The following is a 144,179-nucleotide window of genomic DNA, read 5'->3' as shown; positions in this document are numbered from 1 at the left end:
TTGTGCATTGACTATCGTCAGTTGAACAAAGTGACAGTAAAGAACAAGTATCCTCTCCCGCGGATTGACGATCTGTTTGATCAATTGCAGGGTACTACTGTCTATTCCAAGATCGACTTGCATTCTGGGTATCATCAGTTGCGAGTTAGAGATGAGGATGTTTCGAAGACAGCATTTCGTACTCGATATGGGCACTATGAGTTCTTAGTGATGCCATTTGGTCTGACGAATGCTCCAGCTGTTTTCATGGATTTGATGAACAGGGTTTTCCGAGAGCTCTTGGATAAGTTCTTTGTAGTGTTCATCGATGACATCCTTGTGTATTCTCGTAGCATGGATGAGCATGCCTTTCATCTTCGTACTGTTTTACAGACCTTGCGAGAGCATCAGTTGTATGCTAAGCTCAGCAAGTGTGACTTCTGGATTGACCTAGTTGTGTTCCTTGGTCATGTCATTTCTAGAGATGGAGTATCAGTGGATCCTAGCAAGACAGAGGCTATTCTTAATTAGTCGCGCCCGACGACAGCATCTGAGATTCGTAGTTTCTTGGGTTTGGCCGGATACTACCGTCGATTCGTGGAGAATTTCTCTCAGATAGCCAGGCCTTTGACACAGTTGACGCGAAAGGATGTTTCTTTTGAGTGGTCTTCCGCGTGCGAAGACAGTTTTCATGAGTTGAGACGTCGATTGACGACTGCTCCAGTACTATCCTTGCCAACAGGATATGGTGGTTTCGTAGTCCACACCGATGCTTCTCTTCAGGGTTTGGGGTGTGTGTTGACTCAAAATGGGAATGTGATTGCCTATGCCTCCAGGAAACTAAAGACTCACGAGGGGAATTATCCCGTACATGATCTAGAGCTTGCAGCCATTGTCTTTGCTCTGAAGATATGGCGTCATTATTTGTACGGTGAACGATTCCAGATTTTTACTGATCATAAGAGTTTGAAGTACCTGTTCACCCAGGCAGAGTTGAACATGCGACAGCGCCGTTGGATGGACTTGCTGAAGGACTATGATTGCGAAATCAATTACCATCCAGGATCTTCTAATCCGGTTGCTGATGCGCTTAGTCGCAAGATTTATTTGAGTTCCCTTCGTACCAGTGCAGCGTCACGAATGGTCGAAGAGTGTTGTTCCTTGGGTTTCACTTTCCGTCATAAGAAGGAACAACAGGGAGTTCGTGTTGCGTCTGTGCTTGCCGAGCCAGCCTTGTATAGACGTATTCGTGAGGCACAGGGTGTTGATCCCAAGATTCAGAGATTTTCCCGATTCACTGAGGGTGAGAATTCAGCTGGTTTCCATTTTCAGGAGGATGGTTTGTTGTGTCTTTCTGGCCGTGTGGTTGTGCCTGATGATTCCACACTTAGAAACGAGATCTTATCGCAAGCTCATCATAGTAGGTTCTCAGTACATCCTGGCAGCATGAAGATGTACAAGGATCTACGTACTCGATTTTGGTGGAAAGGAATGAAGCGCAGCATTTATCAGTTCGTGTCCCGATGCCTTGTGTGTCAGCAAGTCAAGGCAGAGTATCGTCGACCCGGAGGTCTACTTCACAATCTCGATATTCCTGAGTGGAAGTGGGAGCATGTGACGATGGACTTTGTCACCCACTTGCCTATGTCTTCCAGGAATTGCGACGCGATTTGGGTTGTTGTCGACCGATTGTCGAAATCCACGCATTTCTTACCATATAACCGGGTCACCTTCGACAGGATGGCACGGCTGTATGTGCAAGAGATTGTTCGTTTGCATAGTATTCCACTGAGTATTGTGAGCGACAGAGATCCTCGTTTCACCTCAATATTTTGGGGGAGTTTTCAGCGTGCTCTTGGTACCACTTTGAGTTTGAGCACAGCGTATCATCCAGAGACTGATGGACAATCGGAGAGGACTATCCGTACTCTCGAGGACATGCTTCGAGCTACCGTAATGGATTTTGGCCCAGCATGGCACGATCATTTGCCATTAGTGGAGTTCGCTTATAACAATAGCTACCATAGCAGCATTGGCATGGCACCATTTGAGGCTCTTTATGGACGTCTTTGTCGTACACCTTTGTTTTGGGAAGAGGTTGGTGAGCGGCAGGTGGAGGGTCCTCAGATGATTCAGCAGATGACTGATGCAGTAGAATTGATCCGACGCAGGATTAAGGCATCCCAGGATCGACAGGCTAGCTACGCGAACACTCACCGCAGGCCACTTCATTTTGAAGAAGGAGAGTACGTATTCTTGCGTGTATCACCTTTCCGGAAGGTGATGAGGTTCGGTCTCAAGGGTAAGTTGTCACCAAGATTTATTGGTCCTTTCGAGATTCTCGAGAAAGTTGGAGACGTGGCTTATCGTCTAGCCTTGCCACCGAATCTTTCGAAGATTCATGATGTGTTTCACGTATCTTTGTTGAGACAGTACGTGGCGGATCAATCCCACATCTTGTGTCCGACTGAGGTGCAACCAGACCACGATTTGTCATATGTGGAGAAACCTCTCAGGATTCTCGACAGGAAGGACAAGGTGCTTCGTAACAAGCGCATACCGTTGGTGATGGTACAGTGGCAACGCAGAGGGACAGAGGAATCTACTTGGAAGTTGGAGAGCCGGATGTTAGCCGAGCACCCCGAGTTGTTTTAAGATTTTGTACTCTGTTGTATCGAATGTATATTGTTCATTTGTAATAAGAGCATTGATTTTGCGTACTATGTTTTCCTTAAGATGTAATTTCGAGGACAAAATTTCTTAAGTGGGGGAGAATGTAGTGACCCGCAATTAAGCAAGGTAATTAAGGAAATTAATTACTAAATTTTGCCTAAAATTATCCAAAGTGGATCGGAAGCTCCGAAGCACAGATCGGAAGCTCCGAAGCACAGATCGGAAGCTCCGATCGGGATCGGACGTTCCGTTGGAGGATCGAACGTTCCGTTCTGGCTAGGGCTAGCGTCATCACCGACATCAGCAAGATGACGTCACTGCTTACGCACGTGAGGTGACATCGGACGTTCCGATGTCACGATCAGACGCTCCGTTCACGATCGGACGTTTCGATGAGGGATCGGACGTTCCGATCGCCGTCTATAAATAAGGGGTCCGAGCCCTCATTCTGTGCACCGATTTCCCCTCCTTTCCTCTGGTTTTCGAACCTTCATACTTAGATCTACGGAGTTTTAGGAATCCTATTGGGAATCCGGAAGTTGCCTAGCGATCCCGGCGTCGTAGCGGAGGTGTGCCTAAGTTTTGAGAAGATTCAACACCAGCAGGCTGACGACGGACGAAGGTATAATTTGGCTTCCTAAAAATATTTAGGATTATGCAATAGCTTAGTTAAGGCTTTTAGAGCGTTTATAGTAATGCATGGACTTTTGCATGTGTAGACGCAGTAGAGCAGACTTGTAGGCTTTGGACCTAGACGGGTGTGGTAGGAGTTGACCTGCAGTGTTAGAGGTACGTAAGTACTGACCAAGATAGCCGGCATGATATTTATACATATGTGTGTGATGCATGATGTATGTGTTGTATTGGCTATGTTTTACTGTTTTTAGCACATGCATATGTTTTTACGGAGACTGCATCGGGTATGATGTGAGTCATGACAGTTTCCATCAGTCGAGGCGATTCTTCCTGAGGATTCGTGTCTTGGGAATATACGAGTACCACGCGGAGTCGCTCTCTTGCCCGGTACTGTGTATTCCAGGCGCCATGAGTAAAGTGATTTAACCCTAATTTTTAAAGTCATGTGCATGCTCATATTTGTATTTATATCATTGCTTCCGTATTGAGCGTAGTCGCTCACGCCCTTTATGTTTCGTGTTTTGGGACACCTTGTGGCGGGTCAGGTCTGAGGCTGGACGGTCCCGGTGGTTCCCAGCAGGGTTGAGGTTGCTACCGTGCCGAGGTAGTTTGTTAGGGATTCTGATACCCTAATTTCGATTTGGTTGTATAAAGAATTATACACTGTTTCTATCTTCGGTTGTATTCTGCCGATTGGATTTGTTGTACTTTGGAATTATTCGCTATTTAACGCTTTAATTGTTGTTGCTTGCGCTAATCACTCTGATTAGGTAGTGGATCCGGGTAGGGTCGCTACACTTCTTATAGTTGCTCTGAAGTCTAGGGGTTGAGTTGAGCGACATCCACCCCGAATGGGTGTGTCGGTGAGTTGTTCGTGAAGACTTGGCCCCGGGATCCCAACCGAGTACCGATTGATATTTCGATTATCTTACTTGATAATCCCGAGTTTTGAAGTCATGCATACATTCATTCTCATTTTGATTTGTTATTGATTATTACATTTCAATGTGAGATGTTTATCTGATATTGCATGCCTGTCTCTTTTATTTAGAAATTATATTTCTAACCGGGTTATCCGGCTGTTGTCTTTGTTTGTATGTGTACTTGGCAACAGGAGGATCAGAAGCCGGACCGAGTCGTCTGGGTTAGCTTGGGGTGAGACTGATAGAAGTGAGACGCCGTGTCGTAGGGTTGTATCTTTTGAACTTGGATATTTTGATTAGTCGATTGATTGATATCATCGAACTTAGATTGTATTTCGACTTGTATGGTATTGTAATATGAATGTGGAATTCGTAGTGCATGTTTATATTTTTGAAGCATTGAATGGCTTGAATGGATTTGGTTAGCCTTATTTTTGTTCTGTTGTAATTCTGGGCAGAAACCTTGCATTTTTGGGTGCGCTCGATCCCACGAGTTCGTAGGATCGAGCGCAGCCCTTGTATTTCTCGGGCAGAATCTTGGCACTTTTGAGTGTGCTCGATCGCACGAGTTCGTGCGATCGAGCACGGCACTATTCACCCGGAAAAAAAAATTTATTCGTTTTCCGCGGCTCCTCGTGTTCGATTGTAGTTAATTATTTGAGATTAGAAGATTAGAAACGGGGTCTCACATTAAGTGGTATCAAAGCGATAAGATTCTTGGATTTGAACTAGAGTGAGTGGGGTAGATCGAGTCCGCCTGAATTGAATTCTCGCATGTGATTGATTTATTTAAATGATTATTTTAAATACGTGCGAGCATGCTTTATTGATTCTTGAATTAATTGAATTACATGAGTTGTAATTTAATTTATAAAGTATGAATTATGTGATATTTATCTGCCTTGTGCTATTATCTGTTCTTGTATATCATTGAGATTTATGAGTACTCAGAGCAGAGTTTGGACACCGAGGTTATGATATTGAGATTGAGTTTGAGATATTGTGTCATAACCCTTTGATATCAGATGGCACCTCGACGGTCTTTGAGAAGGAATCCACCACCTTTGACTCCTCCTTCTACTGAGAATCCGTCGCCAGTAATAACTCCTCCGAATGATCAAGGTAGTACTGGAGTGGATCAGTTTGATGCAACCGCGACCCCGATGGAGACTCTATTGAAGAGATTTCGATCTTTCCGACCGCCTACCTTGACTGGTACCGAGAACTCCGTTGACTGTGAAAGTTGGCTAGAGGACATTGATCAGCTTTTTGATTCTCTCGACTATACCAATGACCGTAGAATCAGGTTAGTCATTCACCAGCTACAGGGTGCTGTTAAGAATTGGTGGACTACAAACAAGAGAGCAAATGAGATACGAGGCACCGTTGTCACTTGGAGTTTATTCAAGACTGAATTCTACAAGCGGTTCTTTCCTGTCTCGTATCGCAAGGAAAATGGTGCCGAATTTGCGAATCTGAAGCAAGGGAATTTGAGTATCGAGGAATATGTGAGCAAGTTCGACAGTCTCTTGAGGTTTTCACCTCACATCGCAGATCACGAAGAAGCCAAAGCCGATCATTTCATCAACGGCTTGAACCCGGAGATCTTCACTTTGGTCAATACCGGGAGACCCAACAACTTCGCAGATGTCATGGATCAGGCAAAGGGAGCCGAAGCTGGACTTTTGATGCAATGAGGAAATCAGACAGCTCCTCAGTAGCAGCAGAGATCTTTTCAGAATCAGCCTGTTCAGTTTCAGCCTCAGCAGTCCCAGTATCAGTACCAACCTTCTCCGCAGTCGAACCGGTCTCAGAGGGTTGAGGGAGGCAACAGTGGCAAAAACAGGCGAGATCAGTATCGACCGAAAGGGAAGCAATTTAAGAAGTCTGGGAACAGTTCATCGAGTTTCAGTGGCTCTAGACAGTTCAGTTCTGGACAGAATTCTGGGTTTTTAGGAGCATCGTGCAGTAAGTGTGGAGGACGTCACCCAAGTGATCAGTGTCGAGGCGTGTTTGGTAGTTGCAATATCTGCCAGCAGCCGGGTCACTTTGCTAGAGTATGTCCTTAGCGAGGATCCGATAGATCTCAGAGCGGCAGTTCTTATCGACCGCCAGCTCAGCCCGAGAAATCAGCTTCTGCAGTCCATTCCTTCCAGCCCCAGCAACAATCTCGTCAGGGAGGTAATCAGAATCAGAACCAACCTCCTCGACAGCAGGCGAGGGTGTTTGCCCTGACAGAGGATCAGGCCAATGCAGCTCCGAATGATGTGATAGCAGGTAACTGTGCGATCTTTGGTTATCCTGCGTTTGTTTTGATTGATACGGGTGCTTCTCACTGTTTTATTTCTGAAAGATTTGTCGTGATGCATGATTTATTTGCTGAGCCATTATCTGATGTCGGTTTTATCACTTCACCTTTGGGTGGGGAGACTGTGTCAGTGAGATTGGTCCGTAACTATGTATTAGAATTTGAGGGAAATTCGATTGAGATTGACTGCATTGTACTTGGATTATCTGATTTTGACTGTATTGTCGGGATTGATGTTCTGACCAAGTATAGGGCGACAGTAGATTGTTTTCAGAAAGTGGTTCATTTCAGACTTGAGATGGCAGATGATTGGAAGTTTTTCAGTAAGGGTTCTCGACCCAGAATTCCTTTGATTTCTGTGTTATCCATGTCTCATTTGCTACAGAGAGGAGCAGAAGGATTCTTGATTTTTGCAGTAGATGTTCAGAGGTCTAGTCCTGAATTGACTGAGATACCGGTGGTTAGCGAGTTTCCTTATGTATTTCCAGACGAGATTCCTGGTTTGCCGCCTATTCGAAAGATCGAATTCAACATCGAACTTGCACCAGGTACTCAGCCTATTTCGAAAGCGCCTTATCGAATGGCTCCGTTAGAATTGAAGGAGTTGAAGGAGCAGTTAGAAGATTTGATTTCCAAGGGATACATCTGACCTAGCGTATCGCCTTGGGGTGCTCCAGTGCTCTTCGTGAGGAAGAAAGATGGTTCTATGCAACTCTGCATCGACTATCGCCAGTTGAATCAAGCGACGGTCAAGAACAAGTATCCTCTACCTAGGATTGATGATCTTTTTGATCAATTTCAAGGTTCTTCAGTGTATTCGAAGATATATCTTAGATCAGGGTATCATCAGCTGAGAGTTCGCGACGAGGATGTGTCGAATACAACCTTCAGAACCAGATATGGGCATTTCGAGTTCATAGTCATGCCGTTTGGTTTGACCAATGCTCCATCAGTTTTTATGGATCTGATGAACCGTATCTTTCAGCGGTATTTAGATGAGTTTGTCATTATCTTCATTGACGATATTCTGATATATTCGAAGAACCGTTCAGATCATGCAGAGCATCTGAGGATTGTATTGCAGATTTTGCGAGCCGAACAGTTGTATGCTAAGCTATCGAAGTGCGAGTTCTGGTTGGACCGAGTTGTTTTTCTAGGCCACATTATCTTGGGAGATGGAATTTCTGTGGACCTCAGTAAGATCGAGGCAGTTATGAATTGGCCAAGACTGACATCAGTGCCAGAAATCCGAAGCTTTATGGGTTTAGCAGGGTATTATCGCCGATTTATCAAGGATTTCTCTTCTATTGCAAAGCCGGTTACTCATTTGACCCAAAAGAATGCACCGTTTGTTTGTTCCGAGGAGTGTGAGGCCAGTTTCATTGAACTGAAGAAGAGGTTGACCAGCGCTCCGATCTTTTCTATTCCATCAGGTACGGGAGGTTTTTCCGTGTACTGTGATGCTTCTCATCGTGGTCTTGGATGCATTCTTATGCAAAGGAAGCACGTCATAGCTTATGCTTTGAGGCAGCTGAAGCCGCACGAGACTCGTTATCCGATCCATGATCTTGAACTTGCTGCGATCGTCTTCGCTTTGAAAACCTGGCAACATTACCTTTATGGTGAGTCGTTTGAGATATTTTCTGACCACAAGAGCCTGAAGTAATTGTTTTCCCAGTCCAAGCTGAATATGAAACAGAGGAGATGGATGGATTTGCTTAAGGACTTCGACTGTGAGATCAAGTATTATCCTGGAAAGTCGAATGCAGCTGCAGACGCTCTTAGTCGGAAGCTTTGTTCTTTATCCCTTGCTACGATTGGTGTCTCTCAGTTGATTGAAGACTGTTGTACTTCTGGTTTGGAGTTTGAGACCGATAGGAGATCCATCAGAGTTTTTGCGATTCAGGCCGAGCCAGAGCTGCTTCAGTTGATCAGAGAGGCACAGAGATCCGATCCGAGCAGTCAGAGTTCGATAGAGAGGGTCAGATCAGGTCACCAGTCAGAGTTTCAGGTCAGGGATGATGTGTTATTCGTGAATAACCTTATTGTTGTGCCCGATGTTTCTGAATTGAGACAGCGTATTCTTCGAGAGGCGCATTGCAGTCGGTTCAGTGTTCATCCCGGAGGCCGAAATATGTATAACGACTTGAAGAATCAGTTTTGGTGGAAGCAGTTGAAAGGAGATGTCACGAGGTTTGTGTCCCGTTGTCTGAATTGTCAACACGTGAAAGCCGAGAGGAAGAAACCACGTGGCTTATTGCACAGTTTGCCTGTTCCGGAATGGAAGTGGGATCACATCTCTATGGATTTTGTCACGAAACTACCGCGTTCAGTCAGAGGTTGTGATGCGATTTGGGTATTGATTGACCGGTTGACGAAATCTTCTTGTTTCATTCCATATCGAATGACATACCGTCACGATCAGATGGCCGAGCTATATGTCAGAGAGGTTATGAGATTGCACGGCGTGCCGAAGTCTATAGTATCAGACAGAGATCCGAGATTCACTTCTCACTTTTGGCACAGTTTGCAGGAGGCATTGGGTACTCGTTTGCACTTGAGCACAACGTATCACCCTCAGACCGACGGTCAGTCCGAGCGTACGATCCAGACTTTGGAAGATATGCTTCGAGTAGTAGTGCTTGACTTTGGCTCAGGTTGGCAGGATTCTTTGCCTCTGGTGGAGTTTTCGTACAATAACAGCTTCCAAGCGAGTATTGGCATGGCACCTTTCGAAGCTTTGTACGGTAAGAAGTGAAGATCTCCGTTATTTTGGGATGAGATTTCAGAATCACCTGAGTTGGGTCCAGATATGATTTGCGACATGGCAGAACAGGTGAAGTTGATTCGAATCAGAATGAAGACAGCCCAAGATCGACAGGCCAAGTATGCGAACATCAGACGCAGACCACTGTGTTTTAATCAGGGAGACCGAGTGTTTCTGAAGATTTCTCCACTCAGAGGCACTGTCATATTCGGGAAGAGAGGAAAATTGTCTCCAAGGTTCATTGGACCGTATGAGATTCTGGAGAAGATAGGCGATCTTGCTTATAGGATTTCTCTTCCTCTATCTCTTTCACGCATCCACGATGTGTTTCACGTTTCGATGTTACGGAAATATCATCCGGATCTGTCCCATGTCCTTCAGCCAGATGAGGCCTAGCTCGATGAGACTCTGAGCTATTTCGAGAGACCGATTCAGATTCTTGACAGGAAAGAGAAACAGCTCATAAACAAGTCGATTCCGTTAGTAAAGATTCAGTGGAGTCGTCACGGAGTTGAAGAGGCAACTTGGGAGACCGAATCTGATATGAGGCAGCGATTTCCAGAATTGTTTGTTTGAGGTGAGTTTCCTTCAGTATGATTCTTTCTTATTTCAGTTTGTGATCTGTCAGATTTCGAGGACGAAATCGAATCTTAGAGGGGGAGAATTGTAAGGCCCTGAAATTAATTATTTTGGATTAGCAGATTTGATTATTATTTGGTTTGAATTAGTAGATTGATATCGAATCCGTATATTCTTCATTTTTAGATTTGGATTGGAGTTTCGGGTTTGGATCGAACTTGGGAGTTGAATCGATTTGAGAATTGAAGACGGTATATTATTGAGTTTCTTCGTTTCGATTCGTTTTGATTCGATTGATTATTTATTTGAATTTGTTGTTATTTTCAGATTGGAATCCTCGACGAATTTGAAAGGTAAAAGATGACTTTGAATATGAATGGGGTAGAATACTCGAGTTCGATTGATTCTCGAGCCCCGAAAATCACATACTGCATGTTATTTGCTTGTGTGAACTTGTTTGATTATTTTGTTTACACTTGCATTCATATTGAGCCAATTATTCTATTCGTTTTTGAAATTAGACGATTTAGGGAGCTATATTGAAGTGACTTTGGATTTCGAGTTTTTCCAAGTGCCAGAATACTTCTTATAGTTGCTCTGAATTCTAGGGGTTGAGTTGAACGACATCCACCCCGAATGGGTGTGTCGGTGAGTTGTTCGTGAAAACTTGGCCCCGGTATCCCAACCGAGTACCGATTGATATTTCGATTATCTGACTTGATAATCCCGAGTTTTGAAGTCATGCATACATTCATTCTCATTTTGATTTGTTATTGATTATTACATTTCAATGTGAGGTGTTTATCTGATATTGCATGCCTGTCTCTTTTACTTAGAAATTATATTTCTAACCGGGTTATCCGGCTGTTGTCTTTGTTTGTATGTGTACTTGGCAACAGGAGGATCAGGAGCCGGACCGAGTCGTCTGGGTTAGCTTGGGGTGAGAATGATAGAATTGAGATGCCGTGTCGTAGGGTTGTGTCTTTTGAACTTGGATATTTTGATTAGTCGATTGATTGATATCATCGAACTTAGATTGTATTTCGACTTGTATGGTATTGTAATATGCATGTGGAATTCGTAGTGCATGTTTATATTTTTGAAGCATTGAATGACTTGAATGGATTTGGTTAGCCTTATTTCTGTTCTGTTGTAATTCTGGGCAAAAACCTTGCATTTTTGGGTGCGCTCGATCCCACGAGTTCGTAGGATCGAGCGCAGCCCTTGTATTTATCGGGCAGAATCTTGGCACTTTTGAGTGCGCTCGATCGCACGAGTTCGTGCGAGAGTGCGGCACTATTCACTCGAAAAAAAAAATTTATTCGTTTTTCGCGGCTATTCGTGTTCGATTGTAGTTAATTATTTGAGATTAGAAGATTAGAAACGGGGTCTCACAGGAGTCCTTTCCTTTGCCACTTCTCGAAGTGGTTTATCTCCAAGGCACAAGATGATTGCATTATGTGCCTTATCCATCATAGTGTCTCTTTCTTTATCTTTTTCATCACCCGATCTCTCCTCCTTTAAACTCAGTGTTTCGAACACCCTTTGTTGAATTAAAATGGCACGCATCTTGATTCTCCACAGTGAGAAGTCATTTTTCCCAGTGAATTTTTCAAGATAAAACTTCATTGTTCCCATGGCGTTATGAGTTATTCCCACAGACGGCGCTACTTGTTAATATAATGGAATCCAGATATCTCCACAATGGTATGATATTGTACATTTTGGACATAACCCTCATTGCTTTGTTTTTGAATTCACCCAAAGGCTTCATACCAATGGAGATATCATTTCATTTATTAACCTCGTGATTTTTCCTTAATCTTCCAATGTGGAACTTTGGTTGACAACCCAACACAAACTATCTCTATATGCATTGTTTAAATATAGAAGATCACAGTAGCTATAGAGAACAAAATTAGAGGATGACATAAATTAAGAAAAGAAAAAATTGTAATTTTGATCCGGTGTGTTTGTCACTTTGAGATTTTGGTCCTCTATATTTTCAGATTTCAGTTTTAGTCATGCATGTTTCGATTTTTTGTAATTTTAGTTCTTTTTCTTCAAAAATACTTATGTGGCAACATACACGTCGGCTTCACATCAGCACTGCATTGGTGACACATCAACGCCACATCGAAAGAAGGACTAAAATTACAAAAAAAATATATATAGCGGGCTAAAACTGAAATCTGAAAACATAGAGGACCGAAATCGCAAAATAACAAACATACCGGACTAAAAAACAATTTTCCCTTTAGAAAATGCCATCATCGAAAATTACATCATGGTGCTTTTGTGGTTTTATGTATTTTTTATTTTTAGGTCCATTTCATATTTTTTATTTTAAAACTTTTTAATTAATTTTAGTGCTAAATAGTTTTTATCTCTTTTTAATTGTGTTATGTTTAATAACACGTTATTATTTAATATACTATACAATTTATAGCATTTATTGAATTAAGTTCAGTTGAACAAATCATTATAAATTATTTAATTATATATATGTTTGGAAATGGGAAAAAAAAAAAAGAAAAAAAAGGAGCATTTGATAACATTTAGATGATATGAGATGGAGAGGAGAATGGATCATGAGAAATTAGAAGATATGAGTTAGAGATAATTTAAAAAGTGTATCATGCATGTTTGGACGAAATGACGAGAATATTTTTTAAAAAAAATTCTTTAAAGAATTTGAAAATGTAGATTCTAGCTTCTGTTGTAAATTATTCCTTAAAACCATTCAAAAAAATAAAAAAAATTATTAAAAACAATAGTATAAATTTTTTTTTTTTTAACACTATGGATTCTATATTTTAAACAGCGGCATCTCGCTTCTAATTGAAATTTTGAAGGAACATGAAATTAGGGGGCAAAAATTCTCTTTAGAATTAATAGGGCTCTTATGAGACAATATCACGGATATATATCTGTAAGACGGGTTGATTTGAGTCCAGGGCCGGATCTCTTGTGAGGCCAACCAAGCAACCGCTTCAGGGCCCACCCCAGCAGGGGGCCCAATATTTTTAAGTTTTTTTTACTATACATACATGTATTAATATGTTTAGTTCACATATGACATAATCAACACAATTCTAAATAATAATAAAAAAAGATGGCTCAATTCAAAAAGACCCAATAAAATTATAAATCAATTTTATTGGCCATGGACCATCTATTACGTTTCGGCATTTCACATTTGCAAAGTTTTTTTAGGAACACATCTGCAAAGTTTTATTATTTTGTATCTATTGAATATTGAATTATTGATTTAGAATGGTTGATTTTGTTTTAGTTTTTTTTAAAATTTTTAATACATAATTTTTTGTTGGATGATTGAAAATTTTGATAAAACTGAATTTTAAAGTCATTCACCTCAACAAGAGGGCCCTTTTTTAAAAAAACAAAAACGAAAACGAAAAAAAAATGAGGGTTCATTTTTAATTTGTCGCCTCAGGCCCTGTTGAACACAGGTCCGGCCCTGTTTGAGTCGTATTTATAGTAAAAATAATATCTTTGACGTAAAAAATAATATTTTTTCCACGAGTTCGATCAAATATTCATCTCATAAAATTAACTTATGGGATGATCTCATATGATTTTTTGTGTGCGATCTAACTAAGAATGCATAAAGTTGCAACACCTAAGTTATTGTTAGAAAAGTCTAATTTATAACATTATCACCCCCTTGAAAATAATATTTATCTTTAAATTTTTTTTTTTTTTTTTTTAGCCAGATATCTTTAAAAATTTTGATCGAACATCACATGTTCATAGAAATCTAATATTTAAATTTTCTACATTATATATAAAAAAATTTGTTTATTAGACAAAATAAGACATCATCTTTTTTTCCCCCCAAATTGTCCTTATATGGTATAGATAATAATTAGATAATATATTAATATTATACTTTTTTCTTTTCTTTTGTTTTGTTTTTTTTAGTTTCAATATTTTAAATTACATTATAGTCTCTCGAAAGTTTTTAAAATTATATTATTACTCCTATTATAAAGCAATTAATTAAAAAATTATTATACAAGTACGTAAAGTGTACACCGATACACTAGTAACTAATAAAAATTCTGATATTTATATGAAAATTAAATATTAATTATTATACAAAAACTTCTATGAGACAGTCTTACGAAACAATTTTTTAAGAGGGATCGATCTCCAAACTTACCCATGAAAAATATTATTTTTTATGTCTAAAATATTATTTTTTACCTCAAAGCTATCATTTTTCATTAATTATATTTTGAAAAATATTGTGTAATAAATGCTGATTTGAGCTAAAAGTATTACTTTTTTATATAAAAAGTATATATGTTGTGTATTAAATATTGCTTATTTAAGTGAAAAATATTACTTTTCACATCAACAATATTATTTTTGGGCATGGACCGGATAAACCGTTTCTCGGATACATATCCGTGAAACTATTGCATAGGAGACTAACTCTAATTATTATTACTCTAGTTATAGAGCATAAATACATATTATATATACTAGCATCTCGGAGCACGCGTTGCATGCTCGTACAATCATAAATTTGTTTTTATTTTATTTTTGTTTTATAAATATTTGTAATTAAATTATAAAATAAAAATATTTATAAAAAAAATTAAATAAAAATTTGGAAAACAAAAAAAAAACAATTTTTTAAGAGAGATCTCCAAACCTACTCATGAAAAATATTATTTTTTATGTCTAAAATATTATTTTTTACCCAAAGGTGTCATTTTTCATTAATTATATTTTGAAAAATATTGTGTAATAAATGCCGATTTGAGCTAAAAGTATTACTTTTTATATCAAAAATATATATATTATGTATTAAATATTGCTTATTTAAGTGAAAAATATTACTTTTCACGTCAACAATATTATTTCTTGGGCATGAACCGGATCAACCGTTTGTCGGATACATATTCGTGAAACAGTTGCATAGGAGACTCACTCTAATTATTATTACTTTAGTTATAGAGCCTAAATACATATTATATATACTAGCATCTTGGAGCGCAACTTTTTAATTTATTTTTGTTTTATAAATATTTGTAATTAAATTATAAAATAAAAATATTTGTAAAAAAAAGGTAAATAAAAATTTGAAAAACAAAAAAAAAACTAATTAAGGGTATTATTGACATATTAAAAAAATTCTCACTAAAAGTTAGTTACTATTCACCTCTCTCTTTTCGGTATACCGTATCAAAAATATTGGTATGAAAAAAATTCATACCGATACCTATACTTAAATTTTGAAATTTTGGTATGTAAAAAATCCATATTAATATCATATAGAAACTGAAAAAAAAAATCGGTATACCGAAAAAATGTCTGTAAAAAAATTTCGATACAATATACCGAAAACTCGGTATTTTGATCCGGTATGTCAGTCCTAAGTACAGTGACTATTTGTCTTAACCAGAGAAAACTATACGAAGATTGTTGTGATAATTATGTACCCCACACGAAGTGCAATTAAATGATTAATATGCTAATGATTAATTTATTATTAAAAAATTAAACTATAAATTTCACATAAATCTGTTTTGGGTTCTAAATGTAAATAACGATGTACTAAGGTTCTAAATCTAAATACTGATCTAATGGTAGGTATAAAATGGACACATGCACACATCTGTTAAAGTTTGGTTTCATTCGGAAGCAATGTGAAAATAAGTATTTTTTTATTAAAAAAAAAAAAGGCATTATCTAAACCATAATTACAAAAAGTAAGGAAAAAAATTAAAAAACTAAAAATAACACATATAAGGGTTTTGACAGTCTCAATCAGAAAATAACAACTGATCAATTTTAGGGTAAGTGTTATCTCTTAGTGTTATTAACACTTCAAGACAAACTACGCAGCGGAATAATAAAATAAAAGTAAATAACACGAAGATTTATGCACAAGTACTAAGTAATTGTGCGATGCCTCATGGCAAAATAATCACTAGAAAACAAATCAGTTTACACAAAAACAAACTAGTGAGTGTATCTGAAAAACTACTTTTCTTAACAAATTGAGAAAATAAATAATTTTCTAAAAAACTAGTAAGAACTAGAGTAATAAATCCAATAGGAAGTTATAAACACATGTGCCGAAAAACAAAAACTAAGGAACCACTTTCAGAACAATATTTCACTCGTGTGTTCTTCAGTGTTTTCAACACTACTCGAAAATACGGTTATTCAGCAACGATCGGCGATAAAGCTTCTTCATAAAAATCTCGATCAACTCTCAATTATGTTCTGAATTAATATCTTTGTTGATCTCGCTTCGTTGCTCTTTCCGTCTCTTTTCTATGCGTGCACTAATCCTTAAAATAGATAGGTCTTCAAGCTTTAATAGGATTACTTAATTAGATTCCTACACAATAAGGAAACCAAGTTCATTAAGAAATAAACTCTTTTAAATACAAAGGAATCATATCTTATTAATCAAGGATAATTATAAATCTAGAAAATAACAATTCTAGAAAATCAAAACTCATAAATAAAATCTCATTAAAATTAAGAAAATATCATTAAGAAATTTATGTCTTGCAAGACAAGTCATATTCCTTTCAATCTCCTTTTTTTGTATTTCTGGACAAAACACGCACAAATGAATTCCAGTAAACTCTCCCTTAGTTGAAAATCATTTCTCTCCTTTAATTAAGTCTCCCTCTGAATTTAAAATATACAAAAAGTGTTGTCACTCGTGTTAGCAACACAAGGGATAACATGTGTAACAGAGCAGCATGGAGATCCTATTAGATTCATATCAGAGCAATATGGGAGTATATCGGAACATTCAAACATAAGAGATTAGATAGCTCAGAATAAAAGATATACAGACTAAGGACCAAACTAACTCAAGCAAGATAAGAAGCTAACAATAAACTCAAGCTAAAACTGATCACTATCTGTAGGATACAGCTTCTTCAACTCCATTTTCATCTGCAATTTCATTTGTACCACAAAGTTCATCATGGTCCAATATTCAAAGTTTGTGCACTATCTCTCCCTTTTTTGATCAGAAACTTTCAGTCCAAGCAACAATCAATACTCAGCCAATAAGGCTTCATAGTATACAATGAGTTATCTGGAGAGATCAGTGGCGGGAGCAGTGTAGCGCGGAGCTTCAACAGTGTTGGCATATTGTGTTGGCAACACTTGACTCAATACCAGATGCAGACCAAGTTAGGTCTATCTTCCTCAATGGCAGCAGTAGTAGACACAGGTTTAAAACCTTGTCCTTATTCAAATGGTCAAAATTTTCTTTAGTAAAATCGTCTCTCATAAAAACACACGAGATGGTATCTCATGAGAGTAAAAACATTTGTCTTCCAAGTAAATGAAATAAAAATATTAAGCAGTGAGTTAGAGAGCAAATTGAACATTGCAAAACAATGAATGTGATGTTAATCAAATTTGTGCAAAATATAGGGTGAACAAATCATTCAAAAAAATCTACTATAAACCATTCATCTTTCAAAAGATCCATGCAAAAATACTTTCAAAAAAACCAACAGGTAAACCTTTGAATTTAAAGAATTAAATTCCAACCCAATTATGGCAATAATCCGAGATTCAAAGTAGCTAAATATTTCCATAAATAACTCCACATCGGCTCAACTCCACTAAATCATTATCAATCACAGAATATCAATTTTTAGCAAATAGGGACGTCAACCCCTGAACATGAAATTTTCACAATTTAATGATATATGCATGACCTAAGTTATGCCTAAAACAGAATGTAATGATATTAGATCAACAATAAAATGCATATAGAGTGTGTGCACAGTACGTGTTAAGCACTAGTATTGGCAATACTTTCCAACAATATTGTAGTCTTCAAAATATTTTGATGAATTTTTTTTTCACACTTCCAGAGCCATGTATCATTATTTTTTTGATTCAGAATTGGTAGCATGCACACTAAAAGAACGGTCTTCGTTGGACTCTTTTAGGTAGCTTTTTCCAATTTTTTTCCGATTTTAGTTTGATTTTCAAGATATTGGTCACTGAAATTTTATCAAACTATACTCTAAATTTGTGAAACCACTTTTCACATAGGACAAGATCATGGAATATACGAACATATCTCAACTAATTCGTGGTTTAGTTAGAGCACATTATTATGGCAAGTGTGATCTAAAAAGAACTTTTTGGAGAAAAACTACAGCATGTTAGTTAATGTCATCAAATAGTGCAAAACATAGGACAGAATGAAAATACAGTATGCCTAAGAGTCCTAAAAATTCACACGTATGTTTGGTGTTGTCCTTCAGTGTTGGCAACACTTAGGTACAGAACCGTGAGTGATTTTAATGAACACATTCTAAGAGATTTTCTTAGGTTGGAGAATCTCTCAAAATCTAATGTTTTTGTGAATATATCTGTCAATTGATTATTTGTTCCAACAAACTCCATATGGATCAAACCTTTCTCTATTAAAACTCTAATAAAGTGATGTACAATGTCAATGTATTTTGTGCGAGAGTGTTGAGATGGGTTCTTTGAAATGTAAATTTCTCTCGAATTATCACAATAAACACTGGCACACAAACACATACTGAGCATAATATCAGGACGAATAAAATTAAAATTCAAAATACTACCAATAATCTTGCAGTATCCAGTGCTTTCAACACAGTTTGCAACACTGTCCTTTCACAACTTTTCATTTGAATCCATAGATGTATTCTTTGGCTCAATATTAGAGATAAAACAGGAGTGGCTTACCTGTGAGTACACGGAATTCATGTATACCCACTCATCTTTCGATAGTCAACCTTCTCTTTGGTGTGCTTGCAAGCAATATCCTCTCCAAGTTGATAACAATTGTCCGATGATTTGGTACCTGTCAAAATACAAGAATTATTCTTATCAAATACTTGAAAAAGATTCTTATCAAATTTAACATAAATATCATCATCACAAAGTTGACTAATGCTAATAAGATTTACATTTAATCCTTCAACATGTAGAACATTGTGAAGCTTGGGCAGTCCTTCTACATTCAAAGTGCCTCTACCAACAATCTTTCCATTGGCTCCACCACCATATGTCACTTTTTCTTTATCATATTCAACATAATCCGAGAGGTACTTCTTCGATCCTGTCATATGACGTGAACTTCCACTTTTGAAGTATCAATTACTTACAACATTAGTTTTTAAGAAAGTATAAAAAACATTACAATTGGATTTTGATTTGGTACACAAACCTTTTTCTCAGTATTTTTCTTCTTGGAAGTGTTTTGGTGCAGTGTTGGCAACACTATTGGCAACACATGCCTAGTATTCCAGTATATATAGTCATACCTGAGCTTAAAACAGTAAGGCTTGATGTGACCTTGCTTGTGACAGCAATGACAAACAAATCTAGCTTTATCTTCTGAGCAGGAACTTGTGCTTTCAATGGAATTGGTTTTGTCTTAGGAGTTGCACTTGGAACACTGGCAGAGTTAATGTTCTCTGATAAGTGCATTTTGTGTGCATTATTTCGTGTTAATTTTTATGTCTATTTTGTGTGCGTTCATATTTTTTTTATGTGTTTTAGTGCATGTGTGTGTATTTCACTCTCCGGGTTGATTTTGTAGGAAAATGAATTTTTGAAGAGTGAGTTACGGAGCAGCCTTGTTAACAAATTCAAATTTAATTTTAGAGAAAACCAAATCCGATCTTCTCCGTTCAGAATAATGTTAAAGATGTTTTGAAGCTGTTGTTAAAATTTCAGCTTGATCCGACGGCTAGAATTTGAGATATGAATTTTTCAAAATCATCGCGCGAAGCAGAAAATTTCAGGCGCTCGAGCAAGAATTGAACTCGCTCGAGCGTGAATTGCAATTCCAGAAAAAAAAAATTTTGCGTAGCGCGCTCAAGCGAGAATTGTCTTGGCTCGAGCGCGAATCAGAGTTTCAGAATTCTACTTTACATAGCGCGCTTGAGCGAGATTTCTACTCGCTCGAGCGCGAATTCGGGAGCTTTTCTAGTCCAAAAAAATCCTTGTGGCGGAAGAAATTAATGTGTATGGGATCCGGACGCTATAAATAGGAGATTTTTATTACTTTGGAGGGTTTCGGATCCTAGCAGAGAGAACACAACGCAGAGGCGACTACTACTCAAGCTTGGGAGAGAAGATTTCTTCTTCTTTTATTATTTTCTTTTGATTATTCATGATTAAAAACCTTGTTTGTGAAAGAGTGGGTGCCCGGTTAGCCAACTTGTGGCTAAGAGCTTTTATGACTCTATGTATAAACAATCTTTGTTTAATATAATTTACATTTATTAATGGCATTTTCTTTGTCTTTCTTCATATTGTTATATTGTGATATACTATTGTTGTTTTGATAAAGACCTTGAATATACTATAGTGTAAGTAAGATGAGATAGTGAATAAAGAGAGATCACTATTATGAAACACATCTTATGTCACTGTATATTCTAAACAGTTCCTAGTCAATTGAGCCGTCCGCTAATAAGGATAAGGATCGCTCGAGATTGAGACTAGTATTTGTGATGTCAAATACCACGTTTCATTGGTAATGGACATGGAGATGTTCAAAGCATGCAAATGGATATTCATATGATGAATGATCGAACTACCCTATTTGGACTTTTCAAGTGGTTATCACTTATCGAGTGGATTAAGTCCGCGGTTTTGGTTGTACACCATTAGTCCTTACTACTTGAAACATCATTGAGACTCTATATGCTAGTACTGTACTTTGACTCGTTTACCGACTCTATTGGGGTCATCAGGTGTCGGGATTGGGTATAGTTACGACACATATAGGAGTCGATGCTTTGTTGTCAAGGATTCACCACATACTTGCGAGTGTGGATATCCTATGAGATCTGAGGAGATATTAGTGTGACAAATCTCTGGCCAGAGTACATGATGTACTTTAAGAAATGGTTTCCTAGTAGCACATGCGATGTCACTATTTGATCTTCAAGATGCATTGCATAGTTGTCGAATCTCGATGTACCACTGGTTGTTGATTCGATCGAAATATATGGATGAAGGGACCGTACTGTACGCTAACCAAAATCTACTGGTTCTTGCAGGCACTATCAGTGATACCTAGGGAATCATGGGGCGATGTTGCTAGGCGCTCTTACCATGATTCGATGGGTAAGTCGGAAATTGTTGTTCCGAGTCACAAGGAGTTGTGAGCCCATGGCTAGCTGTATCCCTAAACCATTGAGGGTCACACAAGTAATGGATTACTAAACCCCGTTGAGATAGTTAAATTTAAATAGTTAAATTTAATGAAAGAGAAGTTGGACTTCTTAACTAAAGGGAGTGGAATTTCCTAAAATGACATAGGAATGGACATTTTTGGAAATCACTGAATTCGGATTCAGAAAAATTATCTTGACTTTAAAAGGTGCAGAAATGGTTTCTGTGCACATTGGTGAAATCGGTTTATCAATCGGAGTCATGATGAATTTTATATTAATTTCTATAATAAAAGGCTTGGCTTGTTGGGCTTAAGTTATAGATTGTGGGCCCTAAGGAGTTAGAGTCCTAATACAATTATAACTTAATTTAGTCTAGAAATTATCTATAAATACATGTGTAGTGTTCGAAAATCATAAGCTTTAATTCTTGAAATTTTCGAATTACACATATATTTTCAAGAGGAATTTTCGAAAATCCTCTGCTCCCTTTTGAGATAATTCAGTCTGTAATTTTTGTGAAAAATTACATTCTGAATTGACAGATCAAATCTGTTTATTCTCTTCGACAAACATCTGATTGATTTCTAGTGCAATCAATCAGAGGGTTTTAGTTTTCTATTCATGGACTTAATTCCGGAGGTTGATCGTGATAGTCATCGGTTCCCGGGATTTACAAGAAGAGCAGATTAAATTCTGTTGGAGTCCATAATCAAGCCTTTGCTTGAATAGGTAAAATATTTAACTGTATTTATTATTTTACTTGCAAGATTTTAATCGTTAGGATTTGATACCCACAATATGGAATCGTTCCATATCGAAAAATAAAATTTTTTAAACTTCCGCTGCTTCGGGTATCACATCCGTGTGATCAGAGAACGCCTGTTCCAACAGTGGCGTCAGAGACAGGTTGTAATCTTTGATCAAATGATTAAAATTAATCGATTGCACAAAATTTTTAGCCTCGGTTTTTTGAAACAAAACGAAAATTTTTAAAAATTAAATTTGAAACAAGGGCAATCAGGCAGCGATCGTCGCTGCCCGTGCCCACCTCCACGTGGGCAGCCCTGTCCCACGTGGAGGCGGGGCTGCCCGGGAATGTCCTGGGCAGTCCAGAAATTTAAAAAATTTGATTTTTTGAATTTTTGAAATTTTAGTTTTTTGGTCCGATCGAAAATTGTTTTTGATTGGTCCACGAGGCATCGGATCAAATTGTTTGAGTCCGAAATTTTTAAAATTGATTTTTGGATAAATTTGAATTTTTGGAAAATTTATAAATTTTATCCATTAAATTAGATTTTATAAAATTAATTATTTTGGTACAATTGATGATAAGATATGATCTTATGAAAGGATAAGATAAAATTTGATTTTATCTTTTTTAATTATGATTTCATTGCATATTATCCAATTATTTAATTATTGAATTAATTATTGGATAAAAGGATGATCGATTACCATGACCAATTTGGTAGGTGTATGTTAGGTTATTTACATTTGGTTTTATTGTTGTTGGGTTTTATTAATGGGCTTGGTTTATAGCCCAATTTGAATTGTCATTTGTAATAAAAAGTGGGCCTGGTTTATGGCCCGTTCCCACCCTTAAATATGTATCTCCTACTTGTCATCGAAATTTATTGTAAATTTATTAGACTTAGTGGGAGATAAAGATTTGAAGACAAAGGTGGGCCCAGCAGACAATAAAGACCGAAGAAATGTAAATTGGAAGCTCAATGTAATAGGATTGCATTGCATACTTGCATATCACCTAGGATTGGACTTAGACTCGTGATTGGCAACCACTGGTCGATTAGTTATTGGGTTCGATCATCCTTTAAATAATTTATGATATTATTGTTGTATGCATATTTAGACTAAATTGTATGAATCCCGCAAGCATACAAACTTTAAAAGATGAGACAAATTTTCAAAATTAAAAAATCCCTCATTTTAAATATGATTTAAAATTGATATCAAGATTTATAAAAGGGAATTTAAATATTGTTTAAATGTTCCTACCTTCCATCAACGATCAATGTATGAGATGCTACCCGCGGGCACGGTCCGGCTCATATTATTGGGGGGGCCCGTTCGTCGGAAAGCTGTATATTGGATCGACACATGTTGTAAGTTGGGTGGAACTCCCATGGGATTGGATCATATTATTAGGGATCCACATGGCGACCGTCCATCACAACTTAATATTGATGGGTTATCTTGACATGTCACAATAAACGACGTCATATTATTGGGCCCTTATCGGACATGAGGTAAAAACATGGGGATTGCTTTGGAAGCAATTGGGCTCTACCTTTTGAAAATTATGGTTGGCTGATATTATTCGGGACTATAGTTTGTCAATTGGACTCCATGTTCCCACTAAGGAAACAAGTTTCCCGTTTTTACTAGAGGGTAGTGAAATCGTTAAAATAGTGGGAGTGAAATTCATAAAATTAAATCTCGCCATAATTTATGTCTTAGTAAATTAATTAAGCAATCATCGATTATTGTCTGTTTCATCTCAGTATATCATTATGATGAATCTTCGTAATGTTTCAATTCTCGAACAAAACAAACTTTCTGGCGCAAACTATAAGGAATGGTTCCATAAGTTAAGATTGTCCTGAGCTCGGAAAAAATTTTCTAAGTGTTAGAAAAAGCTCCTCCGAAAACAGCCCCGGCTGATGTAACTTCGAAAAGGTTGGCCGAACTAGAGAAATGGTAGGACCATGATCTCAAGGCCAAATGTTACATGCAAAGATGGACAAGTCTAAATAAGTTTGCCATCACTGCAAGAAACCCGGTTACTGGAAGCGCAACTGCAAAGAATGTATATCGAGTAGTTATGAACTACAAAGGATATATTTTATAAATGTCTCACTTAATACTATTTCTTGGGTATTGGATACCAGATGTAGATCTCACATTTGCAATGAGTTGCAGATGATGACAAGAATTCGTAAGCTTAGGATGGGTGAAACCCAGTTAAGGCTCGGGAATGGTTCCAGAGTTGAATCCAAAAGCTATGGGAAACGTTTGTTTAATTTTGCAAAAACAATTTTAAGCTATATTTTGAGAGAGATGTTTTTATTTGTACCAAGATTTCATTAAAACATTATTTCTTTTTCTATTCTTGATAGAGAAGATATTTCTTGAAAATTTGCGAATGGAATTTGCAATATTTACAAGAATGAATGTTTGATTTGAAATGGACAATTTAAAACGATCTATATAACTTAAAATGAAAAGATGTTCCAGTTGATTATGTTGATAAACCGGTAACAACAAACAAAAGTAAAATCGATAGTCAAAACCCGGCAAACCTTTGGCATGCTAGGCTAGGTCATATTTCCTCAAGGAGGATGAACAAGCTAGTGGGAGAGGGCATGTTTGATATGTCTGATATTAACTCTCTACCTACTTGTGAGTCCTGCCTAAAAGGAAAAATGACTAAATCTCTTTTCAAAGGGAAACCTGAGCGTAGTCAAAATCTGTTGGATTTGATCCATACGGATGTTTGCGGCCCATTTAGTATTGGTACTAAATTTGGTCACACCTACTTCATTACCTTTACTGATGATTATTCTAGGTATGGGTATTTATATTTAATATAAGTCTGAATCATTTGAAAAGTTCAAAGAATTCAAGGCTGAAGTAGAAAACAAACAAGGTAGAAGTATTAAAGCACTTCGATCGGATCGAGGTGAAGAATACTTAAGTACCGAGTTTTTGAGCTATCTAAAAGAGAATGGGATTCTCTCTCAGTGGACTCCTCCTATGACACCTCAGCTGAATGGTGTCTTGGAGCGTCGCAATCGAACTTTGTTGGACATGGTTCGATCTATGATGAGCTTCACTGAGTTCCCTCCTTCGTTTTGGGGCTATGCACTTGAAACGGCGGTATTGTTGTTGAACAATGTTCACACCAAAGCAGTGAATAAAACTCCATACGAGTTATGGAATGGCAAAGCTCCTAAGTATTCGTACTTGAGGATTTGGGGATATCCTGCTTACGTGAAGCAGACAGTGGGAGATAAGTTGGATAGTCGATCCACCTTATGTTATTTTGTAGGATATCCAAAGAATTCAATCGGATATTATTTCTATCATCCTACTGAAACAAAAGTGTTTGTTTCGAGAAATGCCACCTTCATGGAGAAGGAGTTTTTATTAGATAAGAAAGGCAAGATTATGGAACTCGAAGAAATTCGAGAAGAACCTGAGATACAAAATAACGATCCCACACCTCAAGAACCTTCAGTGGACACGCCTACATCTAGGAGATCCGAGAGGACTTCTAGACCTCCTATTCGATATGGTCTTCTTCTTGAAGGGGATCAAAGTGAACCCGACATTGGATGTGATCCAAGAAACTTCAAGAAAGCAAATTCTGATGCGGATTCGAATTTATGGCTTGATGCTATGCAGTCGGAAATAGACTCGATGCATGCAAACCAAGTTTGTTCTTTAGTAGATCCTCCTGATGGAATTGTTCAAATAGGGTGTAAATGGATCTACAAGAGAAAACTTGGGCCTGATGGCAAGGTACTAACCTACAAGGCACGATTGGTAGCAAAAGGTTATACTCAAAGACAAGGAGTTTACTATGATGAAACCTTTTCACCAGTCGCAATGTTCAAGTCCATAAGAATCTTTATTGCCATAGCAGCATGGTATGACTATGAGATATGGCAAATGGATGTAAAGACTGCATTTCTTAATGGAAACATTAAGGAAGAAATTTATATGATGCAGCACGAGGGATTCACATCCATGGGAAGCGAGCATAAGGTATGCAAGCTTCAGAGATCAATTTATGGTCTCAAACAAGCATCAAGAAGTTGGAACCAGAAATTTGATGAAACAATAAAGGACTTTGGTTTCATCAAAAACCCGGAGGAACCGTGCGTGTACAAGAAAGTAGTTAAGGATGCGGTGACGTTCTTAGTGCTTTATGTTGATGACATCCTACTCATTGGGAATGACGTAGGGATGTTGCAGTCAACAAAGATATGGTTATCAGGTAGATTCTCGATGAAGGATTTGGGTGAGGCCTCCTATATTCTAGGGATACAGATCTATAGAAATAGATCTAAGAGAATGATAGGACTCACTCAAGCAACCTACATCGACACCATATTGAAAAGGTTTTCTATGGATGAGTCCAAGAGAGAACATCTACCTATGTGTCATGGAGTTTCTCTATCCAAGTTTATGTGTCCCAAAACTGATGAAGAGATAGAGAAAATGACACACATACCATATGCGTCAGCCATAGGTAGTATTATGTATGGGGTGATATCTACCAGACCGGATGTAGCCTTTGCTCTGAGTGTCACGAGCAGATATCAGGCCAACCCCGGTCAAATGCATTGGAAAGCCGTGAAGGATATTCTTAAGTACTTGAGAAGGACTAAGAATATATTCATGGTTTATGGAGGAAGAGAATTGAAATTGGAAGGCTATACCAACTCTAGCTTCCAAAGCAACGTGGATGACTCGAAGTCAACCTCTGGATTTGTATTCATGCTCAATGGCGGTGCTGTCTCTTGGAAGAGTTCCAAGCAGGACACCACAGCGGATTCCACCACTGAGGCAGAATACATTGCAGCATCAGCTGCTGCTAAAGAGGCCGTTTGGATGAGGAATTTCGTCCAAGAGTTGGGCGTAATTCCTGAAGCTGTTGGTCCAGTTCCGGTGTACTGCGACAACACTGGTGCCGTTGCTCAGGAAAAGGAACCAAGGTCTCATCAAAGATCCAAACACGTACTGAGGAAATACCACATCATCCGGGAGATTGTGAAAAGAGGAGACATCACTGTCGAGAGAGTGGCCTCTACAGACAATATCGCTGATCTACTTACCAAGCCCTTTCCAGGACCATTGTTTGACAAACATTGCGAAGCAATGGGATTACGTAGTATGACTAGTTGGCTTTAGGGCAAGTGGGAGATTGAAAGAGTGGGTGCCCGGTTAGCCAACTTGTGGCTAAGGGCTTTTATGACTCTATGTATAAACAATCTTTGTTTAATATAATTTACATTCATTAATGGCATTTTTTTTGTAGTGACCCTTACCCGGATCACCTACTAACAGAACTTAGGCATGCATTTAACTTAAATAAATAGATATCAGAATAAACTGGCGGAAACCATAAATAAATACAATCCCAAGGAAAGGAATCTGTAATTTATCCAAATATTATACAACCAAATCGAATAGTTGTATCAACCCAAAACAACCAAAATAAAACCTAGACGAAGCTCCAGCTGGCCAACCACTGCCTAGCCCCTCTTGGATCCACCCGCCTCGTCCAATCGCAAACCTGCCCCATGGAATAGGGTGTCCAGAAACACAGAGTACGAGACATGAGCATAAAATGCTCGGTACGAGAGTATGAGTATACATGCATGCAAAGTGAACTCACTACAAGAAAAACGGCCAAAGACAACGCTTTTTCCGCGTTGTCTTTGTCACAAAAAAGCGTTTTCGTAGACAATATTGTAAAAGGCCGCGGTCAAAGACAACGCTTAAAAAGCGTTGTCGTTTTGAGCAAAGACAACGCATAAAAAACGTTGTGATATTTGAAAAAGCATTGTCTTTTTTAGTAACGACAACGCTTTTTCCACCTACGACAACGTTTAAAAAGCGTTGTCTTTTCTCAAAAAAAAACAAAAAAAAATTAATTCACAAATTTTCAATATTATCACTCAATATTCAAAATTTTTAAAAATTAAATCTAATATGAAATATTTCAATATTATAAATCATTCAAATATAACAAAAATCATTCTAATATAACAAATAATCGAACTCTTCATGTTCATCTCGGCCATGTCAAAGTTCCTGTCTTATCACTGCAATTGGTAGTTGCTGATCCCCTAGTTTCACAAGCTGAAATCCTACGCACCTGTAGAACAATTCGTATCAGCAATTTCTTGAAAAATACAATATCAACACTGAACAAAGCCTGACAGAGAACCATAATTAATGACATACCAAGGCCTTGTCAGCCATCATTTTCTTCATTGAGTACACTAGACTGTAGAAAATTAAAGAGAAATCAAGCTCATGAATAACAAGATTGGAGATGGGAAAATGGTAGGTGGCTGATAACAGACAACTTAATGGCACACTTACGTCAAGGTTACTGCCAATGGAAGCCCTCCAAGAACCGCAACAACGACAATCGTGATCTATACCAAACATCAGTCAGTTAGATCATGGACTCCCAAATTCAAATCAAAGTTAAACAGAGAAAGAGCTAAACCCATATCAAGCAAACAAGAATCATATAAAGCAGCTGACACTGTAGGAAGAGCAATAGAAGATGTTGATATGAATAGAATCATATAAAAGCATATCAAATAACAATTGAGGTTGACATATATTAATACAAGTAAGAATATTTACTGTAGAGGACTGAAGTATTTTTAAAATTATCTCCATAACATGGTGGAATAATAAATATTCCTTTTCCAGGTAATTTATATAGTTATTTTCCAATTAATCACACTTTAATTTAGTTTTACATACAATTTTTATCCAATATTTTCTAACCTAATTCAATACAATAACCAGTAGTGTTTATATCTGAAGTGCCTTGAACTCAAATATTTGGTCATTAGCATATTAATTGTTTTTTCACATTTTAACATGGGATCATTCATGTATTTCCAATTGGTTTCAGTTGAGAAATTTAACCTAAGTACTATCCATATATATGTTTGTTATTGTGTTTAAAAAAAATATTACATAATACATGGTTTAAAGAAGAAATTTTGATTTTGATTTAAATAATTTATAAGCTTCACACTATTTAATATTTGTTTTCTACAATTTTTAAGGAGGTCGATTTCTACACTGGTAACTCAAACAAGTTCACAAAGTTTAAGTGCCACCTGACCTGGCTAAGTTTCACCGTGGCTTCAGCACACTGCCTCCCCAAATTACAACCAACCAGACATGACAAAGTTGAATTCACCACAGTTTCTGCCTGCAAATATAAAACCATTTGATAATACTCCTAGGATTTTAAAGTATAGGTCCATTTATAAGCACAAGGCAAGATGTTGTGATGTGATTATAGTGCAAAATATTATAGAAATGCACCTCAGTGACTCGAATGGCCAGTAGTTTTGCATAGTCATCTATAGTGCCTAGACATCAGTACTGGTGCTAGATGTTCTTCCCCTCAGAAATTCAAGTTGCCTAGCTGCCTAGACATGTAGAACATAAGTTAGTAATGCACTAAGCCAAAAATATATCCAAAAAAATGCAAAAAATTGCTGCCAGCATGCAAAATGTAGCTGGATATCATGGCATGTCAGTCTCTTGTCAAGGTTTTCGTATTATGTTCTTATACTTCACGAATATATACATAAAAACTATAGCATATTGTTAAATAAAGCAATTAAAATAACAAGTTTCATGACTAAATCATTGTAACACATAATTAGGAGTTGTCCCTGAGCAAAAAAAAATTAGTCAACGAGGACTTTTGTTGATTAATGTACAAAAATGACAGAGAATACAAGATAATAACCACTCAGCAAACAAACATATCTTTTCAATGCAGGTCGACTTGTATAAAATCCAGTCTAGCAAGCATAATCATTGTTTGCATATCTGTTCCAAATCAACAGTAACAGTATCTTGGATCAAGATAAATATAAACATCAGAATAAAAAAATAGGAATACAAGTTAGTTAGTGCTCACGGGAAATAATCATCAATTTTCAGGGGCCAAGATTCACTAGCAGCATGTTTTTCATCCGTGTATATAGATGGTGTTGAATATATCTATAAATCGGCTGTAGATCAGATGAGGGCAAGCAAATACGTGGTAGAAATTGTTTATTAGCAGAAGAGTTCACAGTTTGAATGATAATTGTATTGCATCGGATATAAAGAAGTCAGAAAAAATTTAGGATGCATATTCTCAAAGGTATTGAATTGCTAAAAAGTACTACCTATATGCACCTCAGCTTTTAATAGGTCAGAAAGAAATCAGTAAATCACATTAATTGAAAAAATTTGCATACATGGATTTATTTACGACCGTTGTGTATACAAACAAGTGACCCGTTAACAAAATCCGGTAAGGTTATAAGGCTTTGGCTATAAACAGGAATGACTCTTCTTCATTTTCAACACGTTGGGAATAACAGGGCTTGAGACTGTTTGGACCAGAATAATACCAACCAGGAAGAAAACCAAGACTTTGCAACATATTAAAGACTTCTGAACCCTCTTGACAAAAACAATTCAGCCGTTCAACAGGCCCGTGTTTGGAGTAGTCGGATCAGATCAACGAAACTAGAGTTGAGATGTTACTTCTTTACTATCGAAAATTTCTTTCGTAGGAGCAAAATAGCGACTCAGCGGAGTCTTAGGCTCAACGGAAAAAGCAATATTCAAAAGAATCAAGGAAAATGAGGGAAACATAAAACTGAGACTGGAATATCTAATCGACGAGATTAAGCAGAAAAGCACATGCATGCCGAAACGCCACAAGAAAGCTGAGGGATGGAAGCAACAACCACTCGCAGTAGCATATATATAGTTGCTAAATAAACAAAAAAGATACTTCTAGGCTTAATTGAATCCCCTGCTGCAGCTAGAGCCATGATCAGCTTTTTTTTTTTGTTTAAATTCTGCTTTGAAGTATCAAAAAAAATTATTTTGATCCAAGACCACATATTACATAGGAAGAACATGTCATGCACAAGCTTTGATTTCTCCAGAAAAAATAAAATGCTTAAGATACAACATTACATCACTGAACATACACTCTCTTACATAACACACTAACATATACTCCCGACTATTCATGGATCCATGAACAAAAGGATATTCTTATCGCCCAATCAACACAAGTACACAACAGACACACCAATTCATTCAACGAACATGCATACACAACCAAAATCGCAGATCTCTGTAACCTAACACGATCTAGCACAGAGAAAGCTAAAAAATGCTTCACCGATCCAAAATTAGATACATTCACAAGCATAAGAACCAAAGAAAAACAGAAACACACAACAAACAATACCAAAAAAAAAACAATTGAAATTCTGGAACTCAATATCGAGATAATTGCATCACCTCATCAAATGCAAATAATAGCGGGATACCTAAGAGATAGGTGGTAGAATCGAGAAAGTTAGCAACAAATGGAAAGCATTGCGAAGATATTAGAGTGCGTCGATCTTTAGATGTCGAGCTTCCTTCGGAGAGAATCTCATAAGAAAGCTCGTAATGATGCCTAAATTGGCACCGATACTCAGCAGAGAAGCGACAGAGACTCCAGCGATTAGCCGCCGTCGGAACACTGATTGTAGTGGCCTGAATCACTCGGCCGCCTGCTGAAAACTGTAGAAGACGAATTGAAGATTGGGATGTGACGAGGCCGGCGCATGTCGCGAAGACGGTGAGAGATTTGATGGGGATCGAGGGTTCAATCAATTTCTTTGAGAGTGGCGGATAGCTCTCGTATATTCTATTAGAATTATTTCTTTATTTTTCAAGCTTTTATTTTAAAAAAAACGTTGTAAAAGAAATTAAAAATAACGCTTATCCACAACCCTTTTCAAAAAGGGTTGTGGATGACAAAATAAATTTTGTCTTTTATACATTTAAAAAATAAAAAAAACGCTCATCCACAACCCTTTTTAAGAAAGCGTTATGTTTTCTTTTTTAACAACGCTTTTTGTAAAAAGCATTGTCTTTTAACTGTTGTTAATGACCATTTTTGTTGTAGTGACTCCCTATAAACTCGAGGTCAAAGATCAGATAACAGAGACAGACCGGGCCCTGGTATGTAGTACGTTGTGCCGTCGCTTTAGGAGGTGGCTCCCATACCATAATACAAGTGGATATGCCGGACCCAAATCGATGGAAGTCCAACCACTAACAGGATAGGGAAAAACCCTACTAACAGACATCTCGAAGGAGATAGCTCAGTATGCAAATGAATGCAGCATAAATAAATGACATATAAACCATGCAGTCACATAATACATGCATACTCAGTCAGGATATCTCGAACAGTACTTTCGTACCTCAAATCAGTGCAAGCTCTACCAACTCTAGGTCCACGCCTATAGTCTGCTCTACACTGCCAAATGATACTACTATCATTATAGCGCTCTAAAAGCCTTAACTAAGCTAAAGCATACTCCTAAATATTTTTAGGAAGCAAAAGCTATACCTTCGTCCGTCGTTAGCCCTTTGCTGTCGAGTGCCTCAAAACTAGGCCACAGCTCCGCTACGACGCCTGGATCGCTATGCCACTTCCGGATTCCCCACGGCACGCCTAGAATTCCCTAGATCTAAGCTGGAAGGCTAAGGAATTGAGAGAGAAGAGGTGATTGGTGCGTCTAAATCTGAATCTCGGCCCTCCTATTTATAGACGGAGTTTGGATCGTCCGAACTGGAGATCGGAGCGTCCGAACACGATCGAAGCGTCCGATCACGACTTCGGATCGTCCGATCCCAATATTACGTCATTGCTTACGTCAGCATGATGACGTCATCCATGACGACTGTCGGCAGCAAGATCGGAGCGTCCGAACCACTCTTCGGAACGTCCGAACCCTGACTTCGGACCGTCCGATCCTTAACTTCGGAGCCTCCGAACTCGACAACCTTCAAACCATTTTCAAGTGTTCTGAATCCAATTCCGGACTCCGATAATCCATTAAGAGTTCCCTTAATCACGTTTACTCTTACTTAATAGGATTAATGATTTGATTAACGCTAAATCACTGATTTTGGGTACGGGCTACTACATTCTCCCCCACTTAAGATGTTTCGTCCTCGAAAACAGATCTTAAGTACTGAATGTAAAACAGAAATCAGAAACATTTTTTATTCAAATCAAACGTTTACAAAATTTTGCAGCTGAATACATCTTAAGAAAAAAATCAAAACAACTCAGGATGGTCTTCACGCATCCTGTCCTCAAGCTCCCAAGTAGCTTCCTCAGTGCCTCGGCACTGCCACTGAACTAAAACCAAAGGAATGACTTTGTTCCGCAAAACCTTATCCTTATAATCCAGGATACGAATAGGTTTCTCAACATAGGTCAAATCCTTGTTCACCTGAACCTCAGACCGCTGCAGAATATGAGATTCATCCGCCACATACCATCGCAACAGAGATACGTGGAACACGTCGTGAATACTGGATAGATGCGGTGGCAAAGCTAGTCGATAAGCCAAATCGCCAATGCTCTCCAAGATCTCAAACGGACCGATAAACCTGGGAGACAACTTGCCCTTAAGACCAAATCTAAGAATCTTACGGAAAGGTGACACTCTCAGAAATACTTTCTCCCCGACATCGAACTGCAAAGGCCTACGCTTGATATTAGCATAGCTGGCTTGACGATCCTGTGCAGTCTTAATCCGTTTCTTGATCTGATCAACAATGTCTATCGCCTGCTGGATAAACTCCGGTCCCTCAGCCTGTCTCTCTCCCACTTCTTCCCAGAAGAGTGGAGTACGACAACGTCGCCCGTACAACGCCTCAAAAGGTGTCATTCCAATACTAGTATGATAGCTGTTGTTGTACGCGAACTCGATCAATGACAAATGATCCTGCCAGGCTGAACCAAAATCCATGACGCACGCTCTAAGCATATCCTCCAAAGTACGGATAGTGCGCTCCGTCTGACCATCAGTCTTCGGATGATAGGCAGTACTCAAACTGAGAGTAGTACCCATCGCACGCTGAACACTCCCCTAGAATCTAAAAGTAAACCTGGGGTCCCGATCGCTGACAATGCTCACAGGCACTCCATGAAGTCGAACGATCTCCTGAATGTACATCCGTGCCATGCGATCCACAGAGTACTCTTGGATATAGGCAATGAAATGCGCTGACTTGGTGAGTCGGTCCACCACAACCCAGATAGCATCACAGTTCCTCGGGGATACCGGCAAATGGGTCACAAAGTCCATTGTGATAAACTCCCATTTCCATTCAGGAATAGGCAGACTGTGAAGCAATCCTCCAGGTCGTTGGTGCTCTGCCTTGACCTGTTGACACACCAAACATCTCGAAACAAACTGATAAACACTGCGTTTCATTCCCTTCCACCAAAAACGAGTACGTAGATCCTTGTACATCTTGTTGCTCCCAGGATGAATACTCAACTTAGTGCGATGTGTCTGAGACAAAATCTCCTCTCGCAACTCTTCATCCTGCGGAATCACAAGCCTACCAAACAAACACATAAAGCCATCTGACTGATAATGAAATCCAGATGAGCTACTCTCGTTAGCTAGACGAGCTAAACGCTGGGTCTTCGAATCAGACATCTGAGCATCTCGAATCCGCGAATACAAAGCTGGCTCAGATAGTATCGCAAACATCTGGATATTCTGCATACCTTTCTTATGCTTGAAGGTATATTCCGAAGTACAACAGTCACTGATCGCACTAGACATCGAACAAGTCTGAAGTGCGGATAGTCGCACCTTGCAACTCAATGCATCAGCGGTGAGATTAGCAGCTCCCGGATGGTACTTAATCTCGCAATCATAATCCTTAAGCAAGTCCATCCAACGTCTCTGCCTCATGTTCAACTCCGCCTGAGTGAACAAATACTTGAGACTCTTATGGTCGGTGAAGATCTCAAATTTCTCGCCATACAGATAATGACGCCAGATCTTCAAAGAGAACACAATGGCTGCTAACTCCAAATCATGGACTGGGTAGTTGTCCTCGTGAAGCTTCAGCTGTCTAGAAGCGTATGCGATCACATGCCCATTCTGAGTCAGGACACAACCTAACCCCTGAAGAGAAGCATCAGTGTATACCACATACCCTCCAGATCCTGACGGTAATGCCAACACCGGCGCAGAAGTCAACCGCCGTCAAAGCTCACAAAAATTCTCCTCACACTCGGAGGACCACTCGAAATCCACACCCTTGCGGGTAAGCTGCGTCAAAGGTCGAGCTAGCTGAGAGAAGTTCAGAATGAAGCGACGATAATACCCTGCTAGACCCAGAAAACTACGGATCTCAGCAACTGTCGTCGGATGCGACCAATTAAGTACTGCTTTAATCTTGCTTGGATCAACAGAAATCCCCTCCCTGGATATGATATGGCCAAGAAAGATCACTCGATCCATCCAGAATTCGCACTTGCTCAGCTTGGCGTACAACTGCTTATCCCAAAGAGTCTGTAGTACCAACCGCAAGTGAGAAACATGCTCTTCCGTATTACGTGAATACACCAAGATGTCGTCAATGAAGACCACGACAAACTTGTCCAAATACTCTCTGAAGACACGGTTCATCAGATCCATGAACATAGCCGGCGCATTAGTCAAACCAAATGGCATCACTAGGAATTCGTAATGCCCATAGCGAGTACGGAATGCAGTCTTGGCTACGTCCTGATCACGGACTCTCAACTGATGATAACCAGATCTCAAGTCAATCTTGGAGTAAACTGACGTGCCCTACAGCTGATCAAACAAGTCATCAATACGAGGCAACGGATACTTGTTCTTCTGTAACATGATTCAGCTGCCTATAGTTAATGCACAGCCGCATCGACCCATCCTTCTTCTTCACGAAGAGAACAGGAGCTCCCCAAGGAGATACACTAGGACGAATGTATCCCTTGTCCAAAAGATCTTGTAGCTGATTCTTCAACTCACGCATCTTTGACGGAGCCAGACGATATGGTGCTCGAGAAATAGGTGAAGTACCCGGCATCAACTCTATGCCAAACTCGACTTCCCTAGCAGGAGGAAAACCCGGAATCTCATCAGAAAATACATCTGGGAATTCATCCACAACAGGAATGCTCTCTATCCCAATACTCTCAGTGGACAAATCAACTGCATAGATAAGGTAGCCTTCCCCGCCAGACCTAGAGCTCGACAGGCTCTCAAAGCTGATACCAAAGGCATCGGGGGTCGCGCTCCCTCTCCATAGAAAAACCAGCTCTCACTCCCCTTCGGATGAAAGCGTACTAATCTCTGATAGCAGTCCACTGAAGCTCGATAGGTAGTCAACATATCTATTCCCAGAATGCAATCAAAGTCGTCCATTGCCAGGACCATGAGATTCGCTAACAGAATGTTCCCTTCGAACTCTAAAGAACAACCCATCACTAGACGCTTAGCCAAAACAGATTGGCCCGTCGGAGTAGAAACAGACATCACTACGTCTAGTGCAATGCATGGTAACTTGTGCCTCTTAACAAAACATGCAAAAATAAAAGAATGAGATGCACCAGTGTCAATAAGTACAAGAGAAGGTATACCATAAAGCAAAAATGTACCTGCGATGACTTTCTCATTCTCCTCCACTGCCTGATCATGTCTCAGGGCAAACACCTGGCCAGAAGCTCGTGGCCTCAAATGAGAACTCCCAGCAGGCTGTCCCTGCGACCTCTACTGAACGGTGGCCTGAGAACCAGATCCTGAACCACCTCCCCCAGATAGCGGACAATCCCTCCGGATATGACCCACCTCTCCGCAACGAAAACAAGATCCAGAAGCTCTACGGCACTTATCGGATGGATGGTTTTTCCCACAGTGATCACATTTGTCCTTCCTACCGAAATGGACAACACCAACAGAGCCAGAGGAAGAAGAAGTAGATCCAGACTTCTTGAAAGATTGGGCACGGGAACCCAAAGAACTAGCAGGTCTCGACTGAGAGAAAGACCTGTTCCGCCGAATACTGTCCTCCGCTTGGTGACAACGGCTCACCAAACCCTCGTAGGACATGTCGTTGCCAACCGCCACACGGTCATGGATCTCAGGGTTAAGGCCCTGAAGGAACATGTTATACTTCATATGGGAGCTGTCAGCAATCTTCGGACAATAAGATAACAGATCGAGAAACTTCTGCTGATATTCCTCGATGTTCATGGCTCCCTGACGCAGACTCAGAAGTTCACCTGCCTTTGCCTGTCGGAGAGCAGGAGGGAAATACATCTTATAGAAAGCTGTACAAAACTCGGCCCAGGTGGCCACTCCTCTAGCCGAAACCAAAGGTGCAGAAGTAATCATCCACCACCTGCGCGCACGTCCATCCAGAAGATAACCTAGAGTCTCCATCTTCTGTTCCTCGGTGCAGTGGAAAGTCTGAAAAGTCGTCTCCATGCGGTCTAACCAGTTTTCCGCATCCTCCGGAGACTCACCTCCAACTAAGGGCTTATGACCCATAGCTAAGAATCGACGCACAGTGAAACGCTCGTCATCATGATGACGATGATGTCGTTCTCGACGATGCTCTCGGTCGGCATCGTCCCAACAACCGCCTCCACTTCCGTGGCTACTCTCATCATCGTAGTTTGTCATCTACAAAAATACCTCATGATGAGACTAAATCCCAAGAATACTTTTGCATGCTCTGATACCATAAATGTAGTGAACCTTACCCGGATCACCTACTAACAGAACTTAGGCATGCATTTAACTTAAATAAACAGATATCAGAATAAACTGGCGGAAACCATAAATAAATACAATCCCAAGGAAAGGAATCTGTAATTTATCCAAATATTATACAACCAAATCGAATAGCTGTATCAACCCAAAACAGCCGAAATAAAACCTAGACGAAGCTCCAGCTGGCCAACCACTGCCTAGCCCCTCTTGGATCCACCCGCCTCGTCCAATCGTAAACCTGCCCCATGGAATAGGGTGTCCAAAAATACAGAGTACGAGACGTGAGCATAAAACGCTCAGTACGAGAGTATGAGTATACATGCATGCAATGTGAACTCCCTATAAACTCGAGGTCAAGGATCAGATAACAGAGACAGACCGGGCCCTGGTATGTAGCACGTTGTGCCGTCGCTTCAGGACGTGGCTCCCATACCATAATACAAGTGGATATGCCGGACCCAAATCGATGGAAGTCCAACCACTAACAGGATAGGGAAAAACCCTACTAACAGACATCTCGAAAGAGATAGCTCAGTATGCAAATGAATGCAGCATAAATCAATTACATATAAACCATGCAGTCACATAATACATGCATACTCATTCAGGATATCTCGAACAGTACTTTCGTACCTCAAATCAATGCAAGCTCTACCAACTCTAGGTCCACGCCTATAGTCTGCTCTACACTGCCAAATGATACTACTATCATTATAGCGCTCTAAAAGCCTTAACTAAGCTAAAGCATACTCCTAAATATTTTTAGAAAGCAAAAGCTATACCTTTATCCGTCGTTAGCCCTTTGCTGTCGAGTGCCTCAAAACTAGGCCACAGCTCCGCTACAACGCCTGGATCGCTATGCCACTTCCGGATTCCCCATGGGACGCCTAGAATTCCCTAGATCTAAGCTGGAAGGCTAAGGAATTGAGAGAGAAGAGGTGATTGGTGCGTCTAAATCTGAATCTCGGCCCTCCTATTTATAGACGGATTTCGGATCGTCCGAACTGGACTTGGGAGCGTCCGAACACGATCGGAGCGTCCGATCACGACTTCGGATCGTCCGATCCCAATATTACGTCATTTCTTGTGTCATAATGATGACGTCATCCATGACGACTGTCGACAGCAAGATCGGAGCGTCCGAACCACTCTTCGAAACGTCCGAACCCTGACTTCGGACCGTCCGATCCTTAACTTCGGAGCCTCCGAACTCGACAACCTTCAAACCATTTTCAAGTGTTCTGAATCCAATTTCGGACTCCGATAATCCATTAAGAGTTCCCTTAATCACATTTACTCTTACTTAATAGGATTAATGATTTGATTAACGCTAAATCACTGATTTCGGGTACGGGCTACTACATTCTTTGTCTTTCTTCATATTGTTATATTGTGATATATTATTGTTGTTTTGATAAAGACCTTGAATATACTATAGTATAAGTAAGATGAGATAGTGAATAAAGAGAGATCACTATTATGAAACACATCTTATGTCACTGTATATTCTAAACAGTTCCTAGTCAATTGAGCCGTCCGCTAATAAGGATAAGGATCGCTCGAGATTGATACTAGCATTTGTGATGCCAAGTACCACGTTTCATTGGTAATGGACATGGAGATGTTCAAAGCATGCAAATGGATATTCATATGATGAATGATCGAACTACCCAATTCGGACTTTCCAAGTGGTTATCACTTATCGAGTGGATAAAGTTCGCGGTTTTGGTTGTACACCATTAGTCCTTACTACTTGAAACATCATTGAGACTCTATATGCTAGTACTGTACTTTGACTCGTTTACCGACTCTATTGGGGTCATCAGGTGTCGGGATTGGGTACAGTTACGACACATATAGGAGTCGATGCTTTGTTGTCAAGGATTCACCACATACTTGCGAGTGTGGATATCCTATGCGATCTGAGGAGATATTAGTGTGACAAATCTCTGGCCAGAGTACATGATGTGCTTTAAGAAATGGTTTCCTAGTAGCGCATGCGATGTCACTATTTGATCTTCAAGATGCATTGCATAGTTGTCGAATCTCGAACAACTCTCGATGTACCAATGGTTGTTGATTCGATCGGGATATATGGATGAAGGGACCGTACTGTACGCTAACCAAAATCTACTGGTTCTTGAAGGCACTATCAGTGATACCTAGGGAATCATGGGGCGATGTTGCTAGGCGCTATTACCATGATTCGATGGGTAAGTCGGAAATTGTTGTTCCGAGTCACAAGGAGTTGTGAGCCCATGGCTAGCTGTATCCCTGAACCATTGAGGGTCACACAAGTAATGGATTACTAAACCCCGTTGAGATAGTTAAATTTAAAGAGTTAAATTTAATGAAAGAGAAGTTGGACTTCTTAACTAAAGAGAGTGGAATTTCCTAAAATGACATAGGGATGGACATTTTTGGAAATCACTGAATTCGGATTCAGAAAAATTATCTTGACTTTAAAAGGTGCAGAAATGGTTTTTGTGCACATTGGTGAAATCGGTTTATCAATCGGAGTCATGATGAATTTTATATTAATTTCTATAATAACAGGCTTGGCTTGTTGGGCTTAAGTTATGGATTGTGGGCCCTAAGGAGTTAGAGTCCTAATACAATTATAACTTAATCTAGTCTAAAAATTATCTATAAATACATGTGTAGTGTTCGAAAATCATAAGCTTTAAGTCTTGCAATTTTCGAATTACACATATATTTTCAAGAGGAATTTTCGAAAATCCTCTGCTCCCTTTTGAGATAATTCAATCTGTAATTTTTGTGAAAAACTACATTCTGAATTGACATATCAAATCTGTTTATTCTCTTCGACAAACATCTGATTGATTTCTAGTGTAATCAATCAGAGGGTTTTAGTTTTCTATTCGTGGACTTAATTCCGGAGGTTGATCGTGATAGTCATCGGTTCCCGGGATTTACAAGAAGAGCAGATTAAATTCTGTTGGAGTCCATATTCAAGCCTTTGCTTGAATAGGTAAAATATTTAACTGTGTTTATTATTTTACTTGCAAGATTTTAATCGTTAGGATTTGATACCCACGATATGGAATCGTTCCATATCAAAAAATAAAATTTTTTAAACTTCCGCTGTTTCGGGTATCACATCCGTGTGATCAGAGAACTCCTATTCCAACAGTTTGAATCATGATTTTATTTATTGAGTAGTTTTTTTTTCGATCAAGGCCACGAGATTGGGTCAAACAATTGATGTATAAAACTCGTTTGTTTATTTGAGATTTCAGACTTGATTTGATTTTATTGTTTATCGAATTTATATTTGTCTTGTGAATTTCCTGGCCAGTTATTTGATTGCATGTTAATTGATTTCAATTCGACAGAGGAGGTTTCGATTTTGATCACTTCAATAATCAACATAGTGTAAAATTGACTAGAAATAGAATTCGGTTTCATTATGCGGTTTAGGTGTTTACAGAATTTCACAGTTATTCATGCATTCAAATTTGATTAGAATTACGAAAGATTAGTTCATCAATATTTGAATAGGTTTGATTGTTCTAGAAATAGTCATTCGAACAAATTAGGAGAATTCCCGTGAATTAAGATTAAATCTGAGTTCTGAATCAACTACATGTTACATGATTTGTTCGGTACCTAGTGTGTCTTGGTTGTCTCATTTTAATTAATTTTATCTTCAGCTATTTTAATTCTTATTTCTTAATCAGTTTTTATTTTATATTCTTATTTTTATTTAATTCAAAATCCTTACTATTATTTTGTCTAGATTAAGTAAAATAATTAAATCTTGAGAATTGACAACAGTCCCTGTGGGATCGATACTTGGACTCTCTGTTCACTTTACTATTACTTGACCTGGTGCGCTTGCCAGTAGATTTTTATCAAACCGATTTAGCCGGTCAAGTTTTTGGCGTCGTTGCCGGGGACTGTTTTGATATCAGAATTTTTATTTCGCTTGAGATTAGACTGTTTTTATTTTATTAAAATTCTGAATTTTATTCTTTTCTTTGTGATTTTCAGGTACTAGCTTGTTGTGCATGCATAACATTCGATCTAAGGAGCTTCTACCACTTGATTTGGAGATCGAACGCACGCTCAGCAAGATCCGAAAAGCAAGGAAGAATTTTAATCTAGTACTTGAAACAGAATCTGAATCAGAAAGAAGGGTTCCGAACGCAGACAACACAAGGGAGGCAGCTTCAAAGCTTGGGAGAAGATTTCTACACTTTTTCTTCTTCTGTTCTTCTTTATTTTTATTTATTGAATTATAATTTCAATTATTGAGTAGTTTATTTTCAACCAAGACGGCGTGATTGGGCCGAACAAATTCATGTAGAAAACTTGGATGTTTGTTTGGGATTTTTTCAGACTTGATTTTATTTTATTGATTGTCAGATTTATATTTGTCTTGTGAATATTTTGATCAATTGTTTGCTTGCATGTTAATCGATTCCAAGTCGACAGAGGAGGTATTGATTTCGACCACTCTGATAATTAACACATGGTAAAATCGACTAGAAATAGAATTCGGTTTCAGTGTGCGGTTTGGGTGTAAACTGAATTTTCATAAATATTTAATGCATTCAAATTTGATTAGAATTACGAAAGATTAATCTGTTAATATTTGAGTAGGTTTGATTGTTCTAAAAATAGACCTTTGAACAAATTAGGAGAATTCCCATTAATTAAGATTAAATCTGAGTTCTGAATCAACTACATGTTACATGATTTGTTCGGTACCTATGTGTGTCTTGGTTGTCTCATTTTAAGTAATTTTATCTTCAGTTATTTTAATTCTTATTTCTTAAGCAGTTTTTATTTTATATTCTTATTTTTATTTAATTCAAAATCCTTTCTATTATTTTGTCTAGATTAAGTAAAATAATTAAATCTTGAGAATTGACAACAGTCCCTGTGGGATCGATACTTGGACTCTCTGTCCACTTTACTATTACTTGACCTGGTGCGCTTGCCAGTAGATTTTTATCAAACCGATTTAGCCGGTCATTATCCTTGACAAAAATAATTTTTGACGACTCCCCTACTTCAAACTTGTTGTTTTGAAAGCCTAGACCAGCTTTATCATCTTTTCCCATCATCAATATTGATTTCGGCTTAGTCTTGCTTGAATTAAACTTTGCGAGAGTTGCATTAGCTCTTTCAAGCTCTTTTTTGATCTTGCATAGTTCCAAATTCTTCCTGCTTAGAATGACTTCAAAACTTACAACTGCGGCCTTCAGTTCACTGTTCTCTTTTTTATAGAGCAGAGTTTGACTTGTTCCTTACCAGCATCTTCAGTTCAATATTCTCTTCACTATATACAATACTTCATACATCTTCTGGAAATTTTCTAGAGAAAGCTCATCCTCACCAGCATCCTGATTATTCGAGTTTTCAGTCACAGATGCATTCAGACAAAATAGTTTTTGGATAGTTTTGTGGCCAAGTGCTGTGACACCTGCGACAACACTGCTTTTCTTCTGCATCATAATAGTAAATGCATTGTGAGTTTCTTCTTCTCCTAGTTCATGATCTTCTTCAGACTCACAATCACTCAAAGAGGCATTCATACCCTTGTTAAATCTGTTGACATGCTCATTTTCATAGTGCCCATATCCTTTGCACTCATGACAGTGTACGGAGTCAACTCTCTTGGCTATGGTAAGGAAAATTCCCTCAGTTTTTGGTTGAGATTGACCTTTAGCTGGTGACTTATTTTGATCTGGTACGCAAATTCTCAAGGGAATGTTAGGAGTAGGAGGGACCGGGACTTTGGATTTTTGTTCTGGTTCCTTGGTATCCCTAATCCTTCTGAGATAATCACCAAACTTTTTGGTAAGCAAGACGATGGATTTATCTCCTAGATTAGAATCATTGACATCCTGCGCCGATTCAACAAGTGATAAATCCATCCTGTCAAAATACAAAAAAAAAAAAAACAGAATCACACTTAATATCGTCAAGTGATGGCTCTGATGCCACTTGTAAGGGTTTTGAAAGTCTCAATCAGAAAATACCAACTGATCAATTTCAGAGTAAGTGTTATCTCTTAGTGTTATCAACACTTCAAGACAAACTACACAGCAGAATAATAAAATAAAAGTAAATAACACGAAGATTTATGCGCAAGTACTAAGTACTTGCGCGATGCCTCATGGCAACATAATCACTAAAAAACAAATCAGTTTACACAAAAATCAACTAGTTATTGTATATGAAAAACTATTTTTCTCAACAAATTGAGAAAATAAATAACTTCCTAAAAAACTAGTAAGAACTAGAGTAATAAAACCAATAGGAAGTTCTAAACACATGTGCCAAAAAACAAAAACCAAGAAACTACTTTCAGAACAACACTTCACTCGTGTGTTCTTCAGTTTTTCCAACACTACTCGGCAACACGGTTATTCAGCAACGATCGGCGATAAAGCTTCTTCAGGAAAATCTCGATCAACTCTCAACTATGTTCTTAATTAATCTCTTTGTTGATCCGCTTTGTTGCTCTTTCCGTATATTTTCTATGCGTGCAGTAATCCTTAAATAGATAGGTCTTCAAGCTTTAATAGGATTCCTTAATTAGATTCTTACACAATAAAGAAATCAAGTTCATTAGGAAATAAACTCTTTTAAATACAAAGAAATCATATCCTATTAATCAAGGATAATTATAAATATAGAAAATAACAAGTTTAGAAAGGCAAAACTAATAAATAAAATCTCATTAAAATTTAAAAAATATCATTAAGGAATTTATGTCTTGCAAGATAAGTCATATTCCTTTTGACACCCATTATATTATACAATACACTTATACACACAAGTCACAAGGTGCCCACTCGACACTATAGATAGATGTGAGTCTAACTTAAAACAAATTCGCAAATAATATTTCCTCATATTCTTTTGGTTTAAATGTTTCGTAATAAATTTTTCGAATTAAATCAATACATTTAAACAATATAAAACTAAACTGCTCGCAACAATCAAAATATTACTCATATAATAAGATCAAACATATCCAAAATTATCGCTAAAAAATAACTCATCTTGCATTTTCAATTTAGATCTGAAAATACAAATGATCAAGTTTGTATATTCAAGTTGTTCAGTAATTTATTTCTCAGTTGATAACATAATCAATTCATTTAATTTTTCTTATGACATGGTTGATCTGCAAATTTGTTTGATGAGTTTTAACTTTAAGAAAAAATTTTCTGCACTTGTTAATGTCACCAAGATAGCCAACAATGTTTTATAAATAACGCGAGAAAACATCCATCCATTTTCTTCAAATAATTCACTAGTTTGATAGTTGATTTTTATTGTCTTGGCGATGAACACTTCAAGAAATCAGGTACACTTTGTCTTTATTGAAAATCTAAAAATACTTCAAACTCTACAAAAATTAGGCATACTTCAGTCATTCTTCATCCGGATAAGTAACAAGTGAATAAATTAAACACTAACAATTTCATCATCTACATTTCTCTAATCAGCATGCACTTTCTCTGAAAAAAATCGACATTCGAAAATTTGAGGAAAAAAGAGTCATGGAATTGAAGAAACTCATCAGTCATTGCGGGTTGAAAAGATCCTCTGAAAAAAGAAGCTAAAACTTCAAAATCAAAATTCACAATCATAAAATGAAAAACTCTATTGTCGACGTTATTGAAGAAATAAGAAACAAAATAACACTTATAATAAGAAATACGAAAGAGGTTTAGATATTCTCTATTATGTGACTCTGTAATGAAGAAGAGGATAAGAATTTATTTTTTGAACTTTGTTTTGCCCTTGTGATATATATGTAAGGAAGAAAAAGCTAATGAACAATAAATTTATAGAGCCAATTTACACTATTATACAATAATTTTTATTTAAAAAAATTTATGAGACCTAAAAAAATGAGTCTGAATAGTATGACTCTGTAGCTCTTAATAGGCGCCCTATTTCCCTATAAACAAGTTAATTTCCAAATTATCATACCACCCTTATCACACCCAAAAAAAAATAATAATTGTTGTGAAAAAGTAAAAATTTACGGTAAAAAGTAAAAACTCCAAAACTTAAAATTTATCAAACTCTACACTTTATAATATTTTTCTCTCAACTCAATTGTATTTTTCATCACAAATGAAGACCTATTTATAGATCCACATTTGAGATTAGTCCAAAAATAAATACATCATCATCTACATCATCACACACTAATTTTCCATATTTTACAACTCAATATTCAACATTCAACATTCAATATTCAACATAATATTAATAATAATAATATTTTTCAACACTCCCCCTTGTGATGATGATCGTAATATGATGACTGTCTTCATTACGTGTTTTATACTGCCTCGTTAAAAACCTTACTAGAAAAAACCCAGTGGGATAAAAACCATAGTAAGGAAAAAAGAGTGCAGCCACGTAAACTCCCCCTCATGTTAACATGAGTGATTCTTCACATATTCCGCAGATTGCGCATCCCAATGTTGTATATATGCTTTCTGAATATCGTCGTGGGAAGTGCCTTTGTGAAGAGATCTGATGAGTTCTCACTTGATTGAATATAACAGATATCAATATCTTTATTCTTCTCAAGCTCTTGATTGTAGGCAAAGAACTTTGGAGGTATATGTTTTGTTCTGTCACTTTTGATGTATCCTTCTTTCATTTGAGCAATACATGCAGCATTGTCTTCATACAACGTTACAGGCTTCTTGTCTACTGATAATCCACAAGAAGTTTGGATATGTTGTGTCATTGATTTTAGCCAAACACATTCACGGCTTGCTTCATGTAGTGCAATAATCTCAGCGTGATTTGATGAAGTTGTTACGAGTGTTTGTTTCTATGAACGCCAAGAAATTGCGGTGCCTCCACGAGTAAATACATATCCGGTTTGAGAACGTGCCTTATGTGGATCAGATAAATATCCAGAATCAGCATAACCAATGATACTTTGATTGGTGTCTTTTGAGTACAAAAGTCCCAAATCTGTTGTTCCTCGTAGATAATGAAATATATGTTTAATTCTGTTCCAGTGCCTCTTTGTTGGATATGAACTGAATCTTGCCAATAAATTTACAGCAAAAGATATATCAGGTCTAGTGCAATTTGCAAGATACATAAGGGCACCAATGGCACTTAGATATGGTACTTCTGGACCAAGAATAACTTCATCATCTTCACATGGACGGAATGGATCCTTTTCTATGTTTAATGATCTTACAACCATTGGAGTACTTAATGGATTTGATTTATCCATATTAAAACGTTTAAGGATCTTTTCTGTATAATTTGTCTGGTGAACAAAAATTCCACATTCTTTTTGTTCGATTTGCAAACCCAGACAATACTTGGTTTTTCCAAGATCCTTCATTTCGAATTCTTCCTTCAAGTACATCATAACTTCTTGAATTTCTTTATTCGTTCCAATGATGTTTAAATCATCAACATATACAGCAATAATTACACATCCGGATGTTGTTTTCTTGATGAAAACACAAGGGCATATTGGATCATTTACATATCCTTTTTTCATCAAGTGCTCACTTAGCCGATTATACCACATTCGGCCGGATTGCTTTAACCCATATAATGATCTTTGCAATTTTACAGAATAAAATTCTCTGGGTTTTGAACTTTGTGCTTCAGGCATCTTAAATCCTTCAGGGATTTTCATGTATATATCACTATCAAGTGATCCGTATAAGTAAGCTGTAACAGCATCCATAAGACACATTTCCAAATTTTCAGACACTGCCAAACTAATCAAATATCGAAACGTAATTGCATCCATAACAGGAGAATACGTTTCTTCATAATCAATTCCAGGTCTTTGAGAAAAACCTTGTGCAACAAGTCTAGCTTTATATCTGATTATTTCATTTTTCTCATTTCGCTTTCGAATAAAAACCCATTTGTATCCAACAGGTTTTACACCTTCAGGTGTGAGGACTATAGGTCCAAAAACATTGCGTTTATTCAGCGAATCCAATTCAACCTGGATGGCATCTTTCCATTTGACCCAATCATGACGAGTTTTACATTCACCAAAAAAATTTGGTTCATGATCCTCATTTTCATTTACGATGTCACAAGCCACATTATAAGAAAATATCTCATCAATATCTTCTATGTCTTTTCGGTTCCATATTTTTCCAGTATTAATATAATTGATAGAGATTTCACGATTCTCGTCAGTTTGTGGTTCTGACAGAATATTTTCATCATCAGGTGATTCTTCTGGAACACCATTTTCTATTTTATGATCGTCGTGTTTCTCTATGCCTTTTCTTTTCCGAGGATTTTTATCCTTGGAACCGACTGGTCTTCCACGCTTCAAGCGTTTTATGACATCATGAGTGTCTTCAATTTGTTTCTTTGGAATTTCAATTCGAGCAGGGGCATTTACAGCATGTATATATGATTTTGTTACCCCTTTTGTGTCTGCAAATGCATCTGGCATTTGATTTGCAATTCTTTGCATGTGCACAATTTGCTGTACATCTTTCTCACATTGTTTGGTCCTTGGATCCAAATGTAACAATGATGGTACATACCATGTGATTTTTTTTTAGATGTGTTTCTTTTCTCCCCTAACACTGGGAAGATTTCTTCATTAAAATGACAATCAGCAAAGCGTGCTGTAAACACATCGTCTGTCTGAGGCTCAAGATATCGAATGATTGATGGACTATCATAACCGATATAAATATCGATTTTTTTTTGTGGACCCATTTTTTATCGTTGAGGTGGTGCAATAGGCACATACATCATACATCCAAAAATTCTCAGATGAGAGATATTTGGTTCTTTACCAAATGCAAGTTGCAATGGGGAGAATTTATGATATGCACTTGGTCTGATGCGAATTAATGCCGCAGCATGTAAAATTGCATGTCCCCATATAGAAATAGGGAGTTTTGTTCTCATAATCATTGGTCTAGCAATCAGTTGTAGACGTTTAATCAATGATTCAGCTAATCCATTCTGTGTATGAACATGAGCAACAGGATGTTCAACAGTGATTCCCATTGACATACAATAATCATTGAAAGTCTGGGATGTAAATTCTCCAGCATTATCAAGTCTTATTTTCTTGATTGTATAATCGGGAAATTGATTTCGCAATTTTATTATTTGAGCCATCAATCTTGCAAATGCCACATTCCGAGTTGACAATAAGCATACATGTGACCATCTGCTAGAGGCATCGATCAATACCATAAAGTATCAAAATGGTCCACATGGTGGATGAATTGGCCCACAAATATCACCCTGAATACGTTCAAGAAATATGGGTGATTCAGTTTGGATTTTAGCTGGCGATGGTCTTATAATAAGTTTTCCAAGAGAACATGCTTTACATTGAAACTTATTATTCTGAAAGATCTTCTGGTTTTTCAATGGATGACCATGCGTATTTTCAATAATTCTTCGCATCATTATTGAACCAGGATGTCCCAATCGATCATGCCAATTTGTTAATATTGAAGAACTATTAACCACCATATTTGATTTGATTGGCCTTATATGTGTATAATGCAATCCAGTAGGGAGCATTGATAATTTTTCAACCACATATTTCTTTCTTGATTTATATGTGGTAAGACACATATATTTCTGATTTCCATCAGTTATCGTCTCAGTATCATACCCATGAGAGTATATGTCATTAAAACTCAACAAATTTCTTTTCGATTGTGGTGAATATAAAGCATCATTTATCAGAAATTTTGTACCATTAGGTAACAAAAAATGTGCTTTTCCACAACCTTCAATCAAGTCTACAGGACCTGATATGGTATTCACCATTGTTTTTGTTGGTTTTATTTCCAAGAAATATCTTTCATCTCGTAGAATAGTGTGTGTTGTACCACTATCTGGTATGCAAATTTCCATGATATTATTTACATGTTTGCTCATAGCATTTTTCATATCAAACTTCACAAAAAATGCAATAAAGAAAAATTAATTACAATACAAATGCAAAATATAACATGCTTTATAATACAAGAATGCATGAAAAATACAAATTTGTTACAATGTAGTCCCACCAATATTTTAATCAATGTCTTCGAAATCATTCAAAAAATCTGCAGCATTGAAACTAGTTGAACCAATTAAACGGTCACTATCTTCAACAAAATTTGTCTCTTTTCCTTTTCCCTTTGTCGATTCTTTATAGAGCTTACATAGGAGCTCAGGGGTTCGATAAATATGTGACCAATGTCCTGGAGTGCCACATCTATAACAAACACTCTCAGATCTTTTTGAGTGATTTTCATTTTCACTCGTATTTTCATGCTGCCTTTTTGGTGGGTGATTCGTGACGTTATTTTGAGATGAGTTATTGAAATAACTACCTCGATTATTTTCATATCCACGGCCACGACCACGACCGCGATAATTTTTACGTCCACGTCCACGTCCACGCCCATTTCCTCGACCTCGTCCACGACCAAAATCTGGTCTATGCCTTTGATTTTGGTTTTCATTTTTCATTACGACATTTTCTTCAGGAAATGCCGTTGATCCAGTGGGTCGGGATTGATGATTTCTTACTAACAATTCGTTGTTCTTTTCCGCCACAAGAAGACATGCGATTAGTTCGGAATATCTCGAAAATCCACGCACTCTATACTGTTGTTGTAGAGTTATATTCGATGCGTGAAAAGTGGAAAATGTTTTCTCAAGCATTTCCATCTCTGTGACTTCAAGTCCACAGAATTTCAATTGTGAGACTATTCGATACATCGCTGAATTATAATCACTGACTTTTTTAAAGTCTTGGAATCTTAACATATTCCATTCATCACGGGCGGTCGGGAGTATAACTTCCCTTATATGCTCAAATCTTTCTTTCAGCCCTTTCCATAAAATCATTGGGTCTTTTTCTGTGAGATACTCACATTTCAATCCTTCATCAAGATGTCTACGTAAGAAAATTTTAGACTTTGCCTTTTCTTGTGAGGATGATATATTATTTTCTTTTATGGTATCACTTAGACTCAATGACTCAAGATGCATTTCTACATCGAGAGTCCATGGCATGTAATTCTTTCCGGTGATATCGAGCGCAACGAATTCAATCTTTGTCAAGTTTGACATGGTGGTACTAGAAAAATAACAATGCATTTTATTAGTTAATTTCTATTAGTATGACAATACAAAATAATGGAAGAACGTAGATTACAAGTGCGTATATAAATAGATAAAAAATCTGTGGTGGAAAATCGCCGGTGAATACAAAACTCGTGAGCATGATGATCATAGTCGTTATGAAAAATATCCTTATAAATGCCATCATCTCCATCTTCGAAAAAACCGAGGATAAAATATTTTGAGAGAAAGAATGAATTTTGGTGTGATTGAAAATGAGTTTGAGTGATCATATATATAGGCAAAAAAAAAAAACTAGCCGTTTATGACATTTGTGACCGTTGGGGGTAAGAAAAATTGAGTATGTGTTGAATAAAAATTTTGTGATAATGATGCAATGCATATAATGATAATCATAATTAGATAATTATGTATATCATATCACATTATTATAAGGTCGGTGTCGTAGACAACCTTTTATATAATATTGTGAAATTATACTAATAAAGTTAGTATAAAGTCAGGTATAGTATATCATATCACATTATTATAAGATCGGTGTCGTAGACAACCTTTTATATAATATTGTGAAATTATACAAATATGATTATAATGTTTAAAAACTTTAGAGGCTTTTATACTCGTCGTATCCCTTACCGGGAGTGTGGGATGTCGTCTTAACATCCTCCCAGGATTTATAACAAGTTTTTTAAAAAAAAAACATAACATGATATTATATATTAATATATACACAATAAAAATATATAAACAGTAAAATAAAAATTCTTACTTGTTGAATATTTTTGACTTCTTCTTGTATTTTGGAGCGTCGGAAAATATAGAGAACCTTCGAGCGATCGTGCTGATAACGTGTTGTGAAAAAGTAAAAATTTACGGTAAAAAGTAAAAACTCCAAAACTCAAAATTTATCAAACTCTACACTTTATAATATTTTTCTCTCAACTCAATTGTATTTTTCATCACAAATGAAGACCTATTTATAGATCCACATTTGAGATTAGTCCAAAAATAAATACATCATCATCTACATCATCACACACTAATTTTCCACATTTTACAACTCTATTCAACATTCAACATTCAATATTCAACATAATATTAATAATAATAATATTTTTCAACAATAATAACACACACACACATATTTAACATAATAGCTAAATTATTAGCACAAAAACTTATAAAAAAATATTACCATTTTATCTATAGTACTCAGCTTTTGAACTAATAATTGCTTTCTAAAAACTATCTCAAACACTAACTAAATAAAATTGTATGATTACTTTTCAAAAAATAATTCACAAAACAAAAAAAAATTTCAATACAATCCTTCATAAAATTATATATAAAAAAATGAACTCGACTCCAAAAAACCAACTATACAAGCACATGACGACGACGACGACCTAAATAAAATTGTATGATTTTTTTTCAAAAAATAAATCACAAAACAACAAATATTTTCAATACAATCCTTCATAAAATTATATATAAAAAAATGAACTCAACTCCAAAAAACCAACTATACAAGCACACGACGACGACGACCGTGTCCTCAGCTGATTTTCCCAAAAATAGAAAAAGGGTAAAAGAGAGATTCCAAAAAAATTCAATTGAACCCTCGTACTTCACTCGATCCTCTTTCCAGACCCTCCCCGGAAACTTCAAATCCCAGTTTCCTCCCCATTTCCCGAATTCCCAAAACGTGCCTTAATAGTTATCCGAAAACCACCACCGCGTGGAACATCCTTAGAAAAATCAAAATCAAAATCTCTGACCCACACCGCGAGAGAGTCAGCGTCAAAAACCCATCGCCCCCATTCATTCAAGAATCTTCCTCCGTACCGCGTCTCACGCGTCTCCCCACTCCTCGACTGTGACGAGGAATGTATAAATATGAATCCCATTCTCCACTTCAATTCAATTCAATTCAATTCAAAGCAACCCGTGTTCACATCTTCTTCTTCGTTTTCAGACCCACTTTCAAACGACTCCGACCATCTGTGGGTTAATAAATCTTGATGGAAATCTCTTCTTTCTCATTTCCTGAAGACGGCCCTTCCTTGTTTTCCTTCCTTCAGGATCCTGAGCCCGCTTCCATATCCTTTGCGAATCCCAGTAAGCGGCCCTGCAGGCGTGAGGATGATTTCTACGATTCGTCGGTGGAGGATTTGCTGAGCAAGTTGCTTGATTTTGATGCTCAGGCGGGAGAGAAGCCGGTTCAGAACCTGGGTTTCCTGCAGAATTCTCCCGTCTCCGTGGGTTCCACGTGTGCCAACCAGGGGATGGCTGAGAGTGGTTTTTACTTCAATGGCTATCCTGATGCGGCCGATTCCGGCAATTCGTCGAACAACAAGAGGCCGCGATCCGACCCCGAGAGTGTGGTGAAATCATGTGATGAATCGACCAGCGCGGGGAACGGGTCCGCCCAGCGTAGGTTGTGGGTGAAGAGCCGGTCGAAAGCATGGTGGGAGCAAGTCAACAGCCCGGATTTCCCAGAAGAAGAGTTCTACAGAGCTTTTAGGATGAGTAGAGCGACCTTCGATATGATCTGCGAAGAACTCGAGTTTGTCGTGAACAAAAAGGACACAATGCTGCGGATGGCGATCCCCGTCCGGCAGCGTGTGGCTGTCTGCATATGGAGATTGGCAACTGGTGAGGCTCTCCGGGAGGTATCGAAGCGTTTCGGGTTAGGAATTTCGACTTGCCACAAGCTGGTTCTTGAAGTTTGCACAGCAATAAAGGCTGTTCTGATGCCAAAGTACTTGCAGTGGCCTGATGAGGGTAAAATAAGGGAGATTAAGAGGAGTTTCGAATTGGTTTCGGGGATACCCAATGTAGGTGGATCGATGTACACTACTCATGTACCCATCATCGCGCCTAAAGTCAGCGTAGCCGCGTATTTCAACAAGAGACACACCGAGAGGAATCAAAAGACTTCGTACTCCATCACGGTTCAAGGGGTTGTCGATCCTAATGGAGTTTTTACCGACATATGCATTGGGTGGCCTGGTTCAATGACTGATGATCAGGTCTTGGAAAAGTCGGCTCTTTATCAGAGGGCGAATCGCGGCGCTTTAAACGATACTTGGATCGCCGGGAATTCGAGTTATCCGTTGATGGATTGGGTTCTGGTTCCTTACACTCACCAAAATGTTACTTGGACTCAGCACGCTTACAACGAAAAGATCGAAGAGATCCAAAGGGTGTCGAAGGAGTCGTTCATGCGGTTAAAAGCAAGGTGGAGTTGCTTACGGAAGAGGACCGAGATGAAACTTCAAGATTTGCCAGTGGTCCTTGGAGCTTGTTGTGTGTTGCATAATATATGCGAGATCAAGAACGAGGGTTTGAGCCCGGATCTGAGATTCGATCTCTTCGACGATGAAATGGTCCCCGATAACAACGTCAGATCGATTAATGCCATAAATGCTAGAGATCAAATCGCTCATAAGCTCTTGCATCATAATCATGCAGGAACAAATTTCATGTAGTGTAGAAATTTTTGCCATCCTTCTTGTGTAGTAGCTGTTGAATTTTTTTCATGGCTTGGTGTGGTCGTGTTGAATGAATAAAGTGGTCTATGTGATTTTTTTTTTCACATCTTGTACAATTTTTTTCGAAAATCGTCCAATTACAAGGACTTTGTATCATTAGTTGCGATATAACTTAAATATTTTCAACATATCCATGTCTTTTCTCGAGTAGATCATGCAAATTCTTGAAAGATCCATGTGACAGTAACAGTAAAAAAAAAAAGAAAAGAAAAGAAAATTACTTGGTTCTTTATCTTGGTCATGATATATATCTGGAGCTGCCGAGTGGATTTTAAGAAATGTGAACACTTTCTTGGACTGATTTCCAAAGTCAAATAGTTAATCAAGATATGTTGTTGCATTCAATTGCAAGAAATGTAATATTGTTGACCAGAATGAAGTAATATGGAGGGCCAGTCAAAGGTGGGCTCTGACTTCAGAGATAAGAGTAAGCACTTGGTATTTGAAGCTGTGGGCTGACTTTCTGAGGGGTTTCATCCCATAGGTCGTATCTGAGAAATTGACCAATACCCGAATCTTGGAATATTTTATGTTACATCAATGAAATATTCCTCTTTTATGTTTTTTTTTTCGAGACGTTCGTTCGAGTATCTCAATAAAAACGTGGATCCACCAATACACGTGAAATAAAAATGACATTTGGATTTGGGAACAAAATTTTGATGTTTTTCAGACCAGCGTAGTAGTTATCATGCGTTTCAAAATTTATAATATAGTATAAAAATCGTTGTATCAGGCTATTTTATTTGTATATTTTAGATCAGTCAAAGTCTATATTAGTAGAATGGATTCAAAATCCAACTTGGGAGAATCGGGCACCAGCAATATGTTCATTTACAGGTATTTGACTATGCAACGGAGGGAACCAATTCATTCTAGAATAGGTTTGTTGAGAGACGGATCGACCTTATCCATATTTATAATGAAAAGTAATATTTTTGGCATAAAAATTAATGGAAAAATTGCTTTTATAGTCATATATGTTTGTTATTTTGCGGTTTTGGTCTTCTATATTTTTAAATTTCAATTCTAGTCTGCTATCTTTATTTTTTTGGCAATTTTAGTTCTTTTTCCGATGTGGGGCTGATGTGACACCAATGCAGTGCTGATGTGGAGCTTACGTGTATAGTGTCATGTAAGCATTTTCGAAGAAAAAAATTGGCTGAAATTACCAAAAATCGAAATATGCAGGGCTAAAACTGAAATATAAAAACATAGAGGATCAAAATCGCAAGTTGACAAACATACATGACTAAAATTACAGTTTTTTCAAAATTAAAAAAGTAATATTTTTTATAAATAATCCAAATAAGAGATCCATCTTAAAAAAATCAACATGTGATACGTGTCACAAGAGTTTTCGCCTTCCATTTTAATGTTAAAATGGTTTTGTAAAGGATCAAAATTGAAGTCGTCAGATCTTGGAGAGGAATTAATATTCCATGTTGAATAAAAGTTGTGTTTTTTGTTTTTTTGTTTTTTTTTTGAAAGAAAAGTTTTGTTTTTTGTTAGTTTTGTCTTTATGCAATTTTTTATTCTTCTTTATGGTCAAAATTAAATCGTTATTACTATTCTCGTCCTACTCCTTTAGATGTTCTTAATGAAGAACAAGAGTACATTATATCAAATAGTTATAATGGGAAAAGTGTTTATGAATGAAATGCTGATGGTTTAACTGATAAGCAGATTTATAATCTTACTCATATATAAAATTCTTATGTATAGTACTGTGTGTAAAAGTACTGGTAATACTGATAAAAATATAGCAAAAATGCTTATTTCCGGTTTTACAGGCCAACTTAAAGGTTGGTGGGATAATTATTTATCTCAACAACAAAAGAATGATATTTATAATTGAAAAGAATTCTGTGGAGGATACACAGATCTCTAAATATTTCCAGAAGAAAGTTTATAATTTTTTTCTATAACAGAAATATAATCAACAATAAAGGTTTTTATAAACCAAGGAACAAAATAAATCATTTTATTCTTTTCTGTACATTCTTTATAAAAAGTAGTAATGATATAATCAAATTATTTTTTGGAAAAACTCTTAAAATACTATTTTCTAAAAGATTCTCATTTATGATCACAGAATTCTTTATTAATCTGAGCTCTTGCTCTAGATCCTTTACTGAAATCTATAATGCTTTCTCAAAATTTTTTGAGGATAATATGTTATCTATTACTATTAATCATATTAATCAACTTTTTGAAAAGCAAAATTATACTAATCTTTATCTTATTCTTTTAGGAGAAGAATTGACTTCTTTAAAAAAGAATATCGATAGTATTTTATTGGCTATACAACAGATCAAGCCTAATATACACATTGAAGATAAGAAAGATAGAAATATAGTTTCTATTGCTTCTTCTTCTATTCAATCTCCTCCAGAGATTCAATATTTTAAATTTAAATCTTCTGTTTCTGAATTTGAAAAAAATTTATCATAAAAACTTAAAAGTATGAGTATTTCTGTTATTAATGACAATGCATCATTTAGTAATAATAATACTAATGATGATGATACATATAAAATTCAAAAGATGAAATGGGGCCAACTTTTTATTCTTCTTTATGGTCAAAATTTAATCTTAGTAATATATCTTCTTAAACCTCTGACAAATTTTGACAAGGAACTTGGAATATTTATTGAGTAGTTAAATGTCAGTAGGCATGAGTTCGACTAGTCAAGACTCTCCAAACACACGATAAAAATAAAAAAAAATAAAAAAATATTGGGAAAGAAACAAAAAATTTTGACAAAATTTGCTCAACTACATTCGCGGAACGCTTAATCTGACTAAGCGACCAAACTAGGAATGGTAACGGAGCGGATTTTTCCAAACTCGACATCCATCCCGTCAAGAAAAAATAAGATCTGGACCCGCCTCGCCTCAAAATCTAGCGGGTTTAACCCGGGTTTGGACTCGCGAACCCGTTAATATTTAATTTTTAAAAAAAAAAACTTAAATAAATTATTGTTTATAATATATGTAAGGGGAAATTACATATATCACCCTTGTGAAATCCCGGATTTGCTGATAACCCCTTATGAAATTTTTTTAAGCTAATAACCCCCTGTGATTCTAGATTTGTAGCATCTACAACCTTTTCAGCTAAAAAATAACGAAAATACCCCTACATAAAATAAATGATAAATTAAAGAGTTCATAAAAGTTAAGGGTATTTTCTTCATTTTTTAATCAAAAGGGGTGTGCATGCTATAAATCTAGAATCACAGGGGGTTATTAGCTTAAACAAATTTCATAGGTGGTTATCAGCAAACCCGAGATTTCACAAGGGTGATATATGCAATTTTCCCTTTATATAAATTTATATACATGCATATATATATTTATATTTATATGAAATATATATACTGTATATAGATTAAATATATATACTATATATATAATATAATATATTTTATATTAGGGGTGACAAAAATTCTCGAAATCCCAACTCTTCCCGAATCCCTTCCCATTTTCGTCCCGAAAAAATCCCTACCCGACATTTTCCCGACCTGAAATTTCGGGATTTTTTTCCTTCCCTATTAATATCGGAAGAGGGATCAGGGAAAAAAACTTATTCCGATAGGATTTTCGACCCGTGCCCGAAATAATATAATAATATATTTTATTAATAATTTTATTAATACATGGAGCTAAATATTATTATGTTTCAACCCATATAACAATTAATTGTTGATTTAATTCACATAATTTTTATTGTTGGAATGATCGAATCGTGAAATCACGAAATGACATTTTATTATTGAGTATTTTTTAGAAAAATAAATTAATAATTTAATTAATTTATATTTATAATTATCTAATTAGAACAAATATGTAGAACAAGAAATCGATTTGACTATCTATTTAACAAAATTTATTTACTAATTGTATCCAAATATTTTAATAATAATTACCCGATGCACTTCTTTTTCTTACCAAAACCTTGAAATATTATCCGAAATATTTTAATATTATGGTTTTAAGTTGAATATTGATTTTTTATTTAGAAATATAAGTTTCTAAGTAGCATTTTTTATAAAATAATCAAATTTTTTTGTTTTTATAACGAAATCTTGAATTTGAAAAAAAAATCGGGATTTTCTCTCCCTACTTCGGGGTCCCGACTTGTGTCGAGAACTGGATCGGGAGAGAAAAAAATTTTCCGATTCTTTTAGGGACGGAAGTTGGGTATGAGGGTTACGGGACGGGTCCCAACCCTATCCCACTCCAATTTTATATGTTATATATATATATATGTATAATATTACACACACACACACACACATATATATATATATACGGAGCGGGTCCGAGACGAGTTCACCCGAACCTGGGACCCATTGACCTGGACCCGTTCCGTTTTACTGGGTTTGAATCCACCCCGTCCGGGGCGGATTTAGCAGGAGATCGAGTTTAGACCCGATCAATTGTCATTCCTAGAGCTAACCTTTGGACTCGCGAGTCGCGATCACTTCTCGCCTCTCGGAGCTCATGAGCAATTGAACCCAACCTATGTAGCTGAAATCTTCTTGTGGTTTGGTGACTGCTTGTACCATGCACCAACATAAAATTAATCGATACGTGAATATATATAAATGTTTTATGTAGAACTAATTGTACACGTGAGCACTATTTGGGCGTAAGGCGAATGTCATGATGGGAAAATGACCAAAATTGTAATAAAAAAATAACAAAGATAACGGATAGAAACTGAAATTTGATAGCATGATCAAAATCGGAAGGAGACTCAAAATTGAAAGTCAAATAGTAGATGATAATAAGGCTTCATTTCGACAAGTATGTATAAAATGTTTTTATAAAAGTTTTTTTTACAAAATTTGTATAACTTCGTAAAAGTTGTTTTAAAGATAAATATGCATTTGAAAAACTATTTCATAAAAACGCTTTTGCAATTTAAAAGTAATATGTTTTGTTTTTCATCGTAACTTTAAATCTAGAAAAATCAAAAAATACAATCAATTGTGTTTTTAAAAATTATACATCTCATTATGTCTTTAAAAATTATACTTATAATACTTTTTTAAAATATATTTCAAAAAAAATTTATTAAAATCTTGTCCAAACATATATTTTAAATTTTTTCCACTCACTAAAAGCTAAAAATATTTTTAAAATATTTGTTCGAATAGACTCTGACTATTTGGATAGGACTTAGGAGTCCAACGTTTCTTTGATGGTTCTTATTTTTGATTGGTTCTCATTCAAACAAATTTTAACTGAAATGATACCTCTAAATTTAATGCAAAAGCAATAATATGCTATGATTCATGAGTTAATCAAATCAATTGACTTTAGTTATTTAACGTTATATTATAAAATATCATAAATATTTAATTTAATTTAACAAAATAAAAATTATAAGAATTAATTTGATTTATTAATCAAACTGTATAAATTGTATAAACGAAACTAATTTTTTTGTATACTCGGAATATTAAAATATATAAAAAAATTATGGTTCCAAAGGAAAATATATGGCATTCAAAATATGAGATCTGCGTAAAAAGTAAAAAAAATATGGGGGAAATTAGCATTTTGGTCCTGTATATTGGCTTGTTTTCTTATTGATCTTATATGTTATCATGTTTTGGAAAATGTACAATAACTTGGATAATTTTTTTTTGTTTTGGTCCTATATGTTGTCATGTTTTGGAAAAGTTACAATAACTTGGATATTTTTTTTTGTTTTGGTCATGTATGTTGTCATGACTCGTGAGAGATATCATGTTTTGCGTAGTTAACATAATATTTTGCCTACATGACACTTTATTGATTATTATGTGGCTTAAATTGGATTCCACATAAGCAGAATTAACTAAAAAAAACAAAAAAAAACCTAAAATATATACATATATATAATAGTAAATCATTTATCTCAAAAAACCTTCACACAAACAAAAACCTAATTGAAGCGGCCGAGTCCAAATCGTATTATACCCCTCTTAAATAATAGAATTCAATAAATTTTGGTTAGATTTTTGTTATAATAAAATTACCTTCGAAGTAAATGGCGGGCAATGTATCCATATGCAAGTCATGTGATAGAAAATGTATCCATTTAAATCCCTTTTGTTGAGATAAAGGGGACCGACCTTTTAATTAGATTTTTGTTTGCGTGAAATTTTGTTTGAGGTAAATGATTTACGTATTTGTCTTTTATATTTTAATTTTTTTAGAGTTAATTTTGCTCATATTGAACCCAAATTATACCACATGAAAATTAATAGGTGCCAAGTTGGTGAAATTTTATGTCAACTAAGCAAAACCCGACAGCTCTCGAGAGTTCTGGTAACATAGGATGAAATCCAAAAAATATCAAAGTTATTGTATTTTTTTCAAAACATGAAAACATACATGATCAAAACTTAAAAAATATTCAATTTATTGTACATTTTCCAAAACATGACAACATACAGGACCAAAGCAAAAAAAACATATCCAAGTTATTGCATTTTTTCCAAAACATGACAATATACAAGACCAAAACCAAAAACAGGCCAACATATTGGACCAAATTGCTAATTTTCCCAAAAAGATTGTTTTGATTGTCGAAGACTGTATAAAAAATTCAAAATCATAGTTAAAAAAATAAATCTCTATAGTTTTATAACATGAGAGCTACGGTCTGTTTCATATAAATCTATCTTGGTGAAAAATCAAATAAACTATATTGCATTTGCCAATACGATCTTAAAAGATATAGGCAGAAATCGAATCCGACAAGTTCGTTCGAAAAGTATTGCGAAAATGGAAGTGATGACCATCACCCAAACACTTACATAATCCACGAACTTCTAGTTAATCACCACCTGAATATAATATATACTAGCAACAATGTACACATAATGTGTGTGCCTCAAATATTTTATTTTTAAAATTAGTTTTTTAAAATGAATTTTTATGCAATTTTATATCGAAATTAGATCCGAATATAATTAAATTTTTAATATTTTCATTATTGAGATAAAATTTTCTTTTTATAATTTGAAAATTCGCTAATTTAGTGATTGATCGATCAAAATTATATGCTATATTTGTAAATTGAGGTTGTGAGAAAAAAAACATGTGAATTAACTTGATTGAATGAGTTTTTTTAATAAATAAAATGTGGATAATTGGTAGTGAGAAGTTGAAGGGTATTATTGAAATATGAAAAGACGTCATCAAATGGAGGTTTTTATTATGACCTCTTCTTTATATATATACTAGCAACAATGCACACACAATGTGCGTGCCTCAAATATTTTATTTTTAAAATTAGTTTTTTTAAATGAAATTTTATGCAATTTTATATCGAAATTAGATCCGAATATAATTAAATTTTTAATATTTTCATTATTGAGATAAAATTTTCTTTAATTTAAAAATTCATTAATTTAGTGATTGACCATCAAATTTATGTGTTATATTTGTAAATTGAGGTTGTGAGAAAGAAACATGCGGATTAACTTGATTGAATGAGTTTTTTTAATAAATAAAATGTGGATAATTGGTAGTGGGAAGTTGAAGGGTATTATTGGAATAGAAAAAGGCCACCAAATAGAGGTTTTTATTATAGATTTTCTTTCAAGTGCCCACCTACCATGCACACCAATAATGTGGCACTATTCTATTGGACCTACAGTTTATCACATCTTTATCACATCCAATAAAATAGTGTTAGCAGATGAGCATTTGAAAAAAACTCTATATATATATATATATATATATATATATATATATATATTATTTCGCCCTCATATTGCTTTTCCCAACTGCATACGTATATAACGCAAACAGGTGGGGGAAAGCAACGAACACAAATACAATCAAATTCGCTTCTTAATTTGATCCCACTCTCGTTTCCACGCCCCCACATTTTTCACGCACAGCACACACGAATATATACAACCACCAACCGCCGCGCGCCCACATTTATGCGCGTATACATGGCGGAGGAGATGGAGGAGGCGGTGGATCATGTGGAGGAGGAGGAGGAAGAAGAAGAAGATTTGGGGTCAAGTCTCACCATGGAAAAAGTCGCCGCCGCTAAGAATTTCATCGAGAATCATTTCAAAAGCCATATGAAAGACATGCAGCGACGCAGACAAAGGTAAATGTGTATCTGTATATTAATGTTGCAATTCTACTCGATAAATGCATGCAAACGAGCTCCTATGTATTCGATTCTGTCAAATTTATGATTTTTCTGGCATCGACCAACGAACAATGGGCTTTCTTTTTCTTCTTCTTCTTTCCTTGCACGTGTGTTTGTGAGAAATTTAAATTCAACATATGAAACTTTAGAATTTTCCCCAACTTTGTGAAATATGTAGATTTTTATGGATCTTATTGTCGTGAAAGGTGGTGCGTCTTTCGGTTTGTCTCTCTTCTGGCCGATTGAGCTTGTGAAAATAGTGTGAAACTGGAATCCTCATTAAGATGATATGCGGAAGTTTCTTCTTCTTCTTCTTTTTTAAAAAAAATATATTTATATATATATATAAAAATTGATTGTTGTCTTCAATCCTTGAAATAAAGACCTCATCAAATTCCAACCGAGCGTGGAAAAAAAACAATTAATCAATATCATCTTGTAAAGTTTCCTTGAATAATGAGCAACTGTTGAGATCTTAACTCTTTTCGCCAGAAATGACAAATGATTACGTTTAGATATGTTCCAAAATATCAAATTTTGTGGTTATGTTGGATAATGTACAATAACAATCATGTATGACACAAGGTATCATGAAGAAACATATAATTATGAATGTTTTGTGGGTGGCATGGTTGGCAATGTTTCTAGATTCAGAGAACCAGAATATACAGAATAAATGTTAATACACAAGACTTATGTTGTAATTCTAGCAATTACCTAGTTGATTGGTGCTTAATAAAACATAAATGCTTTCGCTTTATGCTAACTACTTTCTGGATGAACTCTTTTCTTCCTTAAAAGGCAATATGTTTATTATAGGGCCTTAGTTAAAGTTAGACACCGGCACTTGGTATTAATACATGCAAATTGCAGGCGTTTCATGTTAGAGAAGGTGTTAGCTAATTCAGGTGTATCCGAGGAAGAGCAAATGGATATTTTGAAAGACTTGGAACGCAAAGAGACAGAGTATATGCGACTTAAGCGGCACAAGATTTCAGTTGATGATTTTGAGCTCTTAACCATCATAGGGAGAGGGGCCTTTGGAGAGGTTCGAGAGTTGTACATTTCTTTAATAGCACTTGATATTTCCATTTTCCATTGCATTAATGACGTTCAAAAAAATTTTCAATTGGACAACTGATCCTTTTTTTAGTACTCAATTCTTGTTTGTTGTAGTTTTTGCTTCAAGTTTTTGCTTAAATCATGGTTATTTATATATTATTTCTTAAGAGAATGGAACTTGTCATTTCAACATTATTCTTCGGCTTTTGGTTTTTTCAAGCATAATAGTATCTAGAGTCAGTTTGGATTTGTCTATTTTAAGACCCGAAGGGTTTGACAGCAGAATATGGTGTCTGGTACATAAGATGTTTATATGTTTGCGTATTCCTATATAAATTTGATAGTTAATCTATGGATATTCTATGGTCTTTACTTGTGATGTTGGGATTTGTTTTCTTAATCTGGTTATAAGTTCTCCCTTGGTCTGTACCAACTTCTGTCTAAATTAACTTATCTTGGTGCTAGTTTAAGTGGTATACTTTTTCCAATATTAACTTCACTTGCATACTAAATGTTTTTTATATGAAATTTTAGTCTCTTGGGCTCGGTAATACATAGTTTATCAGTACAGGTGTTTTGTTTTATTGTGAATATAGTCACGTTATTTGTTTCTTATGTTGCAGGTTAGACTGTGCCGGGAAAAAAAATCTGGTGACATTTATGCAATGAAGAAGTTGAAAAAGTCAGAAATGCTCAGTAGGGGACAGGTTAGTGCAAATTAATGCACAAAATATATGATCAAACAAAGATTTCAATCAGCTGGTTTTTTATTCCCATTAATAGATACCATGGTAATTAAAAGTGACATTAACTGCAAATTTAACTCTGAATTCTATCGAGGAGAGCAGTTATCTTCAAATATCAACCATTTCTTTCATTTGTATATTCATAGTATACATGCAGTACTATTAGTTTTGTAACTCATTCATCTGTAAATGAAAAAGAATTTGGCTCAGTCAATTGTCAACGGCTAACATTCTTCATGTTGTTACTGAGACGTTGTTCTACCAGTGTGATTTTCCTTATGAAGGTAATTGCAAAATAACAAGTACTTTCCAAGTAGGCAAGTACGAATATTGAATGGAAGTAACGCTTCAGAGTTTCTGGCGACTAAATACCAGAACTCACAATAGAAAGTCACTGCGAATAAATTACAAATACAAAATGATGCTTTTTTACCCCTTCTGTCATTTATAATAGAAAGTCACTAACTATTTTTCCCCAGCTTTACATGGGAGTATATGTTGCCTCTTGCCAGTTCCCATCATAATATTTAAGTTAGAGATTGAAGATTGATGTTGTGAACCATTGTACTGAAAATATAAGATAACTTTTATGGTTATTCTTTTTATTAAGTCTTAGCTTAAATTAATTGTGAAAGATGGCAACTTTATGATGAAAATTTTAAGGTTGAAACCTGCTTAGAGTCAAGTCACGGGATAGGATCTTTTAACTAGACTTAATAACCCGGAGCTTGTTACTTGGCTGAAATCATGGCAGCCTTGACCATGAACCAAATGTTATCACATTCAATGAAGGACATAAAATGCAGCTATTATCTGTAGTATAATAGCAAACTAAATAAAATATACTTGCTATATAAAATTAATATCTATTCAATGACCTCCACTACTTTTGCTCAAAGTTCAGCCCTCCTCTGCCAATCACTTTTGTCAATGGTGTATGGGCAATTTTTCCTATAAAAGAACTCATTTTGATTATTGTATTTACATGTTATGTAGGTTGAACATGTGAAAGCTGAGAGGAATTTGTTAGCCGAGGTGGCCAGCACATACATTGTGAAACTTTATTGTTCTTTTCAAGATTCTGAATACCTGTATTTGGTAATGGAATACCTACCTGGTGGAGACATTATGACATTACTCATAAGAGAAGAGCACTTAACTGAAACAGTAGCTAAATTTTATATTGCACAAAGTGTTCTGGCGATAGAATCCATCCACAAGCATAACTATATCCACAGGTCAATGATTCAGTTCTACTCTTTCTCTAGCGGATTGCCGAACTTATCTGAGTAAAATTTAAAGATAGTAAGTTACATAATTCTGAGATTCTGTCTCATCTTGTTTGCAGGGATATTAAACCGGATAACCTTCTGTTGGATAAAAATGGTCATATGAAGCTCTCTGATTTCGGCCTTTGCAAGCCTCTGGACTGCTCAAATTTGACTCCCATAAATGAAAGCGAACAGATGAATGAAGAGAACTTTAAGAGACTGGTTGATGCCAATGGATGCTTACCTGATAAGGGAGATGGAAGCCAATGGAAGAGTTCTCTTGAGCAATTGCAACATTGGCAAATGAATAGGAGAACACTGGTAAAAGATAACTTCCTTAACGGTTAACATATAGAACTCAAGATATAGCATGTAAACCTCAATATTCTCTACCAGACAAGTTTTTTTGTATGTAATTGTCATGCCTATGGGAATCACATGAACTCAGGGCAGTATGAAAAATGGATTTTGAGTTGTATTAATATCATAGAAAGAACTAATTTCCTCAAAAATCATAAATTTGGGGAGAGAAACTGGCATTATAATTTTGGTCAATGATGATTGTGAATAGCTACTATTGCAACTGGATTTACTATTTGCCATGCGATGACTATTATTATCCTTCTCAAGCAGGCATTTTCAACTGTCGGCACGCCTGATTACATTGCTCCTGAAGTATTACTGAAAAAAGGATATGGGATCGAGTGTGATTGGTTAGTTTCTTTGCACTAAATATTATAATGTTTCTGATTGATCATCTTTCGAAGGTGTTTCTAGATCTTCGATGTCCTATACAGAGTAAAATTGTCTTAATCTTTTGGATAATCTTCTTGCAGGTGGTCTCTAGGTGCCATTATGTATGAGATGCTTGTTGGTCACCCCCCATTCTATTCTGATGATCCAATAACAACATGCAGAAAGGTGCTAATTTCTCAAATGTTATGTATGATATTGATGCTAAGAGATTATATCTCTAACAAGTCTAATTTACACGCTCCCCCGCTTTATGTATGTGTGATGTCTGGTAGATTGTTCTGCTAACTGCAATAAGTTTCTGAGTTCAATCAAATGGGGGATCAGTAGCCAACTTTTTTTTCATTTCAATGTTCATCAAAATGGATATGTCAAAGAAAAATGCTTCATCAATTATTTTAGGGAATTAATTTACAAATCAACTGTTTGTGATCATCTTAACTGACAGTAATGTGATGGAAACATGATTATTTATATTATTTAATTTATTCATCAACTGCATGCTTTTCTCACTCATTTTTCAAGCCTGTTTTTTTATTGCTATTACGATGTAAGGTTTTATTTGCCTACTTTTCGGATTATCAATGTGTTGTCGTAATATAACGGTATGCCATTAGGATTGAATTTTCTATTCAAATATTAATTGAGGTTAAATCTTCGCCAATAGTAAGACCAACACTTTACAGGTAGCAGTTTTCTGCACAATGTTTGTTCTACTATGAACTCAAATTTAGCACGAACCGTGGAACTTCCACTGTCATGTTTTGAAGTAGGCAACTTTAGTTTTCTGCTCTGTAGATTGTAGTTGCCCATGGATAACTTCTGCTATCAGCCTTTTAAAAAATGTTGTTTGCAAATAATTTAATTCATTGTGATGTGATTATTTATGTAAGCACATGAGATTAACACCCAACTCTCAAATATGCCCTTATAGTTTATTCAATAACGTCCAGTCAGTTATTCAGATGCCTCCATTGAACTACTTTCATCAGATTCTGTTTAAATCTGTATGGATATGTTTTTCATCAATGTTGTATGGATGACGTACTGTTACATCAGATTGTGCACTGGAGAAATCATTTAAAATTTCCAGACGAAGCAAGGTTAACTCCTGAAGCAAAGAACCTGATCCGTAGGTTAATCTGCGATGTTGAATTAAGGCTGGGGTCTCATGGGGCAGAAGAAATAAAGGTGTATTTCTCTTCCACTGTTTCATGCCTACAATTACCGAGAAAGTAACGTTTCAGTATATCATTATCAGGCTCATCCATGGTTCAAAGATATTAAGTGGGACAAACTTTATGAGATGGAAGCAGCATATAAACCACAGGTTAATGGGGAACTTGATACTCAGAATTTTATGAAATACGACGAGGTAAAGTATCGATTATCTCTTGTATCGTAAGAAATCCTTTTTTGGTTGTTTTTGGAGAAAAGAGAAAGGATTAAGCAAACCGGGAGATGATTTATCTAAGACTTTACTTAAATATCATAAAGAAATATTTTTTAATGCCTGTTGATTCTAGTAACATAAATAACCTCATGTGTTTCGAAGCTATGAATATTTACTGAACATGGTTCCACAAAGATTATGAATTAGACATATTGTTAGTTATGTTCAATGAGCTGAATCTTCCTATAAAAAATGGCTTCTGAGTAACATTTGATCATTCATATCATCTTTGGACCTCGTTATAAAATTTACCAGGATAAGACAACATGTTGAATCTTCTATGTTATTTTCATCTCCATGTCTTTTTCTACAATTATTGGGTTGGCCTGTAATCTTATCTCATTTCTCCTACCTTGATCAAGAAAACTTGAGAGCAAAAAAAGATGGGAAGAATCCAAGATAAGTAATAAATTTGGAAACAAAATCCATATGCCTACTTACACATCCTTTTATTAAAAAATACTTTTACAATTACGGAAGTCGATAATTAATAGTTTGATATTAAAAAATTATCATATTCTCACCACGTTGCTGATCTATGGTGGCTTCCTTTTGTTTACTTTCAAATTTTACTGCTTATGCATTATTCAGCAAACATTTTGATATCATTTGCTTCTATATAATAGGTGGATCCACCGCCGATAAAATCTAGTTCAGGGGCTTGGAGGAAGGTCTGTCACTTCATTCTCGTCCTCTAGAAAAAGAGAATTTTGGATTCCCCCAATTTACAATGAGGGTCTCTTATTCTTCCTTGCTTGCCTTTGTGTGAATGAGATACAAAATCGCCATTATGAACATGAAATATTTTAGTCTAGTTGTATATCACAAACGAAAATCTAAAATTTTTTCCTCAACCGATTCATATAAACATTTACATGTTTCTTCTACATAGTTTGTGCGTGCTTAGAAGCGGTAATCCACACTACATTGTTTCAAATTATGGATATTTTACTATCAATTCATATGTTTTCTCAAGCGAATAAATTGAATTTTACTATAGTTATTTTATTTTCCTGATAATTGTGTGAAGACTGGAATGCTGTGAAAGTCACTTAGCTATATATACCTTCTAATGCATCACATAGAAAAACTGAGTTAGAGTCTAATCTTCCTTTTATTATACACATATATAAGGTGATGAAATATGGCAAGTCTGGTGATAAAAACCTAGAACACTATTGAGATCAATAACGCCAGTCTATTAACATCCTTCCAAGTAAATATTTGTTCATGCATTGATATTCTTTTGGCAAACTATTGGCCAACTAGTTGGTAAAGAGTTTGTCCTATTCAAGAAATCACGTTGATGCATCTCCTCGTACTGACTCGAGGCATGACAATTGTTTCAAACCAAACCAAATTAATATTGTCACCAAAAAATTGGCCAAATCTACAAAGGTTAGCTCCTCATTCAATGAAAAATAATAATTATGAAACACCTGCCATAAAAAGATTGCCGTGTCCTACACATGTGAGAAACTGGTATCTACCTGGAGTATTGAGTCCAACACTCTTCGCATATGGGCACATCCCTTAGGTCTGGAGAGTGCCAACTTTATTATCTTTCCCTTAAAAAGTGTTCTTTGTCTCAACTTCATTTCATTAGTACAGTTAATTACTGGATTATTTCTTGTTCTGGTTCTGTGAAAGTTTGACAGAATAGCAGCTTTTCCCCTCTTGATGTCATCGAATTCACATATTTACCTGTGAAACACGTAGTATTATCTTGCATAGAAAAGTTTCCATTTTTATTAACACCTGCTATGTTCTTTGTCCAATACTTACTTTTAGTGACATCGTTCTTTTATTTTTAACAGTTGCGTGATCCAAAAGATTTGAGTTTTGTCGGATACACATATAGAAATTTTGAGGCCATCAAAGGAACCAAGTCCCTTGGTAAGTTGCTTTTATTATGTTCAATCATTGATTGTCTGTCTTTGTTTCCAATTTCCATAACCTCTTCTAAGTTCTCTTTCTTTTTGTTAATTTTGATGTGTATGTCTTGATGAACAATCTTTGAGCCACATTGATTATGTCTTTCTCTTTGGTTATCCTAATTTGGCATTTTCTACTGATTCTTTTAATACTCAAGGCTATTACAAGGAAGTGTGTTAACGAGAATATGGCCCTTGGTTTATTTTTCCAGAATTTTACCTAGTGGCGGGTTTCTCTTTCCGTTTCATTCAAGTTCTTTGTATGCTTCTTGATTGCATCATGTAACACCAGTTTTTTCCTTCTTTAAAATGCATCTTCTCTGTTATGGATTCTGGAATCTCATATGTTGTCCAAGATTGATAAACTCCAGAAATTATGTTTTATGTGCCTGTATTTGAGAGGAGAAATTACCTGTCAATGATTAGGCTCTAAAGAGAGAATTTTTCTGATCTTTCAATTTGAAATCACACAAAATAGACTTTTTGGAATCACATAGATTACCACAATACAATATTTCGGAACATGGTTTATGTTGTATAGAGCACTCCTTGTTATGTTATATGTTTATGTATACCCTGAACTGATATCCAGGAGGTGGCAAACACTTTAGTCACAGGACAAATATGGATTGGCAGAATATAGAGTTCTTGTAACAATTATGTCTGACTTTATTTTTGACTCATTGTGTTGGCTGGCGCTACAAGTCTCACTTTTGGATATATTGAAGCTGAAAAACACTTTCTCGAAATCTCTGTTTTCTGGTAGTATGATGTAACTGAATTGGTTACATATAATTGCGAACTTGATCATCGAAATTCTCTTACATCTCAAATAAGTCCCCTTTGAATACTGTAAAAATATACAGTTCTATAGGATACTCAGTATCCATGCACCCCTTTTATTCGCATAACCATTCTCTAGCAGAAATAGGGGTCCTTTGCTGATTTTTATTTGAGGAAACATTTTTCTCTTTATCACCTCTCACCAAAATATTGAATGAACAATGACTGGTTTTCCCAAAAATATAAATTATGGAACCCGGAATCTTTAATTCTGCTATTTTTTAATTGAATGGGAATGTTCATAATCTCTTGTTCTTTTGGTTTATTCATTCAATTGATTATCTGATGAATTTTCATGTAAAACTTATGTTTACATAGACAGTGGAATGCCAGTGTCACTCGATCGCTTGTCAACCGATTCTACTCAGAGTCAGTTCCCTCTTGCCAATTACACATTTTTCATGGAGTGTGACCGAGACTTAATTTCTCTAACGGCCATCGTACTTTGCAGGTGATCATACAGTGGATTATGATGCATAGTGCTTCATCAAACATATCTCTATCTCAGTCACCCAAATTTCTTGCATAGAGCCATGCCCTTACAGATACAAGGCTGGAGGTAATTATTCGCAAAGTGTCAAAAAGCTTCTACTCTATCTAAATGATCTGAAATCAAGAACCTATCAGCTTAGGAGCACCCAAATGCATTGTAACATAGATGGACTTCAGGGATCGATTGTTATGGATAGTTAGACGCCTCTTTAGTTGGCTATTGTCTGTCTCCATGTGGTCGTGTCATTACAGAAAACGCGTTACCTCTAGTTATACGTACAACTAAGGTTGGATGATCATAGATAGACTATAAGGTGATGGTTGTCTTTACTTTAGCAAGTTGTTAATTGTTCCGAAAACAATAGATTATGATGAAACCTTTTTCTAGTTTACCTACTGTAACCATTTTGTTGGATGTCTTGTGTTCCGAGTGCTCTTATTCTTGCATGCCTTACAATGAATAAGATTTTGTTTCTGCAGAATTTTCTCTTTTTTAGCTAATAGGCGCTCTGTGCCTCAAAACTTATAAAGTTACCCAACCACTTGCATGTCTGTTATTAGGGAAATTTTGCATAAATTTTTATAATCTCTTAATGATACAATTTTCCATTTGATTTGATTCAATTTGAAATTTGATCCTAATGTGGATAGGAAGGAATGTGGTAAATTTGACATCACAAGTACTATACTAATTTTATAGAATATTGATTGAAAAAATATATATTGAAAATATAGCACAACAATTCCCATACATCAATTTTTTAAAATTAATTTTTTTACCAGATATCAAATTTGATGTTCAAAAATTTGAAATTAGCCTATTGGGTTTCATGGATTTTCCTCGAGCTTGAATGGTTTTTACCAGAAACGCACATACCTCGATACACCAATTCAAGATTTTAAATTTGTTTATTTGTTTGTTTGTTTTTTAACAAAAACCAAATTGAAGTTATCATGGTGTGTAACGTCTTGTGAATATATAAATTTCCCTATTGTCCACATTGCTATTCTTCTTTTAAAAATGCTATAACGTAAGCTAAACGATGTATAATTATTATTTGATTTAAAATATATCAAGTTACTCAACTTTATTTATCGAGATTCACTAAAAGCATACACGTTGTTCATTAGCAATAAATTCTTGTCGAAATTCATTTTTATAATTTAGATTTTACCATTTAATCCAACTTCATAAGTGCATTTAAGATTCTAATGATTTAAAATTGCATTTAGATCGAATGAAATAACGGATATTTGGAGATAAATTCCTATTACCAAACCCAACTTAGAGATCAGTCCCCAATCTCCATGCCCTTCAATTTAGTACTGCACTCCTTCAATCTCAAAATTTATTTCTTTTAACTCCCTGGTCAACACAATAACGTGTATTTCACCTTCTCTCTCTTCCCTTCACCTCTTTTCTCATCTCGTTTGTTTTTAACCTATTTTCTCACAAGCAAGTTTATTTTTCACCTATTTTCTTATCTTTTCTTACACGATTTTGACTGTAAAACCCCAGCCATGGACGACGAAGGCCACCAAAGAGGAAGCTGACCTCTTCCCTTCACGTTTTTCACCTCTTTTCTCATCTCCTCTTTCAAGATTTGTACAGTAAAACTCCACCATGGACGAGGAAGGCGACTAGAGAGAAAGCTGACTCCGTGATAAAAATTATACGGTAAATCATGTCCTTGTATTTTTTCTAGTTGATACGATCTTACCTTGCGATTTTCTCCTCTCCTCTATTTCACAATTTCTACATTAAATCCCTAGCCTCTCGGACAACGAAGGTGCTGAAGATGAATCTGAAAACCTTGAATTAATATCTGTAATCCCAGTAAGCATGCCAATGTTTCTGTAGTTTTCCTAGATTTGATTTTTCACATTATGCCTCATGATTTTGATTCAATTTTTTTGATGTGTATATGTAGATTGATGTAATTGATTTTGTTGTTTTGAATGTTGCTTTGATTGTTCGAATCAAAGATGCTTTGATTGTTCGAATCAAAGCAACGACATCAATGATCCTATTGAAATTCTCTTTGGTGGTATTTTTTTTGATTTGAATTGAATTAGATATTCCGTTAATATAATCTATGTTTCTGGATATATTTTTCGGATTGGAAATTAATGTAAACTAATCGATGTTTTTTTAAAAAGAAAAATTGAAGTGTCATTGATTCAATTTTTTCAATTTTTATGATTATAGAGAAGATTAGATGGTTTGAATTTCGAGTTCAAGTTGGTTTTCAATCTCAGTTTACTGCTATTATTTTGTGAACTTATTGTTTATGAGTCAATGATAATTAATATGTGTTATTATATTTATGAAATGATTCCTAAAAATTGGTTTTGAACAAGTATTTCTTACTTATCAAAATTTTTTTGTAATGAAATAATTAGAAAGTTAAGAAAAAAGATAAATCTTTAACACTAGAACATATTTGGATTCTTTTTAGTTTGTGTTGGTTTAAGGTTGAAACTTATATTTGTTTGATTAATCTTCATGTTATTTGTTTGCTGGTAATTGTACTTTGAATTCCTTATTTTTTCCAGCTGTTGGTTGTTGTGTATTTTGCTCAAATTTATTTGTGATTTTTTTGTTGGTGATTGTTGTAATATATTGTCGATTTGACACTTTCTTTTTAGTTGTATATATTATAATTTTGTTGTTATAGTGTTCTTGTAGTTTGTAAAAATGTTTATCAGATTTGGTCATTGTTTAATCAATTTTTCCAATTTGTTAATGAAGATTATGTTTTGTTAACATAGTTTTTGGTAGCTTGGCGTACAAGTAATATTATGATCCTATAATTTTGTTTTGATATATTATGATTTATTTGGAAAAAAAATACTAATTTGTTTTCTAATGTCACAGGGAAAGGCAAATGGTAGATCACAAACTTTGCAAAACCACGTCTACAAGAAGGTTTACTCGATCTCGCGAAAGTATTGGTGATGCATCATTCCCTTGGTCCTTTTGCGAGACTCACTTTGATTTTATTGTATTTTGTTGAGTGGTAAGCCATGTATTTGTGTGGTGGTAAGTCATATACTCAACTGTTTATTAGATGTTTCATTTAATTTTCATGCCTGATCGGCACTTGTTGTGTAATATTTTAAATTGTTAAGGTCATAGTTTGAATTATTTTTATATACACTGATGTCTGAGTTTTTCGGGATGTCCTATTTACGAGGAGATTATGCCAAAATTTTTATAAGCTCAATTTTTTTTTAAAATCAATCGTAATTAGTCCGTGATATATGCCGAAATGAATTAAGATTATGTCGCTATTTCCATCACTATCATTCTTCTAGAAGAAAATACTTTGAAAGATTAGCACATCTTTTTCCCAAATATATATGCTCGAATCGCCTCGATGTCCTGAACTGGATTAAGTTTATACCAGTATTGGACTTATATTTGTCCAAGTTAAGTTATTTTATACCGAAAATTATTTTAAAATAATTTTATTCTTATTAGATACAAATCATAAGAAGAGTTATATTTTCATCACTATTATTCTTCAGAGACATAATATTTTGAAAGAGGAGCATATCTTTTCTCCCAAATATATATGTTCGAATCACTTCGATATATGCTGAATTGGATCGATATTATGCCAGTATTAGATTAAAATGTGTTAAAATTAATCTATATTATACCAAAATTTATTTTAAAATAATTGTGTTCCTATTAAATACAAATCACAAGAACAATTATATTTCCACCACTATCATTCTTCTAGGAGACAAAAGACTTTGAAAGATTAGCACATCTTTTTTCCAAATATATATGCTCTAATTGCCTCGATATATGATGAATTAAGTGTACGCCAGTATTGGACTAAATTGTGCAAAATTTAAGTTATTATAAAAATGTCCAAATGTAAAACATGTATGGAAGTTGTATCAAATTTAACAAATTCTCATACCACAATTAGACATAGTATTATACTTCATTTCAAGCAAAAGTACTACGTATCGTTACAAATAGTACTGCGTTTGTAACGCCCCGATTTTATTATAATTGAGTTTAATTAAGATAATCAGGGTTGAGGATGGTTTTGAAAATTCGCAGGGGGTCACTTTGCGACTTTGAAGAATTAAAGGACTTTAATGCAAAAATTGGATTTTATATATATTATATCATGCAAGTTGGCTCCTACATCACATCACTCCCTCTCCTTCTCTTCTCCATCCGTGCGTACCGATCAGAAGCCATGGAAGACGACATTTCAAGTTTTTCTTCCGTCCGATTCGCACGATCCGACCGTTAGATTTTCATTCCGAGTTGAGATTCACGATCACCGCAACGAAGGCTTCATTTTGACGTAAGTTTTGCTACGATCCTCGAACTTTGATTTTTGTTGGGTTGTCAGAATTCGATAATCTTCGAGTATGTTGTTCTTGAGCTAGCATAGGTCGTGTATTCGAAGTCGGTTTGGAAAAAGAACGAAGTTTGGATTTTATATGATTTTTGGAGTATTAATTCGAAAATGGGGTTGTTGGATTTTGATGGATTTTGATTAATTTTGGATTGTTTTGTTGGTTTAGAAGATGATATGGATGGTTTGGGATTGTTTGTTGTTGTTGGAGATTTTTGGTTTGACCGTTTATAGCCGTTATGCCGTCGAAATCGAGTTTTGGATTATCGTTTGTTGTTCGGTTCATTTCCGGGTTTGTTTGAGTTGTTGGATTGACACCGAATCCGTATATTCTTCATTTTCAGATTTGGATTGGAATTTCAGGTTTGGATCGGACTTGGGAGTTGAATCGAATCAAGAGTCGAAGATGGTATATTGATTGAGTTTTCCTTGTTTCGATTTGTTGTGATTCGAGTGATCATTTATTTGAGTTCGTTGTTATTTTCAGATTTGAATCCTCGACGGACTTGAAAGGTAAAAGACGACATTGACTTGAATGGGGTTGAATACTCGAGTTCGATTGATTCTCGTGCCCCGAAAATCACATACTGCATGTTAATTGCTTGTGTGAACTTGATTGATTAATTGTTTACACTTGCATTCATATTGAGCCGATTATTCGATTCGTTTTGAAGATAGGTGTTTTAGGGAGCTATATTGAAGTGGCTTTGGATTTCGAGTTTTTCCAAGTGCCAGAATACTTCTTATAGTTGCTCTAAAGTCTAGGGGTTGAGTTAAACGACATCCACCCCGAATGGGTGTGTCGGTGAGTTATTGTGAAGACTTGGCCCCGGGATCCCAACCGAATACCGATTGATATTTCGATTATCTGATTTGATAGTCCCGAGTTTTGAAATCATGCACACATTCATTCTCATTTTGATTTGTTATTGATTATTGCATTTCAATCTGAAGTGTTTATCTGATATTGCATGTCTGTCTCTTTTACTTAGAAATTATATTTCTAACCGATTTATCCGGCTGTTGTCTTTGTTTGTATGTGTACTTGGCAACAAGAGGATCAGGAGCAGGACCGATTCGTTTGGGTTAGCTCGGGGTGTGATGATAGAAGTGAGACACCGTGTCTTAGGATTGTGTCATTTGAACTTGTGTTGTTTTGTTTAGTCGATCGAACTCTATTTGTCGAACTTGTATTGTTAATCGTGTTTTGTTGGTGTTTCGAATCCCTTATTTTATGTAGGAGCTATGGATTGAACCTTGGTTGCTTGGATTATGTATTTGAGTTTGTAAAGATGTATTTTTATGCCTTGGATTTTCTGCAGCCGAGTTGACGGCGCGGGCGCGCCTTTGTTTTGCGAGGTCACGACGCGGGCGCCCTGATTACTGGCGCGGGCGCCCTGATTACTGGAGCGGGCGCGTTGTTTCTTGCGAGGTCGCGGCGCGGGCGCGCTGTCTTGTGCGAGACTCCGGCGTGGGAGCGCTGCTTTAGGCGCGGGCGCGCTGTTTTAAAAAAAAAAAAATTGATTCGTTTTTCCGCGGCTCTTCGTGTTTGATTTTGTTTAATTATTCAAGAATAGGAGATTAGAAACGGGGTCTCACATTAAGTGGTATCAGAGCGATAAGATTCTTGGATTTGAACTAGAGTGAGCGGGGTAGATCGAGTCTGCTTGAATTGAATTCTCGCATATGATTGATTTATTTAAATGATTACTTTAAATACGTGCGAGCATGCTTTATCGATTCTTGAATTAATTGAATTACATGAGTTGTGATTTAATTTATAAAGCATGAATTATGTGCTATTATCTGTCATTGGATATCATTGAGATTCATGGGTACTCAGAGCAGAGTTTGGACACCGAGGTTTTGAGATTGAGATTGAGTTTGAGTTTGAGATATTGTGTCCTAACCTTTGATATCAGATGGCACCTCGATGATCTTTGAGAAGGAATCCACCACCTTTGACTCCTCCTTCTACTGAGAATCCGCCGCCAGTTATAACTCCTCCGAATGATCAGGATAGTACTGGAAAGGATCAGTTTGATGCAACTGCGACCCCGATGGAGACTCTATTGAAGAGATTTCGATCTTTTCGACAGCCTACCTTGTCTGGCACCGAGAACTCCGTTGACTATGAGAGTTGGCTAGAGGATATTGATCAGCTCTTTGATTCTCTCGACTATACCGATGACCGCAGAATCAGGTTGGTCATTCACCAGCTTCAGGGTGTTGCCAAGAATTGGTGGACCACGACCAAGAGGGCCAATGAGAATCGAGGCACCGTTATCACTTGGAGTTTGTTCAAGACCGAGTTCTACAAACGGTTCTTTCCGGTCTCGTATCGAAAGGAAAAGGGTGCCGAATTTGCGAATCTGAAGCAAGGGAATCTGAGTATCGAGGAGTATGTGAGTAAGTTTGACAGTCTCTTGAGGTTTGCACCTCACATTACAGATCATGAGGAAGCCAAGACCGATCACTTTATCAATGGCTTGAATCCTGAGATCTTTACATTGGTCAATACCGGGAGACCCAACAACTTTGCAGATGCTATGGATCAGGCAAAGGGATCCGAAGCTGGACTGTTGATGCAGCGAGGAAATCAAATAGCACCTCAGCAATAGCAGAGGTCCTTTCAGAATCAGCCTGTTCAGTTTCAGCCTCAGCAGTCTCAGTATCAGTACCAACCTTCTCCGCAGTCGAACCAGTCTCAGAGGGTTGATGGAGGCAACAGTAGCAGAAACAGGCGAGATCAGTATCGGCCGAAGGGGAAGAATTTCAAGAAGTCTGGGAACAGTTCATCGAGTTCCAGTGGCTCTAGACAGTTCAGTTTTGGGCAGAATTCAGGGTCTTCAGGAGCATCGTGTAGCAAGTGTGGAGGACGCTACCCAAGTGATCAGTGTCGAGGCGTGTTTAGTAGTTGCAATATCCGCCAGCAGCCGGGTCACTTTGCTAGAGTCTGTCCTCAACGAGGATCCAATAGAGCTCAGAGCGGCAGTTCTTCTCGACCGCCAGCTCAGCCCGAGAGATCAGCTTCTGCAGTCCATTCTTTTCAGCCCCAGCAGCAGTCTCGTCAGGGAGGTAACCAAAATCAGAACCAACCTCCTCTACATCAGGCGAGGGTGTTTGCCCTGACAGAGGATCAGACCAATGCAGCTCCGAATGATGTGATAGCAGGTAACTGTTCGATCTTTGGTTATCCTGCGTTTGTTTTGATTGATACGGGTGCTTCTCACTGTTTTATTTCTGAAAGATTTGTCGTGATGCATGACTTATTTGCTGAGCCATTATATGATGTTGTTTCGATTACTTCACCTTTGGGTGGAGGAATTATTTCGGTGAGAATGGTCCGTAACTGTGTGTTAGAATCTGAGGAGAATTCGATTAAGATTGACTGCATTGTACTTGGATTATCTGATTTTGACTGTATTGTCGGGATTGATGCTCTGACCAAGTATAGGGCGACAGTAGATTGCTTTCAGAAAGTGGTTCTTTTCAGACCTGAGATGGCAGATGATTGGAAGTTTTTCGCTAAGGGTTCTCGATCCAGGATTCCATTGATTTGTGCGTTGTCCATGTCTCATTTGCTTCAGAGAGGAGCAGAAGGATTCTTGATTTATGCAGTAGATGTTCAGAGGTCTAGTCCTGAGTTGATCGAGATACCGATGGTTAGCGAATTTTCTGATGTTTTTCCAAACGAGATTTTTAGTTTGCCGCCGATTCGAGAGATCGAATTCAACATCGAACTTGCACCAGGTACTCAGCCCATTTCGAAAGCACCTTATCGAATGGCTCCGTTAGAATTGAAGGAGTTGAAGGAGTAGTTAGAAGATTTTATTGCCAAGGGATACATCCGACCTAGCGTATCGCCTTGGGGTTCTCCAGTGCTCTTTGTGAGGAAGAAAGACGGTTCTATGCGACTCTGCATAGACTATCGCCAGTTGAATCAAGCGACGGTCAAGAACAAGTATCCTCTACCTAGGATCGACGATCTTTTCGATCAACTACAGGGTTCTTCAGTGTATTCGAAGATAGATATGAGATCAGGGTATCATCAGCTGAGAGTTCGCGACGAGGATGTGCCTAAGACAGCTTTCAGAACCAGATATGGGCATTTCGAGTTCATAGTCATGCCTTTTGGTTTGACAAATGCTCCAGCAGTTTTTATGGACCTGATGAATCGTATATTTCAGCGGTATTTGGACGAGTTCGTCATTATCTTTATTGACGATATTTTGATCTATTCGAAGAACCGTTCAGATCATGCAGAGCATCTGAGGATTGTATTGCAGACTTTGCGAGCCAAACAGTTGTATGCTAAGCTATCGAAGTGCGAGTTTTGGTTGGACCGAGTTGTGTTTCTAGGCCATATTGTATCAGGAGATGGAATTTCTGTAGACCCCAGTAAGATCGAGGCAGTTATGAATTGGCCGAGACCGACATCAGTGCCAGAAATCCGAAGCTTCATGGGTTTAGCGGGGTATTATCGCCGTCGAGGGTTTCTCTTCCATTGCAAAGCCGATTACCCAGTTGACCCAGAAGAACGCACCGTTTGTTTGGTCCGAGAAGTGCGAGACCAGTTTTGTTGAGTTGAAGAAGAGATTGACCAGCGCTCCGATCTTGTCTATTCCATCAGGTACGGGAGGTTATTCTGTTTACTGTGATGCTTATCACCGTGGTCTTGGATGCATTCTTATGCAGAGGAAGCATGTCATAGCTTATGCTTCGAGGCAGCTGAAGCCGCACGAGACTCGTTATCCGATCCATGACCTTGAGCTTGCGGCGATTGTGTTTGCTTTGAAGACCTGGCGCCATTATCTTTATGGCGAGTCATTTGAGATATTTTTGGACCATAAGAGCCTGAAATACTTGTTTTCCCAGTCCGAGCTGAACATGAGACAGAGGAGATGGATGGATTTGCTTAAGGACTTCGACTGTGAGATAAAGTATTATCCTGGAAATTCAAATGCAGCTGCAGACGCTCTTATTCGGAAGCTTTGTTCCTTATCTCTTTCTACGAGGGGTGTCTCTCAATTGATTGAAGACTGTTGTACTTCTGGTTTGGAGTTTGAGACCAATAGGAGATCCATCAGAGTTTTTGCGATTCAGGCCGAGCCAGAGTTGTTTCAGTTGATCAAAGAGGCACAGAGATCCGATCCGAACAGTCAGAGTTCGATAGAGAAGGTTCGATCAGGTCATCAGTCAGAATTTCAGGTCAGGGATGATATGCTATTCGTGAATAACCGTATTGTTGTGCCCGATGTTTCTGAGTTGAGACAGCGTATTCTTCGAGAGGCGCATTGCAGTCGGTTCAGTGTTCATCCAGGAGGCCGAAAGATGTATAACGAATTGAAGACTCAGTTTTGGTAAAAGCAGTTGAAGGGAGATGTCACGAGATTTGTGTCCCGTTGTCTGAATTGTCAACAAGTGAAGGCCGAGAGGAAGAAACCAGGTGGAATATTGCACAGTTTGCCAGTCCCGGAATGGAAGTGGGATCATATCTCTATGGATTTTGTCACAAAGCTACCGCGTTCAGTCAGAGGTTGTGATGCGATTTGGGTAGTGATTGACCGGTTAACGAAATCTGCTTGTTTCATTCCATAGCGTATGACATACCGTCACGATCAGATGGCCGAGTTGTATGTCAGAGAGGTTGTGAGATTGCACGGCGTGCCGAATTCGATAGTATCAGACAGAGATCCGAGGTTTACTTCTCACTTTTGGCACAGTCTACAGGGGGCATTGGGTACTCGTTTGCACTTGAGCACAACGTATCACCCTCATATCGACGGTTAGTCCAAGCATACGATCCAGACTTTGGAGGATATGCTTCGCGCAGTAGTGCTTGACTTTGGCTCAGGTTGGCATGATTCTTTATCTCTAGTGGAGTTTTCGTACAATAACAGCTTCCAAGTGAGTATTGGCATGGCACATTTCGAAGCTTTGTACGGGAAGAAGTGCAGATCTCCGTTATTTTGGGATGAGATTTCAGAATCACCTGAGTTGGGTCCAGATATGATTCGTGATATGGCAGAGCAGGTGAAGTTGATCCGAGTCAGAATGAAGATAGCCCAAGATCGACAGGCCAAGTATGCGAATGTCAGACGCAGACCACTGTCTTTTGATCAGGGAGACCGTGTGTTTCTGAAGATTTCTCCGTTCCTAGGTACTGTCAGATTCGGAAAGAGAGGGAAGTTGTCTCCGAGGTTCATTGGACCGTATGAAATTCTGGAGAAGATTGGCGATCTTGCCTATAGGATTGCTCTTCCTCCGTCTCTTTCAGGTATCCACGATGTGTTTCACGTTTCGATGTTGCGGAAATATCATCCGGATCCATCCCATGTTCTTCAGCCAGACGAGGCCGAACTTGATGAGACTCTGAGTTACTTCGAGCGACCGATTCAGATTCTTGACAAAAAAGAGAAACAGCTCAGAAATAAGTCGATTCCGTTGGTGAAGATACAGTGGAGTCTTCACGGAGTTGAAGAAGCGACTTGGGAGACCGAATTTGATATGAGGCAGCAATTTCCAGAGTTGTTCGATTGAGGTGAGTCGTCTTCAGTATGATTTTTTTCTTGTTCAGTCTGTGATCTGTCAGATTTCGAGAACGAAATCGAATCTTAGAGGGGGAGAATTGTAACGCCCCGATTTTATTATAATTGAGTTTAATTAAGATAATCAGGGTTGAGGATGGTTTTGAAAATTCGCAGGGGGTCACTTTGCGACTTTGAAGAATTAAAGGACTTTAATGCAAAAATTGGATTTTATATATATTATATCATGCAAGTTGGCTCCTACATCACATCACTCCCTCTCCTTCTCTTCTCCATCCGTGCGTACCGATCAAAAGCTATGGAAGACGACATTTCAAGTTTTTCTTCCGTCCGATTCGCACGATCCGACCGTTAGATTTTCATTCCGAGTTGAGATTCACGATCACCGCAACGAAGGCTTCGTTTTGACGTAAGTTTTGCTACGATCCTCAAACTTTGATTTTTGTTGGGTTGTCAGAATTCGATAATTTTTGAGTATGTTATTCTTGAGCTAGCATAGGTCGTGTATTCGAAGTCGGTTTGGAAAAAGAACGAAGTTTGGATTTTATATGGTTTTTGGAGTATTAATTCAAAAATGAGGTTGTTGGATTTTGATGGATTTTGATTAATTTTGGATTGTTTTGTTGGTTTAGAAGATGATATGGATGGTTTGGGATTGTTTGTTGTTGTTGGAGATTTTTGGTTTGATCGTTTATAGCCGTTATGCCGTCGAAATCGAGTTTTGGATTATCGTTTGTTGTTCGGTTCATTTCCGGGTTTGTTTGAGTTGTTGGATTGACACCGAATCTGTATATTCTTCATTTTCAGATTTGGATTGGAGTTTCGGGTTTGGATCGGACTTGGAAGTTGAATCGAATCGAGAGTCGAAGACGGTATATTGATTGAGTTTTCCTTATTTCGATTTGTTGTGATTCGAGTGATCATTTATTTGAGTTCGTTGTTATTTTCAGATTTGAATCCTCGACGGACTTGAAAGGTAAAAGACGACATTGACTTGAATGGGGTTGAATACTCGAGTTCGATTGATTCTCGTGCCCCGAAAATCACATACTGCATGTTAATTGCTTGTGTGAACTTGATTGATTAATTGTTTACACTTGCATTCATATTGAGCCGATTATTCGATTCTTTTTGAAGATAGATGTTTTAGGGAGCTATATTAAAGTGGCTTTGGATTTCGAGTTTTTCCAAGTGCCAGAATACTTCTTATAGTTGATCTAAAGTCTAGGGGTTGAGTTGAACGACATCCACCCCGAATGGGTGTGTCGGTGAGTTGTTGTGAAGACTTGGCCCCGGGATCCTAACCGAATACTGATTGATATTTCGATTATCTGATTTGATAGTCCCGAGTTTTGAATTCATGCACACATTCATTCTTATTTTGATTTGTTATTGATCATTTCATTTCAATCTGAGATGTTTATCTGATATTGCATGTCTGTCTCTTTTACTTAGAAATTATATTTCTAACCGGTTTATCCGGCTGTTGTCTTTATTTGTATGTGTACTTGGAAACAGGAGGATTAGGAGCAGGACCGAGCCGTTTGGGTTAGCTCGGGGTGTGATGATAGAAGTGAGACACCGTGTCTTAGGATTGTGTCATTTGAACTTGTGTTGTTTTGTTTAGTCGATCAAACTCTATTTGTCGAACTTGTATTGTTAATTGCGTTTTGTTGGTGTTTCGAATCCCTTATTTTATGTAGGAGCTATGGATTGAACCTTGGTTGCTTGGATTATGTATTTGAGTTTGTAAAGATGTATTTTTATGCCTTGGATTTTCTGCAGCCGAGTTGACGGCGCGGGCGCGCCTTTGTTTTGCGAGGTCACGGCGCGGGCGCGCTGTTTCTTGCGAGGTCGCGGCGCGGGCGCGCTGTCTTGTGAGAGACTCCGGCGCAGGCGCGCTGTTTTAAAAAAAAAAAAATTGATTCATTTTTCCGCGGCTTTTCGTGTTTGATTTTGTTTAATTATTCGAGAATAGGAGATTAGAAACTGGGTCTCACAACGTTTCTGATCACGTACCAACACCACAATATAAAACATATATAAAAGATGTACCAAATTTAACAAATTTTCATACCACAATTAGACGCTATTATACTTCATTTTCAAGCAAAAGTACTACGTATAGTTACAAATGGAACTGCGTTTCTGATCACGTACCAGCACCACAATGTAAAACATGTATGAAAGATGTACCAAATTTAACAAATTCTCATACCACAATTAGATGCTATTATACTTCATTTTCAAGCAAAAGTACTACGTATCATTACAAATAATATTGCGTTTCTGATCACGCACCAACACCACAATGTAAAATATGTATGAAATTTGTACTAAATTTAACAGATTTTCATACCACAATTAGAGGTTATTATACTTCATTTTCAAGTAAACGTACTACGTATCAATACAAATAATACTGCGTTTCTGAACCATGCACCAACACCACAATTTGATGTTATTATACTTTATTTGCTAGCTAAATTACTACGTATATATATAAATGGTACTGTGTTTCTGACCACGCACCAACACCACAATGTAAAATATGTATGGAAGATGTACTAAATCTAACAAATTCTCATACCACGGTTAGACGTTATTATACTTCAGTTTTAAGCAAAGGTACTATGTATCAATACAAATGGTACTATGTTTCTGACCATGCACCAACACCACAATGTAAAACATGTATAGAAGATGTACCAAATTTAACACATTTTCATACCACAGTTAGACGTTATTATACTTTATTTCCTAGCTAAAGTACTACATATATATATAAATGGTACTGCGTTTCTGACCACTTCATTTTCAAGCTAAAGTATTTTGATTTATACTACAAAATTAGACATTTGATGTGAAAACATTTGTTAAGCACCATTGATGATACAAAATCAGGACATTGTAGGAATAGATAAAATTATTTTAACCATAGATGTTACAAACATTTACAATGGATACATATACATTTGTTTGTTAATAACCATATATGCTACTAAATTAGACATTAGAATGCATAAACACGTGTTTATGCATAAATTGTCTAATTTTATAGCATCAATGATGATTTGGCACATGTTTATGCATGAAATGGCTAATTTGGTAGCATATATGGTGATTAACAAACACATGTATATGTATCCATTATATATGTTTGTAACATCTATGGTTAAAACAACATTATGTATGCATCCAATGTCCTAATTTTGTAACATCAATGGTGATCAACACATGTTTACACATCAAATGTCTAATTTTGTAGCATCAATAATGATTATCACATGTTTATGCATTCTAATGTCTAATTTGATAGCATGTATGGTGATTAACAAACACATGTATATGTATCCATTGTATATGTTTGTAACATCTATGGTTAAAACAACCTTATATATGCATCTAATGTCCTAATTTTGTAACATCAATGGTGATGTTGGTGTGTGGTCAAACGTAGTACCGGTTATATTGACCAGTAGTACAATAGATCAAAAATAAAGTATAATGGAGACTATTTGTGGTATGATGGTTTGTTAAATTTGGTACATCTTCCATACATGTTACTATGGTGGTGTTGGTGCGCAGTCAAAAATGCAGTATCGGTTTTAGAGCCCAGTAGTATAATATATGGAAAATGTGGTATAATAGGGGCTATTTGCGGTATTATGTGTTGTTAAATTTGGTACATCTTCCATACATGTTTACCATGGTGGTGTTAGTGCGTGGTCAGAAACCCAGTACTGGTTATATTGTCCGGTAGTACAGTATATGGAAAATGAGGTATAATAGAGGCTATTTGAGGTATTATGTGTTTTTAAATTTTTTACATCTTCCATACATATTTACTATGGTGGTGTTGGTTCGTGGTAAGAAATGCAGTACTAGTTATATTGATCAGTAGTACAGTACGAAAAAAGGAAGTACAATAGAGACTGTTTGCGGTATGAGTTTATGTTAAATTTGATACATCTTCTATACATGTTTACCATGGTGGTGTTGGTGTGCGGTCAGAAATTCATTAGTGGTTATATTATCCAGTAGTACAATATATGGAAAATGAGGTATAATGGAGGCTATTTGCAGTATTATATGTTGTTAAATTTGGTACATCTTCCAACATGTTTATCATGATGGTGTTGGTTCGTGGTCAGAAACGCAGTACTAGTTATATTAATCGGTAGTACAATAGATGAAAAAGGAAGTATAATAGAGACTATTTGCGGTATGAGTTTATGTTAAATTTGGTATCTTCCATACATATTTACCATGGTGGTGTTGGTGTGTATTGAAAAATATTGTACTAGTTGTACTAATTCGTAGTACATTAGTAGACAAGTGTAGTATAAAATTGGTTTTACTTGGTATAATATTTTGGTGCTAGATCAAAAACTTAATACTAGTTGTATTAACTCGTAGTACATTAACAGGTAAATGTAGCATAACATTGGTTATGCGAAGTATCATTTATTGTCAAATTTTGTATAAAAGTGTGACGTAATCAATTTATAAGTGTTAACAACCATATCTAGTCAATCGACACATATTAGAGATTCAATAAATGAAAATTGCATATCCATTCTACCAAAATAAAGTACAAACTTCATCAAGACAATTATCCATTCGATCAATACAGTACAAAATACACCAAAACTAATTGTCCACTCCATTCTCATTTGCCTAAATCCATTTTCATCAACCCATATTCATAATTTAGGATGGTTGCATCAATGTGTGCCTTGTACCGTCTAATTTGCAATCAGTCTGATAATTCCATGTAAAAGGAGGTCATCGCGAGCATTGCACTCCGTCCATATGCAAGTAAACACACCACAATCGGAATTAATCCCTTGCTTTCTACACTTTGGGAATCCCACGTTGTAATTGGCAAGGTCAACATCCTTGAAAATCCTCAAGTATCCTAACAAAAATTCAACCTAGACACAAATTGAATTATTGTAATAGTAAAATAATTGCATCACATAATGACAAAGGTACAATAATGCAATACTTACAATAAGAGTTATATTTTCACCACTATCATTTTTCTAGGAGACAAAATACTTTGTAAGATTAGAACATCTTTTTCTCAAATATATATGCTCGAATCGCCTCGATATATGCTGAATTGGATCAAGTTTATGCCAGTATTGGACTAAATTATGCCAATATTCAGCTGTTTTATAACAACAATTTTTGTTAACTAATTTGTTCCTATTAGATGAAAATCACAATTTCCACAACCTATAATATATTAAGTTGTGCTTGTAAAAAAACATAAATAAACTCAGTCATCAGAATATCAAAATGCAATATTAACACAATAGGCACATTGTCCTGGGCACCAACACATATTAATTCTGAAGGGGTACACATATACTAACTCAAAATGTTTTCTACCATAAACATATCCAGCAATACAAATTTTAAAGTTCATGGATCTTTACTAAACAAACCATGTTTTTCGGATAATATGGTTTTCGCAATCCGCGTTCTAACACTATTCATTGTGCAATCTTTTTCGTAGTTCCATGCTTCATCGTCGTCTCGAGCGTAGCACTACATTTTTTTTTGAGAAGATAAGTAAAAACATGAATGTAGAGTAAATTATGCCATTTTTTAGTACAATAAACTACAAGAAAAAATCGATCAAACAAACAATGGTTTGAAAAATAAACTTCAACAAAATAAACAAAAAATGCACATAAACTTGAAAAAAAGACGATAACCATAATTTTTAGCTTAAACGAAATTCAAATATAAACAAAAAAAACGAATAAAATGTATTATAAGGACTGGACACCATCTTATATTTTATGATTGTGATTAATCATCAATTTTTCAATTTCATATCTTCTGGTAGCTCACTTTTATATTGACAATTGCAGAAAACTACTTGCAACTTCTACCAACTAAAATATGTAATTATCAAAGGAATTAACTGTCTTTGTTAACACACTTGGATCTTTCAGCCTTCTTGAACGATAGCATAATAACACAAATTATATCGATAACCTACAAAATAAATAACATAAATTTAGCCCCTGATCAAAGAGCGACACATTGACCAACGACACCCAAGAAGAATATACAGCTAAAAAATATAACCACCAACGATCATTATCTTCATCCAACAACCCCTTTTTATTCCGCAAATGTTTTGCAAAATACGAGAAAAATATGAAATCGCAAGTGCAACATTAAATTAATCAACACACCACACAAAGGAGTTTGAATGCAATAAATCAATCAATCAATCAATTATTTCCTTCGATCCTTTAACAACCACACAATGCAATTTATCAAATTGTGTAATTGAATCAATAACACTTTAATTTTTTTTCTTAAAAAAACACCACTTAGCTTACATTAATTTCCAATCCAAAAAATTCAACCACAAACATAGATTATATTAACGGAATCTCTAATTCAATTAAAAAAATAACACCAAAGAGAATTTCTAATAGTTTCATTGCTACTACTGCTTTGATTCGAATAATCAAAGCAGCATTCAAAAAAACAAAATCAATTACATAAATCTACCTATACACATCAAGAAAATTGAATCAAAATCACGAGGCATAATGTGAAAAATCAAATCTAGGAAAACTACAGAAACATTGTCATGCTTACTGGGATTACAAATATTAATTCAAGGTTTTCAGATTCATCTTCAACACCTTCGTTGTCCAAGAGGCTAGGGATTTAATGTAGAAATCGTGAAATAGAGGAGAGGAGAAAATCGCAAGGTAAGATCGTATCAACTAGAAAAAATACAAGGAGATGATTTACCATATAATTTTTATCACGGAGTCAGCTTTCTCTCCGGTCGCCTTCCTCGTCCATGGTGGAGTTTTACTGTACAAATCTTGAAAGAGGAGATGAGAAAAGAGGTGAAAAACGTGAAGGGAAGAGGTCAGCTTCCTCTCCGGTGGCCTTCGTCATCCATGACTAGGGTTTTACAGTCAAAATCGTGTAAGAGAAGATAAGAAAAGAGGTGAAAAATAAACCTGCTTGTGAGAAAATAGGTTAAAAACAAACGGCATGAGAAAAGAGGTGAAGGAAAGAGAGAAAATGTGAAATACACGTGATTGTGTTGACTAGGGAGTTAAAAGAAATAACTTTTGAGGTTCAGAGAGTGCAGTACTAAATTGAAGGGCATGGGGACTGATCTCTAAGTTGGGTTCGGTAATATGGATTTATCTCCAAATCACCCATGAAATAATTGGATTTAATAATAAAATTTACAAGAATGATCTCAAATGACTTTAAAAATCATTAAAGTCATTGCAATAACTAAAAAAAAAAAAATTTACTTACAGTGATAATTAGGAATTTAAAATCTCTTCTAAAATAAATTTATCTAAATAAACTAAATAAAATTATTAATATTATTAAAATTTGAAATCAGAAACTTCAAATCTATGTTAAATGGATTTTGAATGGAAAAAACACACTTCAAAAGACAATAAAGAAAATTCTTAGATGAAAGGAGATGCTAATTTAGAAATGTTAAAATAAGTTATATGTTCGTCGGGTTGGCCCGTATCATTATATAAAATAAGTGAATTGATTAGACAATTTTGCAACCCCTAAAAGATGACCCGTCCCACTCCATCTAATGATGATTGTGAGTCGATCCGACATAACCTATCAAATTATATGTAAGTCCGTCAAATCGGTCCGTGCCAAAGCTTAAAGCTTAAAATATTGGGTTGCGCGGTCCTGCCCCCATTGCTGGTGGATTACCACAGGTGGTGAGCCGAACCCCGGCTAGCCCGTTTTGACTTGAGAAGTTACGAAAAATCGTGTATAATTGAGGATAAAAGCCGCCAAATTTTGGTGAAAATTTATTATTTACGCCTTCGATCATTTGAAATTAATAATTCTCTCTCCCGGCGGCTAAATTTTTTCCCGACAATTTGTCTCATAATTTCAGGTACTTTCTTTTTCTCCGATTCAGATAATTGTGATTTGAAGTGATGTTCTATGCCAATTTCAACGATTAAGGGCTGTTTGTTTCTTGTTTAAGCTTATATAATCTTTTCAAAACCCTAATTGGACTCGTAAATGGTTGATTGTTGGCGATGCTGTGTTGATTATCGCACAATTACGAGCTACGGTTGTCTAGATTACACGTTTTTTAATCGGTTTTTTTATCAGTGATTATTGAAGAGTTTAGTGTGCATATAGCATACATTTGATGGCTATTGGGCATAAAATTGTGCTGGTTCATTATTTGATTGATAGTTGGATCACCTCGAATCTTTGTGGAGTGAAATTCACAAGTTGAATTAAATCTAGATGACCCTTCTTTTCGCTTTTTTTTTTTTGGAATGGGGATTGGATTGTTTGATCTTTTGATATGTGCTTTGGGCCAATATAGAAACTTTAGGTCATGAACATATTTTGGTTTGATTGATTCAGTTTTCCCCCTCTAAATGGTCTTATTTATGTGGCTGGTGAGAAGGTAATGTAACTGTTGATATTCAATTATTCGATTTTCGTTCTCTCTTTTGTGTTGTCATGAAGCTATGTAGCTCAATCCTTTGGCATTTCATGAACAGCTAGTTGATAATATGGCATCTAGACGAAATTTCAATTACAGTCGTCTTGATGTTGATGAAGATGATTATTACGATGATGGAAACAAGAGTCAAAATGATCCTAGATTCAACTACACTCCGAAAACCTTTGATAAGATTCCTTGGAAGTCTATCATCCTTGAAATGTTCTTGCTGCTCCTTGGATGTCTACTTCTCTTGCTCTCATCCTTCATCTTCTCCGGTCACATGGAAGGGGAATCGTCTCAAGCATATGGCCTCTTGGGACTCGGACTTCTTACCTTTCTCCCAGGTATCTCAAAATTCTCATTCTCATCGATTGTTGCCAGTATTTCGTCCAAAAATTGGTTAAACTATCACGTATGATAGATTTAGTCTCTCTTACATGAGTGCATGATCATCAATATCTCTATCTGTGAACTAAGTTTTTGATGAACTTTATTCCAATTGAGTAGAAAGTTTCCTTAGACTCGTCATTTTTCAGTGTCACGATTCTTGTATTTGTCATCCTTAGTCGTCTTGATGGATTTCACAACTGCCCGGATTACATACCTCTTGATTTACCATTTCAGGATTCTATGAGACTCGGATTGCCTACTATTCATGGAGAGGTGCCCAAGGCTATCGGTTTCGTCAATTCTCGATTATTGACCCTTCTGCATCTTCATCCCATATCGGCTTCGTGTTTAGCTTCCTCTTCCGTGTCATGTGGTGGATTCAAGATCTTGTAAAAATTTCCTTGTGTTGTCATAAATTTGTCAATTATGTAGGTTGTAATATGCTCTCTCGTTTCTTTATAAATTCAATTTTGTGACCCCTGATACCTTGGTTGAGATCTTAATTCATTTCTTTTATTTTATTTTGAAATCGAAGTGAAAAAGACAATCACAATGAATAAACAATGTGCACGAGGCATGAGCTAACAAACGCCAAACGGGGAAAGAAGGGGAAAAAAAGCCATATAGACATGAAAATTAAAAAATAACAAACGCCAAACGGGGAAAGAAGGGGGAAAAATGCCATATAGACATGAAAATTAAAAAATAAGGTGAAATCTTGTATAAAAGAGATGTGAAAACCTTAGACATGAGAATTTCCTTGGGTTGTCATTAATTTGTTAATGGTGTAGGTTGTAATATGCTCTCTGGTTTCTTTATAAATTCAATTTCGTGACCACTGAGTTACGCCTAAAGTTCACATTCTTAACATGGTATGAGGACATGTTCAACAGTTATATGTTGAACTGCCTTAGTTGGGCAACTCATAATTGAGCTATTAGTTATATATTCTCATAGTTGAGTCACTTGTTAATATTTCTACGCTTCAATTGTTTCATTTTTGGGCGTATGTTGGTGTGTTAATTGTATCACATCGGTTAGATATAAAGTTCTTGGAAGTGGCTTATACGAGGACAATTCTTTCTCTTGAGCTAGCTTTTGAATAGATTTATATCAAGTCTAAATCTTAACACTTAAATCTCACACTGCTTTCATAGATGATATTTTACCCTAAATTCATTATCTTGATAGTGCATTGAAGGATGTATATCGATGCTGCTCCTAGAGATGATATTTTAACTTAAAGTAATTATCCTGAGAGTGTATTGAAGGATGCATACTTATCAATATATGTGATCTTCATATTTTTCTTCCATGAATCTCACACATAAGGAAAAATATCTACTTTTATATGCACTTTTGGGATATCACCCTAAAGATAATATAAAATTTCTCGTATATCAAGTGAGTTTTGAAAAGTGGAGATGTATAATCTTCTCTCTCACGTAAATAAATAAATAAATATCGATGACACAACAATCATAAAACAATGTAGCGAATATGAAGTATTAAATGGAAGATTTGATGATCGATGGATCGGCTTGGACATGAATTTGGGCTCAAGAGAGTATCCAAGAAAACGCACAAATCCTTGCTGGTGCCTCTAGGTAATAAGATGGATTTTGTTTTATTTTAGAGATTGAACGATCAAATTAAATTGTTCTAAAGAATAGTCCAGTGCAACCAAGAAATCACTTCTTGATATTTTTAATTCATATCATTTAAGGTTGTTTTTACTTAGTGTGATTAATTAAATACAGATAAATAATACTGAGATTGTTAAACAAATTTTATAAGATATGGAATAATGATGGATAAGTAATAACATATTTACTTTAATTGATCAATTTTGTGATTAAAATTATGATTAGTGATGAGTTACAATTTTTTCATTTGTTTATAATATACAATCTTTTTTTTAGTTTGTATTTGTAAATTTGAGGTTGTGATTTGTATTGAATAATGTAAATTATTATTAATCTACATGTAAATTATTTTAATTGACCAAAATTATTGATTATAAATATTATTTATTTTTTAAAATAAAAATTAATAAATGTAGTAAAAAAAAGTTTTCCATGAATAAGATAAATCCAATGAAATATAATGATCATATCTTAAATCATTAGAATTTTTATTTATGATTTTATAATTTTTAAATTGATTTTTTTATATATTATAGTCAAAATGAAATGTATTAAATATATCTTAAAATACTTGAAATTTCTATTCATGATTTATAATTTTTTAAATGGGGTTTTCATATATTATTTTTTTGAAAAATAAAGATATTAATGTAATTTTTCTTAATTGAAAATAATTAATTAAAAATGATTATTTAACATATATTTTTTTGTGATAAATCATCAAAATTTAATATTTAAATAAAATAAATATAAATGTATTTTATGAGTTAATACGAAATGCCTAAAAAACAAGTAAACAGATTGATAAGACGAAAATATTGTCCCCATTTGTAAATTTCTTCCATACTATATTATTCTTGAATTTTTGTCGGTGCAATCACATCAAATGCTCAGGTTTCAATCAAAACGTTTCGTTGTCATATCTATCATATCAAGAAAGACACGAAAAAAGAAATAAAGACACGAAAATGCTCATAATATGTATGAAATATTAAATATGAATAAACATCTTAAATATTTCTCAGGATAATTTTGATCAATGAAACATGAGATATTTATAAGTCCAATTTTGGAAAGATCGAAAATTTTAAGTTCGAATAACTTCACAAACCGACAAATATCAACAATTATGAATGACATCCGGCTATTTCATCAAAACAAAAATATTATATTTTTAACATTCCACTAATTTTGGATAATTTCGTCTTCATTGTCAGTGAGACATAAAATATTTATAAGTTTCATGTCGGAAAATCGAAAAATTTAAGTTCGAATCACCTCACAGGTTGACAGATCTCGACAATTACGAATGATATCCAGCTATTTCATCAAAACAGAGATATTATATTTTAGTGGTTTCACTAATGAAGATAATTTTTACTCTCCAACAAAACAAGACATCAACGATATTAAAAAATAGAGATTCTTACCAAAGGTAGGTGTAATAAAAATATGGGAAAATTTGTTTTTTTTTTTCCTATATATTTGTCATTTTGCGGTCTGTCATTTATATTTTAAAATTTCAGTTTTAGTCAGTTATCTTAAATTTTTTTGGGGGGAAATTTTAGTCTATTTTCGATATGACGCTGACGTGATACCAATGCAATGCTGATGTGGAACTGACGTGTATATTGTCACGTAAGAATTTTCGAAGAAAAATGACTGAAATTGCCAAAAATCGAAACACGCAGAACTAAAACTGAAATATAAAAACATAGAGAACCGAAATCGCAAAATAATAAACATAAATGACCAAATTATAGTTTTCTCTAAAAATACGTAACTCAAGCAAATATTTGAAACCTATTTATGTATTACACCAATTAAAACTTGAAAAATTGGAACCAAAACTTTAACATATAACAAATATTTTTAAAAGATCTAATATCTATATATACATGAATGATACTTTGCACATTAGAGTATCATGTGCAAAGTTTTTAAAAAACGTGAAATATGTCGAAGCGTGAGAGTCAAACTTCAAGCTTTTTAAACTTAGGCGTGATTACTACGAGTTTAAGCGTACGCTTAAGCGTAAGGCGTAAGAAAACGTTTTAAATTTAAACTATAATTTTAGTCATTTCAAACAAATTAACTGAGTAAATAACGAATAAATATAATAAGTTCAAGTGTAATGCATTAATTATTTGTGAGATTCTAATTCAAATTATTTCATCATTCATTTCATATCCCGTGTCATCGAATATAAACTAAATTAATTGGTCTAATTTAAAACATTAGCTGTAAAATCCCTCAATATGTACTGCATTCACATCATCGCTACACTTATGACTTAATCATACAATATTGTACATTTCTAACATTGCTAACAATCACTCGCTAATAAAATTACTAATTTATGATCTATTTTCGTCTTATTAATCAATTTTGGTTTTTAGAAAAGTCATATTTAAGCGTATTTAACGACACTTGACATGGTCAACTTATGTTTGATCGCTTTTTTATCGCTTTTGGCCGAAGCGAGGCGTTTTGGTAAAGCTTCAAGTTTAAGCGAGGCTTAATCAAACTTTTTAGAATACTTCATGGGTGCCAACTCTAAATTGTATTTTTTTAAAATTTTTTTAAAAAATATTCAATACTATATTTATATATATCTATTATATTTTAAAATCGTTAGATAACCTATAAATCCTAATAAAAAAATATGTATGACTAATTTTCAATTAATTTGATGAATTCTAAATGAACATTACAATTATATCATCATCCAAACTAATGTTTTTATAATTGTACCGGTGATCGAATCGATCTACATTGAAAAAATGGTTCAATTGGTCGGACTATTTTAATCGGACGGTCGGACTGAAAAATCGTTTATATAATATTAATAATATATTTTAAATTTTAAAAACTTAAAAAATATATATAAATAGACAAAAAAATATATTTATCATAGTTTGAAAAGTAAATAACTGCATAAATATATTCAAAACATTAATTATAATTATATGTATATTTTTTAAATTAATTAATTAAAAAAATTATAATATTACTAAAATAATATTTATTCCAAATAATCATGTATATTTATAATAAAATATCAAATTAAGGTTTTAAAATAAAAAAATTAATTTTTCTAAAAAAATGAAAAATCGGTTGAACTGGTTCTTGGCCGGTTCTTGACCGGTTCGATCGACTTTTGACCGGTTTTGACTCGTTTTGAGTGGTTCAACCGTTAAAATGATTTTTGATAGTGTTACGGACCGGACCAGTGTCGGTTTTCGACTCAATCCGTCGAACCGGCCGGTCCGGGTTTGAAAACATGGATCTAAACAATATTAATAATTTTAAAGAGATAAAGTAACTAATTTATCATAAAAACTTATACGAGATGGTCTCACAGGTATAGATTCGTAATACTATTTCGCAAGAGACTATTCCATAATTATTTGTAATTTTTCTCTATAACTATTATATCTTATACAATATTAAAATTTTTAATTACTAAATGAATTTTTTATCTTAATATAATTTTTTTTTGAATATTTAATTAAATACGGAATATAACATGAAAATTAATTAGACAAATTATATGAATTCAAAAAAAATTTATAGAATGCGTGTATATATATATAAAAGTTTTCTTTGTAATTCTTATGTCGACATAAAAATGTGTTGAGTCCAAACTCAAGTTCTTTTTGTAGTACAAACAATTAATTCATATCTTAATAATCTTAATAAATCAAGATTGTATTTGTAATTTTGTTCTTAGAAAAAAACCCAATGGTATACCGTATACATGTATATATAACTTATGAATAATTTTTACTTATTATTGGGCCAGGTTTTATATAGAGAAAAATAATAATTGGAGGTCCAGTTTAGATTCTAATTCTACATTACCTAATTACACAGTTTCTTTTATAATTGGGGCTAAAAACCGCCAAAATTCGGTGAAAATTAATTATCTGCACCTTCGATCATCTCGTCGATCACCGATCGTTCACTCGCTCCCGGCGGCCAATTTTTTGTCGAAAATTTCGAGTCATAATTTCAGGTACTTTTGTCTTCTTCGCTTCAATTGTGGTGATTTATATGAGGTTGATTTCAATGATGAATGGACGTTTATGTAATGATTGTATAACGTCTTCGTCATCTGTTAGTTTCTATTTTTTAAGTTTGGGTAATATTTTCAAAACCCTAATTGAACCCGTAGATGATTGATTATCAACGGTGCTGTGTTGATTATCGCACGATTACGAGCTGGAGTTGTCTAGATCACAAGTCTTTTTTCTCGGATTTATCAGTGAGTATGGAAGAGTTCAGTTTGCGGATAGCATTTATGTGACAGCTGTTGGAGAGAAGACACTGCCGATTCTGTGATTTTGTGGACTTTTTGGGTTGTGGGACTTACGGGCTTTGAATCTGAGCTATAGATGTTGATATTTCTTATGAAATTCTATTGCTTTTTGTGGATTCTGGTTTGATGAGAGAGGTGCGATTTATTTTTTTGCCATTGGTAGTTAAATTCAGTTGATGTGGTTAGTGAGAAATATGCATATATACCCGGATGTTTTATGGGCCACTCCTTAGAAGCAGAATCTAGCTTATGCTCAAAACTTTCTGTAGAATTTAACTTTGGCTTGTGGAGACGAAAAGTGAAGAATCTGAAGTTCGATGAGAAAATTTTAATTAAAGTTGTTTCTTAAAATGAGAAAATGAGCGAGTTAATGAGCTGAATATGCTGCATGGTGCTTTAATGCACTAGCTTTTGAATTAGGAATCTCAGAAATTTGACATTCTGTCATCTGAGTAACATTGACCCAGGGAACCTGAGATTTTTATTTACGTAGCAACATTAAATGTTAGAATCCAGTGTCGACTTACAAGTGGAATTGTTGGTGTGGGAAAACTAGTGACCCTGATGTTTATGTTACTTGGTTTAATTCTTTGATTTTTTTCCCTTTCCAGTAATTATTTGTGCAATGACCTGAGAAGCTTTTTATTCATTTGTACTATTCACAGTATTATCTTCGGAAAGGCTTTCTATTTTATACCTCAGAACAAACTGGCACTTGCATTTGATAAAAATTCTGAACTAGCGCTGACAGATGCATTTCCAGTATACTTTGACCGCCTGATACTACAAATTGACTTTGGTGTATTCTTTATGTAGCTCTCTTATATCTCTTGAATTGGCTCGTATTCTTGTTTATATCTTGGAATTTCTGTGTATCTGATCAAAGTTTTAATTATAAGGAATAACATTAGAAAAATTGCATCTGACATTTTTCTAGTGGGATTCTTTCTGCATTGCAGGTGTCTTATTCTCCAATTTTGCACTTCAACCTGTTGCTTTATGCACTGTAAATTTTAGTCCCACAACTTGCCATGCGCAATTGTGTTGACTGGTTTTCTAAGACAGAGAGAGTGTGGAATCTGATGCAATGTCAGCTTCTAGCAAGTTTGAACTTTCTTCCGCTAGCCCAGATAGGCCATTATATGCAGCTGGGCATCGTGGATCTTATGGTGCTGCTACATTGGACAGATCTGGTAGCTTCCGCGAGAACATGGAGAACCCACTTTTATCCAGCCTACCAAATATGACAAGAAGCACTTCATCTGTAACTCAAGGAGACGTGCTTAATTTTTTCCAATGCGTGCGTTTTGATCCGAAATCCATGGTGGTTGAGCATAAGCTGAATCGACCAGCAGAATTTAAGCGGCTTGCAAGTGCTGTTGGGTTTCCTTCGGAAGAGTCTCTAACGGCACCTACAAAAAGCAAACTGTCTACTCCTGCCCCGGAGGATCTCAGACGGCTCAAATCTGGTGTGCGGGAGAGTGGGACTAAAGCAAGGTATTCTTTTAAAAAAATTCTTTTTTTTGTTCATGCATCCTTTATAGATTGGATGAAGCATATTTAAAGATTCACTGTTTGTTAGGGAACGAGTGAAGATATTGAACGACTGTTTATCAGTAATCAATAAGTGCTTCCCGACCATTCCATCCAGAAAGAGATCGCGGTTGGATACCCTGTCCAACGACCGATCAAACACATTGTTGTCAATTGACCGTTCCACACCAGCAATGGGCATTGGTAAAATTGGATCTCAAAATCACGCAAGTACAAGTGGTTTTGAAATGGAGCAGCAAAAAGCCGATGAACGATCCAAAAATGCCTTTCCAAACAAGCGTACTCGAACTTCTATGGTCGATGTTAGGGTTTGTTTCTTTTTCATTTTCAATCATTGAATTTTTATTGGAAGTTAACGGTTTTTTTGGGCATGGCTGATGTTATGATTACAGTTACGGACAGATTTTGTACTATATTGTACTAGTTAGTGTTGTCCATTTATTGTAAAAATAATATGGAAAGATAGTACTTCCACAAAATGTTTCTTGATGGGTTGATTCCTATCTGGTTTTTGGAATTTGCTCAAATATAGTAGATATTTACCTATTTTAATGTGTTCCAGCGAATCATGTAGGATTGTCATTTTGAGATTTTTAAACTGGATATAAAAAACAGAAGCTACTTTTATTGTTCGAAATCTATATCTATCTGTCTTTTTCTCGGCCCCTCCCACTTCCGTTTTTTCCATAAATTGAGTTTTTTTTATAATCGGTATATTTGTCTTTTCCTGGTGCTTCTCACTTGGAGATATAATATTCTATTAGGAATGACATTACATTCTCTTTGCTTTTTTCTTTTTTGTTTTGGGTTGCTGCTATTACTACTTATGCTTTCAATCAATTTTAACTTTTTCCCTAATAAAATAATTTACTATGTGATTAAATTATATAGCCGGAAATGCGTGCCAGTACCCCTTCAAAGTCTTCTGGAACTATGGAAAAGGACAGGGATGCTGTAAGACTCTCCAACAGCAGTGGAATTCAGGGTGAGGAGCGTTCTTTATCAATTAGTGTTGATGGTTGGGAGAAGTCAAAAATGAAGAAAAAGCGTACTGGCATAAAGCCAGATGTTACTCCCAGTTCAATGACAACAAAACCTGTTGATGGTTATCGGGAAACCAAACAAGGAATGCAGCCAAGGCTTCCTACTGAAGCTCGTTCGAGGTTGAATGATTCTCATGGCTTTAGGTATCCTCTTTTATTTCAATGAATCAGCTACATTCATGTAGCGGATCATTTTGCTCCAAGCAGTGGATATATTCATATAAATTTGGAACTTTTGAGTTGTTAGTCCGTCAGATGGATTATTATATTCATGTTAATCATCTTATAATTGTGAAAAATGCGGCAAAATTAATGGTTGTATATTTTTCTTACAAGTGATTCCATAGTTCCTTGGTCGACAAAGATCCCATCAGGTGTGTGTGACAGCGCTTGTATAAACGATTGAAATGGGTCCTGCTACTAGACTTTGGAAAATTAATTTTTTGAACTTAGAACCAAAGGCTTCTAAAAATCTTTTAGTAGTGTAAATGAACGAGGTTTTGATTTGTGGTTTCAGCTAAGGAACCTTTTTATTTATTGACTAACATATAAGCTTGTTTTGTGAGTCAGTACTAATCAGCGAGTTTCCAGTTTACTGGACATTGTATCTGAGAAACATCTTATTCATTGTTGATAATTTGTAGGATTCTCTGATCAATTAAGTGTAGGCGTGACATTAACCAGCAGATTTCCTAAAGTTTTTGGTGCTGTGTATTGTTTTAACTCGAGTGTGGAAATATCTCATGTTAATATGAAGGAATAGGGTTTTTTTTTGGGGGGTGGGGTCTGGGATTGGATTTTAAGAGAGAGAGAGAGATGCTAGAATGCTTACATGTACTTGAAAAACCTCTTGACAGATTTGGTGTTATGAACTTAGCGTTAATTGAATTTTCTTATTTTAAATATCTTTGACATTGGTGTTTTATTGGCTCCATCAATTTCGTGACAATGATATTTCATGTTTGATAGTGGGGTTTTATTCCAGTTGTGCGTGACAAAATCAGTTGTAACACTTCAGAAACCATGTGTAATTTAGGTTGAAATATGATTGGTCTTGGTACACAGTTTTTCCATACCTTTTGAAGAAATGAAAATTTTCATGATTTAATTTTAATCTCTTATCAGTATCACCAGATATAATATTGGATTGTAAAAAATGATGGCCCTAGATATCTAGGGACAGTTTGGGTTTTTGGACTTTCCAGAATAAAATGTCTTTTTCATGAAATTAATAAGCATGAAAAATTTTAACTCTCTCTCTCTATTTGTTTCCTTCAGGTTTTAATTTATTTGTTTCTGCTTGATCTTTTGTTATTATCATAAATGTGAAACGCTTTGTTATCTAATTATGCGCCTTGATTAGAGCTGGAGTTGCCAATGGAAGTTTGGGAGTAGGAAAAGCTGAAGCTACCTCGCAGACCAGCTCGGGCATTCGTTCTTCTATTTCTAGAACTGATTCAGACAATAGTTCCCTTCTCCATGAAAGGAGAGAACGTCCAAGTGGTCAAGAGAAAGAAAGGGTGAATCTGAAAGCTGTAAACAGGTAACAATCTTTTCTCTTTGTTTCTCAATATAAATCTTAAAACTTCATTGATGTTGTCATTTGATAATTTTATGCCTTTCTCCCATCTTATTTTCTGATAATGTGTTTTTTGTTTTAATGTGCATCAGCCTTTGAGTAGTTCCAGTTGCCTCAGCTTTTGATGCATACAGCTTTCTGTGCAATTCTGCCATCTGATGATTTGGCTGTATAAAATGGTTTTGGTACTTTTAAGTGGGGCAAATGGATTGGGAATCGTGCTAAAAAAATGTACACTTCTTAAGACAGAAAATATGGCCTTTTAATTTGATCCAAAAAGTATGATAAGATTTACTGTTATTGACCAAAATAATGAATTGATCTAAATTTTCATCAACGCGTGTCCATGCTCTATTACAGTTAAAGCGCCAAGAAAGATGCATTTTATGAGATAAGTGAGTAAAAGCTGCTCAATTTCTTTCTCGAATTTTAACTCCCTTTATTCTTTTGGATTTGGGCATTTTTAATTTTATACTTATTATTGGCTTACTGGCCATTTGTTTGCATGTGCTAAAGAGGATTCAAGCCTACTCGACAATGCCGTGAAATATGTTTTTTTTTTTTTCGGTTTATAATGTTAATTTTCCCTTGATTGACTATTAAACATAAATCATGTAGCTTTTTTAAATTGATTCTGCTTCTCTAAATTAGGGCAAGTTCCCGAGAAGATTTAAGTTCAGGCAGCCCTACCTCAAGCTCAAAGTTGAATGCTAACATACGTGCCCCACGGTCTGGTTCAGTTGGTGGGGTTTCCAAGTTGTCTCATGTGGCACAACGTTCCACATCATCTGATGATTGGGAATTATCTAATTGCACGAGTAAACTTCCTTGTGTCTTTGGGGCTAACAATCGCAAGCGTACACCTTCTGCACGGTCTACATCTCCTCCAGTTGCCAATTGGGTTCAGAGGCCGCAGAAAATTTCTCGAACTGCAAGAAGAACTAATTTATCACCCATTGTTCCTGGAAATGACGAGAACCCTCCTTTGGATACGGCTGAAGTGATGGTAAATGAAAGGCGTTTGCCTGCTCATTCTCCTCAGCATGTTAAAATAAAAGGTGACAATTTCTCTCCAGCTGCGTTATCTGAAACTGAGGAATCAGGTGCTCCTGAAATGAAGTCAAGAGACAAGAATAAAAAATGTGATGAGATAGATGAGAAAAGTGGCCAGAATGTCCAGAAAATGTCAACCCTACTCTTACCGCCAAGAAAAAATAAGGCCACCTGTGAGGATGATCATGGGGATGGTGTCAGAAGGCAAGGCAGAACAGGTCGCGGATTTACTTCATCAAAACCCCTCTTGACTTTAACAGCTGAGAGGCTTGGCAATGTGGGAACAACAAAACAAATTAGAAGTTCCAGACTTGGTCTTGAGAAGACTGAAAGGTTAACATGATGTCTAAATTTCCTGTTACTTGTGGTCCTATATATGGTTTAATTTTCAATTTTTCCTTCTTTCTGATGTACACTGGGTTGTGAATTGGTCGGAGTACTTTTTATGACTTCGTAAAACCTTCTTTTCAGCAGAGCAGGTCGACCACCTACAAGAAAGCTTTCTGACAGGAAAGCATATACACGTCAAAAGCATATGGCTATAAGTATGACAGCAGATTTCCTGGGTAACTTATTTATAATCTCTCTAATGTTGGTATTAGACACTATTATTTATTTACTTGTAGTGACAGTTGATTGGTTTTTACTGAATAATTTTAGCAGTTGGTTCTGATAATGGACATGAAGAGCTCTTGGCTGCTGCAAATGCCGTTACGAACAGAGGTATTGTTCATGTGATATGTTTAGTTTTCTTTTTCTCAAAGCGTGTTGCTCTTCAGGCAATAACCATCCTACTCAAAATGCAGGCCAATTCCTTTCTAGCCCGTTCTGGAGGGAGATGGAGCCTTTGTTTCGTTTTATATCTGATGCAGACATCTCCTATTTGAAAGAACAGGTGTGAAGAAGATTTATTTTGTGATTTTACTCAATTTCATTCAATTCGGAAGTGACCTTTCTTAATTACTGATGATTTCAAGTTTAATGCCACCGTAGTACCCTTTTTTTTGTTTTAATCTATTAGAAACAATAATAATATTATATTAATAAGAGGGATAATTACAAAAGGCAGACAAGTGGTCCGCGCAACCTAACAACAAGATCTGAACATATTAACAGCTTATAAAACTCCAATCCCTAAATAAATCTGAAACCGAAAATAACTTAAATCCTTGTGCCTCCCAATCCAACTAGGTACCCTTTGCTAAAGTCGATGTATAACTTGCCTAATTAGTTTTGAAGTACTTTGTGATGCTGCAGTCGAAAAGAAGAGTTGCATTTTTATAAATTTACAGCATTCTCTCAATTGCTTTGAAGCATTTCTATCAGTGATAAAATGTAAGATGTTGATCATTTCATGGAAAGTACTAATCTAGTACCTTATCAAACATTAGAGCATGGACCAAGCTTGAATGAGAAGTTTATTACTTTCTGCTTCAAATGTTAAGCCTATCATGTTAGTCATCTAATATTCTTGATTAGCTCTCCTGGGGTTATCAGATTTATTTTTTCCATTCCATGTCATTATGTTTGATTATATTAAACTTTTGCTTGTAGTTTTGCCTCTTGTGCGACGGCTATTTCTATATTTGTTTCAGATTCCGTATAGAAAACACGACATTGTCCACAATGCACCGACATGTAGGAAAATCACTCTGTTTGATATCTGAATCAAACTCTTGCGTTTAGTTTTTAAAAAAAGAAAAAAAATGTTCCACACTCCATTGGACAGATGCTGAGAAAGTCACACATGTGATTTCTTATTCATCTTTAAACTTCCTGCTTAGATATGCTGGTGGTGCAGAAATGTTAGTGCATCCAGCTTTACCGTGACATGATTTACCTGCAGACAGCGGAACAGGTGCCTTGAAAAGATTATGTGTGATAGTGGATGGGTTTGTATAACCATGAGGTGTCTTGGTGGTGATAAGGAATAGTTAATCAGAAACCACCACTCTGAAAGAGAATGAAAGTGCAGATGATGAGGTGAAGAGGTTATTATTAATATTAGGTGGTCGTGTTCTATCAGCCCTGATTTTTACTTTCATGTGCCAAAGAATGCATGAGTATCCATATTTCTAGTCTTCATGTAACACTTTATAGTTGATAGTTCCTTGTATCAGAAACACAGGGATTTCCTTTTTTTTTAAGTGCAAAATATGAAAGGGCCATACCATATGGTCCAACGGTAGCTTGATGATACTTGACGGATGGTTGTTAATTTATCATAAATACTTATATCAATCCACTGAGTTCCAAAACATAACTTTACCCCGATAATTCTAACGTTGTTTATCTATACATTCCTACTTACAGTTTATTTTTTTCCGTGCTTAGGATGTATTATTTAATATTTTGCTATTTGTACCTAGTGTTTCAGTAAATTTTCCTTGGTGGGCCTCTTGTAATGAATCTGATGAAATGAAGTAAAATTTACGTGACAATACAATGAAATGAAAATGTGAACAGTACACGTTTCTAGAGATGATGAGACATTATATATATGATGATCTTTTGCATCATTCTGTTTCTAATTTATTTTTCCTTATAGGTGACCCTTGGTTCAGCTGTAGATAATCCAGCAGCAGCACCTTTTGCTGCAGATAGTTCGACTTCAATACCTAATGGCTGCAATCTAGATGATTGTAAGGAGATTGAAACAGTAAGTGTCGAGGTTAGCCCAGAACGATTGGGTTCAAGAGCGAAGACATACAATGAGATCTCTCTGTTCCAGAGACTTATTGCAGCTTTGATTCCTGAAGAAGGAAATCAAGAGCTTAGCTGCAGTATGGAAGACCTCAATCACGATGTGTATGAATCACGAAATAAGATGGGAAATGATATGGTATCAGATACATTCTTCCCCAAAATGTGTCGAAGTAGTGACCTTTCTGGTTATCCTTCTTCTTATGGTAATGGTGTAAATACTAATGGTAAATCAATTTATGAGCTGAACCACACTATGCCAGAAAACAATATTGTATCCATGCCGAACACAATATATATACCAAGCCATGATCATATGCAAAACGGTATAGTTTCGGACCAGGTATTGCCTGGCACAACATACTCCGAGTATCAGTACTATAGCATTCCAACGGATGAACGACTTATTGAGGAGGTTCACAGTATTGGAATCTATCCAGATCTTGTGGTATGCTGGATCTCATTCAAGAAAAATTGCACTTAAATCCCAATGTCCTGTCCTTGTCAAGTTCTTTTACATATCTGCGAGTAGTATTTCGCCTCTAAATGAGTCTATTTGTGACAGAACGGAGATGAAGACATAAACGAAGATATTGGTAAAATGGATGACAAATACCAGGAACAGGTAGGATGTGATCCCATCTGAAGTAAATAATATGGGTCGAATTAAAGCATGGGCACTTGACTACTTCTGGTTTGTTACCATGATTATTTTAAGTCAGCTCTTAATTTTTCTCCAAGTTTCATTTCGGTTGTGCGCATGACATAACCCATTGTGCTGATATTTCTTGCTATTTTGGTCACACACACACGCACATTAATTTTACCGCTTTAGAACGATCCCAACACCCTTCCTTTCAGTACCTCACTTTTAGGAAAAATGGAAATCAATACAGGACAATTAAATACCTCAAAAAGAAATTTGGTGTGAAAGATGCTTCATTGTCTTCTTGTACTCGAAAATCAAGAGTTTAGTTAATGTTTGGGTATTCCTGTTTCGATGATTTTTTAAAATTTTTAATACGTGTTTCAGATTAATTTTAAGTAAAGCACTGAGGAAGTTATCCTCCCCCCGCCTTAGATTTACTCCAGCACTCGAAATGAACTTTAGCTGGAGAACCACTGAGCTTTAAAAATTTGCACCTTTATGTTTTTTCCTTTTGTTCTTCCTGCTGAAGTTGAATCCCAGTCAATGTAGATCAGGCTTGAGACTCTTTGATGTTGGATGTATGAGTATCTTATTTTGTTACTGCTATTTCATCAGTATAGCTTCAAATTTGTGGTCATTTTAGCAATCTTTTTTATTAACTTAGCCTATTTATAGGTGTCCAAGAAGAAAAGGCTACTTGGGAAACTACTAAGTTCCGCTTCTAAGGCTAAAGAACTCCAGGAAAAGTATGAAGTTTCTCTTCTGTTTTATTTATGAGAATTTCATTCTGATATCTGGGCAATCTCTATATCCTGATTATCTAATCATTCAACATTTATTAGGGAATTTGAAGGACATGGTCTTGAGAATCTTGTGGCAATGGCTTATACAAAGTACAGGGTAATATTCACTTTCTTGAACCTGTCTCTCTTTGATCTACAAAATGAAATTTCCTTTAAGCTTGAGGTGACTCTGGTTTATCTGCAACACAGACTTTCTGAGGAACTGAGGTCATTTGAGGTCTGTCTATTAGATGGTATCTATCATATGAGGAACTTATTAAGTCATAATAGTAGCTGTTAAGTTCTTAAGATAAGTTCAATGAACTTTGATTAGAACAAAGTCTCACGTTTCAGTTGTTTGAATGGTTTGAGTTTGGTTGGTCATAATGTTTAAATTTTGATTAACGGAGAGTGAACTACTAGAGCCAAATGAATTTAGACTAGATATTCCTCTATGTAGCACGGTTACCCCTAATTTTTTTTTTGAAGTATCGTGTACGGGTACGACACGCGAATACGCGTGTCGGATACGGCAAAACCCGTGTCGTTGACTTTTTTAAAGTTTGACCGGTTGGATACGTTTTGGATACGGCGTGGACACGGCGGAGACACGTTTTCCGGGTACGTTTGGGCTAAATTGCAAATAATTAAAAGTTTCAAGGGTTAAATTGAAAAATAATAAATTGTTGAGGACTAATTAATAAATAGATTAAATATGAATTGGGCCTAAAAAAGCCCTAAATTATCCATTCTTTCTTCTATCTTCTCGTTCCCCATGCTTTTCTGCTTCTCTCATGGGCGATAATCACCAACACCACTCCTTGAAGATTGCTGCTCGCCGCCGCCGCCCGCAACCCTCCTTTAAATTTATATATATATAATATTTATATATTTTTTAATAATAGTCATATCCTAGCCGTACCGTGTCTTATATTTTCAAAATTTTCCGTATCGCCGTATCCGTATCGTATCCGATACCCGTACCTGTATGCATGCAACATAGATATTCCTTCAAGACTAGAAGTATATTACGTTTGAATATTTATCCCAAAAATAAATTCAAAAACCCAGAGCAAATGTTCTATACTGTGAGATTTCAATGCTGCTCTGGATACCTTTATTCTAAGAAGGTATAAGGTACAGCAGAATTACGAGTACAAGCTACTATGCATTCACTTTGCGTGTGCGTCAAAAATAGAATAAAAAAGTTCTATTTTTTATTATCAAATTAAAAGTTTGCTAACATATTATTTTTAGGTAGATAAAATTTGGGCATAAATTTGTATAAAAAGTTCTTCCTGCTAAAATAAAATTTTTTTATAACTGAATATTATTTTTGCATTGATAAATTTTGTATATTAATGAATTTTAGAAATACTCATTTATCATCCTTTTCTTTTTATGGAGCTCAGTGTTATTTTTCTAGCCCCCTTCTATTCTCAATGTACCAAAAAAATTTTTCATGGGTTCTCTCTAATAAATAGAATTTTTTTTTTGTAAATTTTTCCATTCACCCTTGGCATCAATATCAATTTTCTAAGTTGAGATTATAGGTTGGGCCATTTAGAGATGCAAATAAGTTTTTACACTGTGTTCCATTGTTAAAAAATGGGAAATTATATATATATGTATACAGTTTTGATCACCCGCACACCCTAGTCTGATGTTTACAAATGACATAGTGGTTTGACATTGCAGAATGACTTTTAATGATAGTTATGCACGTTTCTGTCTTGGTACCTGATATTAGTTAATTTTTCAGATTGCAAGTATAATGTTGCCTTTTATTTTATCCTGAAAATAAGAAGAGTTGAATGGGCATTTTAGCATAAAGAAATGGTTAATTATATGGTTGGTAGCAATCTGGAAAAGAGTAGGGTGAGTATATAGGTTTTTTACTTCTTTGTTTCTCTTGATAAATATTTTGATAAGGTTCAATTAATGAGGATAGGAAACCGAAATATCCTTCGTTATGATACATGCATTTTTGCGTTTCGGTGAAGTCATATCTATATGTAGAATGCTGGTTCAATCTATTTAATGATTTTCTGCCAATGAAACAAGCCAGAAACAGTGACACCTTCCTTTGTTAATATGGAATTAATAAGTCGGGGATTCTTTTTCTGCAGAATTGCCGGGGTTCTAATGTTCATGGGATGAAGAGTGCTACTGGTAAAATGGCCAAACAAGCTGCCTTAACTTTTGTTAAGCGCACACTGGAACGATGCCAGGAATTTGAGGCAACTGGAAAGAGTTGCTTTGATGAACCATTGTACAGGGACATGTTCCTTGCTGGAGTATCACGGCTCACTGATGAACAACCTCCAAATTTAAACAACGATAATGAATTTTGCGAGCCTTATCTTAGGACATCTGGAGGCTCTATGGAAGTTAGAGCTTCAGGTATGTAGCAACAATACATGGCACAACCCTGTTGTCATTTACATGTTTTAAATTAGAAGTAGCTTCCTTCACTTGGGTGATGATTGTCTCTTGTTTTTATGGATATCTTAGTGTCGTGAATAAATATGTATTGCAGCTCATGTGGGTGCGCAGCAGAGTCCTTCAAACAATCAGGAAACGTATTATTCTGAAGTGTTCCCATCGTCAAATTTGGGGTCTGAACCAAATTCTGGTAAAGAAGATAGCTGGTCAAATAGAGTGAAAAGGAGGGAACTACTACTTGATGAAGTTGGTGTTAGCACATCTCCGGGTGCCCCATCGTGCATTAGAGGTTCACTTGTATGCAGTGCAAAAGGAAAAAGGACAGAGAGAGACAGAGAAGGGAAAGGAAATAGCAGGGAGGTGGTGTCCAGAAGTGGAACTGCTAAAATTGGTCGCCCTGCATCAGCCACTGTCAAGGGTGAGCGGAAGTCCAAGGCAAAACCTAAGCAGAAAAATGTTCATTTATCTGCTTCTATTAATGGTCCTCTAGGAAAGATGGCAGAACAAACAAAAGGAATGTTGCCATCAACACTCAAGTCAAACGATATGATTGGAAGAGAGATCCCTGAGGATAAAAACGATTATAATCTTGACATATTGGAGGAACCAATAGATTTATCTGGGCTGCAACTCCCTGACATGGATCCCAATGATTTTAGTGGTAAAGGAGAAGATATAGGATCATGGTTGGATATAGAAGACGACGGATTACAAGATCATGATTATATGGGTGGCCTTGAAATACCAATGGATGACCTGACGAATTTAAATATGATGATTTGAAGCTTCTACGCTATACATTTTTTACATGGTACAATCACCAGGAAAATGGGTTTTCATTTGTTGACCTATCGCTTGGAGGTCTTGTGACCATTCAAACCATAAATAGGAAACATATTTGTTCAGTTGAGCACTGCGCAAGTTGATTTTTTAGTGAACCCTTCCAAAGTTGGTTATGCTCTGTCGACTGTAAAGATCTTTTTGTTCGACTGTACTGGCTCGTGTTGTAGTGATAAGTTCTTAGCACATGATTGTAGCAAAGATCAGAGAACAATGTCCAATGTACATAAATTTATATTCTCAATAAAAAATATGTTTTTTGTTCTAGAGTTATCTGGTAATAGTAGCTAGATGCTTTACGTTTGTACATATAGTTTTGTAGTCCAATCACAAAGCTAATTCTTGCAGACGAACTCTTCGTTTCCAGATCCATACGATTTATGGTTGCAATTGGTCAGTTCTTCCTTCTTCTCTCGCTCAGTTTGCTTTAGGATTTCAAATCTTGCAGGTATCACTAATGACTGCTGTTCCAAACTGTCTTCTTCAAGACTAAAGTGTAAAATCCGACGGTGTAGGGAACAGACAACTTATGAAGTGGCTGATTGCAGAATTCTCAATTATCGTTTTCCAGCAGTCCATTGTGTTCAATATCTGGTATAGATAGATGGCAAGGTAAGTTCACCTCTCTTGTTCACTATACGAACAACTCTGTTTCTGACTGAACTCGTATACTTTAGAAGCACAAAATAAAAACTAAGTTCACTTTGTTGAGCTTAATATGGCTTTGCTCTGTGTCTGCCATTTTGTATTTATTTGTAGGTTCTTGAGTCTTGATTCTAATCTTAGATCATCAGATGCACTCGCCTCTGAACATCTCGAACTACTACCTCTACATGCAGTTATCCCATAATCTTTGTGCTCTAATTCGTGGCTAGACAAGAGATGCTGGTTTGTATCGTAATATTATTCTGATTTGAGGAATTCCATAGAGACGAGTACAGACGTAAATGGACGAATGGGGAAAGAGATGAATAGAATACGAGGGAAACTTTTAGAAATATTTGCTACTAAATTAGGTTTTGTGATCCTCTCGATTTTTTTATTCTCGGCGTTTTTAAGGTGGAGAAATGATTTTCACAATTAGGTCTCGAATTTGAGATAGTCTAAAATTAGAGACTTATGTTGGGATTGGTTGTGTGTAGAGCGGGGAGAATATCAGAATACACACTCTTTAAAATTTTCTGCCAAATATACGACTGATCGAGCATGTGGTAATCAATTTGACTAAAGTTCTCAATTTTTTAAGTCACTTGAACAACTTAAAAATGTGAAAATAGTTCAAGAGCCTTCGATGAAGTTCTTATACTCAAATCACAAGTGTATCAACAAGATAACCAATAATTAATGAGATAAAGAAACACAAGAGTTATGGAAGTTCGAAGGCTGAATTCTTTTACGTGTCTCTTCTTTCACACAGGAAATAATCAATGTTCTAAAAAGCGGTGGGCGGCAGGCGTGCGGTCACCCACCGCCTAGCGTCTAGACGCTTAGATGGCCGCATAGGCGATGCCTAGACGGTTTTTTTTTTTTAGGCTAAATATCTTATTATTCTAGTCCGATTCATCTTAATATTTTTTCAATAATTCATCTTTATCGGATTCACCTTTCTAAGTGGTATTTTTTAGTCTAAATATCTAATTATTCTTGTTCATCTTAATATATCTCCAATAATTCATATTTATCGATTTCAAACTTGAAATACATGACATATTTCTCGTCTTCATCCACTACAAATTGATGGGCAAATATGTCAAATAATATTTTTTTAAAAAGTAAAATAAAATTATATATGTGTTAATCTAGGTGGCCGCCTAGCCGGATTTTGAAGCGTCTAGGTGGCGATTAGGTGACCTAGACGACCAATTAATGTAATAATTTCCAGAAGCTTCCACTGCCTAAATATCGGGGTGGTGGGCAACCGCCTAGCGCCTAAGCGTCGCCTTTTAGAACACTGGAAAGAATACACTAGAAGACTTTGGTTATTACGTCTAGTAACACTCATTTCAATATTAAGATTTATCCAATGCCTAACTCAGAGCTCCTAGTTCACCACAAGATAAGATTACAGTTCTTAGCAAACTACAGCAAACACAACTTTGTTTGAATCTACAGATCCAAACTATCAAACTCTTCTTCTTGAGATTTCTGTCTTGAACGGTTGAGGAGCTTGATAACCATTGGCTGATCCTTGAAGATCTGATAACTTTCTTGATAAGTGAGGGTTGATATGAGGAAAGTAGATAAGTCGTTTGTAAGTGCTCAAGTAAAATTGCTAGCACAATGAGAGATTCAAATTGCAAAGATAAAGCTTTGGTTGTTCTTTTATCTTTCAAGCAATCTCTATTTATAGTGTCATTTGCATTGAGAGACTCAACGTTCGTCTGAAGATCATTAATGCAAAGATACCATTGATGTTCTTTCTTGAAAGATATTACGCTTTAATAAATATGAGATTTGACTCTTTCACAATCAAGAAGACAACGGTTGCAGACAGTCTCTGAGCATAAGCTAAACAGTTAGCATTTCAAAAACACATTATGATTTTCTTGATTCCTTGTTGGTTGTGCATGTCTTGACAATATACTTTTACCGAAAATCAAAGTATAGCCCTGAACAGTTTGCAGCTTGAATCAGAAGATATTCCTAAAAGCCGTTGTGACATATAATTGTAATAGTGAACAATCAAGGACTGTCTGATCTAGACGAATATATCTTGTTTATTGTGGCCATTCGAGTGGCTTGAAACCAAGAAACTGCTTCAATCAGACGAGTGATTCTAAACGACCAAGCGAGTGATTTTCAAAGCAAGCAGTCGACAATCTGTTATACATGAAATATATAGCAAGATCTACAACAACGATTTATTGTTTGTTATCGCCAAAACGTAGGAATTTAACAATTTTCTCTTTTTTGGTGATGACAAAACCTATGCTCCAAGAAAAATGGATATACGAGAGATCAGAGAGACAATGAATTCATTGAGAAAATGAATTTCATTAAACAAAATATGCGAAGAAGAAAAAAAACCTATTACACCTACTGACAGAAATAATCCTAAGTACACCAACCTTCTAAACCAACTCCCCCCTTCCCTCCTCCTCCTCCTTTTCCTTCTTTCTTCCTCCATCCTCCTTTCCTGAGCACGCTTTGCTCCTCCGCCCCTCGACTCTCTTCTCCCCTTTTTTGGCATCACCCTTGGCCAAATGATCAAGTAGTTCATTGAGTTGTGTTCCAAGGGTTGCTTGTAGGGTATACATGCGACCATCAATCTGAGCTCCCAAAGTTGCATGGAGGGTATCCATTCTGGCATTATTATTGGCGTCCATACGCTGCTCTGTCTGAATCAATCGACTGGAAATGGTGACGATAACATTGTTTGTTTCTTTGTTGGTGACCTTAACCTGCTTCGACACCCTTCTACCTCTTGAAGTACAACAAAGAATTTCTGCAATACAAATTTCCGGGAGTCAGATATTTCGACATTGGTGGAAGTCAGATGAGCGTCCTGTGAAAGCATAATCCGTTTGATGGCCTCCATGTGGTCATACACAACTTCAACCAAGGCCGTATCAGAGGTGGATGTGGTCTGACCCCGAGAGGTAGTCTGAATGTTCGCATCTTGAACTGGAGCTATCATCATCATCATCGGAGCTTGAACTAGAGCTATCATCATCCTGTTTCATTTCCTAAGAACCTGATTGATGTGCCTTATTTGGTGGGGAGAAAAGGCGATGCATCCTTAGTTTCCTCTGTGTCAACCGGTGGAGGAGTTGCAGGAGATTGAGAAGTTGTTGGAGGAATGTCTGGAAAAGATTCTTGAGTTGGAGAGGGTGTAGCTTCAGAAGTAGTATTGGCAAGAATGACAGATGGAGTAGCAGACGAGGTATCAGGAATGATCGGGCGAGGAGACTGGTTAGGTACCTGCTCTTCAAAAATTGTCTTAGGAGATGGGCTCTTGAAACCATTGCCATCGTCTGTTTCCATGTGAGTTGTCTGTTCTTTAAAGAGATCAAATTCCGTCATAGATTTGACCACTTCATCCACCGTGGTCAAAAGAACTTTTGGTAGTGGTGTCTCAGCAGTAGTACCTGCATCCATTCGAGGAGAGATGAGAGTGAGAGGTACCTGGTGAGGAGTGCTTGAGTGTATACCAGCAGTTGTGGTAGCTGGAGCAGTGTGAGAGGTAGCTTGAGAGGACGAGCCAGCAGTCGAGGGATGAGGCTTTTTCACAGCTCCTTGTCATCTTGTTGCTCTAGAGAAATCTTCTCCGTCTTGCCACTGTCGTCTCTACCAGGAAAGCTTCTTCCACAGGTCTCTGGACCGGTTCAGCTTCTTTGCCTTCTTCCTGAATGCCCATGGTGGAAAACATGTCCATGGCTTCTTGCACATAAGCATCCACATATGCATCAGTCGACAAAGAATCCATCTCGAACTCCACTCTCCTATCATGCACAACTTTAGCGACCATGGTGACACTGTTCTTGAGTTTTTCCAAGGCTTCAAAGTCATCAGGAGCAGTCCTGTTATCTTTATCAAAATTACGCTCCCTTTGCATCATGATGTATCCAAGCGGACTATCTTTAAGTTGAGTCAATGAGTTGTCGTCTCCCCAGTGCTGGCTCAACGCTATTTGTCTCTGCAAGTGTGTGTATCTTATTTTCAAGTTTGGCCAGCTTTGCCAAGCACTTTCATTTCAATATTTGGGAGTAATGAACCTGTGTTCTATAAAAGAATCAATCGTAAAATTTTTTCAGTCTCTTTCTTACTGCACGAAGGACTTGGGAGAGGGTGTGGGTCACTTCCATTTCCACTACAGATAGAGCCTTCTTTGGGGAGACCATGTTCCCATTGCCTTTGTCATTAGGGTCCATGACATGCACCTTGTTGGTGAATGGAATCCATCTTTCAATAATTTTTATACAACTCGTCGATCGAGTGGTGGTAGATTTTGGAGTAATCGAGTGAGTAGATGGTTCCTCGATCGGTGGTGGTTAAGTGGTTGGTGGATGTTGGGTTAGAATGGCCGGTCGAGGAGCATCAGTTACTTCAGATAGTGGTTTGAGCTTCTTCTTCTTGGGCTTCTCGCCCGCCTTTCGTTTTGCCTTAGTGGCTTCACCTTCCCCCTGAGCAGGCGAAGGAGTACCAATTTACCAAAAACTTGCAGCAGAGGAGCATTGTCCAAAGCATCCTTATCTTCATCAGAATAAAAAATTAATTTCCTCTTAAGTGGCTCTGGGGCCTTATTCTTGGCCCGAGCCTCCCGCTCAACACCAAGTTCTTATTTGATTGCCTGAAGTTCATCACCAGTGACTTCGTTTTTCTTCATGAATTTGTGAATGTTTGCTACGTTCAACCATTTTGAGGAGTGGAGATGTGGGGACCTCGGGTTACTAATCTCGTCTTAGGGCAAAGTACAAATAAGTATCATTAATCATACAAGTTAAAGAGAAATCAAAACAAGAACTAAATTTTTTTTCAGTCAGGATCGATCCTACGAACTCCCAGGATCGATCCTGAAACTTTTATCAAGTTTCTGTCCAGAATCAATTTTGTGCCAGGATCGATCCTACCAACTCACAGGATCGATCCTGTCACGCCTGGTTCTAAAAAAACATTTCAGAATGCTTCTGGTGCTATCAAAACTCATTTAACACACTCCAAAGCAAATATATAAACATGGATATACATTTGTAATCAAGCATACATGAGCCCAAAACGTAATACATCCATCTCCTTAGTTAAAACATGAAAGAACTATTCAATACAAAATCAAGTAATATCGGTTCTAACATGTTTGACAACCTCTAAAGACAACAACTTTATCTAAACCTGAGTCACCACATGCTACATATCTTTCTCAAGCCACCCAAGTTCTCCCTGGCTAGCTTCTGCCCCACCTGTTGTCATGCACACATACAAAACATGACAACAACCGGATTACATCTGGTGAGAATATAATTTCCAGTATAATCGACATATAAAGCGTTAAATAAATCATATCAACTCTAATCATAATCGACTCAACCATAGAGTAAATAATGCATATAACAATTCGAAACATATCAATCAAAACTTCAAATTATACTTCAAATCAAAAGATTTATATTGCGCGCTATCAAGAATTGATTCCTACAATCTCTCAGCCATCAAGATTCGTATCCGATCTTGACATGGATATTCATCTATCGTAGTCCCATCAGACTCAAAAATAAGGTTCATCAAACCTTGGCATTAGAATTAATTCAAACATCATCTCATATCAAAATCGAAATCAAAGATCCACTACCTGCGATAGATCGACAATAACATCATCAAGTTCTAACTCAAGAACAAATAATAGTCAAGTATGTGATTTAGTGGGACAACTCAAAAAGCATCATTCTTGAGTTTCAAATCCCTGACTCTCGATATCGTCTTATACCTTTCGTTTCTCAGTTTTTAAAAGCTTCTAATCTGAACACTTCAACAAACTCATATCACAATTCTCTTCAAGTTCATTATTCAATCTTCAAGGTAGAAACAACTTCAAACCTTGATCAAATCTTTCTCGGTTCGAAGGCGGACTTCTCGAGTCGATTTAAACTTTTTCAAATCTGAAACAAAAGCATATTCATGCAATAAACATCAGCAATAACTCATTCCAACTCAGCTCAAGCAAAATAGTTCCAAACTAGTCAATTTTTGACTTGACGGCATAACGATTAAAATTCGACAATTGTAACTCATTTATATCAAGTCTAGCATTCAGAGACATCACAATTACACCTCATATCAGATGAGTATCATCAAGAACCAATAACATCAGAATTATAGAATCACACATAATTTTTGAAAATCATGACGATTTGCAAACGACGATTGTTCTTCGGTTCAACTTCGATATCGAAAAATATGTCAAGTCTAACAATCATCTTAACATCTAATTCACATCCTAGCATTATATATCAGCATAATCAGAGGTGAGAATGTCTAACTATAAGCTGGAAATCAAAATAAATTCATACGTCATCCTTTCATCGATCCGATTCCGAATATATAAACATCACTAGTTCAAGAACATAAATTCATAGTTCTGATCTGATTTCCCCAACATATACATCTTAAAACAGTCTAAATCATAAGAAATCTTACATCAAATCGAAGCTTTCGTCGCAAGGATTCCAAAACTATACTCGGTTTTGAAATCGGACAGCCGGATCAAAAGATATCGAAATTAGAAGATGAAGAAGTCACTTGAAATCTGAAATTTTCCTCTTCTTCACGATTTGGCTGCTGAATAGGTCTGAAGGTGATGATATACACGTGTGAAATTGGTGGGAAATTGGGTCAAAGTGATATCTATAGCCCAATTTGCAGTTTAGTTCCTGAACTTTGGCCTAATTGTAATTCAGTCCCCGGACAAGCGATTTAATTCAATTTTAATTCCAAATAATTTAAAAATATTAGAATTTAAGTCAAAACTCTAAAAATTCCCAAATAAAATATTCTCGGATTAAAATTCAATAATTTTGGACCCTATCGCATTTTAGTCCTTGAACTTCTCATTAATTGCAAATTTGTCCTTGCTCGGATTTCACCTTCTCATTAAATTCTCTTTCATTCTCGAAACTCGGAATTTAATTCGTAAATCCCAAAAGATTCAATTCCAATATCTTCATCTTTTAATTTAAGAATCCCGGAATTTAAATCTCAAAATCCTTAAATTCTCAAATTAAATATTTTCGACTTGGAAATTAAATCTCTCATTTCCATAACTTCCTCAAATACTATTTTCCCAAAATACAGAATTTAAATCTCAAATTCCGTAATTAATAACTTAATATTTCAAAGCCTTACAATTCCTCCCTCTAAGGAATGATTTCGTCCTCGAAATCGTATTCAATCGGAATATTAAATATGATAAACTGAATGATTATATGAAGTAATTCTCACTTCAATCATATAACTCTGAATTTCTTATTTCATCACTTCATATCTTTCCAGTTTATCTCGTCATTCTGTGCCCATTTTCTGGTATTTTGCTCAGTCAAGGATTTATCACAACTCGACTTAGTTCAGAATCATATCAGACTCTGTCTTGACTGATTAAAATACATAGAAAGATTCTACTGGATACTTCCTTAACTTAGACACATGGAACATATCTGTTCTTATCATTCTAAGCTGAAAATAATACATTTGTTAGTGAATCCACTAACTCTGTCTCAAATCGTAGACCGTAACTTCAGCTTTTGGTGTGGTCTTATCTTCTTTTCCATATTATTCTATGCTTTGCACAGAACATATATAAAGTATACACTGTTATTCAACTTACAGCTTCATATCTGTACCCATTTTTACTTCAGTTCTATGGGTTCTAGATATCTTTTCGGATATCTTTTCTGTTTCTTCTTTCTGATCAATTATATCAATTCTATTTCATTCTTCTGTAGTCACTAAGTGAACCTACATTTGAGCTGCTCTTTTTTGAGTTCAAAATCAGTGTCAATATTCCGATTAGCTCAAAATCGTATCTGGATTTGCTTCGGCTATCCTTGTTTAAAGTTCACAAGGATGATTCTAGCTGATATTCTTCAGCTTATATTCAAGAATCACGTCTCATCATTCAACTAACTTAATCAATGAGTTGTAGTACCCTCTTCGGTCAATCCTCATGAGAATCCAATATCAGATCATTTCTGGAATCTCTTTCTGAATTGAATGATACTGCGGAAACAAAAACATTTCTTACTGAACACTCTGTTCACATTTCAAAATCATTCAATTTCTAACTCTATCAAGTCTGCTCTGTTCTCAATACAAATCAATCTTCACATTCTTTGTTTTTTTTTTTCTCAAACCACATCTGGTCTGATAATGAAAGACTTCACATATTCTGTCTTACTACAAAGAATTTCTGATTTTATTCTCATCTCATAATCAAAAACATCATTTCTATATCGCTCAGATAGCTGTCACAAGAATTATCATCATCAAGGGGAACAATCAATCAAATAGTATCGAATCAGATACTATAGTTCTGAGCATTTCCTCGAAAATCAGGATAGTCACCTCAGATAATCCATCGATCAAGGATGATATAATGCAATCACATAAAATCAAACACTCAGAACCATTTCAAAATCAGTGCCACAATCTATCACATAAATCTAAAGTCTCGATCTCGACAATAGATTTCAATTTATTCCTGAAATATCATAACATCAGTATCTTCTTCACAGCTATCACTCATATCTGTATTACATCGAATATAACACATTCGTGAATTTGTCGAAATATACTCTACGTAAAATTTCAAACTCATGACGATTTGAGTAGTTTTAAACGAAAAATATTTCGAAATCTTACTCATATTTTGACTCAATAAGTGCTAATCTGCTTCATAGACCATCTGATCGCTTATTTTCTACTTCGTATACTGGAAATTTAGGTATTGAAAATGCAATTCCGTCATATCTGCTTTCATTCTATTTCATCAATATTGATTTCCCAGTAATTCATACACTTTTGAGACAACGGAATAGATAGTACCTCTATTGTAAGATACTTCTTTCAGAATCTGATATTCCCTATCGAGAATATCGAATAAAATCAACCAATTATTCATATCAAATCCATTCATCTCAATCTGTTGTCTTACCTAATATCGTGTTTTAGCATTCACAATCGAATTTCAATCGTTTGATCTCGTATCAATGTTGCGTTAATCTTTCCAAACCAATCTAACATAGCTTGGATTGCAACAATTCTGAATGTTTGAGTATCTCTCTCGAAAATCAAACACAGAAATCAAAGATCTTTATTCAATCGATTACGCATTCATCTCGGTTTCTATTTCTATTTCCCAATTCCTAGCAAATCATGCCATCAACCTCAACTCGTGTTGATACTTGAAAACAAAAGTTCTATTCGTTACGAGCCAAAGATATCAAAAAATGCTGAATGTATACATCAAATGATCAATAACTCTTGACATTCAAAATCAAGAAACTCATTCCAGTCGAGGTCATCCAAAGATCAAATATTAGAAATGACAAATCTGCTAAGTGAAAACAACTCACTTGCATCTCAACTCAAAATGAGTGAATCAAATTAGACTCTAACAAATAATAAGAGCCAATCAAGATCGATCGAGGCCGAATACAAAACCTCAGAATCGATATCAGGAAATTTAAGAATCATGATTTTATGATGTAATAACTTCAGCAAAATCAAATAAAAGGCTCAACTGTAACTGAATTCTTACTTATACTCAACTGATATAAGTTTATCACCTATTTTCTCAATTGATCATAATCGCTTCCATTCTGATCGACTCAATTTACGGTCATACATTTCATAACCACTTCGGTACTAAGATAATTCTTCTCTAATCATTCTTCTACTCGTTTCAAAAGTTGCTTCAATTCCAGTGGGGCTATTTTATACAAGCATTCATCATAACCTCGTATCAGATACCCAATTCAATACAGAACTTTGTTCATAATGCAAAAAGAGTAGAATATATATAGCGTTTGTACACCTCTGTACATTCTAACCATTGGCATATCTGTCAATCTAGGTTAGTTCTCTACTAGTCTAGTTTATCAACTAGAATTCTTCTGACACTCTTTTGCATTAACTGTGATATATCTAGTATCGAATAATAGAAATCTTCGTTTTGCACAGAATAATCAATTGTCAACTGGTACTTACTTATTGCATTAAAATCCATAATGCCTTCTAACTTAATAACCCGAGTCTAAGCTATCGAATTCAATCTTATTTTCCTCAAATCTGTATTTCATCATTTCTGACTAATCCTGCAAAGGTTTCCCATCTACTCAAAGACATAAATTTAGCAAATACAATACTTAAAGGCTCATCAGATATATCTTATAGCATCATAAATCATCATTCTATTATGCAATGTAATCAATAATCATCGATACATAAGCAGGTTAATTTAAATTGAATCATTACCTGCAATCTCATTATCTGATACAACTTGAGCCAAAATCTTCTGTACTTGCTCATTGCTTAGGAAATTATTCTCAATTCAAATTTCCTATTGATCTGCTTCCGTTATGCTCACATTTCTAATCATAGTAACCCTCAAACTACATCAATTCTTTGCTGTTGAGTGATCACTAACTTTTTCGTCATAACTGTTCTGCTATGAAATCTGTTTCTGAGGTGATGATCATAGTTTTCTCAACTACAGATTTTAGCAAGTTCAGCTATTATATCTTCTCTATCAATTACAGAAAGAACTTTCCGATAATAAATCTGTTTGCATACCTGTAAAACAATTTCAATCTCTCGGTTCATCAAAAATCTATTCTTCATAACCACCAAATTTTTGCTAAGGCATGGAGTTGATATCAAATCAAATTGGTTTTATGTTCATCTAAGTATTCTAACCTCGAACAATGGATCCAGCTTTTCAAATCAACCTCCTCTCCTCTTCGCATATTCTGTACCTCTCTGTGTTGGTGATTAATAGCTCAACTTCAGAGCTACTCAACTCATTCCCTCCTCAATGTTGTCATCATATCTACCAATGCAACAACTTACCTCTACACTGTTCTGTTCTGTCTGAGATACTCATTCTGCATGAAAAATTTGTTTGACTCAAAACAAAAGCAATATATATAGTGCAGATATTATAAAATACGATTCAGTATATCAGTCATATCATCGCATGCTTACAAAGAATTAAAATAATCAAATGAATTCAATTAGTCAAGTAAGCACATAAGCGGTTCAGATGCAATTCATCAGAGCACGTAAAGCATTAATCATGCAATGCTACAAATGCATGCGACTCTATCTACCCCACTCGACTCTATCTTAGTCCAAAATTTTACACTCTGATACCACCTGTTGTGGGGACCTCGGGTTACTAATATCGTCTTAGGGCAAAGTACAATTAAGTATCATTAATCATACAAGTTAAAGAAAATCAAAACAAGAACTAAATTTTTTTTTTCAGTCAGGATCGATCCTACGAACTCCCAAGATCGATCCTGAAACTTTTATCAAGTTTCTGTCCAGAATCAATTTTGTGTCAGGATCGATCCTACCAACTCACAGGATCAATCCTGTCACGCCTGGTTCTAAAAAAACATTTCAGAATTCTTCTGATGCAATCAAAACTCATTTAACACACTCCAAAGCAAATATATAAACATGGATATACATTTGTAATCAAGCATACATGAGCCCAAAACGTAATACATCCATCTCCTTAGTTAAAACATGAAAGAACTATTCAATACAAAATCAAGTAATATCGGTTCTAACATGTTTGACAACCTCTAAAGACAACAAATTTATCTAAACCCGAGTCACCACGTGCTACATATCTTTCTCAAGCCACCCAAGTTCTCCCTGGCTAGCTTCTGCCCTACCTGTTGCCATGCACACATACAAAACAGGACAACAGTCGGATAACATCCGGTGATAATATAATTCCCAGTATAATCGACATATAAAGCGTTAAATAAATCATATCAACTCTAATCATAATCGACTCAACCATAGAGTAAATAATGCATATAACAATTCGAAACATATCAATCAAAACTTCAAATTATACTTCAAATCAAAAGATTTATATAGCGCGCTATCAAGAATTGATTCATACAATCTCTCAGTCATCAAGATTCGTACCGATCTTGACATGGATATCCATCTATCGTAGTCTCATCAGACTCGAAAATAAGGTTCATCAAACCTTGGCATTAGAATCAATTCAAACATCATCTCATATCAAAATCGAAATCAAAGATCCACTACCTGCGATGGATCGACAATAACATCATCAAGTTCTAACTCAAGAACAAATAATAGTCAAGTATACGATTTAGCGGGACAACTCAAGAAGCATCATTCTTGAGTTTAAAATCCCTGAATCTCGATATCGTCTTATACCTTTCGTTTCTCAGTTCTTGAAAGCTTCTAATCTGAACACTTCAACAAACTCATATCACAATTCTCTTCAAGTTCATTATTCAATCTTCAAGGTAGAAACAACTTCAAACCTTGATCAAATATTTCTCGGTTCGAAGGCGGACTTCTCGAGTCGATTTAAACTCTTTTCAAATCTGAAACAAAAGCATATTCATGCCATAAACATCAGCAATAACTCATTCCAACTCCTCAAGCAAAATAGTTCCAAACTAGTCAATTCTTGACTTGACGGCATAACGATTAAAATTCGGCAATCGTAACTCATTTCTATGAAGTCTAGCATTCAGAGACATCACAATTACACCTCATATCAGCTGAGTATCATCAAGAACCAATAACATCAGAAGCATAGAATCGCACATAATTTCTGAAAATCATGACGATTGCAAACGACGATTGTTCTTCGGTTCAACTTCGATATCGAAAAATATGTCAAGTCTAACAATCATCTTAACATCTAATTCACATCCTAGCATTATATCTCAGCATAATCAGAGGTGAGAATGTCTAACTATAAGCTGGAAATCAAAATAAATTCATATGTCATCCTTTCATCGATCCGATTCCGAATATATAAACATCACTAGTTCAAGAACATAAATTCATAGTTCTGATCTGATTTCCCCAACATATAACATCTCAAAACAGTCTAAATCATAAGAAATCTTACATCAAATCGAAGCTCTCGTCGCAATGATTCCAAAACTATGCTCGGTTTTGAAATCGGACAGCCGGATCAAAAGATATCGAAATTAGAAGATGAAGAAGTCAAAATTATAAAAATTTCCAAATAAAATATTTTCGGATTAAAATTTAATAATTTTGGACCTTATCGCATTTTAGTCCTTGAACTTTTCATTAATTGAAAATTGGTCCTTGCTCGGATTTCACCTTCTCATTAAATTCTCTTTCATTCTCAAAACTCGGAATTTAATTCGTAAATCCCAAAATATTCAATTCCAATATCTTCATCTTTTAATTTAAGAATCCCGAAATTTAAATCTCAAAATCCTTAAATTCTCAAATTAAATATTTTCGGCTTGGAAATTAAATCTCTCATTTCCATAACTTCCTCAAATACTATTTTCCCAAAATACAGAATTTAAATCTCAAATTCCGTAATTAATAACTTAATATTTCAGAGCCTTACAGGAGAGGCTCGGTTCCCGAGAGATCAACTCCAAGCAGTCCGTAATGTGGCAAATTTGAAAAGCATATCCTTCAGATTGACATTTTCCCTTGGCCATGTCACATACAGTACCATATAGAATATCGAACCAGTTGACAACAATTTTTGAAGTAATAGCAGTCATATACTGGAATTTTTCTAAACTTACCTTGTCATATGAGCCTGCTCGGGCGAGTAGAGTTTTGGCCACAATGTTGGCCAGTAGGCCATTGGGCCCTTTCAACTTGAGTTTGATGTTTGGTATCTTGACTGGAGCACCATCCCGCGTAAACTCAGAAGCCCACATGGAAGAATTTCCATCGGGTATTTCGGAGCATTTGCTCAAACCCTTGGTGGGCAACTCAAATGCATCTCCAAAATACTTTTGATCAAAGAAGTAGTTAGCACCATTGATAGTGCAAACACGTTTCATTCAAACTCTTGCAATCGCTGATAGAAAATACATTCCATTCAAAGAATTAGTTGACATCATTGATAGTTTGCACCATTGATAGTGCAAAACACATTCCATTCAAAGAAATAGTTGGCACTATTGATAGTACAAAACACCTTCCATTCAAAGGAGTAGTTGGCACCATTGATAGTGCAAAACACCTTTCATATCCATAAGAGAGCGCAAATAATGAAAGAGACAACTGATAGAAAATATATAGGATTTTATGGGTCAATCACTGAAGTTTACGTGGCAGTACGATTGTGGATTTGAATTTTAAAAAGTTGAAATAGGCGCCAAAGCAGTTATAACCGCATGCTTAAGGATAATAATTAAGAACCTAATTTTAAGCAAAAGTGCATGTTGGTATTGATGAAAAAATAATGAAGCGATTGAACTCTCATAAATTCCCTTAGGTTGTATTAATGAATGATATTAATGACAATCATTAAGATAAAGTCACAACCTTCCAAAAATTCCCTCGATCGATGGATATGGAAATCTTTGTCCGGGTGACACCAATATTCATCACGCATGTCATGTATTACCATCATTAAGAATTATTTTGAAATAACCAATTTTAAGATAAATCAATTAAGTCAATGATATTTCTAAAGTAAGAAAACTTAGCATCTGGTAAAAGCCTAGTGAAGATGTCTGCCGCCTGTGGATCAGTGGATATATATTCAAACTTGCTCTCCTTCTTCAATACATGATCTCATATGAAATGATGTCTGACATAGATGTGCTTTGTTCTTGAATGTATCACAGATTTGTAGATGATGACAATAGCACTGGTGTTACACAGAAGATGGGGGCTTTACTCGACTTTCAGTATGCAAAAAGTGATATGTTGATTACTTGCTTATAGGTTTGGACTTGAGTACCCGAGTTGCTAGGTTGCTTGAGTAGAGGTACGGATGTACTATTCGAGATATCTTGGTTGAGTATGAATGTTCTATGTTTGCATGTTTATATGTCATATTTTATGTGCATATATCATGTTGAGCCTGTACCTTGATGTAATCAGTAGTGGGGTCGCTCAACTCCGAGTTCTTGAGTAGATGGTTGGACCCTTGGTGCAGGATCAGGTCACCGATATCCACATATTTATTTTTGGTGTGTGAGCCACCTGTTGATGCGATGGTCCATTGTGCTACATACCATTACACCACTTGATTGAGGTAGAGATTTACCGTGATAGGTTTCCGATACCTGTACATTTTCATTACTATTCATAGCATGTGTTGTAGTGACCCGATCCGGAATCACCTACTAATCAGAAACTTAAGCATGTAATTAAGCAATAAATAATCTTAATCAGAGTAAATGCAAAAATAATTAAATAACTTAATACCAGCAAGATAACATCTAGTGGTTAACCCTACAATCCTGCCTTGGTCACCACCCAACCTCCAAATCCTTAGGAGAACTACCTACAACTGTCTCATCGAATGGGGTGTCCAGATAACAGAAAATAACTGGACGTGAGTATAAAACGCTCAGTACATAAGTACGGGTAAACATACGTATATGATGCATGCAATGTAATGATTGCGAATAATATCTGGGTAATCGAATCAGAATCTGCTCAGACTGGCGCCTAGGATATGAGCTGTAGCCTCGGGGAATCAAACCACTGGACCCAACCACTCACTCCAAACTGGACGCGGACCTAGAATGTTCCCCGAAAACACTAGAGACGGAATGACCCGTCGGTCTAGTGACTCTCAGTGCCCCAAAACGTCCTAACAAGGGTTGAGCACCCTATAACACAGGCTTATCTCGAAGGATATCTAAGCTCAATATGAAATGCATATACAACATAATATTTCAAAACAGTAAAACATGGATCATGCGTCCATAATAATCATGGCACATAAATGCAACACATAATTATGCATACCCGCTGGCAATCTCAATCAGTACTTACGTATCTTTCTATGGTAGATCCTAGAAGCAACCATATAGATTCCAATCCTACCATGCAACACTATAATTCATAATAACCAATATCACTATAAGGCATTATACTCATGCATTAACCAAAATGCTCTAATAGCCTTAATTAAATTTAAACCATACTCCAAATCTACTATAAAGAGCTAGAGCTAACCGTTGTCCGTCGTCAGCCCGCTGATGTCGAATGCTCCAGAGCTTGGGGCACAGCCTCACTACGACCTCTGGACACCTCGCCAAAGCTCCGCTGTTTAGCCACTACTACGGACACTGTTCATTATCTATAAAAATATTACTACCTACTCCAAATATTTATAAAAGAGTCCTGAAGCCCTTAAAATAGAGCCATTACTGGAGAGGAGGGGAATTTGAACATCCAAAATGAGCAATTTCCGCCCCTATTTATAGGCCAGGGATCGAACGGTCCGATCTGGGTTTGGACACTCCGATCTGTGCATGAATTCCACGTGTAGAGATCATTTTGACACCTGGTTCACTGTTGAGATCAAACGGTCCGTTCTGGGATCGGACGGTCCGTTCTGGTCTGGATGTTCCAAACTGATTCGGTCCTTCCGAACTCGTTTGGCTGTTTTTGGACTGTCTGAGACCCCCGGGACCCTTTCTACCATTTTTGGACGTTCCGGATCTGATTTTACCCTTATTTTCATCAAATAATGACTTCTTAAACATGTTTTTACACTTTTAAAATTATATGTCATTTTTTAACATGTTTAAAAAATCACTTAATTTTTTAAAATAGAACCGGGCTACTAAATTCTCCCCCACTTAAAAAATTTCGTCCTCGAAATAATTTCTTAAGTACCAGAATAAATTTTAATTAATAATTTACAGATTCTTATTATCTCAAAACATTATACAAGATACTTCACTGAATTCAAGGATCAAATCATCTCAGGATGCTCTGAACTCATCCAACTTTCTAGTTCCCAAGTTGCTTTCACAGTGTCTTAAAACTGTCACTGAACCATAAACAAAAAAAAAATAATCTTATTCCTCAATACTTTTCTCATGATTTCGAAAATATAATGATCTCTCCACATGTGTCAAATCTGTATCCAGCTGTACCTTAAGATGGTTGCAAGATGTAAAACTCACTGCCACAAACCATCACAACAACGATGCATAAAGCACATCATGGATACTAAACCAGTATAGAGTCAAGGCTAGTCTTGTAACTATATCTCATTTATTGTCCAACATCCCAAATGGACCAATAAATCTTGTAGATATCTTTCTTGAAGATCAACTATATCAAAATCCTGTTACTTCGATGCTGGTCCTTCTACTTGTCGTTTTCTCTAACATTTCAAATAACAGTGGAATACGACATATCTCCTGTACAACTTTTAATATGGTGCCATACCATTACTATTGTGATAACCATTTGTTGTACACGAGTTCAATCAAAGAAAATGATCTTACCAAGCTGGATCAAAATCCATAGTGCAAGCTCATAACATATTCTCAAAATACAAGTATTATGTTCCGACTGGTCATCATTCTCCGAATGATAGGTTGTACTCACATTGAGAATAGTTCATGAGACATGCTAAAAAAACTCCCCTAGAATCTGGAAACACATCTGGAATCTCTATCACTGACAATGCTTACTGGTATGCCATGAAAACTCGCAATCTTTTAAATGTGTAATCAATCACTACTGTCAAAAGTAAAGTTTTGACTAAACAAAAAGAAATGTGCTGCCTTGGTGAGTCGATACATCACAACTCTGATAGTATCACAATTCCTCGAGAATACCGGCAAATGGGTCACAAATTTCATCGTGATAACTCCCATTTCCACTCAAGAATCAATAACTATGATACAAACTTCCAGGTTGTCAATGTTCAGTCTAAATCTATTGACACAACCAATAACAAAAAATATACTGATACACAAAGCACTTCATAATTTTCCACCAGAACCGGGTACTCAAGTCTTTGTACACCAAAAGAATTCTCGTACTAATGACTAATACTTTGTCATAACACAGGTGACAACGTCTTTGTCCACAATTCCCGATTCCTTGAACCCTTCAGGTTTTCTTCTTGGAAATATCAATATTTATTCTGTTGACTCAAAAGTCGATTAGTAAAATTCCTGGTACTAATAATCTGGGTCGAATATTGAAATCTATCTCATAACTTGAGATAATGCTCAAAACAATAATACTGATTATCCTTTCACGGATAATAATAATTTCTTGCTGAATTCTGATTTGTGCTACTAGATGAACAAAACCGTTTCATCCCTCCATTGCGAAGTCCTCAAATCAAAACAATCTAGCCAACCCATGATTTAATCCTATATACATCAATGGTCTAACGCATCCAATAGACATCTCAAAAAATCAGTGACAACAATCTCGCTAGACCTGGTAACTTTAGATCTCAGCTGCTGTCCTTTTTTCACGTCTAAACACTTGATGCTACCCTGTTAGTACCCATTAAAATTCAAACACTTGCTAGATAAAATTCTGACAATGAAATCCCATAAATACTTCAGAAACATTCCTGAGGACTGAATACTAGAGTACTATACTCATCCTATCGGTTTTTCCCAAAGATTAACAATTTCTCAGTTCAGTCTCTGAAAATTGAGTTAACAGTTTCTAAATACCAAGCAATGCTCATTCCAAAAATGATCTTTCTAGAAAAGAATCAATCATCTCCCCTATTACTGGGTTACAACATCTGTATCTTCCACAGATAATTCAAAAACATGGTTTACCGAGTTCCCAAAATCACAAATGTTACATATCATTCTTTCTTAACAGAAGAAAATCCAAAAGACGAACTAACACATTCCTTGAAATTTCCAAACACTAAAAAATTCTGAATATATCTCAATTAATACTAATTAGACTTAGCAATTGCATTCATTATCCTTGATCCATCATAGCTCGTACTTAGCCCAAAAAATCAATTAGTTAAGTTTATTATTCACAAACTCTCAATTCATCAGAACCTCGTACTGTTGATCAACAACCATGATCTCTGTGATTCTGTTCAACGAGAACTATCTAAACCCAAAATACTTGGAATAACAAAATTCCCACGAGTTTCACTATTCTTATATCTGACGGTGTCAGACGATAATCCAATGATAATTGATAACTTACATGACTTGATCAACAACTTTGATCTCGTTGCCATAAGTCCGCTAATTCCTAACACTTGGAATTACAAAGTTCACACTGAGCTCAACATTCCTATTTCTGACAAAGTCAGAGGATGTTTAAGGGTAGTTATTGGCACCAATCTCGTAGAAATCTGGACTTACTAACACTGCTTATGTCCATACAAGATGGATACCAAAACGAACAAAGACCAAAGCAGATTTTTCCCAAATCCGATATTCGGTATTTTCCTTGTTCCAAAGGAATGTCACACTGCATTTCTGATGAAGTCAGACTATACTCTGAATAACCACTGGTAGAAATCCTTCCACCTTCTAGATCTATCTGTCTAGGAATATCACAATATCAAAGAAAAAACCTCTCTTCACGAGAGAATCCAAATATCGAATATCTATACCCCTACTGTGACTATTTCAAAACACCAAACTAAGGTAGCCTCACTCTGAATAACCATCTGAAGCAAGAAAAGCTCCTAGACACCCTCTGAAGCACGAAAGGCTCCCAGAGTAATACAAGCATGGGGTCGCACTTCCTCTCCGTCTAGTCATATCTCCACACATTCCACAACACTTGATATATCTCATCACTGTGCCCCTGATGAAAACACATCATCCTTGGCAAACACTATGTTTCGATAGAATATTCTAGGAAATACATCTAGAACTATTTCTTTCAATCCTAATTATACACATGTTTAAACAAATGTCCGATCATTTATTCAATATAATCAAGATAATCCCAAATATTACAAATACTTGAACCACAAATTCAGGTTCTACACAATCTTTATACAATCCCATGTAATAAACAACTTATTTAGAATATTACACTGAAGATGTACAATGACATTAACTGTTACTTCAAAATGTTTGAAATCATCAATACATCTTAGTCAAATGCTTACAACTGAAATACTATTTACAACAATTCTTATAGTATTTAAAATCCTATTACATGCAAAAATATTTCATCCCATCTAGTGATCTTTGAACGTGAAGTTTTTCGTCTGCCACACACGAAAGCATCAATACAAGCATGTCAGCAGACCTCTTCCACGCAAGATCTAAAATATTTTATCCTACTAGAGATGCCCAAAGCTTCACGAGGCATTTTCTTGGCAGGATCTTCTGACAATCTCTCCAACCACTTGTGGAGAGTCTTCAGGGGCATCTATGGATGACAGGGAATCTAGACGATCACGTCTTCCCACACTCCAATAGATCCCGAGAAGTACCTGGAGTTCAAAACTGGATCTTCTCTTTCAGCTCCATCCTGCTGGGATCCACATAATACGAAACTTTGATGCCAATCTTGGCAATGACGATCTTGGAAAGGCCTAGCTATCCTACCATTCCAATTTCTGCTATTTCTATCGTCATTGAATCCAACTCGTAACCTACAAGGGTAACCCCAATATCAACACTATGTCCCAAAAAATCTTATTGCATACTCTGATACCATAAATGTAGTGACCCGAGCCAGAATCATCTACTAATCATAAACTTAAGCATGCAATTAAACAATAAATAATCTTAATCAGAGTAAATGCAAAAATAATTAAATAACTTAATACCAGCAAGATAACATATAGTGGTTAACCCTGCAATCCTGCCTTGGTCACCACCTAGCCTCCAAATCCTCAGGAGAACTACCTGCAACTGCCCCATCGAATGGGGTGTCTAGACAACAGAATACCAGGACGTGAACATAAAACGATCAGTACACAAGTATAGGTAAACATATGTATATGATGCATGAAATGTAATGAACGGGAATAATATCTGGGTAATTGAATCAGAATCTGCTCAGATTGGCACCTAGGATATGAGCTGTAGCCTCGGGGAATCAAACCACTGGACCCAACCACTCACTCCAAACTATACGCGGACCTAGAATGTCCCCTGGAAACACTAGAGATGGAATGATCCATCAATCGAGTGACTCTCAATGCCCCAAAACGTACTAAAAAGGGCTGAGCACCCTATAACATAGGCTTATCTCGAAGGATATCTAAGCTCAATATGAAATGCACATGCAACATACTATCTCAAAGCAGTAAAACATGGATCAAGTGTCCATAATAATCATGACACATAAATGCAACACATAAGCACGCATACCCGCTGATAATCTCAGTCAGTACTTACGTACCTTTCTATGGTAGATCCTAGAAGCAATCATCTAGATTCCAATCCTACCATGCAACATTATAATTCATAATAACCAATATCACTATAAGGCATTATACTCATGCATTAACCAAAATGCTCTAATAGCCTTAATTAATCTATAACATACTCACTATCTACTATAAGGATCTAGAGCTAACATTCGTCCTTCGTCATCCATTTGATGTCGAATGCCCCAAAGCTTGGGCACAACCTCACTACGACCTCTGGACACCTCGCCAAAGTTTCGCTGTTTGGCCACTACTACGAACACTGTTTGTTATCTATAAAAATACTACTACCTACTCCAACTCTTTGTAAAAGAGTCCCAAAGCCCTTAAAATAGATCCATTACGGGAGAGGAGAGGAATTTGAACATCCAAGATGAGCCATTTCCGCCCCTATTTATAGGCCAGAGATCAGACGGTTCTATCTGGGTTCGGAAGCTCCGATCTGTGCATGAATTCCACGTGTAGCGAGCATTTTGACACCTGGTTCACTGTTGAGATCGGACGGTCCGTTCTGGGATTGGACGGTTCGTTCTGGTCCGGACGTTCCAAATTGCTTCGGTCCTTGCGAACACGTTTGGCTGTTTCTGGACTGTCTGAGACCCCCGGGATGCTTCCTACCATTTTTGGACGTTTTGGATCTGATTTTCCATTTATTTTCACCAAATAATGACTCCTTAAACATGTTTTGACACTTTTAAAATTATATATCATTTTCTAACATGTTTAAAAAATCACTTAATCTTGTAAAATGGAACTGGACTACTACATGTGTATACTCATACTTTCGTACTAGGTATTATTATCGTTCATGACCTCATTTTTATCTTGGACACCCCATTCCACGGGAAAAGACTTAGGTTGGACGGACCAGGTGGTAGCGGTCGCTGAGGTTGTAGCAATTTATGTGGTTGGCATTTGTTTCCATTTTCAATTTTTTGTGGGAATATTTTCAGTATTACTTCGATGGAGTTGTATAAACAATGTTTCACCGTTGGATTTAGGATCGATTGTATTCTGCCGGTGGTTTTGTAGTAAGACTTTAATTTTGTTTTTATTGATAATTGTGTTTTAAGGTATAACTTCATGCTCAGTAAGTTTAGTAGGTGATCTCGGAGCAGGTCACTACATGCAGTAGGGTCACATATGACCAATTCAGGTGGATGATCTCTATTCCACCGAAAATATGTTCCAAGAGGATTTGCATCTTGGTCATGTTGTGCTTCATTTTTAGGATGATGTTCATTTTCAGGATTTGCAACATCATCATTTCTAGGTAGATCAATTTCTTCGACTGGTGACTCTTGCTCTCGCCTGGTAGCATTTTGTTCATCAACTATAAGAGCAGGCGAGGGCTCTTGATCCTTGCATTTCCTTAAGTCAGGATCACTATCACTCTCGTATATAAGATTGATGCTCGTCATTATGTGACTTAGATATTCATTGTGATTCATCTGCACATATAGTAGATTCATAAAAAATAATATGAACAGTTTCTTCAACGATCAGATACTTATTTTTGAACAATCTATAAGCTCGATTGGCCGAAGAGTAACCAATAAATATTCTTTCATCTTCTTTGGCATCGAAGGCAGTCAAGTGATTTTTTTCATTGTTGTGAATGAAGCATTTGCACCCAAGGACTTTAAAGCATGAAATATCAGGTTTTGTGGCATTCCAGACATCATAAGGATTTTTCTTGTGTATTTTGTTAATCATAGATTGTTTTGAGTGTAACATATTGTATTTATTGCTTCTACCCATAGCCTTTTTTGAAACATTTGAGTCAGTAATCATTGTTCTAGCTGCTTCTTTTAAGGTACAATTTCTCCTCCCAGCAATACCATTTTGTTGTGGTGATCTAGTAGCAAAAAAATCATTCTTGATTCACTGATCATCTAAATAGGATGCAAGAGTTTTATTTGTAAACTCAGTACTCCTGTCACTTCTTATCCTATCTATCACAGTGGATTTTTCATTTTGCAAATGTTTTAAAACTTTGATCAGGTGAGATGTTGTTTGATCTTGAGAAGGCAGAAAAATCACCCATATGTAACGAGAGTAATCATCTACAACAACCAGAGTGTATCTCATCCCCCTTTTCTCTTCACTGGAATAGGACCAAAAAGATCCATGTGCAGTAAATCCAAGCATTTAGAAGAAGATGTATACCTTTTTTTTTTTTTTTTAAAAAAGTAACTCTCACTTGTTTGCCTAGCTGGCAGGTAGAACACATTTTGTTTTTCACAAACTCACATTTGGGCAAACCAGTAACCAAATCATGTTTACTCATGTTGAAAATAGATATAAAATTCAAGTGATTCAAACACTTGTGCCACAACCATTTCTTATCACTCAGAGCAACAAAACAAGTGGAGGAAGGCAATTGAGCACCTTGCCAGTTTATCCTATAGATGTTTTGTTCTCTTATTCCCGTTAACATAACATCACATTTTCTAGATTTAATGGTGCATGTGTGCTTATGAAAGTAAACATTGTAACCATCATCAAACAACTGACTTATATTAATCAAGATATAGAACAGATTATCAACTAGCAACACATCATTAATAATGACATTACCGTGAATAATTTTACCCTTACTCATGTTCTTACCATTAGATTTATCACCAAATATGATTTTTGGTCCTTTGTAATGCATAACCTCAGTCAAGAGATCGTTGTTTCCTATCATATGTCTGGAAAACCCCACCCACAGTCTAGATATCAAGTGGTTCTCTCGACCAGATTGGACTTATCGATCGGTTGAACTTTGAGCTCCTGTCAAAGACAAAAAAATGTTTTTGGTACCCATATCTAACTGGTTCCAGACCGGATTAGTCCTTTCTGAACCCACACTTGAATTATATTTACGAGCCTACCCGCGTGTGTGTCTAGAAACTCAAGAGGTCGAGGGACCCTGTGTGTGCTAACATGTGCTCGATCTCTTACCATGTGTTGTGTAGGGCTTTGATCAATGTTATTCAGTCTGTATCGTTTATGAACAGGCCTGCAATTAAAGTAATGTCTTGGTTTCAACTTTTGAACCCTTCTCCTGGATTGACTATATTCATGCCTCGATCGATTGAGGGTAGATTGGTTTCCCATTTTATTCTCATAAAAAAATTTCTGATATGCATTGATCTCATGCTTATCATGTTCATATATTGTACTAGACTTGAAAAATCTTATTGTACTAAGTTTTCCCTTGTCCAGATTTTATTGAGTACTTGTCTCAGTAGGAGTGAAATCATGTAAACCAAAGCCTAAGAATGTCTTGTCGTCTGCTTGCTTTTGATTCTCATGCATCTTACTTAGGAAAACAAAAGACTGGTTCCAAGTGTTGATTGTTTTAAGCAACCTTTGATTTTCGTTCAAAGTGGCTTGAAACATTCTTCTCATGTTGTCATTCTCAGTGGCTAATAGACTTAGCTTTACCTTAAGATCATCAAGTTTCTTTCGCTGCAAGCAGCTAGATTTACTTGACTTATAGTTCAGGCTTGCCTTTTGTTGCAACATTCATGATTTTTGTGTTGAAAAATTACATAGGCAAAATCATCAGGCGAACTTCATCCATAACCAAAATTAAAGACATCAATTGGACAAGTCAACTTAAGATAGCTAACCAATATTTGAGCTAAAACTACGACTGGACTAGCAAAGCTAATAGGGTTCAGTCATGTAGAGCTAAAATTGAATTATCAACACTGGATAGCCACCTTGACTGATCAGTTAGGAAAACTGATCAGTTGACAAAGCTACGACTGAAGTCATAAGACTACCTCAGTAATTGGATAGAGTTTTCCGTACAATACTAACACCGTCGAGCTACGAAGCTTCAGTGTACTTCGGGTCGAAAAAAGTACAAGGTAGGATACAAGTCAAACCAATGGCTAGAATTTTGAATCAAGTTACCATTGGAGTTGGAATTATAAATAGAAGATCATATGCAACCAACAACAAAAAAAGGAGGATAAAAAAAAATGATCAACATCAAGTGAGATCAAAAGAAGAAAGACCACTCTTACACCTCAAATGATATACCACTCACTTCCTAGAATATATTTGATCATGTGTAGGATCAATTTGTGCTAAGTCTATCAAGTGGTAAACTCTTTGTAATAGATCATTTTAGGTGCTGCAAACCTCGTTGTAAGATGAATTAGTCGAGGACTGCATTCAGTCAAGATGCTAGGAGTTCTAGGATAGGAAGTTGAGTAAGTCCTAGTCTTGGATTGAGATGTTGCAAATATCTTGTAATACTCAAAATCTTCTAGTGGATCCTTCTAAAAACGAAAGAAGGGGTGACATAGGAGTTTCAGTCTCGAACATCCATAAACAAACACTCGATTTCTTACATTTCAGTCAACCTTCATTAAGCCATTTTGATACATTTTTCTAATCTGTCAGTTGACCTCTATTTGCAAAATTATATATATTTGCTGGTCAATTGATATGGATAGCCGAGAAAGAATATGTTCAGTTGCCTACCACAACTGAACTCAAACTAGCAACTGTTGGTGGCCAGCTGCTCCAGTCTCGTGAAACCACCACATAAACCGATTCTATCATCTTGTATGCTTTCACTTCCTCAAATGATTTAGAGAGTTTCTGGTACTCTTTAGCCCTTTCGTGAAGTGCACTGACTAAATCATCTCGTGTGAATTCAGAAGAGCCAAATTCAAATACCTCGTCACTCTCATCTTCTGGTTCTGAGTTGGCCATGATGCACTGCACATTTTCTTCATCACTCTCTTCTGTGAGCTCTTTGAGCTAGAAGATTCTAAATCTGAGTCTGCCCATTTTCTCTTGCTATATTCTGCAACAAGAACTTTCTGATCTCCCCTTTTCCTTAAAGTTCGTCGCTCATCTTTTCATCGTTTCTTCTCGACCGGTTGTCTCTTCTTGTCATTTCTTGGTTTGTTGCAATATGAAATAAAATGGCCTTGCTTGCCACAATTAAAACATGCAGGACCATCATATGTGTGGTCTTTTTTCTGATATGGTCTTGAAATTTTTGATTGACTTGTACGCATGAATTTATCAATCTTCTTGAAAAAGAGAGACATGGTCTCATTGTTGATTTGTTCTGCAGTTTTCTTGCTTGAATCTTTGTTGACCAATGAACATGCAACGGTCGTGTGGTCAGTGCTTTGGTTGGGTGGGAATTTGAGGGCTCTTTTTCTGTCCTTATGTCAAGTTCAAACTCATAGGCTTTGAGATCAACGAAAAGGTCATGAAGTTAAAGCTTGCTCAGATCTTTAGACTCTCGCATAGATACCGTCTTAACATCTCATTCTCTGGGCAAGGCACGCATAACCTCAAGGAAATTTCATGGTTACAATATGATTTACCCAAAGTAATAAGTTTACAAATGATATTGCTAAATCATTTGTCAAACTCAGTCATGTTTTCTTCTAGATTCATCTTTGCATTGTCAAATTTATGGATAGCTATAGTGAGCTTGTTCTCCCTGATTTGGTCATTTCCTTCACACAATTGTGTGAGCTTTTCTCATATCTCCTTTGTAGTGGTGCAAGTCTTGATTTTGCTGAACATGTTCTTGTACAACGTCTTGTAAAGAATATCTTTGGCAACATTGTCAAGATTTGAATTTTTTTTTCCTCAGTAGTTCATTCTGATATGTGCTTTTCCACCATTTGAGGCTCACAACTGGATATGGCTACTGTAATGTTAGCTTTGAGGATCTTCATGGGGCCGTATGTGATGACATACCACATTTTATAGTCATGTGCAGAGAAATGTGTCTGCATTCGTATTTTTCAGTCATCATATTCTTCTTTAAAAAATATATGAATCTTGTTGAATGAAGTCATGATAAGAGCATAGATATCAGCAGTCGAGAAAAATCCGTTCTGATACCACTTATTGGGATCGGGTGTGTGTGTGTAAAAGGAAGTGAATACACACTTTTTAAAATTTTCTATGAAATAAACGATCAGTCGAGTAGGTGTTAACCAACTTGACCAAAGTTCTCAACTTTTGAAGTCACTTGACAACTTAAAAGTGCGAAAATAGTTCGAGAGCCTTCAATGAAGTTCTTATACTCAAATCACAAGTGTATCAACAAGATAACCAATGATGAATGAGACAAAGAAACACAGGAGTTGTTGAAGTTCGAAGGTTGAATCCCTCTACGTCTCTCATTCTTTCACACATGAAAAAATACACTTGAAAACTTTGGTTATTACAACATCTTGTAACACACTCACTCCAATATTAAAACTTATCCAATGTCTAACTCGGAACTCCTAGTTCACCAGAAGATAAGATTGCAGTTCTTATCAAACTATAGCAAACACAAATTTGATTGAATCTACAAATCCAAACTATCAAACTCTTCTTCTTGAGCTTTCTGTCTTGAACGGTCGAGGAGCTTGAGAACCCTTGGTTGATCCTTGAAGATCTAATAACTTTCTTAATAAGTGAGGGTTGATATGAGCACAATAGATAATTAATTTTTAAGTGCTCGAGTAAGATTGCTAGCACAGTGAGAGATTCAAATTGCAAAGATAAAGATTCGGTTGTTCTTCTCTCTTTCAAGCAATCTCTATTTATAGTGTTCTTTTCATGGAGAGACTCGACGTTCTTTTGCAGATCATTAATGAAAAAGTATCATTGATGTTGTCCTTTTTTGAAATGTAGTACGCTTTAATAAATACGAGATTTGGCTCTTTCCAAATCAAGAATACAACGGTTGCAGACAGTCTCTGCCATAAGTTAAAAAGAGAGAATTTCGGAAAAACATTATGATTTTCTTGATTTCTTGTTGGCTGTGCATGTCTTGATAATATACTTTTACTGAAAAGCAAATTACAGCTCTGAACAGTTTGTAGTTTGAATCAGAAGATATCCCTAAAAGTCGTTGTGACTTATACTTGTAGTAGTGAGTGGTGGAAGACTGTATGATTTAGGCGATTAGATCTTGTTATGGTGTTCAGTCGAGTGACTTGAAACCAGGCAAGTGCTTCAACCAGTCGAGTGACTCTAAACGACCGAGAGAGTGATCTTCAAAGCAAGCTGTCGACAACTTTTTATACATGAAATAGGCAAGAAGATATACTGTAGTGACCCTGCATGGAATCACCTACTAACTGGCAACTAATAGCATGCATTAAACTTAATATAGCAAAATACTTAACAGAGTAAAAACGTGCGGAAACATAATCCATAATTTACATATCAGCATAGTAACATAATTCAGACTTAAATCTGTAATGATACAACCAAATCGAAATCTTAAACAGTAAACATTATACAGCTATATCGAATCCTGCTGTATAATAAAATCCTCAAGGCTCCTGCTCCCTAGTCCTGCCTTGAACTACCAGCTCCGTCCATCCTGTGACCTGCCCCATGGAATAGGGTGTCCAAGATAACAACTAGGACGTGAGCGCTACGCCCAGTACATAGACATGAGTAAACATATGTATATAATGCATGCTGCATGATGACTGATACAGGGTCATCTGAAAAGTCATGCTCAGAACCGGCGCCACATGAGTGCTGCCACCGCACGGATCAACCTCTGGGTGCAACCACACTCGTCTAGTACACCAGAGTAGACAGACATAAATGCCCCCGCCGTCGCGGTACTCTCAGTGACAGACTATCGAGTATAGAGCTGAGCGGCTCTATAATCAGGTATAACAAGGAATAGGCTCAACGTATATATGCACATGACATATGAGTATAGAAAACGGTAAAACATACATCATGCCATATAATAATGCCAAATAAATGCAACATATAAACATGTATACTCGCTGGCAATCTCAGTCAATGTGTACGTACCTCTAGGCTAGTTCAAGTATAATAGGATCCTAGGTTCCAAGCCTATATTCAAAAGTTCACCGTATCACTACATAAATTCTATAAGCCTTAACTAAGCTAATAAGTACTCCCAAAACTTAAATAGATTCCCGAACCATACCTTCGTCCGTAGTTAGCCCTTTGAAGACGCTAGCCCCAGATGACTATAACCACAACTTGGTTATTCCAGAACTTCGATTATAACCGATAGGGCCCTCAAGTGTATATCTCACACTATATAACTGAAGAAGGAAACTCGGGAATTCGTAATTGAAAATGAACTCTGAACGGCCCTATTTATAGCCAAATTTCTCGGCCAGGATCGGAACTTCCGATTTCGGAATCGGAGCTTCCGATCCAGCTCATTGCGTGCATGTCTGCCACGCCAGGATCGGAACTTCTGATCTACGATCGGAGCTTCCGATCTGCTCTATGATCGACACTTGTCAAAACTCGCGACTGAGTCATCGATTATTTCTGGTAGCTGGGGATCGGAACTTCCGTTCCAGGATCGGAGCTTCTGTTCCGATCGGAGCTTACTATCCGGGATCGGAGCTTACTATCCGGCCCAAAATGAAAAAGCTCAAATTTTACTTCTGAATTCCAATAACACTCCGAAATTGGTTAAATACCAACCCTTAATCATGTTTAACATATTATTATCTTAAAATGGTATCTGGGTTACTACATTCTCCCCACCTTTAGATATTTCGTCCGCGAAATAACTTCTAAAGACAAATCAAGATAACAATATGAAACATCAAACCATGTCTTATTACAACAACGGTAATTACATTTTACATGGTAATCAAAAATACAAAGCAAACAACTCAGGATATTCTGCTCGCATACGATTCTCAGTTTCCCAAGTTGCTTCTTCAACGCCTCGGCGCTGCCACTGTACCATCACAAGTGGTATAGTCTTGTTCCGAAAAACTTTCTCCTTCCTGTCTAGGATACATATTGGTCGTTCAACAAAAGACAGATCTGGCTCTAGCTGAATATCAGTAGACTGAATCACATGAGATTCATCAGCTATGTACTGTCGAAGCAATGACACATGAAAAACATTGTGTATACTGGAAAGAGATGGCGGTAAAGCCAAACGATAAGCAACATCTCCGATCTTCTCCAGTATCTGGAAAGGCCCAATGTAACGAGGAGACAACTTGCCTTTCACACCGAATCTCATCACCTTCCTGAAAGGTGATACTCGCAGAAAAACATATTCACCAGGCTCAAACTGAAGTGGCCTGCGGCGAATATTCGCATAACTGGCTTGTCTATCTTGAGCAACTTTGATCCTATGCTTGATCAAATCTACCTTGTCTACAATCTGCTGCACCAATTCAGGACCCTCGACTTGCCGTTCCCCGACTTCATCCCAGAATAACGGAGTACGACACCGTCGACCATACAATGCCTCGAAAGGTGCCATATCAATACTACGATGATAACTGTTATTGTAGGCAAATTCAATCAAAGGTAACTGATCCTGCCAAGATAAGCCAAAATCCATGACAGAAGAACTAGCATATCCTCCAGCGTACGAATAGTGCGCTCTGACTGCCCGTCAGTCTCCGGATGATACGCCGTACTCAAACTCAGAGTGGTACCCAACGCTTGCTGAAAACTACCCCAAAAACGTGAAGTAAATCGTGGATCTCTATCACTGACAATACTCACTGGAATCCCATGTAATCGCACAATCTCCTGGATATATAAGCGTACCATGCGATCATAAGAATACTCCCGGTTATAAGGAATGAAATGTGTTGATTTTGTCAAACGGTCAACGACAACCCAGATAGCATCACACTAACGTGAAGTCATAGGCAAGTGGGTAACAAAATCCATAGTCACGTGCTCCCACTTCCATTCGGGAATCTCAAGATTCTGCAATAATCCACCTGGTCGTCGATGTTCAGCCTTGACCTATTGACAAACCAAACATCTCGAAACAAATTGATACACACTTCGCTTCATCCCCTTCCACCAGAATCTAGTTCGCAAGTCTTTATACATTTTCATACTTCCAGGATGAACTGATAATCGACTCCTGTGAGCTTGAGATAGAATATCATTCCTGAGCTCCGCAACATTAGGTACAACCACTCTATTGGATAGGCACAATAAACCATCTGCCTAAAAATGGAATCAAGATGTATTAATTCCATTGGCTAGACGTGCCAATCGCTGAGTCTTAACATCAGATATCTGAGCATCTCTGATCCGAGAATACAATGCTGGCTCAGATAGAATAGTATACAAACGAATCCCATTCCTCCCTTTCTTGTGCTTGAGCGTAAAACTCAATGAACAGCACTCTTGAATCATATGAGATATTTCATTAGTCTGAAGTGCAGACAGTCTCACCTGCCGACTCAAGGCATCAGCAGTAAGATTAACAGAACCTGGATGATATTTGATTTCACAATCATAATCCTTCAGGAGATCCATCCAGCGTCTCTGTCGCATATTCAACTCTGCCTGAGTGAATAAATACTTCAAACTCTTGTGATCCGTAAATATCTCAAATTTCTTGCCATAAAGATAATGTCTCCAAATCTTGAGCGCAAATACAATGGCGGCTAACTCGAGATCATGCACTGGATAGTTATTCTCATGCGTCTTCAACTGTCGAGAAGCATAGGCAATAACATGTCCATGCTGTGTCAATACACATCCCAACCCCTGACCAGAGGCATCAGTATAAACAACATAACCTCTTGATCCAGAAGGTAGAGCTAACACAGGTGCAGTAGTAAGACATCTACGCAGCTCGTGAAATGACTCCTCACAATCCGAGGACCAAATGAAGGCAACATCTTTCCGTGTAAGCTGAGTCAAAGGCCTTGCCAACTGTGCAAAATTCTCGATGAACCGACGGTAATATCCAGCTAGACCCAAGAAACTACGAATCTCAGCAACCGTCGTCGGACGAGACCAATTCAGCACTGCCTCTATCTTACTAGGATCAACAGATATCCCTTCATTAGAAATCACATGACCGAGAAATACTACCCGATCAAGCCAGAATTCACACTTGCTCAATTTCGCATATAGCTGCTTATCTCGTAACGTCTGTAGAACAATCCTCAAATACTGTGCATACTCATCCTTGTCATGAGAATAAACAAGAATATCATCTATAAAGACGATGACAAATCTATCCAGATAATCTCGAAATACCTGATTCATCAGATTCATAAAGACTGCCGGTGCATTCGTCAAACCGAATGGCATCACCAGAAATTCATAATGCCCGTATCTGGTCCTGAAAGCAGTCGTTGATATATCTGAGTCTCGTACCCGCATCTGATGGTATCCAGATCTCAGATCTATCTTCGAATAAACAGAAGTACCCTGTAGTTGATCGAACAGATCATCAATCCGCAGCAAAGGATACTTATTCTTGATGGTGACACGATTCAACTGCCTGTAATCAATACATAATCGCATCGATCCATCTTTTTTCTTGACAAACAAAACAGGTGCTCCCCATGGAGAAACACTCGGACGAATATATCCCTTATCAAGCAGATCCTGTAACTGCTGTTTCAATTCCCTCATCTCTGAAGGTGCCAGACGATAAGGTGCTCGGGATATAGGCGTAGTTCCTGGTACTAGATCAATACAAAATTCAACCTCTCAAACCGGAGGAAAACCAGGAATCTCATCAGGGAATACGTCAGGAAACTCGCTGACAATCGGTAACTGATCAATACCCGTACTACTCGTGGACATATCAACTGCATAGATGAGGTAGCCCTCCCCACCTGACTCCAAGACATGACATGCCTTCAGAGCCGAAACAAGTGGCATCGGAGGTCGCGCACCCTCACCATAAAAATACCAGCTATCACCCTCAACGGGGTGAAACTGTACCAGACGCTGATAACAATCCACAGTAGCGTGATACAAAGTCAGCATATCTATTCCCAAAATACAATCAAAATCCGTCATCGCTAATATCATCAAATTAGCCGATAACACATTACCCTCAAATTCCAAAAGGCAACCCATCACTAGACGCTTAGTTACTACCTCCTGCTCCAACGGAGTAGATACAACTAAATCCATATCTAATGATACATAAGGTAATCTATGTCTCTTAACGAAGCGACTAGAAATAAAGGAATGCGATGCTCCAGTATCAATTAATACAAGTGCAGGAATACCACATAACAAGAAGTTACCTGCCAACATGCGATCGCTTCCCTCAGTAGCCTGCTCCTGAGACAGAGCAAACACCTGCCCTTGAGTCTGGGGACGATAACCAGAAGAACTCTGTGGTGCTGGCTGCTGACGTGGAACAATAGAAGCCTGAGATCCAACCTGGGATCCCGATCCACTAGCAGAACCCATGCGCTGAGAACAATCTCTCCGCAGATGTCCCTGCTGACCGCAAATATAACAAGCACCAGTAGCTCTCCGACATGAAGCTGCAGGATGCTTCCCTCCACAATGGCTACAAAACTCCTCCTTCTTCTTCTTCTTCCCAAAACGGAACATACCTCGTGAACTACGAGATCCAGACGAAGTAGTAGGAGTAGAAGAAGACGTAGGTACAGATGACACAACAGATTGAGCTCGAGGCTCAACAAATCCACTAGGCTGTGCTGGCATCATCAACTGTCCACGCCTGTTGCTGGTCTCCACAAGACGGCAACGGTTCACCAAAGTCTCATAAGACACCGGGTCATCACAGACGACAACCTGTGCGTAGATATCTTGATTCAGGCCTTGCAGAAAGATATCATACTTCGACGCATCACTCTCATTAATATGAGGACTGAAAGGTAGCAGATCAAGAAATCGTTGCTGATATTGATCAATAGTCATTGATTCTTGCCTCAGAGTAAGCAACTCCATAGATCGTGCTTGGCGAACAGCCGGAGGAAAATACAATTTCTGAAATTCCCGACAGAAATCCCCCCAAGTCACCTGTCCTCTCTCAGTACGTGCCTGAGCAACCTTGGCATCCCACCAAAAACGTGCTCTATCCTCTAGAACGAATTCTAGAACTTCCAGTTTCTGCTCCTCAGTACACTCGAAAGCTCGGAACGTGCTCTCAAGTTTAGACATCCAGCTTCTAGCTTGTTCAGGATTCTCGTCTCCCACTAAGGGTTTCGGTC

The 144,179-nt window shown here is 36.3% G+C and overlaps 3 protein-coding genes across 9 annotated transcripts; all 3 read left to right on the top strand.

Moving 5' to 3' along the window:
- Nucleotides 1-61,960: 61,960 nt before the first annotated feature.
- Nucleotides 61,961-72,546, top strand: LOC140887183 (uncharacterized). Of its 2 annotated transcripts, XR_012151752.1 has the most exons (14): nt 61,961-62,282; nt 63,201-63,375; nt 64,013-64,096; nt 65,132-65,373; nt 65,484-65,727; nt 66,040-66,119; nt 66,243-66,327; nt 67,219-67,350; nt 67,421-67,534; nt 68,239-68,283; nt 69,430-69,508; nt 70,708-70,758; nt 70,841-70,948; nt 72,401-72,546. XR_012151752.1 is itself a non-coding variant. In XM_073294262.1 (13 exons), the coding sequence occupies exons 1-13, from the start codon at nt 62,107-62,109 to the stop codon at nt 70,867-70,869; spliced, it is 1,536 nt and encodes a 511-aa protein (XP_073150363.1). In that variant the 5' UTR covers nt 61,961-62,106; the 3' UTR covers nt 70,870-71,311. The 2 variants fall into 2 exon arrangements, 1 of the variants encoding a protein (XP_073150363.1); XM_073294262.1 differs by lacking the exon at nt 72,401-72,546 and having other exon boundaries at nt 70,841-71,311.
- A 17,506-nt stretch (nt 72,547-90,052) lies between these two features.
- LOC140888295 (uncharacterized) lies at nt 90,053-91,198 on the top strand. Its single transcript, XM_073295980.1, has 2 exons — nt 90,053-90,676; nt 90,957-91,198. The coding sequence occupies exons 1-2, from the start codon at nt 90,400-90,402 to the stop codon at nt 91,196-91,198; spliced, it is 519 nt and encodes a 172-aa protein (XP_073152081.1). The 5' UTR covers nt 90,053-90,399.
- Nucleotides 91,199-96,245: 5,047 nt separating this feature from the next.
- On the top strand, nt 96,246-109,604 carry LOC140887819 (uncharacterized). Of its 6 annotated transcripts, none has more exons than XM_073295319.1 (15): nt 96,246-96,386; nt 97,649-98,186; nt 98,272-98,545; nt 99,135-99,430; nt 100,650-100,829; nt 101,517-102,251; nt 102,390-102,484; nt 102,579-102,641; nt 102,725-102,813; nt 104,467-105,069; nt 105,187-105,246; nt 105,946-106,016; nt 106,113-106,170; nt 108,182-108,455; nt 108,592-109,604. In XM_073295319.1, exons 2-15 carry the CDS (start codon nt 97,777-97,779, stop codon nt 109,278-109,280), a joined length of 3,897 nt encoding a protein of 1,298 aa, XP_073151420.1. In that variant the 5' UTR covers nt 96,246-96,386; nt 97,649-97,776; the 3' UTR covers nt 109,281-109,604. The 6 variants fall into 6 exon arrangements, with proteins under 6 accessions (XP_073151420.1, XP_073151419.1, XP_073151417.1 ...); XM_073295318.1 differs by having other exon boundaries at nt 98,272-98,551; nt 102,393-102,484; nt 102,582-102,641; XM_073295316.1 differs by having other exon boundaries at nt 98,272-98,551; nt 102,393-102,484.
- Nucleotides 109,605-144,179: the final 34,575 nt, after the last annotated feature.

The sequence above is a fragment of the Henckelia pumila genome, chromosome 3 (assembly GCF_033568475.1).
Source record: "Henckelia pumila isolate YLH828 chromosome 3, ASM3356847v2, whole genome shotgun sequence".
NCBI lineage: Eukaryota > Viridiplantae > Streptophyta > Magnoliopsida > Lamiales > Gesneriaceae > Henckelia > Henckelia pumila.
Note: the sequence above shows the minus strand (reverse complement) of the source record. Positions and strands in the feature narration are given on the sequence as shown.

Coding starts and splice junctions, on each gene's coding strand:
- LOC140887183 (XM_073294262.1), top strand. CDS start 62,107: ATGCGCGTATACATGGCGGAGGAGATGGAGGAGGCGGTGGATCATGTG. Junction 65,374..65,483: donor AAGCATAACTATATCCACAG/GTCAATGATTCA, acceptor TCTTGTTTGCAG/GGATATTAAACCGGATAACC. Junction 68,284..69,429: donor GTTCAGGGGCTTGGAGGAAG/GTCTGTCACTTC, acceptor TATTTTTAACAG/TTGCGTGATCCAAAAGATTT.
- LOC140888295 (XM_073295980.1), top strand. CDS start 90,400: ATGGCATCTAGACGAAATTTCAATTACAGTCGTCTTGATGTTGATGAA. Junction 90,677..90,956: donor ACTTCTTACCTTTCTCCCAG/GTATCTCAAAAT, acceptor TTACCATTTCAG/GATTCTATGAGACTCGGATT.
- LOC140887819 (XM_073295314.1), top strand. CDS start 97,777: ATGTCAGCTTCTAGCAAGTTTGAACTTTCTTCCGCTAGCCCAGATAGG. Junction 102,642..102,724: donor AAATGCCGTTACGAACAGAG/GTATTGTTCATG, acceptor CTCAAAATGCAG/GCCAATTCCTTTCTAGCCCG. Junction 102,814..104,466: donor TCTCCTATTTGAAAGAACAG/GTGTGAAGAAGA, acceptor TTTTCCTTATAG/GTGACCCTTGGTTCAGCTGT.